This window comes from Poeciliopsis prolifica, unplaced genomic scaffold, assembly GCF_027474105.1.
Source record: "Poeciliopsis prolifica strain line A6 unplaced genomic scaffold, Auburn_PproV2 SCAFFOLD010, whole genome shotgun sequence".
Lineage (NCBI taxonomy): Eukaryota > Metazoa > Chordata > Actinopteri > Cyprinodontiformes > Poeciliidae > Poeciliopsis > Poeciliopsis prolifica.
The window spans coordinates 7,939,105-8,046,217 of NW_026562385.1; the positions used below are offsets into that span (position 1 = coordinate 7,939,105).

The 107,113-nt window shown below is 39.7% G+C and overlaps 5 protein-coding genes across 9 annotated transcripts; 3 read left to right on the forward strand and 2 right to left on the reverse strand.

Annotated features, from left to right (window-relative positions):
* Positions 1–9,473: 9,473 nt before the first annotated feature.
* nubp1 (nucleotide binding protein 1 (MinD homolog, E. coli)) lies at positions 9,474–18,673 on the forward strand. Its single transcript, XM_055035692.1, has 10 exons — positions 9,474–9,557; positions 10,311–10,415; positions 10,533–10,666; positions 13,306–13,374; positions 13,471–13,503; positions 13,603–13,693; positions 13,784–13,938; positions 17,051–17,161; positions 17,934–18,120; positions 18,475–18,673. The coding sequence occupies exons 1-10, from the start codon at positions 9,500–9,502 to the stop codon at positions 18,525–18,527; spliced, it is 996 nt and encodes a 331-aa protein (XP_054891667.1). The 5' UTR covers positions 9,474–9,499; the 3' UTR covers positions 18,528–18,673.
* A 4,017-nt stretch (positions 18,674–22,690) lies between these two features.
* Positions 22,691–44,699, forward strand: ciita (class II, major histocompatibility complex, transactivator). 2 transcript variants are annotated; one of them, XM_055035693.1, is made up of 22 exons: positions 22,691–24,083; positions 31,387–31,437; positions 31,522–31,566; positions 31,671–31,745; positions 32,161–32,268; positions 32,349–32,408; positions 33,510–33,557; positions 34,171–34,395; positions 35,823–35,873; positions 35,972–36,082; positions 36,176–36,229; positions 36,326–36,543; positions 37,535–38,847; positions 38,956–39,489; positions 41,993–42,172; positions 42,262–42,333; positions 42,431–42,511; positions 42,595–42,678; positions 42,763–42,846; positions 42,953–43,036; positions 43,774–43,857; positions 43,939–44,699. In XM_055035693.1, exons 1-22 carry the CDS (start codon positions 22,763–22,765, stop codon positions 44,012–44,014), a joined length of 4,959 nt encoding a protein of 1,652 aa, XP_054891668.1. In that variant the 5' UTR covers positions 22,691–22,762; the 3' UTR covers positions 44,015–44,699. The 2 variants fall into 2 exon arrangements, with proteins under 2 accessions (XP_054891668.1, XP_054891669.1); XM_055035694.1 differs by lacking the exon at positions 22,691–24,083 and adding an exon at positions 26,849–27,179.
* A 925-nt stretch (positions 44,700–45,624) lies between these two features.
* On the reverse strand, positions 45,625–48,672 carry dexi (Dexi homolog (mouse)). The gene is made up of 2 exons (XM_055035383.1): positions 47,775–48,672; positions 45,625–47,674 (listed from the first exon to the last, which is right to left on the reverse strand). Exon 1 carries the CDS (start codon positions 48,136–48,138, stop codon positions 47,869–47,871), a length of 270 nt encoding a protein of 89 aa, XP_054891358.1. The 5' UTR covers positions 48,139–48,672; the 3' UTR covers positions 45,625–47,674; positions 47,775–47,868.
* Positions 48,673–48,878: 206 nt separating this feature from the next.
* On the forward strand, positions 48,879–82,909 carry clec16a (C-type lectin domain containing 16A). 4 transcript variants are annotated; one of them, XM_055035382.1, is made up of 25 exons: positions 48,879–49,076; positions 49,194–49,523; positions 50,672–50,800; positions 51,471–51,604; positions 51,799–51,947; positions 53,248–53,353; positions 56,318–56,441; positions 56,655–56,829; positions 57,382–57,432; positions 58,120–58,236; positions 63,744–64,050; positions 66,401–66,512; positions 66,600–66,700; positions 67,136–67,255; positions 67,521–67,630; positions 68,683–68,727; positions 69,991–70,041; positions 70,133–70,261; positions 70,500–70,620; positions 75,510–75,661; positions 76,093–76,297; positions 77,568–77,738; positions 79,514–79,651; positions 80,725–81,177; positions 82,628–82,909. In XM_055035382.1, exons 2-25 carry the CDS (start codon positions 49,450–49,452, stop codon positions 82,633–82,635), a joined length of 3,282 nt encoding a protein of 1,093 aa, XP_054891357.1. In that variant the 5' UTR covers positions 48,879–49,076; positions 49,194–49,449; the 3' UTR covers positions 82,636–82,909. The 4 variants fall into 4 exon arrangements, with proteins under 4 accessions (XP_054891357.1, XP_054891353.1, XP_054891356.1 ...); XM_055035378.1 differs by having other exon boundaries at positions 80,725–82,909; XM_055035381.1 differs by having other exon boundaries at positions 63,744–63,978; positions 80,725–82,909.
* A 5,630-nt stretch (positions 82,910–88,539) lies between these two features.
* socs1a (suppressor of cytokine signaling 1a) lies at positions 88,540–90,549 on the reverse strand. The gene is made up of 2 exons (XM_055034977.1): positions 90,295–90,549; positions 88,540–89,363 (listed from the first exon to the last, which is right to left on the reverse strand). The coding sequence occupies exon 2, from the start codon at positions 89,304–89,306 to the stop codon at positions 88,650–88,652; it is 657 nt and encodes a 218-aa protein (XP_054890952.1). The 5' UTR covers positions 89,307–89,363; positions 90,295–90,549; the 3' UTR covers positions 88,540–88,649.
* Between the last annotated feature and the right edge of the window lie 16,564 nt (positions 90,550–107,113).

Consider the following 107,113-nt stretch of genomic DNA (forward strand, 5'->3'; position numbering starts at 1 on the left):
ACATGCACCACTCTGTTTTGCTCTCTCATCTAAGATTTTTAAAAAGTCCATTGAAATGTTTTGGTTGAACACTGTATTAATATTTTTGAAATCCTTTGCTTCTTCTGTCAATTCCTGATTCTGTGTTGGAAGCACTGTGTTTGACTTCTTTGTTTGCATTTTTCTTTTATTCTTGTTTACCTGGGAAGGTCTCCTTTCTGTTGATGTGGTGTTTAAATTGCGCTCAGTGTTTGGTTTGAATAGAAAAGCCGGCCCAATTCCCTGTGGGCGGGCTGCCATGGACATTTTAATAAAAGTTCTGTTGAGGCGCATCATTTCTTAGAGGACAAAGGGTTGGCGTTCTTTCAAAGTGCAATCGCGATAAAGCAAAGCAACCAACATGGAAACATAGATTTTGTCTCTTTAAAAACTTTCATGTCTGTGCTACGACATCAATCGCTGTGCTGACACACATCACCAGCCACTGAACAAACATGTCTCCTGCCAGTTCCTTCTGTCGTTCTTGTTCATAGCAGAAATGGTTTGTTTACAAAGCACAGAGTCACAATCAGCACCAGATGAACGTTGCTGTGCATTCATACTAAAAGAGGGGAAAAGCTGGCAAATCTCTGTCCAGCGTTAACCATGTTGAATGATCCGAATGGCATTAAAAAGACTGAGCGAAATCAGTACTCAAAGTCAAGACAAACTGCTAAATGAAAGTACATAATATGCCAAACTATTGATATGTAGCGAAAACATTAAACATTGTTTGAAAAGCAATGTTTGTTAAAGGAAAGACAAATACAGAAATCACAAGAATTAGAAAATCTCTAAATGTTTTACTGGCCAACAATAATTGAATATGTAATTAAACGTTTACATTTTTTTCTCCTGGCATTGTGATGGAGTACTCTTGCCAACGTATCAGCCTTCCACTGGCGCATAGTTGATATGGAGATGATCAACATATGCCGAAAAACTCTGCAGCACTCAAATATGTAAGGCATTTTTTTTTTAACCTCTGACCTGCAGCCATCAAATGACCAATTATCTGTTTGACCTGGACCAAAACAGCCGTTGTGCTGAGAAAGGTATTCTATTCAGCTGGTCATCAGGAGATGGTTAGTTAGTTAGAACAGCCACAAGGCAATGAAGAGGGCATTGTCATAGCTCAATGCCCTACTCATAATTCCATGCATTTTTCCCGACACGAGTCACAGTGAGCATGAGTGCAGATGGCTTGGCATGATGTAAACAATTTGAAATTGAAGGTTGTTGCTAAAATGAAGTGAGAACCACACAGCTGGCTGGGCAAATGCTGTTAAAGAGGATTAGCTCAAGTGCTGCCAGGGCGTACGAGTGTGAAGTGTTAAGATGTAAAGAGCTTCTGCAGTGGTTATTTCTAAATTTACTTGCACTTTAAAAACAGATGCAATACAGCTTGAACCTTTGGGTTAAGAATGAAACTGGAAAGGCCTCAAGTTAAGCTGCTGTCCCACTGTTTCCCATCATTCTCAGGCGCCTGTGACTACTAAGCAGTCACCCTCCATCCCAGAAAACAGGGAGGATTTTGTCCACATGCTCGCCCCATCGCAGACGCCTACACGGCACGTTGAACTTTGTGTAAGCAAGGGTACCTTGCACATGCAACGCGGTGAAAAGGACTCTGCAGCCATCATGTGTGTCTGTGTCTAACGAGAAAGAATTTGCAGGCGTTGAGGCATGTTGAGACCGCTTAGCTACAATTTCTGGACATATTGGGGAACCCTCCTCTCTATTATTATGTGGGACCCAAAGAAGAAAAAACTTTTTCTTTCCTTTCTTTTTCTTTAGCTGTGTTTAACAGGTTTAACTTTTAGTTAGGCTACACTTATTTTTGGCGTTACATTGGCTACCGAGAAAGTTGCAAGTTTTTAACAGGGTATACAAGTTCAAAGGTTTTCCTCTAAAGGTTTTCAGCTCAGGACAGGAAAGTCATGCAGAAGGTGCTTGCTTGTCAGGTCAGTAAAAGTGGAAAAAACGATTGCATAAAGTACACCATTACCCAGCTCAATGGAGCGGACGGAGTCTCCCAAACAATCTCAGTGGCTCAAGTTAGCATTATGAGGTCGCAATTCCTACAGTTCTGTACAAAGTTTACCAACAGAAAGATGACACTGGTTATGTGCATAACCTACACATCGATATTTTATTACGAATATTGGTTGACAAAAACATGTTTTGTGAATCTAAACATGAAATGAAGAGGATTTTGAGAAACATTAAGTTATATTTTTCAAGTAATTTTATCACTTTTAATGTGAACCTGTTGCGTTTGATGCATGTGCGCGTGTGTGTGTGGGCGTGGGTGTGTGTGTGTGTGTGTGTGTGCGTGTGTATGTGTGGGTGTGTGTGTCAAGATCAAACTGTCGAATTTTCAGCGAGAACTTCATACTAAACCTTGATGTTATGTGACTGTGCCTTGGTGGTGAAATGTTTTTTCACAAAATTAAACATGAAGTGTGATAGATGCTGTGAGTCTCTTCGAGCATTAAGGATGCAGAATTTGGTGTATTTTCTTCAGAATAGATAGAGTGTATGCATCGCATGACATGAAAACAAGAACTGTTATGTCTGGATGAATGTTTTTGTGGTCATGGAAATCCAAAGCAGTGACTCAAATTCATCATAAATCTCCATGTAGTATGTCTCATATTTATGGCATCTGAGTTTTTTTTTTTTCTTTACATTTATCTGGTAAAATATTTTGACATGTCCAAGCAAATCTTCCAAAATTGAATTGTTTATGCCAAAGTATCTGAAGCAGAGGAAAGTAACACTGGAATATTTTTATCGAAGCAGTCAAATGTCGTACACCAATGATGCGCAGGAGACACATCTCAAACTATTCGGTCTCCACGCCCTTATTCTTGTCACAGGAAATATGCTGGTAGGAAGTGATGCAATGTTGTTGAGGCTGCTGTGGAAAAATAAACTCTTTATGTTGAGTAGATTATCAACAATAAATTCTCTTGTCTATTTACCTAATTTGCATTTTTCCCAAAATTGAGTTGAAAGCTTCTTTCAGTCAAAACAAAATTTTTTCACATTTTTATTAGTATTATTTTTGTCTCTTTGTAAGTGGATCCCTGTCCCGTCTAAGCGTCCTGCCCACTTGTTGATCATTTCAATATTGTACAGACGCAACAAAAAGTCCACACATAAACATACAAATACCTCCAAAGATGGCACTTGTTTAGCCAACAAGGTGATCCCATCATCTCCACTTACCCCCACAAACATGCAGACGTATCTGGGAGTGGCAGGAACTGGTTTAACTCCTATGCCTGGGGTAAGGAGACCTGCAGATGAAAGCGTTGCAGACATTAGACATTATACACTCATGCAAATATACGAAGGTTATATTTCCACATCACTGTGGACACATATGGGTTACCTGCTATTGTTGGAGACCTGGCCGAAACAAGAAAGGAATTGTATATCTAGTAAAAGTGCAGGAAATGGGGTTTCTGAATAAAGAGTCTCATCTGAGGCGAAATGTAGATTTCTACATCAAAAGCCACCTTTGCAGTTTCTTGACGTAAAATGCTTTGAACTGCTTTCGAGCATAAACACTGGGCTAACAGCACAACTCGCCCAGAAAATATTGAATTTTCAGGGTTAATTTTTGATATTTTTAAAATCGACATCAAAATATGGTCAAAGCACACAGGCAATGTGTTCTGAACACAGCTGTCTGAAAACGTTGACATTACAGTATACAGTATATCAGTTAAATACAGAATTGAAAACCAAATTTGCTTACATGTTGACTTGCAGCAGATTCATAAATCTGTTTGGTGCATTTTTAGTGACAAGCTTTCCTTTATGTGCTCTGAAAGTTTTGCTTGTTCCTGTTGACATGTGCCTGAGAAAGTGCAGCATTCACCTGTGTTGTTTGCTAATACTGAGACTCTTTCATCATGTGGGAGCCGTGAGGCTAAAGTGTCAGCGCCAGTGTATGTCTTCCACATGTATGCATGCCAGGCCCACTCACTGAAACGCACACATAAAAATCCTCCAAAGAGATCAGAGATCTGCAGCCGGACCGGAAGCGCCCCCCCACCTTCCCTGTTCCTGTTTCTCACAACATGTATGACCGTGTGTGTGTGTGTGTGTGTGTGTGCGTGCGTGTGTGTGTGGACATGCATGTGTGTGTCTGCGTTTGCTCTTTTTGTAGGCTCTTGCAACCGGCGGCAATCAGCAGGAGGCAGGCCGATCACTGCAGGAAAAAAATACACAGCGAAATGTGACAAAAGATAGCGGAGGACAGGAGAAATATTATTGGAGAGGAACAAGTATGCAGAAGATTATACGGAGAGAGAGAGAAGCTGTGACGGAGGGATGTGATTGTGGAACAATGCTGGCAGTAAAACTGTTTTCTTCACCTCCCTCCCTTCCTCTCCTGGAGACGCGGGCTGTGTTCACACACACAGGGATGCAAGACAAACGTTTTTATTTGTTTTTCGAAACACTGTTCAAGCATATTCTAGTGCATTCCAGCATTTTCAAACCTGAAAAACTTAGGCCGGGTTAAGATAGGTGGACGATTTCATCAGCACTCAAAAGCTGACATGTTTGCTGCTTTCTAAAAGTAGTTCCAATATGGTATAATTACCTTCAGGATTCACTTGAATTTAACAATAAACAAAAAACCCACTCTCGGAGAAAGAAGGATTCCAGGTTTTTTTTTGTTTTTTAAATCTGTGAATGAGTACGAAGTCACAGAGGGAGAAAACAAGTCAAGAATTCATGCACCAAACCCCCTTTTTCCGTCCTGCCTTCACATCCACGCCCCACCCTGGCAGACAGGATATGTGCGTAACTACCGCGGGCCACTCTGGTCAAAACAAAAGATCATGTCCACACACACAGCCGTTGAATTTGCATCCCCAGATTTTCATTCATTTGCGTGAGCACCTGGCCAAATTCTGCACAGAAGCGCAGACACAGAAGGAATCAAGTGATGGGTAAATTCAAATGAAAATGACGGGACGAGAGAAGATGGCAGGAGAGTGAAAAAGATTTCAACGAGACACCAAACCTGCCTAAAAGAAACCGAACTTAAAAACGTGTTTGCAAAGCAGCCAATGGACACATTTAATGGATACATTTAACTGACAGCAGAAGTTGACCTTTTACACACTGTTTATCTCGCAGATATTCCCAAGCCATTCACATTTAAGTCTCCAGATGCACAAAACTGGTCGAGACCTACCTTGCAATTGTTGGTGCATTATTTACAGTTATTTCTTGTGAGATTGAAAAACTTTTCGGGGGGAGATAATGTTTGTGTGGCAAAAGATGTAAGGTTTTCAGGAGTGTAGTGGGTGCTGAAATTTATGGTGAGAGTATATTGGAGAATGTTTAATTTATTCTCTAGCAATGCAAAAACAACACATATGTATCCTTGCAACTACTATTGGTTTTTATTCCTGTTTTCAAAGTTGATAAGTGCTGCGTTATGTATGTTTACATCCTGAAATAGGACGCTCGCCCAGCTTATCTTCCTTCCTCTCCACAAACACGACGACATACAAGGACATATTTCACTGGCTTTCCTTCCTCAGAACAAAGATATTTTCATTATCATCAGCAGTCACCCCAAGTGCTGAATGCAGGCGCTCCACAAACAGACAGGGAGATAATGATGGTTATTTTGGGGGTTATTCTGCTCAGGCAGTCAGTCAGGATAGCTCACAGGGTGCGTGGGCACCACCCTGCTTCCCATCGGTCAACACACAACCTCTCTGAAGAGCCAAAACTATGTTCATGGGTGTGCGCTAGTATTCCTCGTGTTATATTTAGTAACAGTGAAACAGAGCAGTCTGTTTGAAAATGATTAAATATGCCACACCAGTAAGTATCGTAATCGCACTTAGTAGAATTTGCGTTTTGTCATCATGTCACCCATTTGAGGTTGAACTTTAAGGTTATTTTGCAGGTATTGCTAGAATTATTATTTAAAAATGTTTTTGTTTTTTTTATTAATGGTTCCAGTTGTAGCTCAGTGAGAACGAGGAGGAGGAAATGAAACATAATTGTAAAGTTGGTGGCGCTATATGTGGCATGGACTTGAGTTGGGTTATCCGGGTAGAGCAATGATCCAAAACGCAGCAGCAAGTTCACCTCCGATTGTCTAATAGAAACAAGAAAGTTCTGGTTCAGCCTGGTTAAAGTTTGAAGTTATATTTGACTAATCCCCTGTATCCTGGGTTTAAACATGCTTGAAAACCTTTACATGTGGTTGCAGCAAAGCTGCCTCTAACAAATGCACTTGAGCAGAGGCAGTTGGATTCTTGTTGCTCAGTTCATTCAAGTGATCAGACACAAAATTAGCACAAAAAAACAAAACAGCGTGTTATTTTGGCTTTATTCCTATCTATACATGCCAAAGAGAGGCATGAAGATTTAATCATGGCTGCGCTTGTACACAATGTGCCCATTGTGACGGCGTGATGGCTGTTTTGCATAGCACATATTTAATTGTTGTGAGTGGGTGGTGCTTTGCATTTTCTGCAAACAGAACTCATCGTTCCAGGTGCTGAAGTGTGGGAAAGACCTGAAAACAAACACACAGTGAACAAAAGATATAAAGTTTTATGCCCTCATAAAACTTCTGTCTTTATTTTCAGACAAACAATTAAACCTCCCCACTTTAGTCTGAAACGTTGCAGAGATCCACAGCTCTCTGCTGTAAGTCGGCTGTTGAGGTTGCACTGCGCTTACTTAGCCTTTTTGAAAGAGAGTCAGAAGAAGTCCCATGTGCAGTGTGCAACAAACCAGGTAGCAAACATGTGGAAGAAGTCGGTTCACCTTTTAGCAAGACAACAACTTTAAACATTCAGCAACATATAATGAAATGGTTTAGATAAAAGCATTTTCATAACTGGAGTGGCTCAATCAAGGTATACATGCACTAAATTAGGAAAACCAAGTCTAATTCTCATTCCTCCAATAGTGGAGCACAGTAGTTGTGTTGATGCTATAAAATGGTTCAAATAGATTTGGAAGAGATGACTCATAATGAGATAATCAGCTGATAATTTCTTGAGAAACAAGAACATGGGAGATGTGATTCTACAGATTAGGACAGAGGGAGTACAACCCCTGACAATGACTCAGAACCGAGCAAAATTTCAGAGAAATGAATCACTCAACGCTGCTCTTTAAGGCAGGATATGTAGGTTTTGCAGCTCACTGTTCATTTCCAGCTAATAAAGGTAGTCACCTTGAATGGACTTTTTGTTTGTGGCCAGAGCTCAGTTTTAGCACAGGGCTTGTAAACTCCATCTCCAAGTCACACCCCTTAGCTTCCGTACAGGGCCTACTTCCTTTTTCCTCTTTATATGGGGGATTCTCTTCACAACATGCACACACTCGTGCACGTGCTCATGCACACGCACACACACGCATGCAACTTGTCTGCTGATCTGCTTATTTTTACAGAAAGTCAGTGAGATTAAAATTGCTTGCTTTTGTGTGAGTGTGGCATTGGTTAGTGCAGAATAGATTAACTTTTTTGCTGAATAACTTGGAGCCCAGGCTCTCACCCAGTCGGTCAGTGAGTGTGTGAGCGCACGAGTGTGTGTTTTGTGCTGCTCTTGCTGAATGGGCAGAATGGGTCTGACTTCATGCATCAACTGATCTTGTCTTTCTAATCATCACTCTACAGTCCCGTGCAATAGTTCCTGTTTTTCTAGAGTTTTCCTGAACTCTAGAAAAGCAGATCTGAGATTCAAATTCTCATTTTGGACTTTAGCTCATTTTAAGCTCATTTTCATTCAGACTTTTTCACTGGTAGCACCCTTCAGCTCGTATTCTACTCTGTGCCAAGGTTTCCACACATAGCTCCTTGAGTAGAATTCTTTTTAGGTTCAACAAAATGCATAAAAGTTTATGGTGCTAAAACACAAGATTAGGTTCAACAAAATGCATAAAAGTTGGAATTTTTCAACTATCTGGCTAAAGAAACTGGATCTGTTTGTGTACTGATTTGCCAGATCACAATCTGTGCAATGGATTCAAAGCCTAAACGGTAATCTGAATAGCTTCCAGAGAATCTCAAAATATATTTTTCTTCTGATTTATGAGGTTATATGCCGAGCTGGTGGATCATATCCCACCGTGGGTGTAGTATTTCTAGTATGAATACATCTGGGTGGGTGGATAACCACAAAGAAAACATCTCATTAAACGGCTTCCACAGTGCAAACAGTAGAAGGATGGGGGGAGGGTCAGACACATGAGAACAGACGAAGTCGACTTACAGGGGCACAGAGATCTACAGATTTACTGATACAGAGATGTCAGAGATGTGTCCTCATAAAACTTCTGTCTTTATTTTCCGACAAACAATTAAACCTATGATTGCATGTCTCAGAAGCAGAAAAAAACAATAAATAAGTGCCTTGGTCTGGATGTTTCCATGCATTTAAATTGGGACTTTTGTTACGGAAAGACACTCATGAAAAAGTTACTTTGTGTTATTCATTCATGTGTTGCATAAAAGCCATGTCGTCGAATTGATTGCCTTGTCCCTTTTTTTTAGAAATTGAGATAATCAATGTATTTATAGCTTTTATGTGGATTTGTTAATTGCTACCTCTTGTCTTATCACAATTTCTACTAGTTTTAATTATCACTGAATAAAAAGAAAAAATTAATAATAATAATAATAATAATAATAATAATAATAATAATAATAATAATAATAATAATAATTTCATTTATTTATTGGAACTGGTCATCTTTGTAGGTCGATTCACAATAAAAGTTTGTACACTGACACAAACTTCGTCTTCAAAACGGAGCAGATGTGCAAAACATCTGTTTTTCCAGCTTGTCTGAACAACACCACCCCCTAGCGGACACAGCGGTGACCTTACGTTTTTGGTGATAAATAGGTTTAAAGAAATGAAACGAGTTCAAGCTGTTGTTTCATTGTTTATGTTTATGTGTGTTTTACAAAAAGTTCAGTAGGTATTAGATTATCATCTGCTTATAAAAAAAAATATTGCATTTTTCTAAAGTCTTATTTAGTACTGTTTGAACGTACATAATATTTCATTGTTATTAGTGCCCAGTCTGTTCACGAATTAAGCACATTATTGATGCAGAAACAAAATAAATAAAATAAAATCAACAAGTACATTTGCTTAATTAGTGCATATTACAAATATTATCACAGTATTATAACACAATTCCATAAGCATATTCTAACAACATATAATATGACAACATATTAGATAAATTGTCATGGAAAAATATTGGCCACTGTCGATTTTGTTCAGCTGTACCCTGTTTCTCTGAACTTACATCTGTAACAAGTCGCAACAAAGTCACCCCCCAAAAAACGACACAATCCACGTGGATTGTGTCGACCAAAGGAGCACAGAGAATCAACATCTGCGTTTATTTTTCATTAAAATAAAAAGGAAGAAGGTTCCAGGCCGCGCGGAACCTTTGAAGGGGAAGAATGTGTCGGACGGACGCTCAGGCAAAGATGGCAGACGTACCAGAAAACGCTCCAGAACGTGAGCATTAATTTATTACTTTTGGCGTATTTCTTCTTTACAATATTATGACAGGTTCTGGATGTGGTCCGGCTTAAAATGTTTCAGCCTTTGTGTTTTGGAGAATATTTAGAGCAGTTTCCGCGTCTGTCTACTTCGACGTTTTCTCGGTTGTAAACACTGCGCCAGCAGCCGTGACTCTGTCCCGTATCCTAGGAGAAATAGTCTACTACTTCGATTTTTGGTGAAATTGACCGGAAAATTTGTCCCCACATACATTGTGGCAAAAGTTAACACCCAGAATACGAGTGGAAAATATTGGGATTTGGACTGTCAGTGCGTTTATGTTACTTTTACTTTGAAAGGGCCAGCTAGATTGTGTATTTTGATTGAAATTGGTGATGTAAGACCTAAAACTTTACCACCACTGGTAAATAATGGCCTTAAAACAAGTCCAACTCTCTTGTAACGGTGTCTCGGAAGTGTATAAACAAATGGAGTATTTTGGAAAAGTCCATGCTTAAATTTAAGTATATCTCAATGTCAGAAATACTGTTTCATATATTTTGGGTGAAAATCCTTACGAAAAACCCATGAATGTTCTATTTTGAACTTGATGAAAGAGTCCGACTTTTATTTAAAATGTCCTTTCTTGCCATTCAGCAAGCATTTGGAAGAGAAACTTTCCAAAAGCATCATGGATGCTGCAGTATTCTTTGCAGTGGGCATGCTTTTTCTCATATTAATCCTTTGTTTCCTGTCAAATGTCTTTAGACTGCCCAGGCACGTCAAGTGAGGAAGCAGGAAAGTCTGCATCATGCCAGGGCTGCCCCAACCAGCAGCTGTGTGCCTCTGGCGCCACCAAGGCCCCAGACCCTGGTAAAACTTTCCTCATTACAATATATAATACTATATATTAATGCTACTGCAACAGTATTCATGTTGCAGTAGTATTAAAGCTTCGTGTGGCTAATCTCAGTCCTTCATCCTCTCCAGCTATTGCAGAAATAGGGGAAAAACTGTCAGTGGTCAAACACAAGATCCTGGTGTTGTCAGGAAAAGGAGGAGTTGGGAAAAGCACCTTCAGCGCTCACCTGGCCCACGCTCTGGCAAGTGACAGCACCAAGGAGGTAATGACGTGTTATCAGCATAATGTGGGAAAGACAAATGTCAGACTTATTAAATTAGGTAGCTCTCCCACAAGGATGTAAGAGTTACATTGGACAGAGCTGTACACTTTAGAACTGATTTTATTTTGGTCCTATATCTGCCAAAGAAAGAGATGGAATAAGTTTGTACAGTTTTTCAGAATTATGCTTTAATAGCGGTATGCGTGTGTGCAAAATTTGAAATCTCATTTTGGTTGGCTACTATTTTCTAAAAAAGATTGAAGTTAGTAGCTTAAAAAGCCACAGGTTATATACAGTGTTGGAAGCATTATGAACAAACTTAATGAGAAAGGGGGAGTGATAAAAGTGTGGAATGTATTGTAGCAGATGTTGTCTAGTATAAAAAACATACTAATAACATCACAAAAAAGGGAAACTATTTTTTCATTGAATATTTTTTTGCAACCCTAATACGGACCACTAGAGGTCACTGTAGCGTAGCTTTATGCATTATTTGTAGCTCTATAGTTTCCATAAGAAAAGAGGCATGTAAAGTGTTTAGAAAAATTTAAATTATTGCATTTATTTTGACTTTTGTGTAATTAAATATGAAGAATTCTCTTTATTAGTTACATGAATTACATTCATCCATCTAATTAACAAGCATTTGTATATTTCAGGCTTACAGGTCATACAAGGTGACTTGAAGTTGTTCATAGGACTCATTGCAGTTTAGTTAATAGTTTGATCTGTGTCAGGTCAGGAGTGCTGCAAACAACACAGATTGTCCCAATTAAAAAAGGCAGTTTACCATATGTTGGCTTATGTCTGATTTATAAATAATATGCATTCTTTCAGTGTTTTTTTTTAACTGCTTTTAGTGAACATCCTCTTTGATGCAAACTGGGTTCTACAAAACAAATACCAAAGAGAGGAAATAAGATCTCCTTGTTTCTTATTTAAGTAGCTGAGGAGCCGCAGGCACATGTCTTCCCTCTGTGCACAATATCGTTCTTGTTCGATTTACGGGAAACGATTCCATACAGATCTTCACCTAAATAAGAAAACCGAAAGCAAAAACTGGAGACACAGCCTGTTTAATAATCACAGTGTTGCCAAAGCCAACAGGATCAACAGACACACCCTTTTTTTTGGTGTCAAGTTACCAGAAATCACCTGATGTATTCGGAATGTTTACAAAAGAGCTGGTGGAAAACAGAGGTCAACCGTATGGCATGTGTTCAAAAAAATCTACGTTTTTGTGACTCCTGGTATCACAGTCTCATTCTCAGTCTTTCTAATGTGATAAAAAAATCAATATTTTGTAATGAAGTTCCTCATTCTACTTTCTATTCATTATCTCAGGCTTGCTGAGCAGTAGGTAAAGTCCCAAATCATGTAACTCTGACCACAACTACTACAAATCTATAGCTTGTGAGTCTGGTTGCTGATGTGCTTTAATGACACTGAAGGTGGGAATGTAAATGATGCATGGATACAGTGTATTTCAATAGATTTAAATATGAAAATGCTCTGCTCAACAAAAGCACAGGATGACATGCCTTATGAGGAAGCTGATAAAAATCTTAATTTATGTAAAAACACCCAAGTGGACAGTTTTCACTTCAGTCAGTATTTCAGAGTAGAGGTTGGTGTTTGGAGGCTGGTGTTTTAATACAAACTTACAGTTGTATTGAATGTTTATCATGCTCATTCAGTTTATTTTCTATGGACCATAAACAAAGAAAGGTTGTACTTTTTAATACTACAAATAATTAAGGAATTAATAGCATTTTTATTGTCATTTCTCTGTCACAGTATATGTCCCGAGTTTTTAATTTGGTTTTTACAAAACATCAAAAAGGGCACTAGAGCACATTTTGTTAGTTTGTGAATTTCTAGAATGAAAATGGAGCATTTTTTGGTATATATATTAAATCTGCTAATCAATGGTCAAATCCAGTGAAGTTAAAATTGACTAACTGTGCTCTTTGCTTCATTGATTACTTTAGATGTGTCTCCATACCATCATATCCAATGCTAACAGTTTAAGCATCTCCCCAGTTTTTTGTTTGTGTTTAAGTTTGTTCATTTTGTAGACTCTTTTATTCAAGGTTTCTTACAAGTGAGGATATAACAATGCAGTTAATGTCAAAGCTATTAGCTGTATATATGTACAGTATAGCACTTGAGTGCAGGCATGGAGGAAAGTAGAAAATAATAGATGGATATGGCAAAGAGAAGAGTTCCCGGTTCTGAGCCTTGGGGGACTCCTGTGCAGAAGCAGATGAACTGGATTTTTGTCACACTCACTAGTTATACTGATAACTCAAAACTTTTTATACTTAAGCCAAATACAACATGCAGACAGTAATAAATGTGGAGGAAGCTGAACTCCAACCAAGAATCTTCCAATAGTTGGATTGGCCAGTTACCAAGATCTGCAGGATCCGTTTAGTTCATTATTTAAAACACGTTTTATCAAGGAGAAACTGCAAGTTATGCAGGACACACAGTCTTTGGAACTAGGATTGATCATTGCTTTTGTTTATTTTATTTTTTTTAACTACAAACACTATATCTAAACATATGGTAAGGCTTTTTTCTCACAGACTACTACAGACTGTGACACAGACTGTCTTCTGTGTCACTGTTTGTAGGTTGCACTGCTGGATGTGGATATCTGCGGTCCATCCATTCCCAGGATCATGGGCCTAGAAGGAGAGCAAGTATGGTTTACCGTGTTATGTATGAATATCACTTCTGTTTTACTTTCACTTGACTTCAATTAACAACTGGGTGTTTGATTTGCCACTCTGATGTAGGTTCATCAGAGTGGCTCAGGCTGGTCTCCTGTGGTGAGTCATACCAATCCAGGCTTCAGTTTTATTGCTCTTATGAGGTAATTTCTGTGTTGTAAATTAATTACTTTTCTTCTGTGTACATATTTGCTATAGTACGTCGATGACAACTTGGCAGTTATGTCCATCGGCTTCCTTCTCAGCAGCCCTGATGATGCAGTGATCTGGAGAGGGCCAAAGAAAAATGGTGTGCAGTAGATTTGTGAATGCAGTGTTGATGTTTTTTGTTTTGGCTTTTCAGGTCTTACGCTCCAATTTGTTTCTTGCTCCAATTCAGGAATGATCAAACAGTTTTTACGGGACGTCGACTGGGGACAACTGGATTATCTAGTTGTTGATACTCCACCCGGCACCTCTGATGAGCACCTGTCAATAGTTCAGTATCTCAGCTCCACCAATGTGGATGGAGCAGTCATCATCACCACACCGCAGGTATGCAAAGACATACCAAAGCACCAGCATGTTGTTAGTTATATAACTCCTTTAAAAAGTATTTTGTATCTGGCACTTTTCTTATCTCTTTACTTTACAGTCGAGAATCCATTGTATTATAGGTTATAAAAAGTAAATTTTAACTAGGTTTAATGGTTACTTTAATCCCGACAGATTTTCTAAATACACTGGCAAATTTTCATTTTCAAAAATGAAATTTTTTGCCATCAGAAAAATGTAGAAACTTTAAACAAAAGAGTACTGGTAGAGAGTAACAATAAAAATAAATTAATTAATAAAACCACTGAAAATATGTAGCTAAAATGAAATCCAGAAGAGTTTTATGCTACATGTTCTGTGCTTCATTGAGTCCCAAAAAACTGAAAGCTTGTGAAAAAGATAAGGAAGAGCAATCATTTTTTCATTGCGTTCTAAACATTGAGACCGGTGTAATGATTTGCAACACGGCTACCTTGATATTCGGACGTTTTATGTTTTAAAAAAAAATATGTCAGTTTGATTTACTTTACTGACTGGTGTAAAAAAATAATAATTTTAAAACAACTCCTAGGATGAGAACTTTGACTGTACACCAGAGAAGGTTATACATTTACTTCATCTGTAGCAAGTGAATCCATAAAAACAATAACTGGGAGTTTATGGTTGAAAAAGTATAACAATGTAAAAGGTTAACAGCCATAATATAAACCAGGTTTGGTCTCAGCAAGAAGGAATTAAAGATAAAAAGAAGAACATATTTAGACAAATCAGTCAGAAAAATGTTTGATGCTATTCTGACTGCAGAGCATTGAACACGAACTGCTTCTTATCCACCCTTTTATGGATTAGAGAGTTTGTCACTTTATGCAAAATTGTATGTTCTTCAGCAATAACCTAAGTAAGCAAAAGTAAAGTATTAATTTGGATCTCGAGAGGGAAATTTTTCTGTTTAATTATTAAACAGGAAAACTGGGAGGACTGGATCTGTATCCAGTCGTCCCAGACTTGTTTATTTTAATATTTTAAATTGGTGACTCAAGTCTACATTTTTATCTGATGGTGAGCTTAATATGTAACCAAAACAACAAACACACAAAGGTGAGCCAGTGCTATCTAGATTTTTTATAGCTCCCTTTCTTTGGTTTCTGGGGTTTTTTTTCTTTTTGCTACATTTAAATGTTTCAGATCAAATGTTAACATCTGACAAAGATATCCTAAATCAATTCATAAATAAGGACATAAAACCAATTCCATGTTAAATTTATGAATGGAAAAAGCTATCCAGATCCTTTTCTACATGAAAAGTAAAAGATCATTTAAATAGGACCTGTCTGACTGCATGAATTGGCTGAAAGATTTCAAAAAGCAACACATTTTGCCCCAATCTAGAGAATTTTTTGATATTACTCTGGAAATGGCTAAACAAAAATGGCTAAAAGGCTTTGGGGCTCCAGCAAACCACAGTGAGAGCCATTATCTACAAAAAGCATGCTGCAGCAAAATTACTCCGAAAGCACATCAACAAATCAGAACAGCATCAACTTTATTATCAAAGTACTTTTGAATTTGAAAGGCACAGTGCCACGTGAGGTCTGCAGTAAGCCTTACTTGTCTCAGTTTTTGGTTTCGTGTTCCTAATTTGAGAACACGAAACCAGGCAAAAATGGCCGTCGTAAAAGATTTTCAAAGCGCAAACCACTGCTGGTTCAAAAACATCGCAAAAGCAACAGAGATTTACAACAAAATTTGATCGTTTTGAAAGATGTAGATAAAAAGGGAACCCTGAATTCAGCTTTGTAGCAGAAAATACTGAACACCCAGTCACCATTTTGGAAGCCTGATCTTGGCCAGGCTTGGGTTACGCAGCTGGTTTGTGATCCACGTCTGAATGGCTCAGAAACACAAAATGCCCAAATACCTGACGTAACTTGTGACCTTAAACAATCCCATCATGCAATTATCTACAAAAATGGTATGACGAGATATAGGTGTAGGTGTTACATCCTCACATAAGGGAAATTGTCAAATTGGCTTCAAAATGAAATCCTTTTAATCAGCATTTTGTATTTAGTTATGTTATCTGTCATGTTGTTCTTACAAGTGGAAGAAGTAAAGAAATCTGTCGGGGTGCACATACTTTTCCATTGCTCTGTATGTATTCTGCCTTACCTTATAGTATGTTTGAAGACATAAAATGTACTGAATGTGTAAATTAGCATGTAAAATGAATGAATATATCACTGATTTGTTTTTTATGCTGCAAGTAAAGCTACCTTACTGCTACAGATTCACCATGAACCCAGAACAATCCTTCCATGGTGCAATCTAAATTATTCACACAGTTTGTTTGGCTCACTAAAAAACAACAAACACTGTCGGCAGTGTTATGATGCTGTCTGAAGTAACCCAGACAGCATTTGTTTAAAAGTATTACATATGCGTGAGGGACTGTGAATCAGCCTGTGCATTTCATTTTGCAGCAGATCTGATAAAGGCTGCTGTGGATTTGGTTACTTAAAAGATCAAAGTAGAACCAGACCTAAAAAAAAACTAGGCAGGGCATCAGACTGGATCATAGGTGTTTAAGTGGCTCATACTTGATCTCTGCAGCTGAGTTGAGAATTATTGTTCTCAGATTGTGTTTTATTCCACTCAGTGAACAAAATGGATGTCAAATATTCCTATTGTTCAGATAAGATTTCTCTTCCCTCCTGGTTTCTGCCTATAAACACGCAGATGATGTTTGTTTCTCTTTTTTTTTTTTTTTTTTTTCGGTGCGAAACCGTTGATCGGTGCTTGTTTCCTCATGCCTAACTGGGGTTAAGCTGTGAGATCAGACCAAAACCAAAAACACTTCCTCATTCCCTATGGTATTATCAGACAAATACCAGACTGGGATGACTGTCATTAAAAATGGTGGAAAAACTTGTGGCTTTGATGTAGCTGGAATAAAGTCAGTAGCTTTCTTTATTAACTTATCCAGACATTTTTCCGCATTAAAGTTTATCATTCCTTTAACTGCTGTAATTTCCTGAACTGCCAATCCCAACGTCAGTTTTTTTCCCCCGTTATGCCTGATTGGCTGTCTACCTCTTTTTCCTTTTCATCGTAGGAGGTCTCGCTCCAGGACGTCCGAAAAGAGATCCGGTTCTGTCGGAAGGTTAAGCTGCCCATCATCGGAGTTGTGGAGAACATGAGCGGCTTTGTGTGTCCCAAATGCAAGGTTGCTGGCGAATTCGAACCACTGTCATGCAGTCCATGTTTCTTTTAAGAACTTTAACTGGTTAATTTTATGTTTTCAAAAGTGTCATAAAAATATGGATACAGGAAGAAGATTAGATTTGGTGAGGAAATCTTTTGTCTGCACACCAGGACAGCTGAGATAAATGAGAACATGAATGAGGAAGTTTGTAAGTGGAACCTCCAGAGTTCAGACCAAAAGGCCTGCGTGTCCCATTCCACTAGTGGGTCTCAGCTCTGGCCCAGCTCAGTTTGACTAGAAGGAGCCACTGCAACGTTTTCACAACCAAATGTTCCTCCGTGTCCAAACCTAACAGTCATAAATTGTGTCTATTTTTCTGTCTTTTCTTTGGACATTTCGATAAGGTGTGTTTGAATAGAAGCTGAGCTTCAGGTTCTTCTGCCAGTCAGAACCGATTCCTTGCTTTTTACATTATATTTAGAACTATTAGCACAATCGGTAAGACAAAATAAGGATGTTAAAGAAATAAATACCAAAGGGATGTGACACAAATTCACATTTTATGCAGACGACATATTAATTTATGTCGAACAATTATCAGAATATATAATGGACTGATTAGATGGATGGATGGAGTCCTACTTGCAGTCGACACTAGGATTATTTAGTGAACTGCAAACATCACAGTCGGTTTTTATAATAGTTATTAATGCCCAGACACCAAATGTTTAATGTAGGACAGAAGCTTTGTGGTTTAAGATCCAGATTATGCTTTTGTTTCCCTCTCTTGCAGAACACTTCGCAGATCTTTCCCCCCTCCAGCGGCGGTGCAGAGAAAATGTGCGCAGACCTTAATCTACCTCTGTTAGGCAAGGTGCCACTTGACCCCAGGATAGGACGGAGCTGCGATGAGGGCAAATCTTTCCTCCAAGAAGTCCCAGACTCTCCTGCAGCCGAAGTCTACCGCAGGATTGTGCAAAGTGAGTTCATTTTTATTTCCCATATTCCATTTCTTTCACAATTTGGTGTCTTTTTTATCCTTTAGAAGTGGGGAAGTTTGACGTACACTTGGTCACATTCCCTTTTCTAGAGAAGTCCCCTTTTTTTTTTTTGATGACTTGTTTGTTAGGCAGGTCTAATTCCTGACTAGATCTATTGAAAGAAGAAGTATTCACTTTAAAAAATGGGAAGCAGTCTACTAAAGAGGAAGGAAAAAAAATGTTTAATGAAAATTGAATAACTTTAGGTTCAGCATAAAACCAATTCTGTGGAATTTGCTGGGTCTTGTGTACCTCAGCAGATTTATCTGAAGCATTTTCTCTTTCTTCTGCCAGGTATCCGGGAGTACTGCTCCAACAGAGCGACCGATGTGCAGAATGCAACATGAGCCCCCCAGACCACAGCAGATTACAAGAGCGTGGTAGAGACCTGGAGAACAAACACACACAAGAACGCTTCTGACACAGACGACATATCTGCAGTTTCAGTCTGAACTATTCTCAATAAAAAAAAAATTATTGTTAGAAACTTTGATTCGTGTGTATAGATTTGATTCGACCTCGTTGTGCTCTGCTTCCTCTAATTGAAACACAGATATGTCGTGTAAAGGCACAAATCTGACAAACAACTTTGAATGAATACTAACTGAATGCATTTCCACTTTTTGATACAGAAATAAAGCTTGTCCCAAAAAGATGAATCTCAAAAGAATCTGATGATCCTTCTGAAAAAGGGAATCTTTACAAAAAAGGTCACATGTTGTATTTTTGTTTTCTTATTATTAATAATATTTTAGATTTTACTGTGATTTCAAATAATTACCATTGTGATTTAAGCAGAAATAATTGCTTAATTCACAACTAGCGTAAAAATGGGCGCCTTTCACACTGGCCTATCCATGCGTCTCATTCAGGCGGGGTCGTAAAGAAGGTCACTTGGTTGTGTAGGAACATCTGAAGTTCTTTGTGATTATTAAGTTATAATACTAATTCTGAAAGTTTAACCATTTCAGTTTTTTAACACGTACAAATAACCCATATTTTCAATATGTACAGATAGTTATTTACTTGTTGCTTCTTCCATGAACTCCTTCTTGTTTTGGAGAACTGTGCACAGAACAAGCTACGAAGCCCATGATGCAAGTGAAACATTTCATTTGACTTGAGCTATTCAGACCACAAATCTGCTCATTAATTCTTCTTTTTGAAACAGACCAGCTTATGATTGCATGACTTAAAAGATTTTGTACTTTATCACCTAGCAGCTTGTTTCAGTAGTTGGATAAAACCTGAGTAATTGTTCTGAAACTTGCTGTGAGCTCCTCGAAAGTAACATTTTGATTTAAATTGGTTAAGTTGGAGTCTTTTTATAGTATTTGTCAGAATTGCTGCAGGTCTTGCAAACACTAAATACTATTGGCATAGAAACCTGTGACTCTTTATTCAAATGACATAATACAAAATGGATTACAAAACAAAACAGTCTGGCCTCGAGGAAAATAACTGCCTTTTTTAGTCTCTGTATAGTCATTTAAAGATTGTTAGAGTTAATTATTTCTTTCTTTTGATTGCCTCTCTGAAACAACCTATGAATCTGATTCTCTTAAAGAGAAGATAAAGGATTGCCTTGTTTGTTCTCGTTGACACTGTATGCAGTAAGAAGCTCATTCTATCGGCAGCTGAACATGTGAGATCATGTTAAGGGTAAAGCCTTTAAATGTGGTTATAAATCAAATTGAATCTACAGTTCCCCACCTAATAAAGCAAACGGCAGATGTCTAGATTATATGAAAAGAGGCCGTGGATCGGCCTCTTTTCATAGAGGTGCTAAGTTTGTTTTCAGACTGACTTAGTAAAGAATGCACTTTAAATGTCAGCCTATTGTTGCATTTCACTTTTCTGAATGTTCCTCACCTCAGCTGACACAAGTTAATTTCATATCAGTGGCTCACTGTACTGAACACAGACACCTTCCTCATTTGGTTGCAACCACTCGGGTGTTCTACGATTTACAACAAATTCAACAGCTTTAAAAGAGTTCAGCATATTCGGCTATTTAAAAGGGTGCGTCACATTTTGTAATACTGAACTGGTTTGCAAAATATAGGTCTAATCTAAGAAATCAGTTTGACTTCTTAGAAAAAGAGATAGTTTCCCATTTCTTTTACAAGTACCAAAAGACATATTTTCCGTGCTAAAAGTCGACCCAAGTCTCATTTTAACACATTCTTTTTGTGTGCATGTATGTCAGTGTGAGGAGGAGACTATGTCCTCATTTGTACTTGCTGTGTAGATGTAGTTCCTCCAGGGTTAAATAAAAAACACATGTGAAACCTCCCAAGCTACATCACAAACAAAACAACTTGAGCCTTGGTCACAGTGAATTTACATGTAACCTGTCTCCGTAAGGACGCAATCGGTTTGTCGCGTTAACATGAGGAATGCGTTTTCAATTAAATGTAAAATTTGATTATTATCTGTTCCAGCAGCATTTATTTGATCGTTTTTCATTATTTTTGAAATTCTTCTGTAAACATCAGGCAACCAAGAATGCAGTAAAGAAATGACACAACTCCAAATTTTGGCATCATTACACAATGCACCCCAAAATATTGTGATTTTGATATGTCCATCCCTAAAGTGAAGAATTGTAATGGTAAAAAAAAAATGTGTGGAAGCAGTAGCTTGGAGATCCAACAGCCTAACACCCTACGCAGGGATTTAAAAGCACTTTATGGTGAGGCCAGTCTCTCATTTCTCCAAAACATTGTTTGCAACAAGCTTTTTTATTCTAGAGACTGAAATTGGAGCACCTTTGAGGTAGATGTTGTGTTTTCTGCTATGGTTGTGACTTGGCATGTATCAAAGCTGCTGGGATGTGTACCAAAGGTTTGAAAAGGTTTTAGCAGCATCGTTTTTAAAACTTTGTGTAGATCTGATCCTGAGATTTGTACTCAGGTTTTTTTTTATCTTTACTCACAGATTGTTATCCTGTAACAATCTCACGCTTGACTCATACCTGTTCCTAACCAGTATTTTTAGTCTGACAAAAGCTTTGCCTTGTTTCCCAGAACCTTCAACCATAATACCTGGTGTTTGTGGGCTAAACAATGTCTGCAGTGAATGGAAGTAGCTGAAAGTCTTTTTTTTTTTACATACATTCCACTACTTGGCCCGGTTCTCTGTTGGAAAAGTAAATTTTTTTCTTGTTTTGTTTCTGTTTTTTTTTTTTTTTTAATAATCTCTTTACATGAATAATATCTCCTGCTAAAGGACTGTATCCTCTTGCTTGTTTTTCTCCCTCAGGAGTTTAATGAGACTCCTGATGGAGCAGTCTTATTAAACTCCTCCTCCTCACTTCTTCAGCCATTTCCTTTCCATGGACAAAAGCAGGAGATAAACAACTTGCTCCGAAGTTTCTGGTTATCCACTCATCTGACAGCTTCAACCGCTTTTTTTTTTTCCAAGAGAGTTTGAAGTGTCTGTACATGATGCTGGCTACGATGCAGAGCTTGCATCATCTTATCTTTACTTATATTTTACTGATAAGTAAAAGATTCCAAATTTTTTGGGTTGTTTTTTGGTGTTGATCAAATATACTAAGCAGATCATCGCTCTAAATTAAAGATTATGCTGTTAGGTTCTGTTTTGTAGTGTCAAAGCACAGTTACATTTATTATTTTTAATGTACTAGCAGGCAGGGTTTTTGTTTTATTTATGAGTACCAATTTTAAACCCCAACGCCACAGCAAATGAACTCTTTATGATTAAGTCTTTAAATATACTAAACACATGGAGTAATAGGTGTGGCTGGAGAGCACTAGATATATTTTACATGTTATGAGTCATTATTGCCCGTAGCATTTAGTCAAACCAAAGAGATTATAGCAGTTGATTAGCATCCCTTCTTCTGTTGACATTTGTTTGTAAGATTTATTTTGTTGACCAGATGATGTAAGCGCGCTTGAGAGTAAAGAAATGTCGACGTGGAATTATTGACAAATATGTGTAGAAAACACTCAGCTTACATAGCAGGTTGTGTCTGGAGACTGAATATTTAAGGGAAGTGTTGCCTCAGACTACATCCTCTTGCATTGTGTGAAAGTCCCTGGGCTGAAAGAGATAATATTGAATCAGCTGACTGTGTTTTTCTGATGCAAAAATGCAAATGATAAACCACTGTGATGATTTCAGTATTTGATATCTACACCAAAGAATATCTGTTTTTGACACAAAAAAAACAGTAAAATATCAAAAATATTTCTGAAACGAATTCCGATTCTAGTCATTTAGATTTTTTCATAAAGCAAAAACAAAAAAAAAAAGCTTGAAGTCAATTAGAAATAGCTCCCGATTTCAGAGTTGTGCAAGCTTCACAAAATTTCACTTCCAACTACTAATAATACCAAGTATGACGTAGCCACGTCCAGTCTGGTGCATGCATTCCCGTCGGTTCTGAAGCAGACATCCCACTCCTACCACGAAGCGCCACCCACTTGATTTGAAACGCCTCCTGGACAAAAGCAGAGTCCCTTTAAAAAAAAATACATATGAAATCTATCATCTTGATCAGAGGGCATCTCATTAACTGGAGCTGGATGCCTTGGCAGCCGGTTTCCCCATCATGGCTCAGTTTGCCGAGGTCCTCAGCCAGGTGAGGTTGGTTCTTACTGTGGCGCTGCCCGGCGAGGTTCACGCTCTGCTGGAGGGTCTGGTGGAAGAGGGGATCATCTCGGAGGCATACAGGAACAGTTTGAATCTGCACTGGCTCAATGACGGGATTGTGCCTAAATTCACAAGTAAACCAGGACATGTGGAGCTGGATGAGGACTTAAATTCTCTAGGATCAGTGGCTCAGTTGGACCTCAACCAAGAACCAATGAGCCAAGTGAAAACAGGCGAAGCGAAATCTCTTTCTTGTGTCCACAATGTGACACAAACCGAGTCGGTTTCATTAATCGAGGAACCAAAATATGCAAGATTTAACCTGGACGAGAACAAGTGGCTCCAACATGAAAACCTTCAGACAAACCAGGAGGACATGCAGGAGTTATTGGGTGAAATTCTAACTGACATGTCCGACTTGAATCAAGACCCTCTTTCCTCACTGTCAGTGTATGACTGCACTCTCAGGTCCAGTGATGAAAAAGAACTGCTGAGCAGTGCAAGCAGTGAGCTTCCTAGTGATAATGAAAGCGTAAACATGGGGAGTGAGGAAAGTGAGGAGGTGTGGTTACAGCAAGTAGAGGAATCAGCAAGGAAAATAGCTGTTCCTCTGTGGCAGCACTGGGACCGAGGGCGAGGGATGCTGCAGACCTTGCTGCCATGTGTTTCAAGCAGCTGTTCAATAGGTGACTGGATGATGCTGGAGGGTGAAGCCCAGAGTGTCATTTTGGACATGGAGGAGGAAGTGGGGCTTGCAGCCGCTTGCCGTTCGCTTGACACCTGCGTTGGCGACTTTGAGTGTGAAGAGCAGAGCTGTGCGTGTGACACAGACGCAGGCAGGTCAGAACGAGAAGCGCTTTACTTCTCTACCCTCAAAGGAGTTGCTGTGTTGAACGCGGACAACTTCAGGACCCTCGGAGCAACGAGAAATGCGTCACCTGTTGAAGCCTGCAAAGCAACTGAGGAGGGACACATCGCCCAAATGCTGGAGGGCCAATTCGATGTTCTGTGTCCAGTCGGCAAGATGGCAGACAAAGTGGACGACCTGTTCTGTTTTACAGCAGACGCACAATATCAACAACGTGGAACACGGTCAGGACTGTCTGTGACCTCTTTCAGGGACCTGCTCCATTCAGATGTGCCTGAAGACAGCAGAACTGTTCTGCAAGATATCTCTCACTATAGTCTCACAGAAGGAATAACAGATTATCTCGAAGATGCAGAAATGTTTCATGTGGACCAAGACAGAGAATTCCAGGAAAAGACGGATTTACATTGTGGTGAGTTTGTTCATCATCATCATTTAAAGTATTTGGGCTCAAATTAGAGCGCAGAAGGGTAGCTGGGTCTGCTGAGAGTTTCAACTTTTGGAATCCTGAAAAAACTGGTGTCGATTTTCACATTCCGGCATTTATATGGTTAGATCCTGCGATCCTCTATTCTCTGTCCTATTTATCTTATTAAATGAAAAACTAGGAGTTTTCTGTAAAAGCAGCAATAATATTTTAGTACTAAGAAAGTTGGAGAGATTTTTTGTTTCTCCTCTTGGATATGTAGGTGCTTTCCATTTTCCGCCTCCTTTTATCCAGAACCGAAAGTCTGCCTTGTGTTGGCTTGTTATTCTGCCAGGCTATTTTTTTTTCTTTTTTTTTTTGGGTGAACGCCCTGTGGGCCCTGTGGTCTTACTTTCAGTTTCATTTTATGTCAGTAGACGGTGGGCTATGATTTATTAAATCCTTTTCAGTTTTATTCAGCATTTGGATACTCCTTGATTCATAGCACACTTTCTGAACGAAATGATTGTACTGCAAGGTTTCATCAAAGCCAGTGGTATTTTAAAAAAGTTCTTCTGAGGACAGTTTAAAGAAAAAAAAAAAGCACAGGGGGGCAACTTTTAGATATTAACCAGAGCAAAGTCGGGTTTTGTAAAACGTATTCACACTTTTCGTTAAACCAGGGTTTTGCATAAGTCTCCTGCTACGATTTTCTGCATTCTCAATTGCACATTTTGCCGTACATAAATAAATGATAAAAATGTTTATAGCTCTGTTGTAAACATAAAGGGCTTTTACTGTAAAAGAGGCAAAAAGGACGATAATGATGGTCTGGTATTAGTTTGTGTTATGCAACACCTGTTGCAATTTGTTGTCGTTGGTGAGCAAACAGGGCAGGTACTTTCCACGCAACACCTGCCGTGTTATTTTAGGTCAGACGAACAGTAAGTGTTGTTGCCTTGGATACGGTTTCTTGCCAGAAATAGGATCTTAGGAGTTCAAACATCAGCGCCGCCGTATCGAGAAGAAAGGAGACAGTCATTTGTGATCAATATTCGTTGAAACGTTTTGATTTTTCCCAGTTTTAAGCCATGTTTTTTTAAGAGTGTTGACATGTAATGAAACGTTGCAATGCAATTACCTCATCTCAGTCTGAGTCGGCCATATTTCTACAACCTCTGGATGATGGATTTAACTGAACTCCACGGGATGTTCTGTGCCTTAGAAATTTGTTTTGGTATCCATATCCTGACTGATACTTTTCAATAACCTTTATTTAAGATTTTCTTGTTGTTCTTTTGTCTTCATGATAATTTTAGCCAGGAATGTTGATTAACCAGTGAGTTGACAGGTGTCTTTATACGAGTATGACGTGAGATGCAGTCTCTGCATTTTGGTGATTTGGTGGTCCATCTAGTCAGCCACTAGCACTGACTGGATGGACCTCTGTTAAGTATGTGACCATATGTGAGGATTTCCCACAAACCAGCCAGAGAGATATTGAGTAAAGTTCAAAAGAAATATTAATTTATTACAAAAAATCCAAAAATAATTTCAAAATGATAAATCGGGCCCAAAACTGAGGTCAACATAACAAACTACAACTCAGGTAGTAACACAAAGAACTCAAACAAAAAACTGACCTAACTAACAAGACATGAAGAGAACTGAAATAGTGGGTGATCAAACCACTACTAAACAAAAGAGAGATAATTAAATACAAAGAAACATTACTAAATCTTTAAATTAAATAAATATTAGAACTGAACTAACTTTCAAAAGAAAACATTAAAGAAATAATGAAACTAAACTAAAAAAACAAATTTCCCCCTCCCCTGGCGAGCAGGTGGAATGGCCCACTGGGAAGTTGACCACCAGTGGACATCAGCTGGAAATCATCTTAATTCCATCTGTAGCTCCAGGGGAAAACTGTTAAACTCAAACAAAAGAAGTTTAGTGTATTTAACAAAAATTACAAAGAACTGACAAATAAAGTTAATTAAATGGGTGCACTACACATAGTTAACTAAATTGGTCAAATCAATGAAAACACATTTGAAAATAAAAATCTAAACTATTCAAACAAATATATAAAGTAATATTAAAGAAAAACAGAAAACAATTACCCTTATTCTGTGACAGCAGGGACAGCTGTCACACCATAACACAGTGATAGTCATTGTATCCTGCCTGATTTCCTGATGTAACGCCCCAACTGTTTTCAGCTGCCACTGTGATGATGTCTTTGTTCAGGAATGCTGTGTCTCACTGTACTTTATTGCTAGACTCCCTTTAAATCAGGGTTTCTAACTCTTTCCAGAGTAAAAGAACAGCGACGACCTTGAGTATAGATGAGCTTGATTTGAGCTTTTACAATCCTACCGGTCGCACAGGTGATCAAGCCAGGCCAGTGAAATTAAACCCAAAATGTATTTACAGTAAAACTTTAGCAAATGATTAAGTTGCAACTTTATTAAATAAGGATCATAATCTGAACGCTGCCTGTTATTGTCCTCGGTTATCCTTGTCTGTTGAAGTTTGTTTGATGGGGTGAGAAAAAAAACAACAAAAAAACAACAAAAGAAACAAGACAAATGTTTCCCACAGTCAATCAGCAGAGGGAGATGTAACGGCTTTGTTTGTTTTCCCCTCATGTTTATTAGACTCATTGCTGATGGATGCATATATTAAACCTGTTTTGCCTGGCAAATGAAAGTACAGCTGCACCATAATTTTCTTTCTGGAGTAATTATTTATGAATTTATATGTATATATATTTTAGTTCTGTCGCCTCTGGTCTGAGACATAAAAACGAAAGTATGGTTATGCATGTGCAAGCAGACGGCGTGGCCTTGGCCCACCAACGTGCAAACCAAGCCCCTGAGCTTGGCGTCTTGGTTAAAGTGAAAGCAAAAGCCACACCGCTGCCAGGTGCTGTTGCCTTTACGCGCAGTGGAGCTGAGGGTGAGCTGAGGACAGGCTGCCCAGGCGCGTTGGATGATGAGATGTGTGGCTTTGAATGTGCCACAATATAGAAGGAACTACAGCAACATACAGCAGAGAGTTCAGAGGACCTGAGCAGCATCCAGAGAGACTCGACAGGTAAATCATTTGTAGCTTCATATAACGGGGCGCGCTTTTTCATCATGCTTATTATTATGCGTGCTGACGGATATCTACGCGTAAATATTTATGCTCATTTTTTGGGGAAACTTGTTTTTTTCTTCTTTTTTTTTTGGCATTAACCCAAATGACTAAACATTCGTTTTAGAAGCTTTCTCTTCTTTTTTTAAAAAAAACCTTGAATGATCCCAAATGATCTGAACAAAATGCATTGGCCATCACTTTGTTTAACTTTAAATTCAGAACCACTAAAAAGGCGGACTCTGTTGCGCATGCATCTGATCAAACTCTCACTCCGGCTCAGCAGCAACGACCGTTTAATCGCTGGGCGTTAAAAGATGAGGGGGATTCACAGAGCACTTTTGTGTTCCAGTTAATACATCATCAAGGTGAAACTACAACAGCAGAGGTGAGGGGTCGCAAGGCTGCGCGTGTCTAGTGAGTTGCGCAGAAAGTTTTGGGCTTTCCCTTTAAGGATTGTGCGCTTCTCTTCCTGAAGGCGCGCGCCAAGTATGGGCAAATGAGTGCAACTTTTGCCCTGAATCTACAAAGAGCGTCGCTGTCTGTTCAACAGTCTGTTAAACCCACATTTCGGAGTCGATGTGAAGCTCTTCCCTCACTGGCGGCTTTTAGAACCGCTGCGCACGTTTTGAAAGTCCATGCGAGTCCCAAAACGGGATGAATAGCCACGCACTTTTTTTTTGTTTGTTTGAAAGTAATATTTTCACGCGGATCAAGGAGAGAGCTACCAGAAAGAAGGCAGAAAGAGATATAAATAAGGCCTCATTTTCACATCCTGCTTTTTGACATTGATATGTGATGTGAGTAAACAAACGTGACGCTGAATTCAGAGCCATGCTGAGCTGTCCGGTGGAGCCCCTTGGTTATGATGAGCAACAGCTCTGCTAATGATCTCTGGACTGCTGGACATGAAGACCAAATGTGGTTGTGATTTAATGGGAAAATATATATATACTGTATATGACATGCCTGCACTGCCTGTACATGAATAACTTTCCTCTGACCTCACTGTCCCCTCTTCACTCTGAAGTGTTCAGCAAAGTGAAAAGCTGTTGCCTTCATGGTGTCTCTTTGTTGGGCCATCGCCACATGTTTACGCCCAGGCAATGCCATTTAGTACTTTAAGGGCAAAAGCAGCATCCAAACGCAGAGTTACACATTTATAACTGTAAATGTAGAGTCGAGTATTTTTCATGCATTCTGGAGATAATTTTGTTTGGCATTACACCATTTTTTCATTTCCTTCCTATTTTTTTCTTTTTGTGTTGACTCATAAAAAAGACAACAGTGAAACAAAGATTGAACTGCATGTAGGATGTTATTTATTGGAGTCATATACGCCTATTTTCTTATGAGTTAGTCTATGAGTTAGTCCTATTAGCTCTTCACATCAGAGGGCATAGACACGTCTATGAGTTAGCTCAAGGCTGCTCCAGTAGCTTGTCGCTGGTGGCAAAATTGATCACAAAGTGACCTGCCCCCACTTTCAAACCCCACTAATAATAGCAAAAAAAAAAAAAAAGAAAGAAAAAGAATGTCCAACAAACGCATTTCTGTATATGGTTAGTGTTGACTTACTAGCTGTGAGAAATCAGATCAACATAAAGCTCCCGGGGTGCAAAGTGACTCCTTGGTGAAGTGGTTATATATGTGGAGGCTCCACCTTATGGTGGTTTTATTCCCAGTCCATTTTCATCCTCTGTTCTTGTTTGATGACTCGTGACTGTTGGCGCCTCAGAAACTTTTATAAATCATTCCTGAAAAAGGAGACGCAGCAAAGCTTTGCTTTTTCCAAACGGGAAGTTTCTACGTTTTAATTTCCAGGACGACCGCTGTCCATGAACGGGGCAAAAATGTCAGTGATGGCAGGGAAGTTTAAGAGAGGACTTATTATGTTATTGCGTCTGTTAACGAAATGTTTGTGCAGCTTTCAAATGACAGATTCAGTAGAAAATGGGTCACGATTTCAGGAGAACGGTGGTAACTTCATGGTCCGGGTCCGAGTTCTAGATCTACCAGTGAATTCTGGGTAACTACATGTGCTATCATGGAATTGTACATTGAAGAAAAGCACATTGCCTTACAAGACAACTTCTTTTAGCCAATATTATAAGGTCAGTTACGCCGTTTGGTGAAGATGATGAGAACCTCAGACAGTTTGATGAAGCGTGTCCAAAATTTCACCACAAAATTTAAGTTTGACCACTTGAATGTCGTCTTTGCTTTCATTTGAAGGAGAGCGATCATTTTCCGTCGCAGCTGTTCTTTTGTCATCAACAGGAGTCTTATTTAGGGCGCATGCGGCACAGTGGTTAGAGGTTAGACCTCAACTCGTACTTGTTTCCTTTGGCACATATCTTTGCCCCAACCCCCTTTCTCTGTCCTCTTCTTATTTGATTGCTATTAAATAAATGTGACTAGTGCCAAAAGTATTCTTAAAACCAAACAAAATGACTCTCCTCTAATCTGTCACTATGTATGCGAGCCTATTGTTTTGCCTGGGATTTCTTTTTTCTATAATATGGGGGTAAGGGGAGAGAGGCTCGGGGTTTGTTTCGGTTTAGAAAAGGCACTGACGAGTTGAGACTGGCATTTTATAGCTTACCTGCCCTGGCATGTTTTTATAGTCTTTTATCCTAGTTTCAAAGATCACCCTGTTCTGTGTGATTTTTATAACAGGTATAGGTGTGTTTTGGCTTTGTACTGGCTCAATCAAAAGGCAAAGCTCAAGGTTAGACCGAGATAAACGGGAATGGAAAAATAAAACACCCTGGAGGCTGGATTTTGTTTCCAATATTTGGATATTTTCAAACCAGCACCTTTTAAAGGCACAGTCGTGGCCTTTGATAATCAAGGTCTTGGTGAGTTTCTGCTTCCAAATGATTCTTGACCAGAGTTAGACATTGTTTTCGCTTTTCATTTATCAATAAAATCACGAATTTGCCTTTCAAATTTCGGCTGGGTGGATCTTTGGAGCAGCCTTACCACAGTATCATTTTAGGCATGTTGGACACAATTGAAAATATATTGGCATTGAAAAATACTGCTGCATTTATTTTAATCTTGGTACTACTTGCAATTTCCTGCTTTTGTTCCAAGCTGACTTTCCAAACATCCTTTAGTTTCCAAACGGGGGATCCACAGTCCTTTTCTTTCCAGTCTGTCCTTTATTGACCACTCCATTGCCAATAAAGTCACATTTAATGCTGTGAAAAAGCACTGCACTTCCTAGGCCTTTGCTTTTTTTTTTTTTTTTCCATTTAATGTTTCAGATCATCAAATGGATTATTTATGAGACAAAGTTCATTTGATTTCAACTATTCAATCTGAAGTCAATTATTTGAATTCCTTTATTAGACATTAACCCAGTTCCTCCATTATTATTATTATTATTATTATTATTATTATTATTACTACTATCATTATTGTCACAGTTCTTATTACAGACACTCTCAGTGAGTGCTGGTTGGAGACATCCTAAAAGGAATGTAAAAATATAAAAATGTCCAATGTGTCAAAGAAATGATTTGTTAATCTAGGGAGGTTCCAACACTGCTCCATATTTTCTCCATATCTGGATAATGACCCTCCGTATGGTTGCAAATCCTTAGAAATGGTTGTGTCAGAAATTAGGCCAAGTTGCGTCAATACATTAAAAAAATCTTACTGAGGTGTTCAGATTTGTCCGGATTGCGGATAATAAGCTGAATTAATACATTTCGTTAGGACTGAGGTACACTTTATCTAAAGGTCGAGAAAATGCACAGATTGCATTGCAGTGTTTTGTGAAGAGGCTTGAGTATGTTTTTACTTATTTTCTGTTGGAAACATTTCTTACTTATCAATATGGCCGTTCTCAAAGATAGGAAAAAAGAGACTCGTTCCACTGGTTGGTGATGGCCGGCAGGACTGATTTTCTGTGGTGTGCTTTGTTCTGTGAGCTGAAAGAAGTACAGAACCAATGAGTGAAGAGCTGAGAACAAAATAAAATGAGTAAATCATACAGAGAATTACATCTGACATAATCTCATCCAGAAATAGTTTGTGTGAGAAAATGAGCTCATCCAAACATGTCTGTTAAAACGTCTTTCGTATTGTTTTTAATTGGTAAACTTACTCATCACTGTTTCTGCTTTTCTTACTTCTTGTGTGTTTTGGTTGTTAGATGCCAAGATGCAAGGACACGACCAGGACTCCTTGGACTTGTCGGATTTGGGTTTGTAGCTTTGATTGTTTTCCGCATTTCTTCACAATATGCCTCCTCCTTTACACATTAAAACACTCGTTATCAAAATTGTAGTTTCAGGTTATATAGCAGACCTTTTGGGGGATGAGGACTTTCTTGGTAAGTAGTGAACGCTACTTACCAAGTAGCTTTCAAACAATTGTGCAAAACATTATCCTTTTGCCCAATTTTTGAAATTGATTCCGTTAATTATTTATTTGCAGCTTCTGAGCTGGATCCAAATGTGCTCTTCAGTCATGATCTGGGGCCTGACTGCTTTGACGACATCACCCAAAACAGTGAGCATCTATTTTGGTTATTTTGTTGTCTTATATATTAGAAAATAAATAAATAAAAAGCCCCCAAAAAGACTTAAGTCATTAACTCTTCTGATGTGGTTGAGTCAATAGATGACACTAACTCCACATCACTATTTATAGTGATTTGGAGTTATTCATGGACACCTATAAGGAATACAATTTGTTTGTGATTATTTTTATGTGTGTTATTATCTTTCACATGTGTTTCTGGCGACTGCTTTAAGACCCTTTGTGCCAGTTCCTCTTTTTGAGTCTTCCTAATTCTCTAGAAACAATACACTTCTTAGCTGTTGCCTTCAGATCCCTGCTGATAAGACATGACAGAAACAGCCGTTTCTGTCTACTGTGCCAGCCGCTTCACTGACTTTTACACTTCCCCTTCTGTGCTCTGCAGGTGACACCGCTGTGCCATTGGGGGTCTCTGATAGCGCTGACCACAACGTGCAGAGAGAGAAGAGGAAGCCAACAGACAAAATAAAACCTAGGAGAAAAAGACAGAGAGGTTAAGGGAGCTCAAGTTTGATTGCTCAGCTCGCCCATCTGTAGCATTGCTCGTTTACATCTTAAATCTCTCCCTCCCAGATGCCCTGTCTACACAGTGCACCAGTGGAAACTCCAGAGTGAAAAGGCAAAAAGCGACAGGTGACAGATTTTCTTGGCTCCTTGTGATTCCTGATCTGTTGAGAAATATTCACTTAAACATCCACACAGTCAAATAAATCGACTCATTGCACATGGTCACACCCTACCTCTATCTTGTTTCTTATCAGTTATCATCTTTCCAGTTACATCATTCCAAAGTTCTGATTACTATATAACCAATAAGTTGGGCAACAACCATTTGTTTTTCTGTCAATAGGTTTTCTGTCCTTCCTTTGGTTGATGATAGGATAAATCTTCATTAAGTCTCAGACTTCCTGTTTTATGGCCACTAAGTCATTATATCACATTATGATAAATGACTTGGCCTACTTTCTTATCAGTTATAAAAATTTACGTAATGTAAAAAAAAAAAAAAAAAAAAAAAAAATCCCAGTGGGCAGGTAGAATGATGGCAGCCATCTTTCTGTCTGGTCATAGTGATTGGAAATAATAGATGCAGGGTGGCTAATTTAATTTCAGGTTGATTTATAGTTTTGAGCCTGAAATCATTGATGCAAAAATATGATACTTTCCCCATTGACAGTTCACATGTACTTAATCTGTCATGTACACTAATCTGAAGGTGTTGCTACAGTGCTTAAAAAAATTAACTTGCATCACTAGTAGCAGCTGGCAAGGATACCGAGCACACCAACCCCACTATTTTCCAGCTAAAACAGTTAAAAATAAAATTCAGAATGTTTGAATTTGCATTGAATGACTTCAGTTTATCATCAGAAATACTTTACAGTTTAGCAAACCTCATTTCATAGTTTATATGTTAAACTGGTTGGAAGACATCTGGAATGATGTCATTTCCAGGATGACATCATTGTGGAAATGACATCGTTTCGTTGGAGCATTGTACTCGTTTCGGGCTTCATAGGGTTCATAGGGTTCTTCCAATCATCTCTGCTGAACCTCTTTTTTTGTGTAACTTCTGTTTTAAACTCAAAATAATTTTCTTAAAAACCTATCACTTGATTTTATGTAAATAAGTGATACCAAATTACTACTAAAGGCAACTGAGGTACCACCAGTCATCCTTAGACCACAATTTATTTGGAGATTTGTTCTGTTAACCCCCCTGTTTTCTTACAGAACCACCAAAAACCCAGGGAGAAACTGCTGAGCAGCCTGCAATTCATGGTGAGTTTCTCATAGCGACGGAAATAATTTTGAAGGGAACAACATGAATTTAAGCGAATGGATATAAGCTATGCACCACAGCCAAAAAACTAAAACTATTTTATGCCACACCTTGGAATGGACATATGAAACCATCAAAACTTGATGTGACCCGAATTTCACAGGTCACATCAGGACAGTACTATTTTGCAAAGCAGAATAGTACTGTTGTTTATCTGAGACACTAAAGGGTTAAAGGACTTATTCTTGCCCATATGTGACTTGGGCTCTGAAGTCACATATGGGCAAGGAAGTTTATTTTGTGATCTTAGATGTGATAAATCAAAAGAAGAACTGTGCCACTGCTCGACTTCCTCTATGTTATTTTTGCTGTGTGTGTTAGCATGATGTTAACAGTTATGACCCTCAAGCTTATAAAGATGACTTTTTCTGATCACAATGCAGCTGTAGTACAGTGCTCTAGCACTTTTTTTCATCTTTGTCTTGAAATTGGAATTTAAATTCCTTGTTCCTTCTCATAAGCCTGCAGTCAGGTGATGCTTTCTGCCCTCCCGCACTGAACAACACCTGTTTGTAGAAAACAACAAGAACGTCACCTGGTGTTGTTTTGCAGATGCTGAAGCAGTGTCAGTTCCCGCAGAGTCTGTGGGATGCCTTCCCACCACTCCTCCAGGCAACCTCCTCGTGTTCCCACCTCAGTCAGCTAACTCCATTCCCATTCAGTTCATCACAATCCCAGACCCCTCTGCTTATAAGGTGGTCCAGCTTTCCTCCTCTCCTCCTCCGCTTATTAGGCTCCCCCTCCAGAACGCAGCTGCTACGCCAACGTACATCTTCGGTGAGTGAATCTATGAAATTATCCTGCATGAAAGGTCCAGTAGTTGAGTTAGTTGTAGCCAAACAACACTGACTGGCTGTAAAGAGTTTGCAGTGAAATTGCTGTGATCCTCAAACACAGAACTAAACCGGTCCTATTCATAGGTCTCTAATTTGTAGCCAAAACACTTCTGACCAGCCAAGACGTGGACGAAAAACATATGAAGATATCCTTTAACAATGGATCAGTACTTCTGAAAGTTGTCAGAGAGCGACAGAGGGCTGCAAATGTTAAGGCCTAAAGATAATATTCACATATTTGCCATAATTTTCACAACTGATTTAACAAATTAGTAGAATGTATGCAAGAAAAGTTGATCATTTTATTCTCGCGGATTGCTGTTTTTTCATTTGCACATTTGCAGTGTAAGAAGAAGTCAGACACGAAACAACTAGATCACGTTCCAATTGAATGCTTCATAACATCAAACCCACAGCCTTTTATGATTTCCCAGAAAAACCTCATACAAGTAGAGCAACATTGTTTGATTCACCTGCTAGGCATGACCCAAGAATTTGTATCATTCAAACTTTTTTCACACTTTGTCGTGTGACTACGAAACATAAACACCTTACATAATCCAAGTTTTATGTAATAGACCAGAACAAAACAGTGCACAGTTGAAGGAAATGCATCAGTGGAAAATTGTGGCGTACTCATATACCTATTAGCTCTTCGTACTGCCGTACCCTTAAATAAAATCCTTTCCAAACATTTACTTTCAGAAGTTACCTAATCAATAGCAAGTGTAGTTTAATTTCATTATAAATACAGTTCATCTGCAGAAGGCGTCAGAAGTTTGCTAGAGAACATTAGAGGGCAAACAGCATCATGCAGGCCCAGAAACGCAGCAGAGAGGTCAGGGCTAAAGCTTTGGAGAAGTTTAGAGCAGCAGTCTCTCACAGAATACACTTCAGTCCATCATCTCAAAACAGAAAGAGTACCACTACCAAGACACGCTTGAGCCCCTTTGGATAGGCAGTAGAACATTGATCAGAGAACAGGCGATTGCCCCGAGATCCTCACGAATTTGACAAAGACACATATTCATGCAGCAATCAACAAATCTGAGAAAAAGACTCCAACAATGAACTTTGTGGGCTAAATGCAAAATACTACTTGGCGGAACCTAAACACACTATAAGCGATGGTGATGGAAGCAGCATGCTTTGGGAAACTTGACAGTAGAACAGTAGAAAATAATGAAGACCCTACATACACAATTGGAGCTGCAAGTGAATTTATTCCAAAGGATACTCATGTACTAAAATGGCTAAACAAATTTTTAACAAATTTGTGTCTTTAGCTGTCTGAAATTCATTAGATGAATGCTAGGCAGCTGTTTGCAGTGAATAACCGCTGCCTTCTCTAATCCTGTTTCCTATTAGTTCCTAATCCCTCTCCGACCCGCACACGCCAGGTTCCACCGCTCTCTCCGGGTGAGCACCGCTTTTTCTTAATCTTGGGGTATCGACACATTCATGTGTCTTTGTGTAGATGCTCATCTGTCTGTGTGATTTTTCTCCTGCGTTTGTAGCGGACGGTGCAGTGGCGCCCTTTCTGATGAGTTCATTTCAGCCTGGTTCCATGTCAGACACAGCCAGCAAAGTCACGTCCCCCACTGCAGCTCCTCCGTCCCCCACAAACGGTAAAACTTAAGTGTGTTTCTCAGAGCACAGCCCATGCTGGGTAAATTTTTTGCCTTCCCACAACATGAACCACATAACTTATCTCATTTCAGAGGTATCCCCATGTAAGGAGTCGCCAAAGTCCCCTGTGGTCATGGAAATCCCCCGTAAGTCTGCTTTTGCAACTTCCTCTCATTGCTCCCCACAGTTATTATGCCTTAATGAATAAACTGGTATTGGTTTCACTTGTTTGTCCTCTGCAGAGTCTGTGAAGGACTACATCCAGCAGTCAAAATTACACATGAGTCAGGCTTGCCAGTACATGGAGGCAGGCCTGAGGCTGAGCGCCCATTACGTGAACGTGAGTGTGAGCCAGAGAGAGATCGCTCACTCTGGGAAAAACACGAATAGATGTCTGGACAAGGAGCTCATCATAACTGGAGATATAGACCGCCAAAAGAGCTCCATGGGGCAGAGTCAGGTAGGCGTGTTTTATAGACCAGTAATTAAAAACAAAAACAAAAAAAAAACTTCCGAATTGTGGCCATGACAAAAAAACAAAATTTATTTAGGAGATTTTACTTACTTAAAAAAATGAAGTAAGTTGTGGCATCCAGCCTACTCTCACAGATTCGCCTCGAAGCACATTTTACTGTGGAGCATAACTCCAAATGATTGGAAAATTTGTTTATTTTTGTGGGTTTTTTTCATTGAGCACATTTGAAATATTCTACAAAAAATGCATCTTGCAGTGCTGGAATATCTAGGTGCAATGCTATTTGAGACGCTAATGGCTAGTGTATGCATATTTGATAAAGTGTGAGAAATAGTAGTACACTTTGCAAGTATTAGGAGCAAAAAAATACCTACCCTTAACTAAAAAGTCAAAAGTATGTCCCTTCTGACATACTGCCAAACGCAAAACCACTTCACCACATCTCATTTTTACTTTTCCACACCCTCCAGCAATTCCTCCTTAAAACTATCCATCTTCCTCTCTGGCCAAAAAACTGTTTTTCACATGAACAAACACAACTACCAAATTCTGTCCAACCACACAATAACTTTGCAGCCAGAGAGGGACGAAAAGTGATGCAAGTTATGCAACTCATGCAATTGCAACAATGAGAAACGACCACGCAGATGGGAGCCGTCATTAAATGTTGTTGACTTTATGTGGATCGAATGATAAATTCAGGGACGATTGAGGCACTCTCATTGTCCAAGATAACTTCCATCAACACCGTCTGTTAGAAGTGTAATGTAACAAGGAGGCCTGAATCTAACTTTTAAGACCAATAGATTGTGAAGCAATAAAACAACTCGCTAGAGGTGCAGGTGTGCCTCGACCTTTTTGTGAGCTTTGGGTCGCTCCATATGAAAAACAGGCTACGCCATGAGCCACGTGGCCAGCTGCAGCTGAATGCTGGTTTGTTCCTATGACTAAGTGAATGTGTGTTTGTCTTTTTCAGATCTTTGACAGCCTGAATGGGAAACGCTACAACGTGCTGTTTGGCAATGCTGGCATGGGGAAAACCACTGTGATCAAGAAGCTGTGTCTCGACTGGTCCAGAGACTGCATCCCCCAGTTTGACTTTGTCTTCCTATTAGACGGCAAACAGCTCGCTTTAACAGAGCCCGTCCACAGCCTCCAGACGCTGCTGCTCAGCCAGTCCTCCTTCGCTCCACACTGCGCGGATCCTGAAGGAGTTTACGCTCAGATCCTCGCAGCTCCTAAAAGGGTGCTTATTGTTTTCGACGGATTTGACGAGCTGCGGCACTACGAAATTCTGCTCCAGACTCAGAAGAAGGAGTTGGTGGCCTCGCTGCAAAAAGACAGCAAAGCCCAGGCCTTCACAGTGAAGCAGCTGTTCTCCAGCATCCTTCAGAGGGTCCTGCTCCCAGGCTGCACGCTCCTCCTCGCCACCCGCCCAAGAGGCACGGCCAGCCAGTTGCTCCGGCGCGCGGACAGCTTCCTGGAAGTCTGCGGCTTCACTCCAGCGAACGTGGAGACGTACGTTTCCCAATACTTCTCCGACCCTGAACTTAGGGAATCGGCTTTGGACTTCTTAAAAAGCAGCAGCTACCTGAATCTCCTCTGCTGGAACCCGGGTCTCTGCCTCTTGGTGTGCACAGCGTTGGAACAGTGCAAAAGTGAGGATGCCTTACCCAGAACTTTAACTGCGCTCTGTCATAAGGTGCTCTGCTTGAAGATGGAAAAAGACAGAGGAAGCACAGAGTCACTTCCTGAGGCCGAGAAAATAAACACGGTTGAACCCGTGGAAAATACAGACATTTCTAACAATTCCCCTGCGAGGAGAGTACAGAAAAATAATCGCGCAAGGCCCAGAGCGGTAGCGTGCGCCCCTTCTGGTAACCAAAGAGCAAGGAAGACGAAAGGACAGAAGAAACTGGATGAGGAGAGTGTTTGCCAGGACACTAACAGAACAGAGTTGCTGTCCCAGCTTTGCTCTATAGCCTGGGAGGGAGTGAAATCCAACTCATCTGTTGTTCCCAAAGGACGAACTGTCTCCACCAAACTCAGAGCTTTCAGCTTGAGGACGGGCCTGCTACTTTCTCAGTCCCTCATGAAAAGGACACCTTCCAAAGAGGAGATGGAGGGAGGAGGAGAAGTTAACAATGGGATAGAAGAAGTGGAGGACAAGGAGAACAAAGACAAGGGAGGAAATCCACAAACATCTGATGAATGTGAAGACGGGATCCTGTCGTGGGCTAATCCTTTCCTTCAGAGTTACATGGCTGCCGTCCATTTGTCTTTGTCAAGGTAACAAGGAACTCTGCTATTCAGCTGGTCATAAAAATAAAAACTGTTTCAACTGTTACTTTCGTTTCCTCGTTTCCCTCACCCAGTTTATTGTTTGTCTGTACCCAGGTCTGTGACAGACCACTCCTTTCTCCAGACCCTGCCCTTCCAGATGGGTGCAAAAGGCCGACGGAGACCTCAGCGAGAAGAAATGGAGCTGACGCAGCGGATCGCTGCAGGCCTCCTGTTCCACAACAAGACAGAGCTACAGAGTCTCCATTCATACTCGGAAACAGTCTTCAGGGACATGGTTGCCAGTAAGCAGGCATTGGTGATGAAACACCTGGAGGGTCTGTGCTTTGGGGATTTGAATTCAGCTCAGATCCTGGAGGCGTGCAACTACGTCTACGAAGCAAGTTTCACGCACCAAGAGAGTGGGAAAGACACCAGTGCCAAAATGCTGACTTATCTGGCATCAAATCTCCCTGAACTCCTAACATTTCGGGGCGTTCCCCTCAACCCGCCAGACGTGTTCACAGTGCAAAACGCTCTCAGGATGGGTGGAGCTGAGGGCAGGAGTTTCTGTTTGGACCTGGAAGACTCTGGGATTCAGATCTGTGGACTTAGAACGTTAGTGGCCCTCAGCAACATCAACACATACAGGTAAAACCAACTTCTTCCCGAAACGATTCAAAATGACCAATTCAGGAATTGAAATCTTTCTAATTTGTGCATTTTTCAAAATGCAATGTTTTCAAACTCAATGTTCCTCAGTTGAACTTTTGGAATTAGTTATTTGTGAGCTTCATAAGCAAAAGGTCTGAAAATCAGCCACCGTCCTCTTCTGCTCTCCCGTGAGGCAGGTTTGATCCGACAGACAGGCCCACCAGGTCATGTCTGAACGTTTGCAGTTAGCAATGGTCACCACACTCTTGCCAACTCAGCAACTTTCTTGATTTCTTTAGCGACATTTCAGACAAAAACAAAAATTGTTATAGGCCAAAAGCAGTATCATCAGGTCAGAATTTTTAAAGATAGGCAATAGGTGATCGGCCAAAATCCGAGATAGCCAATCGGTGCTCTGCTGTATTAGATTTCAATTGAAAGGGATGCAGTACATGTAATCTGGGAGCAGACGATGTTACATTCAAATTTTAAAAGGAAAATCCAGAGCATGGCTATCACCATGCTAGGCTAAAGAGTCTCACAAAACAGTCGCAGCTTGCTTTCTCTTTGACCCGTTTCACAGTCATTAACTTCTTCAGCTTCGATTTGAAGTTTTGTAGAAACAGAAGAAGGAAAGAAAATGAGGAAACGGTTTTAACGGGATCGGCAGAGTGGACCGATACGTCATCGTTTTTCATAAGTACACAGTCTTTCTAATTTCTAGTTTGAAGCAAGTTTTATTATTCTTGCTTGTCCCAAATGCAGCATAAAATGTTAATGTTAAAAATAGATTAATGAGGACAGGGGTGAAGTTTTCCTTTCCTTCACTCTCTACTCTCTCAGTCACTACTTCCTCTTCTGAGAGGGGAGATGCGCTACCAAAACACTAAAAGTAACAAATCAAAGCAAACTGCAAACATAGATCGAATATATGTTTTGTTTTATTTACCTCCTATGGTTGAACTTAAAATTACATGAAATCCAAAGTTCCTACATTCCAGGCCCCAAGTCCAAAATCTAGTTGAAATAGTTGAATGAAATGCTAAACCGTCATTAGCAATACAAGCTAAAGACAGTTCACAGGCAAAGTGCTGCTTGAAAGCAGCAACATGCTCACAATATACCAGATCTATCATAGCATTTTATCTGATTGGATTTTGATGTTATGTTGAGAGAAAATCTTTTACATTTGACGTGTCGAAGATGAACATCTTCGAATTTGGTTTTTACCAAACTGCTCTGATTCTCAGATCATTTTTAGCTCCTTTAAAAAAAAAGAGAGAGAACATGACGATCGGAAAAATGTTTAAGGAAAGTTCAGCCACTCTGTAAGCACTGCCACGCTGTGTAGTAGTGCTTAGAAAAATGGGTGTTTTATAAGAGGAAACACATTTGTGATTCAAAAAAGAGTGAAGACTGCAGCAAAATTTTTCTCACAAGGTGTGTGGTTGTGCAAGCATTTCCTGCCTGCAAATGAAGCTGAGAAAAACACAAACAGCATGTTAAAAGAAACATGCTGCTGGATCTGCACAGACATCTCACCACATTCTGTGCTTTTGCTCTGTCAGTATAAATAGATGCTTAAATGGGGCCATATTTGAACGTGTCTGACATTCACGGGAGAAGGGAGAAAAATTAAAGTTGTCTCATTATTCTCGAGCTTTCGTACGCCGATCTGTCACAACCCAAGGATGCATGCAGAACTGAAAACTGTGTGATGGTGCAGAAAGCTGCTGCGACTCGTATTAGGAACTGAAAAGGGCTTCGTACAATCTCTGTAATGTCTCTAGATGCGAACAATGCAATAAAAAAATCGAATAAACCTTTTGGTAGCTAAAAAGGCTCTAAACTAAACATCTTAAACATCTAACAAATTTAGACATTTGGACTCAAGAAGGTCTCAATAATTTGAGGACACTATAAATCTGCATTTTTGATATGACGAGATTTGTGTTGAATTCAGAATGTGTTGTATTATTGTTGTGTAAAAAAACGGTAAGGTATTTATTCTAGCTGGAGTTGATAGCTATATTTAATGCTTGAAACATATGTCTGCACACCGATAGGTATAATCAGATTACCTCAGTCTGTCACACTTTCCAAACCCACAAAACTACTTATCACCTAAAAACATTTGACTTGGAGGGTTATGGTGCTCTGATTCTCTTTGAGGCCAAAAAAAGGTTCAAATAAAGAGCTGCCAGTTCTCACTATGTCTTTAACTTTGTTCAAGACATAGACAACTGTATTTGTGTAAATATTGGGATCCTATGTTTCTAATATGATCAGAGGGAAATTCTGGATGTTTGTGTGTTTGCGCGCTCGCATGCTGTTGCAGCAACCGTATCTGGGAAATTGTGAGTATGCAAGCTATTGCATACATGGTCTGGTGCATCCCGGTAGAGCCTCCAAAACTGTTTGCAACATGAATTCCAGCAATGACGCAGTCAAATCAAGTGCATTATGTACGTATTTAAAATGGAGCCTGCGCGTTCCTCAGGGCCTGCATAGCAGACGTCGTCACTCTGTGGGAGGAGCTGGAGAAGACGAGCGACGAAGGTCTCCTGCGAGGAGCGGTGTCCAAGTTCAAGATCCATCCTCTGAAAGCCACTCAGGTCTGTCACATAGAGCACCTGGAAAGGCTCGTCGGCATACACACCAGCAAGAGGCTCTCGGACAGGTGGGGTGTGACAGATACACACAGTGATCAATGCTCATTTGAAATGTTCAGTGTTTGATTGATTGATTGACTTTTATGCTTAACCGCAGCTCCGGCCAATCAAATCCTCTCCTGGCAGACGGGGTGCCAGCAGTGAAAGAGCTGCACAAGCTGGAATTTGAGTGAGTAATTGGAACAGGATTGGAGAAAACAGTAAAAGCAATACCAATCAAAATCGTGTTGATGTCATTCTGATGGTAACAGTTGCTCCTCTTTAAGGCTCGGCCCAGAAAACAGTCCCTTGGCTCTTCCCAAACTGTGGGACCTTCTCCCTGGGCTCCATAACCTGCAGCACTTGGAGTAAGTACACATAGCTCTCCGTTTCAAGTCGCCTCCTCACACAAGACACTCTTCTAATGATCCCTTCGTCAAACTTCCTACAGGGTGGAAAACAGTAAGATCGGAGACAAAGGGGCAGAGAAACTGGCAAATGCGTTGGTCTCCCTTCGCTCACTGGAAGTACTAAAGTGAGTCCATGCTTTCCCCTTTTCTCTTTCCTCTTCCCCATTTCCTTGTTAACATTTTAGCTCAACAAGCTCGTTTGTTTTCAGTTTGTCCGAGAACTGCATAGGTGACCAGGGCGTGAAGAAGCTAGCTCTCGCCTTGAAGGACCTGCCCAAGCTGCACTGTTTAAGGTCTGAACTGCGCGTCAGGCGCACTAACGGGTGCCGACACAAGCATCTATAAATGGCATCTTGTTTTTGAACCACAAAATTTCACTTCCATCTCTGTGGACTCCAGTCTGTACAGTAACGTGATTTCCGACGAAGGGGCAGAGAGTTTAGCAGCTGTCCTCCCACACATGGCTTCACTCACAGACCTCGAGTAAGTTTTCCGTTCCTTCTTGGCGTCAGAAATATTAACGGATAGGACAATTTATGAACGCTTGATACATGTGAAATGCAAAGCATAGAGAGCCGTATAGCCAGCTTATATTTTTAGACAGTTTGATGAATAAAGAAGGAACTAAATCCAGTGATTCCTGCACTCTGACTGAATGTAATGTGCATCTGAAGCACTTACATCAGTTTTGAAAAATTAAACATTATTTTCAGATATTGTGCAAATAAAATAAAAAATCTGTAAAGCAGCAGTGATCTTTTCCTATTTATTATTTAATTAGTGAGACAGTATATGCTTTGACCGACACACAGAACGCTAAATTTGTCTGAGATTTAGCTGTTTTGCCAAGAAGAATGGCCAAAAACATCATTTATATTTCAATATCTCAATGGGAGCAAATACACCCCTACAAAGTTGTGATTTGGTGACGCAGAATACAGTTGCATGCCACACTTTTCAGGTTTTTGTTGTTAAAAAAAAAAAACTAACTTGCAAACAATTCTTCACTATTCTTCCTCCACTTCAACAGTTTGCACAACTTCCTGTTTGCTTATTCTGTAGAACAGCAATAAGTGAAAATGACATGTGAATGAATACATAAGCAACTTTACGCCTGAATGATTTTGAGAATCATTCAGGCATAAAGTTATTTTTGCATAGGTCATATGTTCCCTGTTGTTTAACAGCTTTGTGTTTCCCTGTTTGTTTTCATTTGACAGCATTAAATATAACAAGATGACGGATATTGGAGCACAAAGCCTGGGAGCCAGCTTGAGAAAGTGCTCTAAAGTTAAGACTTTGAGGTGAGTCGTGTTACTAAACAACACATTTTTGTTGTTGTTTTTTTCATCTCATTAACTCAGTTTGGTCTGATCTCATCCCAGGATGTGGAACCAGTGTATCCCATATGGAGTTTTTGAGAGACTCAAGCAGCAGGACAGCCGCATCCTCTGGCAATAATATGGTCCTCAGAAAACACAGGAACGTTCTACCTTGCACTGAATTAATCTGTCTTGTGGATTCATGTGAACACTACCCTTTTAAGTGTTCTAAAGCATTCAAATCATGACACGAAATGCATGTGAAGATTTGCACTACAATAATTAGCTGCTGTTCAGCTCATCAGGGAGAGATTCTAGCTACTCTTTAAAGGAGGATTAACACTTACACCACCCAGGGTCACCTGTGTGGAATGCTTTATATAAACTTTGCACAATTTTATATCGTGTACACGGAAAAGCAGTTTTCAATTTAAATTTTTGTTTGTGTTTGTTTTTCTGGTTGTGAACTACAACTCATAGCCTGGTTATCTTTACACATATATATGTCATTTAATTGTGGTGTCACATGTTTATTTTTTCTACTCAAGTCTTGAGGTTATTAAAAACCAGCCTTTATACTTCCTCTCCTGCAAGTTTCGGTTCCCTATTTGCACACAGACTGACCTTTCAGTGTTGCCTGCAGCTCTGTGTGTTTTTTACGCATCATCCTTCAGGATGATGTTGAAGGACGACGTCTATCGCATTAGTAGTCGAACAGAGTTGTGTTTGGATGCAATGTTACAAATGTGGAGCGGGATCTCAACGTGCTAACCTCTCCTGGGATGAGCTTCCAACTACAGCACAAATCTAATAAATGGATTTGAAAACTGGAGCAAGTTGTGTTTTAATTTGTACTCATGTAAACTCAACTCAAGCTATTGTACACATTTATTCCCTCTCGGCACATGAATGTGTCGTTATGGAGTCATAGTGATTTATTTCTACAGGGGAGTGTATTTCTGCTGCTCTGTGGCGCACTCTTGTGGCTAAAATATGACATAACAGAAGGATGTACAGTCCAAAAGTGTGTTTCTGGTAAGATTATGGCTGGCTGTTTGATTTCTCTTTTTGGCAAAGTTGTTAGACTTCATTTGAAATGAAGTCTAACAACTATTCCTTTATTGTTCTGTTGGAACGCTCCAGTCATTTCTCAGTTTCGACAACTTTCAAACTTGGATGAAAAGTTATTGGTCTGGACCTTCATGAATGACCTCATATATTCAAGCTCTTTATGAACTGGGAACTGTTCATAGGAGAGAGCAAACTTAAAGAAAAAAGAACCTGAATCAGAATGTACAAGTTTATACTGGATTGAAATTTGCTGCCATGCACATGATCCATCCAAATGTCTCGGGGATATTTTTTATGTTAGTGTATTTGGATGCATCAAGAGTCGTCTTACAATACAGCACACCGGTAGGTGTCAAACACTGAGCTAGATGTATCGTGCAGAGGGGTTTGATTAGATACTATTGGTTCTGGTGAATTGCACAAAACGGAGTAAAAAAAAAATAAACAAGACTCAAGCTTCACCACAAATCAGCAGCTAGATAGTACAAACTTCCACAGTGGTGCTGAAACAGGATGATGATCCAAAACCCTCTGGGAAAATTTAGGACGATGCTAAAAATCTGGGTGTTTCACACGTAATCAGAAAGTAAAACCTAGAATCTGCTCGACAATGTTCCTGACCACACTATGACTCAGAGTAAAGGCCGTCTGAATCGGCTGAGTGAAGACACAATGCAATCATTTGAAAATCATTTTTATTTCAGAGTGAAGCGTGGCTGAATCCAACCACATGACAACGGTATAGCACATATTTAGGAGTTGAGTCATATATAAAGTTCTTGTTCGTTTACGGGGTCAGATGAACATTGCTGCGCTGTAATGCTGATGATTACAGGCTATGAGTGTTTTGAAACAGAACTTTTTTTTTCCCCTGACACTCCACTGGCGGTGTCTGCGAGTCACTTGAATGTCTGATGTAGTCACCGGATTCAAAACAGCGATGCTGCGAACGGCAACGAGGAGATTTTACAATCAAAGCTAGATTTCAGTGAAGTTGGCATTGATTCAAACTGATCTTGTACTTTGTACAATTTTTAAACATTCAAACTAAATGAATCACATTTTCTACCATTGCCCAAAAATGGCTATAATTTATTTATTTTTTCCCCACAGGCAGTACCTGTGAGTTCACCATCAGGTGCTGGTTGTTTTACTTTGATTTGAATATTTGCTTCCATCTGGTCAAATTTTGTACAAACTTAGCTTACAATAATTACTTAAAAGCAATTTCCTGAGTTCTAATTGTGAGCGATCAAACCAAGAGGCTGTTTTAAATTTGGTCACAAAGTAATAATAAAAACAAAAAAATATGGTAACACTGGGTTACGCACAAATTCAAAGATTCATATTTACATATTGCTTTTCGAACCCGGCTTCAACGATCGACGCCGGCTTGAGTCTAACAAAGCTTTAGAAAAAACAGTCTTGCATTAGGGTGGAATTACTTGCATCTACAGCTCAGTTGGAGAGACCTGGGTCGCTCACCAGACGTTTAGGTTGCTGTGCCAGCAGACCAGGCAGTGTCATTGACATTAAAATCAGGGCAGTCTGACGGACTGAAGGAAAGCTGGCAGAAAGGAGATCTGGATTCAAACTTCAGAGTGGAACATGCAGGTGCATGTCGGGTTGACGACGCAAAAGACATTCTGCAAGTCAGCCTCATTGGGAGAAAATAAGAACAGTTTTCTTTTTATTGTCAAGTGAGCATTCAGCTAAACGCTTTAGCTCACTCCTTCCACATCTGCAGCATGGATGGTACATTCAGAGATCAATTCCCAACAAACAGTCTTACAGTCGGCCCTGAGAACAGGGTGTTCTCTTTCTCACTAAATTAGGCAAATCATCTCACCGCCGTCCAATCGACCACTGCGTTACTCTACTTTATTATTGCTGTCGAGGACATCCACCTTGTGAAAGGGGTTTCAGCTTTACGATCGTTTAAACGAAGCAAGAACGAGGAAAACGTGTTCAGTTCAATCAACTCGTGACACAAAAATCATGCAAAGTTCAATCAGCCTAAATCACCTGAATAAAATGAATAAAAATGTCCCTGGAATGGGGTTTTATTCGTAATATTAAAACACGTTTGAGCCAAAATAAAATCCACGTGAACCAAACTGTGAAAATACAAAACAGAAGAAAAAAAAATAAAAATCATTCCTTTCTGCTTTTCAGTGAAAAAGCACAAAATAAGCAACGTTTTTGCTTTACAGTCTTGCAGCTTTCTAGTAAAACAAGACCTGCCAGCACACCGAGAGGCGCCATCTTTACTCCTGAGACAGTGCCTGTCCCTGATGATGCTGGAATACAGTGAGAGGAAGCTCAAAATAACCCATTCTGACTCAGTCAACCAGCAGCAGCAGCGGCGGCGGGGTCCGACGTGCTTTAGAGTGATTATATACCAACCGTGCCACAGCGGAACAGTTCTCAAATGTTTCGCGGCGTAGAGTATGACACTGAAATGTACACGGCCGCTGATTGGATTCATTTTGAAGACCGTCTGCTCAAAGAACAATCGGATCCCATATAAGCCTGGAAAGATTTTTGGGAGTGCATGCCAGGCTGCCGGATCTCCATGCAAGTCATCGGAACCACACTCTTCCGTACAGGAAGTAGCTTTTTGTTTTTACTGGAACCCAGCCGCGGGTGACTGGACCTCAGTAGAGTCCCCCCCCGAAGAGTCCTGGGTCTCTTTGCAAAAGGCTACCTTCCTTTGAGCCGAGACAACCTGGGGGTGAAAAGGTCAGCTTTAAAAAAAAAAGTCCACTGAATAAAATTTAAATATTAATTTTGACAATGTGCATTTGTTTTGGGCTTTAGAAACTTACTTTTTCAATAAGACATCTCTGCAGGAGGCAGCCTCCACTAGCAGCCACTGGGAGGCCTCCCACCCCCCATCTTCGCTTCCTCGGTCACACCGCGTCATTCCAGGTATCCCTCGAACACGTCCAGCTCCTGGTCCGTGTCGTAAGGTACGGAGGCCGGGTCGGACAGCACGCCGAGGTCCACCAGCGCCTGGTCCATGTCCTCGGGCAGGAACACTATCCCCACATTTAGGACGATGTACTCCATCAGAAAAGCATAGTAGAGTATGAGGACGTTCACAAAAAACAGGCCCAAATAAAACATATATGGGAGCTCGTCCAAAAGCAATTCCACCGAATCGAGCTGGGCATAAACCGAGCGTGTCATAGAAAACACGGACAGCCGCGGCGTGGTTTGAGCAGGGCTTGATTCGGGCTCGGTCGGCGGCAGCTATTGTGGACAGTCGGGCTGAGTTAATGGGACAACCGCATCCATGTCGGCTCGGCCCGACTCGCAGTGGGAACCGAGGGAGCTTTGCGGTTTTCGGCGGTCTATCTGTGCGGGCCTGAAGAAATGAAGGAGAAAGCGGGCAAAGTGGACGGCGATACGCTCATTGCTAATAATAACTCAAGGACCGTGTTCAAATGTCGTCCTGGCTTGCTCGACGCATTCTCCACATTGGTTTCCTGCGGGGTCGCCGGATTCACGCCATGCCAGCTGGCCGCGGCTAAAAACAGTTGCATCCAAGGTTAGCCAAAACAAACTCGCACATTTGTATGTATGATGGCCTTGGTGTACTCCCGGGCAACGAGAAAACGAAACGGGTAATCAAAAACAGCGCATTTTCACGACGTTCCCGAAGCTAAATGTCCCAGAACGTTTATGCCAACTACATCAAAACACAGACTACCACGAAGCGCAGTCGAAGCCCTGGCCTTTTGATTGGCTCGCTAATTAGCATTCTTTACGGTGATTGGCCAATAGAGATGACAATCAAGTGCAGAAGGGCGAAATGAAGAATAATCGTCGCATGAAATAAGCGTCACTACCTAACGGAGAACTTGTAGTTCCTTCCAGGGAGACACCGCATTGGCCCGTGGAAACGACACGTGAACAAGTCCGCCATATTCGGAGTGGCGAGTTCGACTCGGAAACCAATACAAGTTTGACTTTGAACTGGGTTTTTTTCTAAGAGAAATAATGCTTTTATAACTTAATACAAAAATGGGAAAAGTGTTAAATAATTTGCAATATAAAATAATTGTTATAGAATTGTTGGAACATTAGTATACTGTCACTATTCTTATCCTCATTCTTTTTCAAATGTAAGTAAATTCATATACATTCAGATGTAAACTCGGGCACACTTTCATTTGTTTTCATTGTCACTTTTGTTGTGTACTAAAATGAACGTAAACTTTAGTATTTTTCTCGGATTTCAGCCATACTTTAAATTGGTTTCCAAGGATACCTGCCACGCACAATATGACAGAGGCCCTGATTCGTCGATGAGAACGCCAACTCCCAGAATGCCCCATTACGCAGTGCGCCCCTTCCGCTGCCGTCTCCGCCCATCTTCCTCTGTTTGCTAAGCAGGTATCGGTGCAGGGGAAAGTGGGTGCTATGGATCAACGCAGTCCCTGACATTGGCAAATTAGCGTAACTATCTGGACAACAGCGCCATTGAAAACCGCCACCATGTTCGGCCGGTCACGGAGTTGGGTTGGAGGACAGAGTAAAACGAAGAACATCCACTCCTTGGACCATTTGAAGTGAGTAGATAACGTAACGTCGGCTAACGCTAGCTCAATAGTCAACAGTTTTGAAATAAGGTTAATATTCCTTTATTCATCAGCTGTTTGAATAATAGAGATACCGTTAACAGCTCTATATCGAGTTGGATAACAGTAAAGCTAGCTGTGACCGCTTTAACGTCTGTGTAATAAAATTGTAGCATAAAATGCTAGCTAGCATGCCGTTAACTTTATCTGTTGCTCGTGGCTGTAGTCAATAAACCAGATTAACCCAATTTTAGACAATTGGAAAACATGCCCCTGCAGACCGATGACGTTCGAGTAGGTGGTCTTGAGAATCAGTCCTCGGAGCAGATTGATCTGGCAGGAGAGTGCAGCAAATTACTGGGGTTTACCAGAGTACCTTCTGAACAGGTGTGCTAAACTTCACGTCAAGAGTTTTTTTTTTCAACTGGTGCCTCAAATTAGGAGGAAGATTGGATGTTGACTGGACGCAACCAGGAGTTTAATATGAGAGCTGTTAGGGTTCCCTTGGGGGCCATAAATATTAGGTTTTACTAAAGCATAATATCTAATGGACAAATTCCTCTCATTCCACCGAATGAAGTGTTTAAAATTATTTATTAGTCTTTTTATTTCATCTCAACATTCCTGACGCACTGTGCTTTTCTATTTCATGGAAAATAAAGGTGTTTACAAAAAAAGGTAGTATATTCAAACCTCTTCTAAATGATTAAAAATACCAAATTGTCCAAATGCTGTTAAATTAATATTATGTGAGCCATATATTGATCATTAAAGTTATGTTTATCTAGCACCATTCTCAGTCTTTGTATTGAGACATAACTTGAAGCAGAAATATAGATCCTTCAATCTAGTTAAGTTGTTACTTATCTTATTAACAGCACTTTATCAAAAGTGTTATCTTAACAGTAGCACTACAGATAGTGATATTGTGATTATCCATATCTATAACCCTATAAATTTTTGTTGGCCAGTACTGGTCACATTTGTTGTTGTTGTACACATCAACAGGCGGGGGAGGGGGACAGCGTCGCTTTAGTGTAGCTCCGCACTCCAAACTCTGTTTACTCCCATGTGTTTCTGCTGAAATTTCACCGAAAGGCCTTAAAAATGTATTTATTCTTTGTTCACATCTCCGTCAGATACATGTACCATATTCTCACCAAAAACACGACTGTAACGGATCACAACCGAAACCTGCTCGTCGAGACCATCCGCTCCATCACAGAGATCCTCATTTGGGGAGATCAGAATGACAGCTCTGTGTTTGAGTAAGTCCCGGACAAAGTCCTTATTTGATCTCTGTTGAATATGCAGCGATGGATGGATTTGCTGAATACCATTGTTTTGAAGGTCTTATGTGGCACTTCTTAACTTAAGATGTTGGAGAAATTGGAAATGTAAGCTGTAATCATTTTAACCAAAATGGTGTATCCAAAATGGCATGAAAAAAGGAAAATGATTTCCATTATGATAGAGTTAAAGGGAAAAAAAAGTCTAACCTCAACTGTTTTAAAACCCGACTAGTGAATTATGTTAGTTTTGTGTTAACAAGAACAGGCTTTCAGACAAGGACAGCCTAAGTAGCTACTTAAGTTGTTGCAAGAATTTGTAGTTGAAAGCGGAAGTTTACACACACAACATAGACATCTTTTTCTTCTAAGTTTCTGAAGTTAAATCAGACCAAGCTTTTTATTTTCATTTACTTAGGAATAATTTTGGTAATTCTGTTTGCTAAGCACCACAACAAGGAGAGAAATAATATGTTACTTTGTTTGCCACCTCCATATTCCAAATGTAACAATGGTCTTTAAGCCCAAACGGTTCCACTTTAGTGGAGCTGCTAGAATGCTTCAATACTTTTATTCTTTTGACTGATAACTTGTGGTCAGAAACATGACTTACTTTGCTTTGCTTCTCTTCTGTCATTTATGTGAGCAGCTTTTTCTTGGAGAAGAACATGTTTGTCTTTTTCTTGAACATCCTGCGTCAGAAGTCTGGTCGCTACGTCTGTGTCCAACTACTTCAGACCCTCAACATACTGTTTGAAAACATCAGCCATGAGACTTCATTATGTAAGTACTAACACTAAATACATGACGTTGCTATTGCAGGTCTCTTGCTAAGCAACACAGTATGAGCTTTAGCCTATTAATCTTCGTGGGTACGTTTGGTGGTTTTTAGGTTTGTAAAGAGAAACTAGTGGTTATGCAGTTGTTAGCTCTTAGTGTATTTCTTTAATTGATTTTAAGTTCTCTTCTGTGCACAGATTATCTGTTGTCGAACAACCATGTCAACTCCATCATCGTCCACAAGTTCGACTTTTCAGATGAAGAGATAATGGCTTACTATATTTCCTTCCTCAAGACTCTGTCTCTGAAGCTGAACAACCACACTGTGCACTTCTTCTACAATGAGGTGAGGCCTCACTGGGGTTCGATGCATGCGAGAATACGAAGATGGACAGAATAGTGAAATGTTTTCTTTGCATTCGAGTCGAGAAGAAGGGGAGCTTGAAGAGGATTTTAATGAGGGAGAAAATAACAGAACTCCCTTAGTTATTGCAGTAGTTTTATACTAGTAGCTCATTTGATAAAAGCTTATTTTACTATCTCTGAACTGCAAGAAATTTATTGTTAAGACACATTTTTCAAATTTAACAACTCCACAACAAGCCCGTTTTCTTTCCTTTAAAACAAATCTTTCTCTAAAACTTATTTAGTAGATTTAGTTCTTATTTGCCTGTATGGATGTAATGGATGTTGACTCTAAAACATAAACTCAACACCTGGACTGTTAGTGATGATGTCACCTTTTCCACAGTACCTTTCTTTCTGTGTACACTGGGGAAAGTTGTTGGTGTACTGTCAATGGTAGCCGTGCTCCTGAAACCAAAACAATTTTGAAGCTTTTGTAATGTTAGTGAAAGCTACTTTGTAGTATTTCTTTATCTACGTTTCTTTGTATTTTTTATGTTGCTTTTTGGCTTACTTTGTGTCATTCACAACCACAGTAAAATGAGTTATTTAGAAATGCATAAAATAGCTGTTTTCTAATTTTACCTGTTCCTGCCGTGGTAAGATGACCTGCAGCACACTCATGTTTTTAGTTTTTTTTTCACCTCCAGGTGGCGCCATTGGACAGCTCCTCTCAGCTTGAGTCAGATAAATGAGTTAGGTTTGTTTCAGCTAGATTACAAGCTGCTGGTTTGGTTTCAGGATCAGTTTGCTTCATTTGCTGAAGCCTCTGAGTGACTACTGAAGTTTCTGCTCTAGTTACACAGAGGCCTCAGGAAGTGAGGAACAAGAGAGTGGAGGAGCAGGCACGGACACAGAGAGATGGCATTAAGAGTCAATACTATGTTTATAGAGTATAAAAACATTCTAGACAAAGTAAGATTATGTGTGTGTCCTTAATTTAAGTCATGAAATAGTGTTTGAGTTCATCTAACGCCTTAAACACCAGACAATCTTGCATCACTTTCACTTTAATTTCACTGTTGAAAGTATTGTCTGAATTTTTATCAACCTCTCTATAATACGTTCCGAGTTACATCAGTCACAGAGCTAAACTTCTTTTCTTAATAGTCACTTAAATCCAAGAGAGGTTAGAATTTTTGCCCAGTTGCCTTCTTAATCTCTCTGCTGTCATGTACAGCCTGAGCGTGGCTGTGTGAAGCCTTGCTCACCGGCGCCTCCTCTCTGTCTCCCACACACAGCACACTAATGACTTTGCCCTGTACACCGAAGCCATTAAGTTTTTCAACCACCCAGAAAGCATGGTTCGCATCGCAGTTCGCACCATCACACTCAACGTCTACAAAGGTGAGTGCCGGGCTCATGCATGCCAACACGCACTCAGACATGTCCTCAAACGCAGAGGACTCTGGGACAGCCGACAGCCTTCCCTATGCGCTTCCTCCTCCTTTCTGCCGTTTCTTCCTGTGCATGAGCATCACTAGTAGGTAGCATTAACGTGTGCGCTCTGCTGCTTTTTTTACTAGAATTTTAGACAAACGTTAACTGTTATTTTTTGTCCTAGTTTTCTAATCATTTGGCAATTACAAAAATTTTTCTCTGACCTACTTGCCATTTCTGAGAAAAAAGACAACTTCTTAGCTCCTGTAAATCTGATGAAATCCTGGACATTGCACTGCAGGTCATTTAATTGGACACTGTGTAACTCAGCATCAGCTTTGCTCGAGAGCTTTCCAGAAACTTCCTGTAATGCGACATCCTTCAACTTTATGTGTTTCTCTGAGCTCCTCAAGGGACTGGTCTGCCGTTTATCATTCTGAAGGGCAAAACCTTTTCCTGTCACACTCAGCTTCCTGTTTACTCCAGATGAAGTTTGTGCAACAGCGTTTGTTTCAATAACTGGGATATGTTTGTTGGATGTGACACTTTGTACCCTGCCACTTTTTCTCCTTGCATCATCCATGACATTTTGATTCTGAAACTTTCAACACTTAGTCTGGGCAACTCACTCTCTTCCTTCAGATAATCAGAAGTCATATTCCATGTAACTTTGCAGTCTGTTGAATTTATTGCTTGTTTAGCTAGAAGCTATAATATAACAAGGAATCTCTCAAGTGGAAGAATCAATTGTTTGCAAAACTCCGCTGCAGTATTTTTGGTTGACATGGCATCAGGCCAAGAGTTGGTGACACCAAGTCTAGCAAGTCAAGGAGACGCTATAAAATTCTTAGCCTCTCCCTTCTTTGTAAATGGACAAAATAACAATGAAGATAATTAAATCTTTGTGCTGTAGTTAACTGTAACTAATTGACGCTTCCCGATGATTCCTTGACCATGCACTGTAACAACCGACCACCTGGAGAAACAAGTTTGTCACCAATCTCATTACAACAACATAAAATGCAATTTATTAGGACAAACACATGCGTCAAATGGAATGATGCATGGTTTTCAAAATCCGAAAAGATGTGATCGTAGTCCCCATCTTCACTATGAAACTGCTAAATAAAGTTTACTGCCACCAGTCACCATTAGAAGTTTCCCGATTGGTAAGCAGAATAATCTGTGTGCAATTAAATCTGTACAACTCCTGTAGGAGAAGACTTTCACAGGAAAACAATTGCTGTTCACGCCTTTTGCCTTTTCGGGAACTGTGACAAGAAGAAAGCCAATTAGACAATTTGCCACAAGCCACCTATTAAAAAAGCCGTCAAGAGGCAGAAAATGAATTTCTTTAGTCTGAGCACTTGGTCTGCAATTTTTAAACACAGTTGTGGCAGCTTCATACTGAGGGAATACTTTTCTTCAGCAAGGCTGGGAAAGTTGGTCAAAGTAGGTGCAGGACAAGCCTCAAGAAACTGTTTGCTGGCTGGAAGAAAAAAAAAAACATGTTTTGGAGACTTGATGAGTCCTGCAGGACAAGATTTGGTAACATATAGGCCAGAATTACAGTGAAGGTTTTTAAACCAAATTATTTGTGTTTTTGAATGGTCAGGTCCAAACTATTTCATTTACTCCACAGTGAAGCACTACTTTATGCTCATCTATCACATAAAAGCCCAATAAAATACATTGAAATTTGTTGTAACGATAAGTGCCCATGGCACTCTAGCTGATCAGATTGACATTTTATTGGTGAATATTATTAGTAAAAAAACAAACAAAAATAAACAGATTTTAACAGCTGTTATTAAAAATGAATACTTCTTTTCCATGTGTGGCGTTGTTTGCAGTTTGTCAGAATGACTGCGGGATCACTTCCCTGCCTCCACCCGTCCACAGCCGCCCCTTTACTCACATTAACCCTGTGTCTGTTTCCCCCCCTCTCCAATCACTCCTGCTCTTCCTCTCCTTGTCTCTCCTCCTCCTCTTTCTTCTACGCGTCCCATCTGCCTAACTGCAGTGTCATGTAAGTTGGTCCCATTCATTCAGTCTTTCTAGAACTGGGTACCAGCATCTACCTGAGCTGATTTAGCACAGTTAATCCGACTCTGCTACAAACACAGAGAGTTCTACATTAAAAACTTATTCTTAGTGGAAATCTGTACATGGAATATCCCTTTTCTTGGTCAAATGTGAAGTATTTTTTACAGCTAAATCAGTTCAAGGTGCTTTTACCAAGTCCTGCTTCTTCTTAATGGTGTATTTGTTTCTAATAAATGGGTAGAATTGCCTAGAAATCATTATTCATGTATCACTCACCTGCATAAATACAGAAAACCCTGCATGCCACTTTAATTGTTCTTCTTGGCCTAAGTTGCTCAAAAACCTGAACTTTTCTAGAGGGTAATTTATCCTAATAGTGGTGGATGTTGGAGCTTTAAAAAATATTTTCCCATCTGGATTTCAGATAGTTCAGAGAACTTTATAAAATGTTAATGTTTAATTTTTCAGAGTTACTCCAGTCAGTCAAGGGGAAAATTAAATATCTCGTTCCATAAGCTGTCGAGGCATACAAGGTTTTGTACCTTTGATACACAGTGTTGTCTTCATGAACATGGTGTCATCCAATAAACTCTTAAAAATAATCACGATAGCGAACATGTGCACATAAATTTAAATTTGGCCTGGTTATGGCCAATAGGTTTGTGAGAGGGTTCATTTAGTTAGCTGTAGGAATTGGGCTGGTGTGAGATTCATTTACAAAAAATCAATTCTTCTCAGCTCCGCTACTGTTAATTTATGGGAATGTTTTAATTTAATATTTTCAATTCTGGGCACACTGTTCTATAGATAAGTGTGTTAAGTGTATGAATGAAGTCCTTGAGCATCTTTGGTACTAACAGTCCTTTTTGCTCCCCCGCTCTGCAGTGGACAACCAGCACATGCTGCACTACATTCGAGATAAGACAGCGGTTCCATATTTCAGTAACTTGGTCTGGTTTATCGGCAGCCATGTGATCGAACTGGACAAGTGTGTGCAGACAGATGAAGAGTAAGTGTCTCTGTCACATTGTAGCCTCTAGGGGGCATTGTTGTCTCAGAATTATAAGGTTTGTTCGTACTCCTCATTGGAGAAACAGCATTATGTATGTAGCGCATGTACAATTAGATTTGCTTTGTAATTAATATTTATTTATTTTTGTTAAACAGATTAAGAGTTAATTCTTAGCTTAGCCGTTGTTTGTTTTTCCCTGTTGTGTTGCAGGCATAAGAACAGAGGGAAGTTAAGTGACCTGGTAGCGGAGCACTTGGACCACCTGCACTACCTGAATGACATCCTCATCATCAACTGTGAATTCCTCAACGACGTGCTAACCGACCACCTCCTTAATCGTCTCTTCCTGCCCCTCTATGTCTACTCTTTGGTCAGTCCTGTGACGGTATGTTCGGTGTCAACCGAGATACTCTTTTCTCCACAGGGTCAGATTGTATTTTACTCAAGGCTGTTTATATTGTTTGTTAGCTTTACATTTAGAAGAATTGGTATAAATGCTTTGTTAAAGGAGTTTCTCTTGTTTTTAGCACTTATACTAACAGATTAAAATCTACCTACACACATTATCAATTTCTTCACCGTCAATAGTACTTCGGTATGACACAGACATCTTATGTAAAGTAACTTAGTCATAGATACTTGAAAGTGATGGAATCTAAAGTAGTGCTGTCAAGGAGGGAACATCTGACACAGTAATGCGTTTTTAATGCACAACTATGGAGTGACATTTTTAAATAATTGAGTCACCGATATTGTCATGTGTAAAGGTGGTTTATTGACATTTTCATTTGAATTTCAGTAGATCTCTTTTTCTGGAAGGAGTGTGTTCATAGAGGGAGTTTTCTTTGAGCATGCAGATGTTTCCAAACCATTATCAAGATTGTTCTCATATTTAATTTTATTGTGTGACCTAATAATATATTTCTTGTGTTCTCAGTCTGAAGAGCGGAAGATTAATCCCCAGGTGTCGCTTTACCTGCTGTCTCAAGTAAGCTACAGAAGATATCACAGAACAGGCAGCAAGTCTCAGCTCTGAACTTGAATCAGAGTTAATTTCCAAAAACAGAAATTTGAGACTCAACTTGGACTCTAACTTTAGGTCCAGGATCTGATTCTCATCTTGGACAACATTCAGTGCACAGAGATATGCATGTGCATAAAAATAAAATCAGAAACTCAAATTACACATCCCCCCCAAGACTCATAAGACGTAGTCACTGATGGCTGCAAAAGACCTGCAACCTTTAGCTCATCCCTGGTCCATCATAGCTGAATCCAAGGCATTAATTAGATCCTTAGCTACTGAGCAAGTTCAATAAAGTCTATCGTTTGATCTAATTAATTGATTCAGGGGTGTTGAAGCAGAAACTGGTCTAAATGCCGAAGGACACCCACCATGGACGACCTTAGTTTCAAATCCTGGCCTAACATAAAATATAGTGACAGCATCGTGTGGTGGGGTGTTTTTCTTCAATATCTACACGTCTTATACTTATAAAGTAATTCTTATAAAAGACAGAATAGTAAGTATTCTCATAAAAGATTTTTTTTAATTTCAAAATAAAAACACTTCCTCTGCTGTTCATTTCAAAAGATCAAAATTCCTTCCAATTCAAAAAGTGTGTAGCATAAATCTAATGTTTTTGTACATTTTTTATTTCTTTCTTTCTTTCAGGTGTTTCTAATCATCCACTATCAGCCCCTGGTCAACGCCCTTGCAGACGTTATTCTCAATGGAGACCTCTCTGTTTTCAGTTGCCAGCCAGATGTTCACAGCACACACAAAAACATGGTATTCTATACAAACACCCACACACAACACATCCACTCTGAAAAGTCCCTTGTGTGTACCAGATTTTGTTGTATAAACGCAACATAAATGCAAACTAGGCTCCCAAAGTTTAAAATAGCCAAAAACCAGAATCTGACTCACCAAGTAGTATACAAAGTGACATAAACGTAAACTAGCAAGTGAAGCAAACGCATTGGCTCAAACAAGAAATGTACACCTACGCACACAACCACACACACAACCACACACACACACACAGTTCCAGAAGTGCATGTAGGTGGTTATGAGATCGCAGGGTCATTTGGTTTTCTCCCATTGGTCACCTACATCAACACATCAAAATGCTAATGATTTTTACCTTTTTTTTTTTTTAATTTTTATTTTTTTATTTGTTGCCATTTTTTTTTCTGTCCGACTTTTTGGGGTTTGTGATAACGTGATGGCCCCTGTCTGCATGTTAGTCATCTCACCTCTCTTCTTTTTACCCTCCCACTTCAGGATCCCCCTCTGTTCCCCGTCTTATTCCCTTCACCTCTCATTTTCTGAAGCACCCACCCCCCTCTTTTTTTTTCTCTTCTTGATTTTTAGTTTCTCTTCCCCCTGTGCTCCACCCTCCCCTCCTAATTTTGACCATCTGTTTGTAGCGGGGGGTGGGTGTGCAGCAGTAGTGAGCGTTTCTCAGAACCCTTGTGGTTATTCTCTGTGCTCTGTGTGTATTTCTGTGTGCTCAGTCTGCTGCTGTTGTAAGAAGCTGCCTACCTTTTCAGTGAATGTGACTTACGGCATAATGCCTTCACAGTTCTGGTAGACCACAATAGGAGAGAGCCATCCCCAAACAAGGGTTCAAATTTCTGAACTGTGGATATGGTTTTGGACTTCTTCAAAAACAAAAACAAAAACGTAGGTTTACGTCACATCCATCACATTTTCTATCCAATCATTCATGTTAGTACATGAATGATCTTTAGTAGCAATAATTGAATCTACTTCCATTTAGCTTACTATCAGATCTTTTTTCTTCTCATATTCATTTGCTTGAACATGACAAGTTTAGTGATCAGGCAGTTTCAAGAAAGCAATATAGAAAGTACATTTTATTTTTTTTAATTTTTAATCGGCGTGAGATGTGAATGTTAATCATTTCCGCCTCAACAGATATCTGATGTTTGATTTCTGGTAGATGAAAAGGAGGCAGATCAGGAATGAGCCGCGTTTCTTCGCAGGTGGTAAAATGGCACTTCCTGTTTGTCTGTGATGTGGCAGGAAATTAGGTCACATGGTGGAACACTGACAGGGCTGGCTCACCTAACCCAGATCTCTTTCCTGGAAGCAGTGTGTTTTTCCTCTCTCTATTGCTTTTGTAGATGTGTTTTCTTGCAAGTGCACCAGTTAGATACATAATGTCAGTATTTGCATACGTTTAGCAGCTTGTAGTTTTTTTTTTCCCCCCCAAAAGCGAGATCGGCTGTTTTTAGTTTACGCCGATATGTAGCCGCTGATGTTCTACCTGCACAGTGTGCTCTCTTTTTAAGCGTCTGTTTTGGTTTGGGGTGTTTTTACGTGTGTGTCTGCGCAGGGCATGCTCCCTGACCTCCATTAATTTCTCAGCAGTGGCTGAGACTGTGAGCGGTTTACCAGAACATTGTCAGCTAGCAGGTGCAACACACACACACAGATACTAGTTTGTGGTTTTTGTCAGACAGCATGCTGAGTGTGTGTTTGGCTGCAGCTACAATACAATCCTCCTTAACATATTCATAGGAGGCCTTTCCTTGTAAATGATGCAAAACAAATTCAGTTAGACATTTTAATATTGATAAGCACATAAACATGAAAGGATATTTACATATTTTTCTCATCAAGCTGTAATAAAGTAGTAATTGCAGAAAATTATTATAAATTTTGCTTTCATGAGAACCCAGTAGATCAAGAAAAAAAATTAATTGGGGAATTATTTTTTTTCTATTACTTCCCAATCAATTAAACCGCAGCTAAACCAACCATGGTTTAATCTATGCTCTCCCTTGGCTGAGGAAGGCTGCTGTGAAACCGTCAGAGGTTTATGCCTGTCTTTAAAGCAGTTTGTTTCCATAGCCAGTGTGTTGCTATGTTTATGCTTCATGGTTTGTTTGCACGAGACGGTGAGGCTGTCTAGTTTCAGTTTTTTGGATAAACTTAATCACTTACATATATTTTGTGTAGATTTCAGTGTTTTCTTTAACCTTGACTTTTTTAGCAGTATCCTTAGCTATGTCTGAATAAGAAAAAAATAATAGTTAAATCTTGTTTTGCTTTATTTTGTCTTGATTTTTTGACTTTTGGCCAATTTTTTTTTCCAATTCACAATTGAGTTGACAAACCCTTGTTGAAATCCCAAGTTAAAAGTTAGCATTACTAACTTCAAATATTGGACATTGTGTCCAATATTTAGCTTTTAGCTTTAGCTTATAGCTTTTCTGCTTCCTTTGACATCACCTGTTGATGCCTTACTGATGGCACCTAAGTCTTCCATTGCTAACCACTTTCTCACTGAAGAATGTTGTTGGTGTGACCTGAAAGCACTTATTTATTGAGGGATAGTTGATTGGAGAAAGATTTTTGAGGGATAAATCTGAAAATCAGAAAATTTTCAGCCGTTTCTTCTCTAGTGTTGGAAACTACTTTGCTATCAATCTTAAAGCATTAAGGTGACAATCCAGGCAATTTTTAAGGGTTTTGAATACCTATACATTTCAGTATTACCTCTATCTTCGTGTATCTTTATATCCCACTATTGTTGTTATGACAGTTTTTTTTTAAATATTTTTGTTTTTGTGAAATCTATAAAAGTTTTGTTCCATTGTTTGTATTTTCAGAGCAATTTTCCATTTGCTTTACTGTTAAAAACACAAAACATAACCAGATTTTTAAGCCTTCAGGATCAAAGATTAATTTATTCCCGGTATTATACAATTTTTTTTGGTCATCTCTTAGAGGGAAATGCATATCCTGAACATGTACATAAATATGCAAGCATTTAATTCTGCAGGTTCTGGGAATACTGAGTTGAACAAGTTTTCAGCTGACGTTGGGTTTTCAGCAGTTGACGTTTGCGCTTCTCACAGATTGGCCTGACTGCATTATAAAATTGTTGACCTTGCTCCTACAGATTGCAGCTCTCACTGTATCTGGGGTGTTGTGGTTCCATGTCAGCTCAACTCTCTGCTTTGCAGTCAGACATCTGACTGACTTCAATTTACCCAGAATTTTGGCTCAGTCCAGCAAGTCAAAGTGCTTGACATGGAAAAGGAATGTCAGAAAAATCAAAGTGAACAATGCTGACATCTGACTGACTTCTTGGAAGTCTGAGTAGGCCGCGTTTGGTACGATTCAAGCCATAGTTCGCCTTTGTGCTTGGGACTATTTCATTACGTTTGGTATATTTTACTGGGTTCCAGCTGCTCCAAAAGTTTGAACTCGATTCATCTCTGTGTCATCATGCATGTCTTCAGTCGTTTTTTCCTACCTCTCCATATCTAGCTGGATCTCTTGTCCTCACAATGACTTGTTCAGATTTGTGTTTATATGTTTTTTTTTAATTGGTGGGATGTTCTGGGCCATTTATATTATTTTATCAGCTGTTCATTTTATTAGATTTTTTTCGGCAGTGCTAACAATTTCACAAGTTTTTCAGTCTTTCCTGTAAGTCACTGGTTTAACATCACTGTGCTGCTGCTTTTTTATTTACCAGCTGTTTCCTGTTCGGTTCAGAACATGTGGTTTGAAACTTTAAGCATTGCAACCGAATGTCGGAAGAATGGCGTTTTTTTTTTTTTTTTTTTTTTTTTTTTTTGCTGCACTCTTTTTTCACGGCAGGGACCAACAAGCCCATAATTTTATGCATTGGTGTCATAGGTGTAGTTTGTGTCTGGGTCATTTTCTCGCATGTTGTGCCTATCTGCATCTTGGAGGAAATGGTTTATAGATATTTTTTTTAAGTGACCTTGATGAGCACTGATAATGCAATAAGCATTTATGGTAACTGTGTGTGTGTTTGTGTGTGCAGAGAGGTTTTGATTGTGATACTTTTTCCCATTGCATGATTATTCATGAGCATCTGTGTTTTTGTTTGTTTTTTGTTTGTTTTTTTCTTTCCGCATACACATTTGATAAGTTGCTCTATAGAGGCCCAAGGGTTATACTCTTCCAAGTACAAAAGGCCTTTGTATGTTTCATTCAGAGAATAATTATGATAAGTATCTTTATTCTGTATCCAGAACAGACATTTCCATTTCCTGGAAAATTGTATCTGCAAACTGGATTCATAGTTTTCTATTGAATAGTTTCCTAGTAATGTAATAATCTGTTTATTCTTGCTTCTAGGAAGGTACGGAATAGCAATCGTTATCAAAGTTTTCAAAAATTGGAGTCCCTAAATCACTGAAATGTAGTTTTTTTGTTTTGTTTTTTCCCCCCCCAAAAAAAAACAAGATTGGCTGCTTCAAGTCCTATTTTAAAGGACTTATTTTCCTTATTTTCCTGTTTTAAATCCTAATTTGAGATTAGCAGTGGTCTCTAACAAGTGATGGTGTCTTCCACAATGTTACTTTGTATTATAACACCTGACAAGATATTGAGCAGCTAGCATGTCATGACATGTCATTTGACTGTCATAGAGCAACAGTCTTCAGTCAGAGGCCTCTTTAGATTTCTTGCTAGACCGACTGCTACAGGAGATCTTTCTTGCCCACAGCATAACTATCCACGACAACTGACTGAAGGCACTTAGATGATACGAGATACAACATTTCATTTACTTTGGGACAAATAAAGCATTTTTGACTTAAATTATAGTTTTATAAAGTTGGGCATATTTTTTTGTGAAAAAGGCCCATCCCAATAAAACAAAAAAATTATACATTTTTGTTTTGGTGGAACAAAATAAAAATTGTTCAATCAGTTCCAGCATTTTGTAAAATAAATGCATTTAAGATAATAAAAAAAATACAAGATGGTGGAGCATGATTGAGCCATGACTTCTTGTCTCAAGAAGAAAAATATTAAAAGTTATTGTGAGGCCAAAAACAATTGAGTTGTGATGGGACCCATTTCAAAAAGTCATTTGAAAACTGCAAAATGGAGAATATTTTCAGTTAATCAATCCTTCCTAATCCTCCTTAGTTGCTTTTAATATTTCTCCAGACATTTTGTGGATCCTCGAGATGTGATGGGAGCCTTTCTGTACTTTTTGATTTTCAAGGATTTTCCTTGTTTTCTTTGGATAAAGGTGCTCCCAGCTGTCCCAAAGCATTAGAAATGGTTGTGTAACCATTTTTGCAGATATTGGATTTGTTGGAATAATGTGTTCTGAACATTTAGGGAGGAAGCCAAAAGCAGAAAAACCTCATACGAGTACCACTATTTGGTCAGTTTGTTTAAATAAATAAAAAAAAACTTCCAGGAATTTTATGAATTCCCTGTTTTCTCACCTTTTCCCTCTTTGTCCCTCTGCTACTGTTTTCCTCCAGCATGCCACCGCAGCAGGTGTGCGCCGCTTCGTCAAACCCCCAGAGTCTCTGGAGCGGTCGCTGGAAATGTCTCGCCACCGAGGCCGCAAAAGAACTCAGAAAAGGCCGAATTACAAAAACCTGGGCGAGGAGGACGACGACAGAGCAGGGGGCGGCGGCAGCAGTTGTGCAGGAGAGGTGGAGGAGGGCTGGGATGACGACAGCGGCAGAGGAGGAGAGAGGGAGAAGGGAAAAGGTACAGAGGGATTAGGAGGAGGAGGAAGTGGGTGCTCTAAGGGAGGCAGAGCGAGTGGAGAGATGGCGGAAGGTGAGTTTGTGTCTCATCGGACACAGCAGTACAGGACTGTGTTTGTGTGTATTTTCTCCCATCAATCAGACTTCTTGTTCCCCATAAGTCCTCCAAACAGAAAAGAGAAGAGCTAAAAGGACAACAAGGCTGCATTTTAGTCAACCTTTTAATTGCTCTCTGCTTTGATATTCCTTTGGGTGATGATGAAAACATTTCCAAACCTTGTTTTTTCCTAACCTTGTTTTTTCCAAACCGTTTAACCTCTTTGTCTGTGACCTCATTGGATAAAGCCAAATTAAGAATCATGAAAACAGAAAATTGAGGATTATGATGCAGGCTTTGCTCTTTCCACTGTTTGGGATATTTTTTTAATTTATCCATAAATAACCCCAATGAAACACAATGTCCATTAAAGCAAAACTGTCCATTCCTGCGATGATACACCATCCATCCCGTGCTCCTCACCTCTGCCTTTCTCCCACTGCTTCTCTTACTATGTTTGTGTGTTTTATATACAGCTTCCACTTTGTTTGTGACCATTTCAATCATCTGAAATTAATTCTTTTTTTTGTTTGTTTGTTGTGATGGAGTAGTCAAGAGAGTTTGCAGGGAGACATTTTTAACAACTCTTTAGACCCAGAGGAAAAAACATTGACTGTGTGGATTTTTGCAAATGTAAGGTGGTGGGCAGATTAGCAAGAAGTAGTTTCAAAATAAGATGTGTACTCAATGGGTAGGAAAAAACAACGCCTACACTACTTAGCAGGTTGGTAAACCATGCAGTAAAATTAGAAACTTAAATAGCACATGGATTGTCTAAGATGCTTATCATATTTTAAAATGCAAATTATATTTTACCTATCTTCCTACATGTGCAACATTTCTTTGCTGTTTGGGTGTATTTTATTTGACCTAATTAAACTTGGAACATGTTCTGGACTTGCATATGGCCTAGAAGTGCAAGTAATCAGTTCATGAGTTAAAGTTGACTGATCTTCTTGCTCCTCTAATTGCAATTTTCTTAAAAACCTGATCATTCTGCTTTTATTGAGGACTGACCAAAAGACAATATTTTTTGTCAGCTGTCTTAAATACACAAAATTATGGTTATCTTACTTTAACTTTGACATATTTGTACAATAATACAAAACAGGAACCTCTGAGATTGCTGAATAGAAAATTTAAAGATGCTCAAGGACGTGCAAGGGTGCAATTTTAAATCGTGTTATCTGATGACTGGGGACTAAAGGTGGAGAGGCAAAAAACAAAACGCAGGGGCACAAAACAAAACGCAGGGGCACAAAACAAAAAGAAGAGGCAGAAGGATAAAAGGCCTAGGGATTAAAAAAGCTTTTCAAAGTGTTTGAAAGACGGCTGGTAGGTTTTGTCATTGTATGCAGAGGAGGCTTGTAAATATTCAGGTTAGTTTAAATTACTAGCAAAATAACATACCGCTGGTTTTTTGCGAGTGTATGCTGCATTTCTAATAGATTATAGCAAGAAAAATTAAGAAAACAGTTTGTTGTTTCGACTGCAATCATTTAACTTGAATCAGAAAAAGTTATAGAACTTGGCAGTGATAAACTGGAGTTTAAATGTCTTCACACAGTATAACGCTACAGCGCTGTTGTGACGTGTCAGATCAAATGTAGTATCCAGCCATTATTTTAAACTTTTGAAAAACTGACTGCTGTCTTTCTTAAACCTACTTAACACAAAGTTCATATCATCCAGCTGTGAGGGTGGAGAGAAGAAAGAGCGGAAGAGAGAGAAAGAATGAGGACAGGCAGGGGAAGGCAACAGGTTGGTCTCATATTAGGTGAAAGCTCAGGAAAAGCTATTGCCATTAGTGTACAATTGCTATTATACACTAATGGCAATAAAAGTAAAAAAAGAAAAAAATATCGACTTAATTATAAAACTAATCAATCAAATGGATAAAATGATGCAACAGATTAATACTCTCATAGTATTACATGAAACTGGGTTTAATTAGGGGTATTGTCATGAAAAGGGGTAAATGCAAATGGACCCTTTCACTCAGGTTTTTATTTGCAAGCTGTTAGGGAAACTTGCATTTTCCTACAGCTGTACACTGCTTTGTGTTGGAGTATCACAAAATTCCACAAAAATTTTGTGAAGTTTGGTTGAAATGTAAAAAAGGTTGAGTTTAAATTTTTATTTTTATGATCTTGCTGACAGTGTGGTATACCATTAGAAACAGAAGTTTGTGGGGAGTGCACCTTAAACTATAACGTGTGTGTGTGTGTGTGTGTGTGTGTGTGTGTGTGTGTGTGTGTGTGTGTGTGTGTGTGTGTGTGTGTGTGTGCGTGTGTGTGTGTGTGTGTGTATGTTTATCTGCACACAGAAATTGAGATGGTGGTGATGGAAAAGTGTAGAGCATCAGAACTGACTGAACAGAACATCACCGATGAAGAGAAGACCGCTGCTGCCACTCGAACACACACAGAAAGAAGCAGGTACAGGTTTACACCGTCCTTCACACAGCAATACATGAGGACATGATGTCAGTGGGTCGACATCTTGTCATCTTCTCGCCCTCGCAGGCCGTTCCTGGACATGGTGTACAGTGCCTTGGAGTGCACCAATGATGACTACCACGCTCTGTTTGTGCTCTGTCTACTCTATGCTATCTCACACAGCAAAGGTTTGTTAATTTGCAGCAGTCAGTGTTAACGTCACACAGTCCATTCCTCTCCAAATGTTCTATAAATAGTCCTTGGATGCGGATTGTTTGATGTTTCCATGTAATGAATTTTGTGAACAAATTGTGTCCTCGACTGGCGGATGCAAGCTTGGAAATGTTTTGTTATTGTTTTTTTTTCTCACATAAAAGATATTGGCAGCTTCCTTTTCCAGTTTCACGCCCCATTGCTTTTTAACAACTATATGATGTTGTTATGAGTCACAGTTCATTACCTTTGGAGTATTTGTCAGCTCGGTTCCTGATAGCCTGTATTCAATAATGAGGGGATAATCAGAGTCATCCCCTGATTATTGAAGTCTGGTCTAGAGTTTGACATACCTTCATAAAATGATATTTTATGATATAATGATTTTAAAATTTCAAATTTTGTTGAAGGTGTGAACCGTGATCTCCTGGAGCGTCTGCAGTTGCCGGTTCCCGACCAGGAGAGAGGTTCTTACAGCGTGGTGCTTGTGGAAAGACTGATCAGAATAATGAACCAGGCAGCATTGCCAGGTAAGACAAAAATTCAGCTTTAAATGCTGATTACCAGGCCAAACAGTGGGGCATGGAGTCACCGAGAATCTATATGTTTCAAGACGATCCTCTTTGAAAATACAAGTATTACCAATCTGTTGCCTTGAAACCACCAGTACATGACATGAATGAGCACATCCTATCTGTTCGTCGTGAATTAGAGAGGAGTTCACCATTCATGTAAATTGTTTCTTAACTGGGCACTTAATGTGATAACTGCCATTCCCATTTATTTTTTTCCCAGATGGGAAAGTTCGACTCGCAACACTTGAGCTGAGCTGCCTTCTGTTGAAGCAGTCAGTTTTGTCGGGAAGCCACTGTATAATTAAAGATGTCCATCTAGCCTGCCTCGAGGTAACGCACATACTCTACATGCAGATAATAGCTTCCAAGTGATGCATTGTGTAAAAAGAAAAAAAAGAAGTGTCATGTTTCTTTATCTCTCCTGACAGAATGAATTCCAGATAACAGGAGCCAGATGTTTCCTTGTCATGTTGCTTCGCTAGAATCTGGGTTTCTAGTGAAGTGCTTACTTCTTGTTAAGACTCATTATGAGAATCTCCTTGAACAGACTTCCCTCCTTTCTCCAAGAGTCCAATAACTCATAATTTATTTTGTTTACTGTCTGTGGTTTCTGTTCCTGTCTCATCAATTTATGCTGCTGAATTCCAGGATATGCTAAACAACAGATAAATATTTCAAAGGAAAGTTCACCCTGCGGTGCCAATATTTGAAGCAATAATTGATTAGGTCTCCTCTCGAAGTGCAACAACTCTTACAGCTGTTTTTATTTTTGTGTTAATATAAAATACCATAAAACAGATTGTATATAAATCATAATTGCATCAAGTTTTTCCTGTTGGATAGTGAAGCAGATATTTTTCACTATACAGTCAGTCTGGACTTCTTACAGGCAACAACTCTCAGGTCTTGTATTATCGAAGGCAGAGGCCGTTACCGGCAATGTATAGATTCTCTGATTGTTAATGATCATTTGTCAGTCATAAAGCCATACAAATAGACTTCATTAGATTAACCAGTTAATATTTACAACCTGATTTATAATTGTAATCTCATGAGCTTTAAGTGGATTGTGTCTGGTCTTTATTTGTCTTCCTTTTGAAGGTAACTGTTGTTCCTATAAATAAGCTGCAGTGACTCACTAGTTGATTGACAAGATTGTTGCTCGTAAGCCAGTGTTTCTCAGGAACTACATCGGAAACGCACAATTGTCTTTCCCACTGAAGCTTCACTTACCAGTTCTACAGGCAATGCATCTAGATTTCTATAGTATATGTTGATTTCCCTGAGACTGTGTCATGTTACACTGTTTGCTAGACCCTAAGATGCTAGGGAACATTGTTCTGTGAACTTCCGAGTGGTAAAACAGAGTTTTGTGTTTGCAGGGTGCCAGAGAAGAAAGTTTGCATTTACTGCGGACCTTTTACAAGGTAATAACACAAACTACCAATCTCAACAGCACACCTTTGAACCGGGGGAATATACATATCCTACATGATGTTTTATTATATGCCTATCTAATTTTATACCTGCACATGTGTTTACAATGCATTCCATTAAAGACTGGTATCATTTTATATTCTTTGGATTCCAAAAGGATTATTTCCATTCTTTCATTTTTGATTTGTGTTGCACAATATCACTTCAGGTCACTGAAACAAGAAGCATTTAATATTTGGCCACCAGTATTTCAGAGAAATTGACTTTGGAAGAAAAGGGAACAACAGAAATTCTTGTGTTGCATCCAGATTAATCCGAGAACAGCCTCATAACAGAAACTAGGTGAAAACCTCCCAGTTTCCATCTGATTAGTCGGTTAGTTGTAATTGAAAGTAACCCCCGCCTGAGAAGAAGCTTTGTTAAAGTTAAAATGTTGGCATTTTGTTTGTTCTTTACACTTAAATGTAAAATTTTATCTTTACTTTCATTTTTGATTTGAGTCATTGTGGATATTGTTTTGCGATCAGTCAGATGAGTTGCTTTTCTTTTTAAATTAAAAGTTTGTTTTTTGGTTTGTTTCTCTTAAAAAAAAACATACTAATTGCTGTAAGCCTGTGTTTTTAATCATCAGGTCTTTGCACCAATTTGTGTTGAATGTTACTAAAGCCAGATGACCTTATCTGATGTAATCTGGGATACTTTTGGAGAACAATGGCTTTCATTGTTGCGCGCTATCAATGTTGCTCATCTTTGTGCAATATTCCAGTCATAAATGCTTCAATTATGACACTATCGCTGTCTCCAGATCTGCGGATTGCTTTTACTTTGACTGACTTTTTGTCTGTTGACAATTAAGTTACTGATTTACAGAGTATATATCATATCTTATCGATTTTCGGTGCCAGAAATCTATAAAATCTTGCAAGAATAAGATGTAAATAATTTACTTTTGGCCTTTATATAGTTTTTCTAAGCCGATTTTAAAAAATGCCAATGTTTCTTGTTTGTGCATACATTACATTTGATAAAAATGTTGTTTAAAAAAAGCTGTCAGTTCAAGATACATAGTCAAAAGTACAAAAACACTTAATATTTAGTCAATGTATTTAGATCTCAAGCTACATCAATATGGTTGGATGCTTAGCGATTTAGAATATTGATGGCTTAATAGATTTTATAAACGTCTTATGACTTGTGTTTTAATATAGTTTCTGAAGCAGCTTTCAAGTTTTTTGGGGGTTTTTTTGTCACAGGGTGAAGAAATCTTTCTGGACATGTTTGAAGATGAATACAGAAGCATGACGGTAGGTGAACCTTAGTAATAATACATTTGAAATGAAAGTGTAGTTTTGAGGTGTTTGTTTCCTGTCACTCATCGTGGTGTATTTGTTGCAGAGTAAACCTCTGAATGTGGAATACCTAATGATGGATGCCTCCATACTGCTGCCGCCCACCGGCACCCCTCTGACGGGTATCGACTTTGTAAAGAGACTACCTTGTGGAGACGTAGAGAAGACCCGCAAGGTTTGTCAAAACAGATGCACCCGCATACAGGAGCTCAGGGCACTGATTGTAACATTCCCAGCAAAGCAAATCTTAGATTTTCTCTCAGACAGCTTCTTGTTTTCAGTTTGTTGATAATGTCAGTGTGTTGATGTCCTTTCGCATTCTGGAATTTTCTTTTTCAAACCCTGGCTGTGATTGCTCCTTAAATACATTCATCATAGGCTTTTTTTCTGGCACCTCTTTGTTTCTCTTTCAGGCTATTCGAGTGTTCTTCATGTTGCGGTCATTGTCACTACAGCTTCAGGGAGAACCAGAAACTCAGCTCCCCTTGACCCGACCCGAAGACCTAATCAAGACAGATGATGTCTTAGACCTCAGTAAGAGTCTCACACTCAGGCTTAGTTATAGGAATGATGTCATTAATAATTTGAAAGAAAGTGAAATCTGATCTGAGTCACTCAAACAAAAATAAATTGGTTTTCCTGTTGAGAGGGGACCTTTTAGAGTTTCCTGCACTCCACAGTTAAAACGCTTCGATCTCACAAACTTCTCGCTCATTTTCTCTGCTGAGGAAAGCGGCCATTCTAAAACAGAGTGCAGAGTTTACAGATGCACCATGCAAAGATTAACAACCACAGCGATGCAGAGCTGAGCTCACACATCCCCTTAGCAATGCAGCTTCCTACACACTGATAACCTGAGCAGTTTTCTTTCACTGTTCACAGGTATGTTTTGGAAACTCGTACGTGGTTAGCTCTCCAGCTGCACAGTAATGTGAACCAGTCCTAATACTCTATAATATATTCGGTTCATTGACTTTGCAACCAAACACATAGCATTCTTATATTTCTGCATTTTTGTTAATGTTGAACATAATTGAACAATAACCTTAGACTATTAAATATTATAGTTAAAATGTATATAAATCTGGTGGTTTTCTTGTGATCATTTACTATAGAAGGTCTAATTACCCTCAGTGTAATAAAGCGAAACATGACGGACATTTGTAGAGTCGATGCTAAACTTTCAGCTTCTTTTTTATGTTTTTATTGGTGCATTAAAATGTCTGCTCTGAGGACACTGCTACATACAGTGAAGGAGAACTTATCTCTGTCATCACTTTCCTAACCTCAGTCTCAACATGACCATATTGCCAAAAGTATTCATATCACCTTAGACATTTTATGTTTAAACAAACTTTATTGTATGTGTTTTTGTGGGCGAAAGGATTTTATTAAATGGACCAACACAAAAGTAAAAATTTTGAAGTTGAACATTTACTTCTTCTTTCCAAAACATCAAAACACTTTGCTGCATGTTTGTATTCAATCTTTTATGTCAACACTTTGCAGCTCTTCAATAGTTACCATGGCCCTCTTGCCTGCCTTTCTTTTTAGTCCCTTCTACCTAAGAAATGTCCAAAGGTTTGCAGATCTGCCATGCTGTATATATTGAACACTGTTTCTAAAATGGCTCAACGTCGAAAACTTTGTTGGCTGTGAATGCTCTTACCAGGCGTTGCTTTGCACAAGTTTTAAACAGATGAGAAACCAAACTAAACCACAGAGGAAGTTCTGTCCCTTGACTGCACATGTCCATAGATTTGATCAAAATTATAACAAGCATACAGATTTCTGCTTTGAGGATCCGTTTTGAAGATGCGTGGCTTCTATAGATCTCATGGGTTTTCTTTGGTATTGGTGACTGTGCAGTCTGTGTCGTATGTAGGTAGCGGTGGCATTTAAATGTTATGTTATCTGTGGTGAGTCAACTCGAAAAACATGTCTGGTTGCAAATCGTGGTGTCAGCCTGTTGTCTGACAGTTGTAACAAACCAGTGACACAGCAGTGTTGTCTGTCGCCACCATCTGCTTTATCTGTGTCCATTGGCAGTTAGACTATCTTGTAGGTTTTACATTTCTATGACTGGACTTGATTAATATCTTAGGACTTTCCTTATTTCCTTTTCGGAAAAGGACATAAGATAAAAGGAAAGACTTTTGACAGAGTTAGATAAAACATAGACCAAATATCTCACTTCTGTTTTACTTTCATCTCTAACTCAGTGGCTGAAACTCTTGTGTTCTGATCTTTCCAAATGCCAGTCGAAAGAGGCTGTGGCAGATCTGGGTTTTGACAAACCTATTAGGTGTCATGTGGTCTGACTTCCTGGAATTGATGTCACTGAAAAGATGATCTTCAGCCAAGTAATAATGACTCCGAGTTGCAAACAGTTGATTAAAAAAAAAATTGCTTTTCTTGTTTGACTGTATTTGTAAGTTGGGTGATTATCTAAGAACACGTTCTTAGTAATTGCAGGCGGAGGGGGAGGGTTTTTTCCTGGTGAGTGGGAAGAATAACCTCTTCAGTCTTCCACCCACAAATGTGTTGGTTTTTTTTTTTTTTTTTGACCCTTAGGTTGCCACCACCTACATTCCACCTCCTCTTCTAATAACTTTTGAATCATGGAGCATTTCTTTGTCTTGACAAGTTTGGGGAGTTTTGGAGGTGAAAGGTGCTGTTTCATTTTGGATATTGCCAAATTTCAAAATGTTCAGGTCAGTGTACTGTTTCATAAGAGAAACAAATGTGCTGAGACGACTTTAATGCAACACTCTCAAACATGAACACTCTGCTTGAAAGATAAGTGGAGATTATTTCAGATTAATATAAAGTTTGAAGACTTTAACCCTTTTATAAAGAATCACTTATTTTAGAGGGTATGTTACTGCATCAAAATAATACCTGAAATGTTGCTTTGATTCTCTCATGCATGTTTGAGAAATCCTTGAATCTCCCATGGCACTCAGTTCCTGCCTAAGCGTTTGCTTTCACAAAGCACCGCCTAGTTACCTAAAGCTCCTCGGAGCTGCAGCCTCCTGCTACTTCCCCACAGAGATCCTACAGACTAGGAGCAGCAGCAATTAGAAAACACCTCTTGTAGCTGTGCAGCTGCTGAGTTTATGAGACAGACTATATTCTGTCATCATCTCTAAGGATGACTGGAAACAGCATAATGAAGGAGCATTGTTGTGACGCTGTGCTGAAGGCAGTGTCAGAAATAGTAGGAATTTGTTAAAGAGACAGAAGCCAATTTCAAGGAGTCAAATTACAAAGTTACATTTCTTTTAAGCTATTTTCCATTTATAGAGCTTTTTTACAACAACGATAATAAAGTAACAGTTACTTATGGCATTATGTGCCTGCAAATCACATAATACAATATATCTTACTGTAGTCTTGTTGGTCACTCTGTCATGATTAACACACCCAAGCTGATCCCACAAGTTTTTAGTAGCGTTGAGAATACGACTGCCGACAGGCCGTTCCATCCTCTCCACTACCAGATTTTGGAAGTAGTCTGAGAAGCCTTGCTTTGTGGGGGTGAGAAATTCATTCATTCCTAAAAGTTGAGATGTGAGATCTCCACTAGTTGAAGAATCTCTTTTCAATGCATCTAAAGTGCCTCCAATTATGAGGTCTTGGTTTTTCCTTTGAGGAAGATGCTGCACCACTCCACTCTCTTTGGCAGTAAAGATTTTCTAACCATTAGTGTCTTTAAGCGTTATCGGTTCATTTAGTTGTTTTAACAAGTCCCCTCATTTTGTGTGGTCACCCAACAAAGTTGTTGAAATGCATTCACAACAAAGTTGTGATCACATGACAGCTCGAGTTGCTTTGATTGCTTTCTGGTTACTTTTATAGATACTACTAAGTTTGTGTGAACTTTTGTTGTAAAAGCGCCTGATGTCATATTGACCTTTTGTTTGTCAGAAAAAGATTTTGTATATTTCTAAACCACTTCCTCCTTTTTGGAAAGTGAAGATATCAAATCATCTATCAATGTATGGAATTGTTTGTTTTACTTTATAGTGGACAAGTTGGTCATGGTGTTGCTTCCTGGCCAACGTTTTGTGGCAATAAAAAAGGCTCATGGAAATAGATACCATCAATTTGCCTGAAACGATGGTGCTAGATTGTAATCGGAGCAAGCAGACCACTTTCTGTCAAAGCTAAAATAAGACATTGGGGGTGGTGTGGTTTTTCCCATTTTGTTCGGGGACTGAATTTATCGAACTTCCCCTAACTTCTTTGACCATTTAAATACCTTGTTACGATTGGAAACCAAGGACTACCTCTCCTGATGAATGTACTTTTCACTGGTTTCTGCTTCACTAGGTGTCACTCAGTTCCTGGCAACCCCCTTTGATCTTTAATCACACCACACGTTTTACAAGCTCACGCATGTCTGTACTCCACAACTCCCTGGTCTAAGTGGAAACAATAAAACAGCAATAAAAGTTTCTTCCTTCCCGTGTTTGTACACTAGCAAGAGAAACTCTGATCTCCAACAACTTTTTCTGGCCTTGTGTATGTTAAAACAATTGAATACCTTGGTGGGAGGAAGAGAGGATCAAAATGAGAAGGAAGAGAGAATGTAACCATGGAGTTGTACATCTGGTTTAGTCGGTTTACATTTGGAGAAAGTCGAGTGTGGGCAATATATCAACCAAAACCAGTGGTGTCAGATAAGATCATTTGCAGCTTTACTTTGCTGGTTTTGTGGTGCACTGCAGTAATTAATGCTCATATGTGAACTTATCCGTTCTTGTTGTGCCTCCGCATGTGGGAGGAAAGCATCTTCTCTGTCCTTTTAAGTGCATCAAGCCGTCTGGCTGCATTGGCCCACTATGCTTCTGTCTGGGGTTTGCGTACACAAATTAGCACAGCATCATAAAGTCACAATACAAAGAGAACTAAAATATTCCTCCACTCCTCTTTAAGTAACTTCATTATTCTGCCCAAAGTTGTTCCAAAGAACAGGATCGTGATCCGGTTGAAGAATTAAACAGAAGTAGGTTTATTGTCCCTTAGTTTAGATTTTCCACAGCCCTTTTCAAATGTCTTGGGTTTATTTTTAATGTAAACGCATAGGAGCCCCCCAAGTTTGTAAAATATTTTTATTGTTATGTTAAAGTTTTGCTTGTAAAAATGTGATCAGATCTCTAGAACAAGTTAACTTAGGTCACAGATGTGCTGTATTCTGAATTTGTACCCAGTAGCTAATTTGGGACATCCCAGATTAGCTTTTTCTACTCTGAACATAATACGACAGTGTTGAGAACACTTTATAAATTGTCTTAACCAATTCTAAATAAAACAGAAAAAATGGCAACAATAAAAACAATGTTGGTTATCTTTATCTTTCAATCATTTAACAGGTGATTTTAAGAGTCATTTGGACTGTACATTGCTGTCTGTTTCAGATAACAGTGACTTGATAGCATGTATGGTGGTCAGCAAAGATGGCAGCCAAGCCCAGAGGTTCCTGGCTGTAGACGTGTACCAGATGAGTCTCGTTGAACCAGAAACCAAACGTCTTGGTTGGGGAGTAGTCAAGTTTGCCGGCCTTTTGCAGGTAAGAGAAAAGTAGTTGTTGTTATACTTTACATTTGTTTTGCCTCTGTATACAAAAGTCATTGAAGTTCATTAAATATTTTAATTAGCCCCAGTTCGCAGGAAAATTACAATCGTGGACAATCCCATAAACATTAGTCATTTATTGTTTCACCTCACAAATGAGTCAACTAATTGGAATAATGAGGCATGCCTTTTGGAGTTGGTGGTTTAAGAATGGAGTTTATTACACATCTGTTCATATTGAAAACTAAAACTAGCCTTTAGGATTTTTAAAGCTTAACATTTGCAATGTAAAATATTTGTCAACTCAGACATCACACCGAAGTCAAACAAAAAAATTTAATCTATAAAAGTTCTTCAAATTACCCAGTTTGCAGTTTAAAATTGAACCTTCCTCACTGTCTATCTTCTTCCTCCTCCTTTTTAAAGGACATGCAGGTGTCTGGTGTTGAGGACGACAGCCGAGCTCTGAACATCGTCATTCATAAACCGAGCTCCAACCCTCACGCCAAGCCCCTGCCAATTCTGCAGGCCAACTTCATCTTCGCCGATCACATCCGCTGCATCATCGCCAAGCAGAGGCTCGCCAAGGGTCGCATTCAGGCTCGACGCATGAAGATGCAAAGGATTGCAGGTGAGGAAAGAAGCCAGATGAAGCTCAGAAGAGAGTCATTATCCATAGTGAAACAAGTCCTCTGCCAACATGGGCTGGAAGACCACTCACAGGACAAGTAGCCAGTAATCCTGGAGCAGCTAAAAGAGCCAGAGAACACCATCCAGATCGTGAGGAGTGGGGGTGGCAGCATTAGGTTGTACAGGCGTTTTGCTGCAGAAGGGTTGGTGCACTTTGCAAAAGAGAGCATGATGAGGGAAGAAGATATTGAAGCAAAACCCAGACTTTAACAACAAAAATATGAAAAAGAGAACCTTGGTTTAAAGAAAAAAAAAAAAACAACAATGGGCAGATTATGTGAAGTCAAAATAAACAACTATATTATTGAAAATCTTGATGTGTGAAAGGGGAGAAGTCGACGATCTTTTTTAGGAAACCAAAAAAAGCTATGCTGTATTAAAATGCACTCGATGCATAATGATCAGACTGCTTTGCTATTTGTGTCTCTTTTCTAGTTGTTTTGGATGCTTTTACTAATGACAAACCAAATAAAAGAAAAATAAACCAAAGTACATTAAATAAAAGAATCTCAAACTTTTAAATATCCACAACAGAAGGATAAAAGATTATATATTCAAAACGTGGTATTTATCTGGTTATACAGTTTCACATAGCATAAAAAGCTAATCATTAGGTGTTTTCTCATTAAATTCATCTAATATAAAGCAACTTTCTGTTAAACTATAAAAGTCTTTTTTCTGGACTTCCAACATTCATGATTATCAAATATGGTAAAAGCAAAGTTTTGCTCTTTTCTTTAAAGCAACTAAAAATACATATTTTTAATCTCTGTAGTTCAAATATTGCACTTTAGAGCGTTTTTCTCTCCTCTCTGTCATAATTTGCTTTTATTGGCTCCAGTGTTCCTGCCTGCTACAGTACAAATCATATCTATTTGTATTATGAACACAAATCACTTTACCCAGAAGTGATTTGTACTTCCCCTTACTATGGTCAAATTCTTCAGAAATCCACTCAAACCTAACAAAACAAATAGAAAATCTGGCTTAGTTCAGCAAATTGAAGAGGATGTGACTCCTACAAGAACAGCCGCATCTTGAGTCTGCTTTGGATTTTGTTTTTCCAGCATAGTTTCATAGAAACAGCTGTGCATTTCTTGCAATCTAATGAAAACTAAAAACGCTTCCTTTTTTCCGACGTAGGAATTGGCTCCTTTGCCGTGCCGTATGTTTATACTGTTCTGTCTTTATTCCTCTCCCCGTGCATTCAGCTCTGTTGGACCTGCCGGTGCAGCCCAGTGCTACGGAGGTGATGGGTTTCAGTCAGACCGCCAGCGCCTCTCCCAGCGGCCTGCCGTTCCGATTCTACGAGCAGTCCAGACGAGCGCCCAATGACCCCTCTGCCAACAGATCAGTGTTTGCTTCTGTCGACAAAGTCCCAGGTGACCCACAGATGTTTCCGTCCTCGAGTGCTGACGATGAGAAGGGTTGTTTTAAAAATGTTTAGTTCTGATTTGCTCTGAACTCCAAATAAGTGGAAATCAGTTTGTGATTTCATCTGCAGCATCAAAGTGGAATGATAATGTTCCACCCTGCAGGCATGAATTAGAGGTTTTATGCAGAAACACTGTTCTGGAAAGTCCCGTCTGGGCTTCATTTGATGCTATACAAGTAAATAGTATTTGAACCCCTTGAACATTTGTACATTTTATCAGATTATAACCATAAACATCAGCCTGAGATAAAGCACAGAGTACAACATAACTGAAGTGGAAAAGAAATGAAACAAAATAGCTTTTTTTTCTTTTAAGTTTTATGCAAATAAAAATCTGAAAAGCGAGTGATGTATATTATTAGTTAGTTCTATGTTTGCAAAGTGGAGATTGTAGAAAACATAATACCTCCAACAGGTGGCTAGTAAAATAAAGGTTATAAATCACAAAAAATCTAAAAGTTTGTTTGAGAAGTAATGGAAGGGCAGATTTGATTTCAGAGCAGTTTTTCTTATAAAAACATATTTTCAGGGAAAAATTTTGAAACCCTTTTCTGAAACGGAGAACCTTTTCAGTCATGCCAATTAAAAAAAAAAAAAAGGTATTAAACTGTATCGATAATGACTTTGCATGTGTCACCTCATTTTCTTGAAGCCTGTCACTCAGATTATTTTGTTGCATGCCTGTTTTCTTCTTCTCATCTCTGACAACTATACTTTGTGACATTTAGCATACTGAGGAATGCAATTTGTGTCCAGTATGATCATCCCCATGTCCAACTTTCTAAATATTACATTAACATGAAAACTGCTAGTCTATATTACTTGAAATATGAAACAATCCTCTGCAATATGATGATTGCACACACCGATATTGTGATATTACATTAAGTCAAATTAAGGAGAGTCTTTAAAGTTAGATGGAGGTTTTAATTCACAGAAAGTTTAACTACAACAGTATTTTTTTCTTTGTCTGAGCTTAATGAAGGAGCAAGTATTTTACTGCAGATGTATCCCCAGTATTTTAACTTCCCTTCCACCCACATGTATGACATGTTGGTGAGTTCTTTGGCTCAGCATGTTGTAAGAGATAATTTTAGACAGATTGGATAACATCCTTTATGAGGAAAAAAACTCCTCACCAATTGTGTAAGAGAAAATCAACTGAGTTTCAAATAATACCTTCTTCACCATTGACGGCGTCAAGGAGCCTAACGCTACAGGATTTGTCTAGTGCCGGGGTGGCTTAGAAGTTCAAAGGCTGATCAGATTTGAAACACAAATGATAATCAGAATATTGCCAAAATCTGTTTCAAATTTCAGGGTTTTTTAATGCTTTCACAAGGTTTTATTCTTAATGCAGTAAGGTGCTCTTGGATCATCAGAGAGCTCTGAAATCTCTCAGTACATTGCTGGTTTGTTAGATCTCAACTAGTATCTCACTACTCCTGACTTCCTCCTTCTGAAGTTGGATCTGGAGGTTTTTGGTAATGCTACTGTTGTCTCTTGATGATTTTGTGTTGTGAAGCGGCATGGGATTTTTTTTGCTTTGTTTTGTCTTTCATCTGCAGGCTTTCCACAATAAAAAAAACAAAATTAATAGAACTGTTATGGGCTACAAGTATGAACATAAAGTTGTGAAAATGAGACAAGGCACCCTTGAAAGTCTGAACAGACATGTTTACACAATGTAAACGTGTCTATAACGTGTCAAACCCACCGCAGGTTTTGCAGTGGCCCACTGTGTGCCGCAGCACAGTCCCTCACCGCTCTCCTCCCCATCGCCTCCCTCCAGTGGCAGTGGAAGCACTGGGAGATGTGACTCTGTTACTGCAAGCACTACGTCTGTTCAGAGCCCGTCAGGTAACACACACGCACACACACACACGCACACACACCCCTACACACGCACACAAGCGGATCTCTCATTTCTCTCATTTCATAAACATGCAGACAAGCTGTGAAATACACAGACTGGATGTATAAAGTGACTCAATAATTTTAGGAAAATCAATTTTACCGTCAACATTGTGCAGATATGATTGAAGAGACTCGCTTGGAAAGAGTATTTCTACTTCACTACACGTAGTGTGTTTCTATGCACCCACCAAAACCACAATAGTTCTTGGTGGTGTAACATTGTGAAAACATTTCTGTTCCCGGGTCATATATATGCCTATATGTGGTGTATATGAGGATGTACACACATACACACCCTGTGGTGGTGCTGCTTGTTCTCTGTAAGCTGCTTGGTTTACAATGCAAACAAATAGTAGGGCTGGTAGAGGGAGAGGATATAGATAAACCAACTGCATGTGCCTTTCAAACAATGTTTATTTACAACCTGAGAAGACAACATAAGAGATTTTTAAGCTGTTAAATTACTCGAAGTAGGAACTTTAAGGCAGTATTTTCAGAAGTCTATGTCTCATCTACTAACATCACCCAGCCATGAGTCCCCGTGTCATCAGACCTCAAGCCCTGGACTCGCACACCTTTTATTGTCTGTTGGATCACCTGATGGGTATTTATCAGGCCTCTGCACATTGAGCTTGGTTCACACAAGGACTTTTCTGTGTAATAATGAGTTGCTGGTTCCGTCTGGACATACAGAGTTAGTGGGGGGAGGTGTGTGTTCTTAGAAACTGGATGGAATCAAAGAGATTCTTTACATTTTGAAATCTGTGTCTGATCAGGAGGTTTACTTTTATTAGGTCCTTACATTGAGGCCAGAAGTTGTTTTGTTTTAAGTTTTAGACTTTTCCTCAGACAGTTGCATATTAAATTTAAGGACAAGTTTAATGTGTTGGGAGTGAATGTTGTATATTGCACCAGAAACATTCTTCCTGTAGATAATTACTAGTTTCTTCATTTGCAACAGACGTGAGGAAAAGAAAAAGTCTCAGTTCAGCTGTCTATCTTTTGTCATTCTCCAGACGATTGTGCGTATTTGGAGCACACTCCGTCCTCTTCTTCAGGCGGTGAAGGTGAAGGAGGAGGCGGAGAAGCCCCATCTACTCCTTCAAACCCGGTCGCGGCTCCAGCCCTGGCGCCGAGCCTCACCCCGGCCTCCCAGCCCACCATCTCCCTGCTGACGGACAGCAACACCGACACCTTGAGCGTGGAGTCGCTCACACTGCTGCCCCCTGCAGACTCCCCGCACCTGCATCCGTACGCTGTGGCCCACTGCCTACAGAGACCTGAAGCCTCCATAATGGAGGAGGAGGAGGAGAGAGAGGCTTGTACGGAAAGAGAAGAGGAGCTGCAGGAAGAGGATGGGTCGCTGATGGACGAGACGGAGACGGATGCTACGGTTAAAGACGAAACTACTGAAACAACTGACTTGATCACGCCTACTGACGAAGGTCCCGACGGAGCAGACCAGCAAGGTGAGGATGCATCTCTAGAGGACGAAAGAGAGAGCACAACAGCAACAGAGTCTGTGGAGACGACACACGCCCAAGCAGCAGAGTCGCCTGAACTGGATTAAACAGCCTGACATTTCTATGTTCACGCACACACACACACACACACACACACTGAACACTGTACAGCATGGTGGGTGGACTGTCCAATCCTCACTGCAGTGTGTTTTCATGACAGCATCTACGGGGATGTTTGGATGTGATTGTAAATAGTCCCAGGATGCATCGGGAGGAACCTCCTAATTTGTGTTTGCACATGAAGAAAGACACTTTTTCCCCTCTCAGAGAACAAAGACAGACACTGGTCAGAGCCCAGAAAGGCTCAAGCACATTGTTTTCTGAGCACTCGAGTGCGTCTGCTCAAGATTTATCAAGCGCGTGTCGAGACGCGCAACCAGCAAGCGTTTTCTATTTATTCTGATTGTTCATCATTCATACACCACATGCTGATAATCAGAACAGGTTTCCCTCTTTTTCTGACATATTTCAGTTCACATAACAGGGCAGCAATGTTCACTACTGTGTACACACACACACACACTCTCTTGCCTTTTCACAGCAGCATGTAAGAGCTGTTTCTACCACCCTAAACCACACTTGATTTTTTTATTTTTTTTTCTGTGTGGAAAATAGCATGAAGGAAGATGATCAGGAGCAGCCACCAGTTCTCAAATTAATATATGTTGACCTGGTTTTCAACTTCCACTCCATTCTTTTGTTAGTGGTCTACTTTTAGAGGTGAATCGCAGAGTATGCCAGACGTACATAGTTGAATAAAAACAGCATCTTAGATCACCCTGTTATTTATTAATTTACTGTATCAGTTTCATTAATGCTAAGTCTGTGTTAAGAAGATAGGATTGTATGTTTTTATCTTTTAAATATCTGGGTCGAAATGGACGAATGCTCTAACATCCCTAAGGCTTTTTCTAAGTGTGATTGCTTAGAGACATTTTGCTCGTCTTGTCGGAGTGATTGGTTAACCCCGTGTTCTTTTTCTTCCTCAGAACCCATACGCTGAGGTCAAACTGCTTCTTAGCTTCCTACTTTAATCAGATGACTGAAGCTGCACTACTGCAATAACCTTAAAACTAACCAATATAAGGAGAGATGAATGTAGCGTTTCACTTTTCTCTCGATTAATGTTCGTTTTCAACTTCTGTTTACATTTCTTTAGAACAAAGCACACTTGGATTGTTTAAATCTCCAATTAATCCCTTTTACCTTCTGTTGATTCCCACGCTTTCTATTCTTCAGCTCAGTTGGTTTTTTTTAATGTTTTTTTTTAGCATTTTTTGTGCCATCAGAACACAATGTAGGTCTTAATGCTTTACTAATCTTATTTTTTGACTAAATCCAGAGCAATACTGTCTTTTATGGGTCTGTCTCTTAATCTTTTCATTCTACTTAGCAGAATGGTGATGATGATGGTGATGATGATGGTGGTCACCCGCACGCTGAAGAGCCCCTGCGCAGTGTGTGGACTTGAAGGGGGGGTTGGGGTTTTAGGAGCATGTCATCATGTGCCTAAAACCAAAACCACAACATGCCGTTAGGACCCTCCATTGCTGTCTGATTGTAGTGTGTGAGTGTGTTTGATATGTTTGTACGCCCTGTAAATGCTCTGTGCTTTAAAACTTGTAAGTACTGTAAGTTAATGAATTAAAACAGAGGAATAAAGAACCGCAATAAATTATTCTACTTAACAACAGTCGTGATTCTTTGCCGCCGCGGTCCGTGTAGGTAGACTCTAAACCTCAGTGTCTGTAAAAAATAAAAATAAAATATCATACAGCTTAACATTTTCATCTCACAATGGACAACCTTGATTTGTTTGTGGTCCTTCGGTTCAGGTCTTTTAAACTACCACCTGCTTCCATCTCATTTCTCTGCTGTTTCACAACTCGATGTAGACCCTGCATTTTGCTTTCTGTGCGAGATGGAGAGCCTGTGTGAAGCGAAGATCATGACGTGGCCTCTGTCTCTCTGTGGCCCTCAGTCATCTTGTGGTCTGTACGTGTTACTTTTTATCGTGGTTCCTCTCTTCAGGGAAGTCTGGTGGTGTGTGCGTAAACGTGAACAGGTTCCTGGTACTGGAGCGATGCCGTGTGTGTCTTCTCTGTACTGAACCACAGTCGCAGCATGAATTGAAGCTGTTGTCTTATTGAACTGTGGAGATCAGACAGATTTGACTTTGTTTCCTCCTTGCACTGTTGTGCTTTTGAAGTCTTCATGTACGTCACCGTCTTCACATGTGGCAACTGGGGGCATGAGCTGTTGACCGAAGACTTTTGTTTTGTTCATGAGGTTTTTATACCTCGCGAAAACCTCCTTGTTTGCGAGACATTTAAATTTTGAGAATATGGCACTTCTCTTCACACATAAGCCAGTGTAAAATAAATTAATAGCAATATTTGCAGAAATCTAAAGCTTTATCTGGCTGCACTGCTTTTGCACAACGCCTGGGGATTTATTTATATATTTTACTTTGGCAAACTGGAAATATTTTTGAATAGGGAGAATGGGGATAGCGTTTCCCTTTCAGCCAGCCAGCCAGCTAGCTAGCAGTGTGCAGCAACAGGTTGGGGAGGGACAGCACTGCTACTCTTTGCTCCATAGAGACATTTCTAACAGATTTAAAAACCTATAGAAAATCTAAGGTTCTCTGCACCTTTTGCCTGGAAATGCCTCTCATCTCTCTGGCATCTCAATTTAAGGACTTTGAACCATAAAAGCATGATAAATAAAATGTTCAGTGTTGAAAACATTCATTTTCATAATCAGTCATGCATCCTGTTTCCAGCCTCTGTTAGTCACTATCCTAAGCTGAGATGCCAAGGATTGTTCTGTACCATTGTTTTCAAGTGGACTTCCATAACGTCAAACCGAGCCCATAAAAAGCTGGTCTTGTCGCGTTCTGTTGTCGTGAAAATTTAGAAAATTCTTAGAGGAAAAACATGTTTCGCTATTTGTAGAGTCGTCTTGGCTTTTTAAGAAAGCAGAACTTGTTTTTCCTCCATGTAACATATTCATGTTAGGAATCAAACGGTGAGTCACTAGAATTTATTGGTCGAAATAAGATTGCAGTTTAACATATATACTGTGTTTTGACAAGAGTTGAGCGATTTTTGAGAACCAAACCCACCCCGACTTTCCTTCCAACTCTGTGATCACACTGGAAATTTTAGGAGACTGCACTAAAAGGAAGTGACTAAGGAGTCTTCAGGGAATTTCTAAGACATTTCTCAATACAAAGAAGACAGCTCTGTGGCCTCTTAGAGCAGGGCTGATAACCTCTGGACTGCGACTAATGAATAACCACTAAAGAACAAGTCAAGAAGTTCGGTTCAACCTTAAGTCCTTTCAAAATGTCGTAAGATTGTAAGCAATCCAAACTCGACTCATCTCCCCCGATTGGAAGGTCAAAGTATGTGTTGCTGTTCCTCCTCTTAATGCCTGCTTTCTCTTCATGTTTTTAGAAACTGTTTTTTTTTTTTTGAATGGCTACTGCGAGTTATGGAACAGAAAATGTAATTCCTTAGAAATCAGCTGACGACACCGAGTCGTGGAACACCTCACTTCACCTTTCACTTCTCAAAATAGTCTGGAATGTCCTGAAAACAGATGAGCTGAGTTAAACCGATACGCATAATTCGGTCGTCGCCAGACCGGCAAGATGAACTCGCACCTCATTTTTTTTTTTTTTTCAGTTATAAGGAAAGAGGAGAGAATCGACACTGATTAAATTTAATTTAGGATGTGACACCAGCTCCTGACTCGTTGTCTTCCCTAATCTGAGGAAATTATATCCTCCAACCAACCAGTTTGGATTTACTTGAAAGAAACCGCCTATTATAATCGGAATGACTCACCTGAGTGTGTTTGGCTACGTCAGTCTAGAACCAAAAGTGTTTGTAAAAAATCCCCAGAAGGTCACAGAACCTCTTGGTTTAGATTTGGTTTCAGCGTTGGAGGCCTGGTTTGGTATGACTGAGAGTCTGACAGCTAGGCAAGATCAACTCTAAAGATTAGAAATTTGAAGTTAACTTCACCAAATATGACGCATACCCTCACAATGTCATGGGAGTGAAAGAAATGAATATTTGATGACGAGTCTTACAAGCCCCCCAAGCGTCTGTGTGACGTTGACCAAACCGATAATGAAAGGGCGCTTTGACCTTTCCAAAACTGTCTCATGGAGACGAGACACACCCACTGTCAACGACTGGGTTTTTTTTTTTTTTTTTCTATATTTACCTTTAAATCACACACAGAAACACTGAACTCCAAAGATAAATGCATTTCCTTTGAAACCCTGAATGCCAAAAGTGAAATTGTCAAGCGTGTGAGGTGATGTCATTTCTTTCTCGTGTGCCTGGTATTTACCTGGAGGTGTTGGAAATGACTTTACATGAAAAGTTCTGCTGCTGTCAACATTCCGCTTAAATTCTCTAGAAATGTATTTACTTATTTTCTATTATTACTTTAAATTTGCATCTGGTCTCAATCTGGGTGTAACTACTTGTTAGCAGTTACATATTAACACAGTAGTTGAGGTCATGACTCCTGTTGGGAACGACAGTCCCAAAATCAAAAGTGCAGCTGTGAACCTTGGTTTCGATGCCCAAATCCTTATCTATCACCTACAAAGGGCCTTGAGAAAGGAAACGTCTCTTTAGGACAATGAAGAATGACAGGACAAGGTTCAAGTGACATTTTTGCTGTGTGCGGCAACTTTTCTGCCCCATAATCCTCTGCTGCTGATAACAAACGAGTTGATGGGAGGGAGACACCTAGACGTGGTACTCCTGCAGTAACCTGCTGTTGGCAATAGGTTGAAATCGAGTCTATTGGTGGATCAACAGAAGCGTGGTGGTCTTGATAACTGGACATAGCATACTGGAAAAAGAGTGTTTGTGCTGACCACCAGAAACTTCCCAAAAAACTGGACTCTAGTGAGATGCATTGGAAAGTAAAAAAACTGTGTTATTATTTCTTTTAACAATTTTATTTCATTCTTTTACTCCTTTAACCACATCAGCTTTTGTTCAGTCTGTATGCAGAGTCTCTGCAGAACTAGTCAGACAGGTTCCCTGCTGATCTCTCTCTCCAGGAGACTGATGAGTGGACCAATGCTGCACAACGCATACCATAGCAAGGCGCCAGTGTTTGTTAACAGATAAGAACAGTTAGTTTAGATAATAGTGAGATGGAATAAACCCTAAGGTGCAACAAATTTCTCTACTCAATGTCACAAGCTCAGAGTCTGACAATGTCCTTGGAATGCAAAATAGTTCCTTTAGCAAACCCGAGTCTCGAAACTCACTTATTTTGAACAAGAAGATGTTTATCGTCCAAGCGATTAGCTGGCCCTTTAGTGACATTGCAAAGAGTGAGCGTGGATGAAACCTGTCCAACTGGAGCTGACTCTGGGTCAGGGAGTGACCACATAGTGTGAAGAATATATTGTGAGGCCTGCAGCTCCAAGTCAGAACTCGTTGCAGGTACAGCTGCTGTGCTGGGGTTGCTGTGTGTTCTCCGTCTGCAAACGAGAAGTAAAAGATTTTGCTCTTTGCCGTTTGCCAGAGTTTCAGCCTGATCTGTTCCACACAGAGTTTTTTTTTTTTTTTTGGTTTTTTTTGTCCACATCATCACCAAATGACCAAAGAAGAGTGAGACTCATGTCCAATATTGTTGGTATTAGTTTTTTTTTTTAGTTTGTTTGTTTTTTTGTTTCAAAAAGGACATTTGTCAAAAGTTTGTTCATTACCGGTAAGTTTGCAGCTTACCGGAACAGAAAACGTTTGCCTCCAATTCGTCATAAAACTGACAACGTTGAACAATGGCTGTTGTACTGCCTCTGTTCAAACAAGGAGCCTGCTTCCTGAAAGTCTACAGGAAGCTTTCAGTTTGAGCTCATGAGCACAGTGACGCTGAGTAGGAGTGAGTAAAGCTTCTGGTAAGTCTTCGACCTTACAGGGTCACCAGTCACACCCACTGAGTAACATTTATCTTGAATGAAACGCTGTTGAGTCGCGGCGACGCGAAAGCGTTGAGTAATCCCTCGTTCAAGCGCATCCACAGGTGCTTTGAACGGACATGTCTGTCATTCAAGACGGTTTAAAACCTCACGTTTTACACTAGTTTGTTTGCACAAAATCGTTTCACTCTGATTTGACTTTATGGCTTTGTAAATCCCACTCTGGTGGGTTTTATTGAAAATTCTGATGTAAAACTTGAATTCTGCCTCTAAAAGTGATCTCGATCTACATGACAGTCTAACCAAGAAGCCTCAGAAATATCCCACTTCCTCTTAACAGAAATGTGAATCTGTCCACACATTTATAGATTTACTATCACAGCCGTCGATATGTGTCATCTCGTCCCCTGGTTCTGGTAAGTGTGTTTATGTACGTGTAACACTCCATTTACTACCAAAGTAACCCCACCCACCTGTCACTTTGCCCTACAGAGATGAGTCAGTGCGGTGGCGATACTGTACACTACATTCCACACTTTCTGTCTGTCCTGTGACACTTGCCACCTGACCCTGACGAGAACTTTCATTAAAAACCCAGCAGAGGCTCGATGAAAGAGGAAGGAAAAGCAAAAGAGGTTCATTTAAATATAGTTTATTTAAGGCATTATAGAAAACAGTGCACAAGTTTAGAAAATACTAACTAAATTTTATGAAAAAAAAAAAGCGAATCAAAACAATCTGCTTGGCAGAGACATGGAAATAAGAGGCGATGAGCCTCTTCGTACAGTACAAAGAACGATCATGTCTTCAGCTCTGAGTGACGAGATTTGATTTACGTCAGATTTCACCAAGACAGTAAAGTGGTGTTCAAGCCTTCGGCGCGGGCGAACAGCCGAGGGCGATGTAAACGTTTGGACATTAGAGTATTTCAATCTGCTACAAATCTGCAAGTGGCGCTTCAACCGCACCCTCCACCACGACTCTAAATATTTCAAAGTCCGTTCCCTTAAAGTCCTTCGGCAACACTTCTGAGCTCTTTCAGTTTCGGCCCCAGTTATCCTCACTGGCACTTTTATTCCAGTAAAAGCTCCTTCGCATGTGTTGCCTTCATTTAATGCAGCACTTTTCAACTTTCTGTACTTCCTCGTCACCAAAGGAGGCTCGGTCCATGTGCAACTGGGTGTCAAGTCTCTAGAGGTAGATGCTGAAATGTCGTGAAAGATTAATGTCCATCTGCAGCCTCCCTGCGCTCGCCTTCGGTTATTGTGGTCCTTTGCGGGCATTTCACAGTTTTTCATCCAAAGAGGGTTCGCCGATGTCATTTGTAGCCATATCGTCTCTCCCCTGGATCTGTGACGCAAAGGCTTCGTGAGCCCGATTGCAGTACCGTTACTTGGTAAAAGCTGCCATCTTGCAATCAAGAACAATTCAGCCAAGAAGTCGCATGGTAGATGGTTTACAGTTTGTAAGGGAAGTCCAAGAGGAAATCTTGGACCACATGTGTGACCGGCAGCTCCTGGACCTTTCCTCCGCACAACTCCATGATGCGTCTCCTGCACAGCTCCTGCAGCGTGGGCTCCCATTTCCTGTACGGGACCTTCAAGCTCCTCTTGGGTGTGTTCATGTAATACTCCAAGAGGGCAAAGAGCGTCGGGAAGGAGCGCTGGTTGCCGGCCAGAGAAAACTTCTGCTGCTTGTAGTCGATGCGCACACTGACGGGTCCTTTCTTGTCGTGATAGGACAGGGTGAAAAAGACGTCCTTCTGCCGGCTGTCGCGGATAAGGTAGCTGCCCAGCGGGGCGTTGCGGAGCATGCAGTGGGCCTCCTCCACTCCCAACGGGCCCCAGTAGAAGCCGCTGCGCTCAAGCTTGGCGGCTGTGTCAGTGATGACGTCGCAGTCCTCCTTGGAGGTGAACGTCGGGAAATGAGTTAGGTACACAGAGCGGGCGGACGCGAACTTCAGGCTGGGATTTGGACCGGCCTGACGCTGAAGCTGCTTCGATTGCGTAGGGGTTGCTGCTGCTGCTGCTGCTGATGATGATGAAGATGGTGCTGGTGAAGTGCTCTGTAAGGCGGTCCGCTCATGGCCTTCCACTGTGCTGTCGGCTACCATCCTACAGCGGAGAGAGGCCCTGAAACCTCTCCCATCTCTAACCACCACACTGACATCCTGAAGGAAAGAAGAAAGAAGACGCACGTTAGTTATTCAGCACTTCCAAAAGCCTCAAGTAACATCTCAAACCCAAAGGCTAAAACCACATAGTAACCCTCAAAACATTTAGCTTCCAAGTGTTTTTTTTTTCTTCTTCTTCTTCTTGACATAGCAAAAACTTTTTTGGCATAAAAATGCATCTGTGTGACTATTTCTGCATTTAGTTTCATTTCTAAAGAGGAGCCCAAAGCCTAAGTCTCGATGCTTTGCATCTGCAAATTCTGGAAATCACTGTCCAAACACATCAAAGGCTGTGCGCGCATTATGTCAGTCATGCAATCTTTCCACAGAGCGGTGCTGTTCTTCATATGACTGGAATTTGTGGTTTGGCTGGTAAACCCACATCCAATTTACTGTATTCCGTCTCTATCCACACAATGGCATCTGACCTCATCTGTGAATTAAATGCTCGAATCTTTTCTTGATGTTCTTGTTGTTGTTTGAGGATTTAGAAAACAACCACAGCAAAAGACAGCGTGACATTTGGAGTAAAAGGGGAATAGGAGCAGGTTCAGTCATGATCTTGTGATTCATCTGTCCCTCTCTGAGTTCATGGTCCCAGTTAAAGGAAAGTAGTGCACACACACACAAAAAAAACCATTCCAGGAAAACACAATGGTTAATGGTTGGGATGTGGATCTATGTTGGCTTCAGGATCCTGAAATTGCCACTCAACTCCTGGACACTCCAAGGAGTTTGTGTCCATTTACAACAAGACTGCAGACAGAATGCAGAACCTGCGCAGAAACTACAGGGAGGGAAAGAAAATCCCTAAAAAAAACAGCCATCTTTTTAAAAATCCAGGTTATCGTGGTTTTAAAGAAACAGTCCATCATAAATCCCCTCATTTAAAAATAAATACAAATCAAATAAAAGTAAAAAGTCTCACCGTTGGTTTGTTTTTGTTTGTTTGTTTGATTGTTTGTTGTTGTTTTAACAGCAGCTGCCTGTTACGGATCCGTCAGTCAGTCAGTAATCCCACAGAGCCGACGGTCAAACTGGGAGACAATCCTGCCGGGGACGCTGCTTGTTGCACGGGACGCTTTCCGACTCTGACTCGGCGTCTCTCTCTCTGTCTCTCTCTCTCTCTCTCTCTCTGTGTCTCTCTGTCTCTGTCTCTCTGTGTCTCTCTGTCTCTGTGTGATCCCCGGCCGCCAGCTCGTCTGACTGCCTTTATACTCTGCGAAGCCCCTCCTCACACGTCGCCTTTTAGCGGTAGCTCTGTCGTTTCTCAGAAACGAAAGCGAAACCCTGCGCTCCGCTTCGCATCCCCGAGTCTCTTTCAGTTCTTTTTAACTCGCTCCCGTTTGGAGAGTCTCGATTTGAACCGCGAAGCCACATGGACGTTTACAGAAACACAGGTGACAGGTTCGAGTAATCCGAGCGATTTTCCCGCATTTGTTGCCCCGGGATGCAAGGCATCCCAAATAACACGGTTTATTTATTTTTTTTATTTATATTTTATCTTATTTTATTTTATTTTATTTTTGATTATGCATAACAATTTGACAGCCCGGTCATTGAAGGTGCAATAGTTAATTCATTTTAGAGATCTATTCAAAAAGAAAAACAATGATTCACAGTGGTGCACTGTCTGTGTGGTTTATATACATAATTACAGGGCCGATTTTAGGAGGACGTGGGCCCCAGGGCTGAAGCGCTCCCCCCCTCCACCCACTCCCCTACACACACACACACACACACACCTCTGCTCACAAAAGCTTTTCTTACACCAACAAATTACAATGGATTGGTGGTTGGACACCCATCAATCTTTGCAACATTTGTTCTTTTTTTGTTTGTTTGTTTTTATTAGTTTTTTAAAATTCCACATGAATATGCTAATGTGCTAATATTTCAAGGAATGTATGTATTCATAGTCAGCCAACATTTGCAACATTTCTGAATTCAATTTATTTGAAAATGTGAACGCTATTATAATGCATGTTTGCAGGAAAACTCTTCAAACATGTTGCTGCTGATAGCACACATGGCTGATGAGGACTAGAAACATGGACCTCAGTTATATAACTTTATTGAGATCATTTTCTCACTTGAGCATCCATATAATGCTTTTTGTTTAACTAAACAGGAGTGAAAAGCAAGTTTTATAAAAAAAAAAAAAAATTAAAAAAAACCTACAGATAAATCAGTTGACTTGGGGCATGAAAATGAAGTCATGCATGTGGCCACTTCTGTTTTTTAGAAACTGGAAGCTCTTCTGCAGAACACAACTGAAAGAACACAATCTACCAAAATTATGCCGCGGTGATTCATATCTGCCACTGCTTACTCAGAATTTTTTTTTTAAGTCAATTTCTAGCTTTTTTCAGTGATTCTTGAGAAGTGGGACAAAATGGGTTTAAATGAATGACCCCCCCACACCCCCAGCCCGATTGTTGCAATCAGACTGCCGTTCATGGAGAATACGCCCCACACTGAAAAAAAAGCAACCTGACAATTAGTGGAGAATGAGCATGACGCTACTTTTGAGCGATAGCCACCCACAATTAAAATGTACGTTTATTTTCTTCATGCTTCTGTGGTTGCTTCCTGGCTGATCAAGTATCTGTGAGTGCGGCTTACAGAAAGGCCGATTCCACGTTCTGTTTCTGTTGCACGTTGTGAGCCACCTTTTAAATGGATCGCGCTCATGTTGTTGTCCGATTCAGCTGAACGGTCAGGCCTAAACTTACTCCTCAGAGGGGAAACTTGAGGTCGTGTTTCAAGACAATAAAAGTTGTGAAGCTCCGGCCGCCCGGTTCTCCTTGGGTTTCCAGCAATGTAAATGGAAACTTAAGGAAACACAAAAAGTGAAGTCAGATAGAGGCAGCTCTCGATTTTTTTGCTGGAGCTTCTCAATAGAGGTCAGAATTGTTATGTTTCACTTTAGGATTCAGATATAGTCCCTGCTAAAGGTGTGTGCATGTCACAGACCTGCATTTGCAGCTCTTATAGTTCAAAACAAACACACATTACACCAATGCTTGCACAATTTGGCCAACTTTTGCAGTGCATGTGAATGCATTTATGGATATGCAGCCTTCTTTGTCATCTTGGTTTTATTATGGTCATCACTGAATCAACACTAGCCACTGCTAATAAAGGGAGAAAAAGAAACTCAAAGCCAGACAGAGGGAGGGACTTCACAAGGGACTGGTTACTGCTCTGTGCGTGTCAGAGGCAGCTTTAATGAGAAACATCCCAACTGTTTCCCTGCACCGATTCGACTCCTGCTGCACGTCTTTCTCGGTTTTCCTGCACATGCTAGGGATTTCTGTGTTTTTGAGTTTGCTTGCAGTGAAGTTTGGTGACTGAACAAAATGTGACTTTCTGATACTGACCCAGTAATTGGTGTTTGTCTGGACGCATGCGCCTGCACCATAAGTTTCATTTCTGTTAAAAGGGAAGAGACCGAGCAGCAGGCGGTGGTGTTGTGTCTGAATGCAGGTGTGTGTCAACAACAGCGACCGTAAACAGACGCCACATTCTTATTCTCAAACATAATTAATGATAATAAAAAGCTGACAATAAAAAGTCGTACATGTGTCTACTTGGCTCACTGAGACATTGCTGCTGACTGTCAGCTGTGGAAGCTGAACCTCAGCAATGACTCAGCAAAAGCAAGTCATGACAAGTCATTTTTTGTACAGACAGGGTGCAGAAAATGATTGATACTTTTTTTCAATGTTCTTACATTTTGTTATATTTGAACTGAAAACAACAATGTAATTTGTTTGTATTGTATAAATGTAGTGTGTAGTTATGAAGTCAAAGAACAATGTGTTTCTTACAGATTAAAATCTGAATGGTGCGGTGTGCACTGGTAATTTGCCCCGCCATCAATACTTGGCACAACCACCATTAGCGGCTGCGTGTTTTGGGGGATATGTCTCTTCCAATTAAGCCAGCAATTAAAATCATTGCAAGTCTTCAAAAGCCTCAAACTCAGTCAAACTGGATGGAGACTTGTCACGGGTTGCAAATTGGATTTAACGATAGGTTTTGACTAAACCACTCTGTTGTTGCTCTGGTTAAGGGTTGTTGCATGAAAACTAGGAAACGGCCACTCTGGTCTCAAAACTGTTGCAGACTGTTTTTGTTGTAGTTGTTTTTCTGTTGTTTTTTTTTCTCCCAGGATTCCTCTGTATTGACAGAGGCCATTGTAATGTTTTTTTTGCTAGCGCAATGTGTTGTGTTTTTATGTAAAGTGCATTGAATTGAAAGTTTTGAGCACTTCGCAGAACAGCCGTTGTACACAGACGGTCTCTAGTTAGAAAACTGAGTGAGTTATCAAGATTGCATTATATTTTTTGAGGGGTATTATGAAAGAAAACAAATTTTAAATGAAGGTTCCTGTGATTATTATTTGCAGCATCAGGTATTGTTTGGGGTTGTCACATGGCAGAATAATAAGCTTATTCAAGCCATTGTTTCTGAAAGGCTGGTTGTCACCAGAAGGTCGCGAGCCATCACATGTAGGAACCCAATGCGATTACGTCACTTGTATGTCTGTCAAAAGAAATAGTAAAAGCTTTGTTTGATCGAGGCTCTATTTTTTCAGAAAAGCTTCCGTCAGTCTCATCTGCATGTGGGGAATTTTTTATTTTATTTTCCCTCCCAAAACCGGTACCAATTTCCTTGTTCGACTTTTGCCGTTTCAAGGAAAGCAACGAGGAAAAGCGGCATTAAGTCCAGGAAATAATTGCACTATCTCTCCAGGTCCGGCTTGTGTAAACATCAACAGCTGTGAGTGTTCCAGTAAAAAGGAAAATCCCTCCCTTCTTTCAGTATTGCAGCACAGCATGCTTTCGTTATGAAGACGGCACATATGTTTTGGATTATTTGGATTATTTCTTGTGTGAAACACTTGAGTTTTTCCAGCTTCCATGTCGGATTCTTAACTCCCAGCAAAAAAAAAAAAACACACACACGATTCGTCCTTATGATCTGTGTGTCTTAGACAGTTTGGCACGGTTTTTATACATATCATAAAGAGTGCTGTATATCTTTACTGTCACTTTTTGATTTTTGTTGCAGTTTCATTCTTACTCAGCTGAGTAATCACCTGCAATTATATAACTTCATAAAAAGCATGATAATATTTTGAAAAGTTCAACTGATAAAAAAGCTTCTTGACTCTCATTTTTAAAGTTGCTGACTGCAGCATTTGTGAAGACAGGTGCTTGAACTTGGCTTCAGTTCCAGGATGATAACTTTGATTGAGTAGTTCCTGTCTTTATTTTTGTCAAAACATAATTCTACTTCGAAGGAAAGAGGAAGGATTGTTGCAGCTCCAATTCACTGAATCTCTGTGGATTACTGTAAGACCCAGGAGGAAATATATTATTTCTACCTTACAAAAGAGAAAGTAGAAGCCGAGCTGACAAACTTGTTGCACACTCTATGAAACGAGGGCATTCGTCCTATTGTGGACTCTGATTGCGAAAGCGAAGCTCTCTCAACTGTCTTAGATGTAATCAGAGAATCCATGTTGTTTCTGGGAAACACAAGATACTTTGGAGCATTTCACGTAGACGTTGAAATGCTCAGAAAGGCGTCGTGTCACGTCATCCTGAAATTCAGATTTTCAGAATCAGGATGCAATTGATCTCTGACTCATTTGTAGAGTAGATCATGTGCCGGTCTATGAGTCTTTTCCTCTTTTCTACTCTTCCCGTCTTTTCCAAGAACTGATGCTAAAGCAGATGCTCGTTCAGTAAATGGTATCAGCTAATGCCTTGAAGCGAAGGATGTCCTGATCTCGTCCCAAGTGGCTGGATTCCCAATCAAGTTACTTTACGGAACGATCAACACTGAAGCCAAAGCCATCGCTGAATAAATGCTGTAGTGCTGTCTTTGATTCTGCTGATGCTATTTGTGCCACCATTTCTGTTTGCACGACTTGCCAAACTGCTGTGATCTCTCCATATTACTTTTTTATTTTTTTGTCACCATTAATTATCTCTTTTTTTAGGTTATTGCTCATGTAACCTTCTCTGCTGAAATATCCAACAAATAAGATTCTAGTTTTCAGAGTTATTTATGACAAAGTGGTAGTTTTGGGAACCTTTTATGTTAGTGGGTTTTTTTTGTTTTGTTTTGCTGTTATTTTTCTCAGTAAGTGAAACAATTTACTGTAATGCACCTGCAGCAAATGAAACAGAGTGACTGGAAGAAACCAGCATTACTATCTGATTTCATTTCTGAGGAACAAGCAGTCCAATGAGAAACATGGGGAGGATTCACTAATCCAGAAAACGCTTCAGATGACTCTTTTGCTTTCAATTGCACGTTTGGTGTCTTTACAGTCGCATGATTTCAGCCTCCTAGCTTCAGATTGTCACGATATAATGACAGATGTTATTAATAGCAGCATGTTTTAGTTAGCTTTTATTTAGATAGGTAATAATATAGAAATAAATAGTATTGTGGTGATAACACGGAGGATTTCATTAAAAAGCCATACAGTGATTTCATCCTGTTGCCTCCTTGTGTGTGATTCAAACTTCTGCAGAATTTATTTACACTCATCACCTAATTGGACATTTTTTTTGGAGGGGGGGCGGGGAACTAAAAGGAAAGATTACAACATCACACTGTTCTGAAATTTTTGCCAGATTAATTTCTGGTTGCTGAGGCCGTTTTTAGCCTCTCGCATTCAGCCCTGCCTGCTTTATAACATGTTATGAGCTGAATAATCATTAAAGTGGAATGTCAAAGTGGAAGTTAAACATGGGAGCAGTAGCCTGACACATAACTGGCATGTGAACACAAGCAGCAGAAGGTAAAGGAGAAGAAGCTTTTGAAAACTGTTGTTCTGTTGAGTCACATGGAAGCTGTTCTGCAGAAATATTATGACTGAAAAAATCCCCTTCATACTGACACATCTGGAAAGTGATTGGTGAGGGAAGTAAGTGGAGCATAAACACATACTTATCTCGATATGCTACTTTTACTTTCTTTGCAATCAGCAGATGGTCTGGGCCTCAGTGTCACCTGCTTATCGTTCTGTAATTACTTTTGGTTTGAATCTGGGACATAAAACTCTATTCAGGACACACCAAATGATTTTGCTCCCAAACTTGAATGACACTCACTTGTTGCTCCATAAACAGACTCGGTACTCGGCGTTCCCCTCCTGCTCAGTTTGTGGCGTACGACCGAATCTTGCACCGATGGCTGAATGCGCATCCAAACTCAGAGTTCTGCTGCAGCATCACCACAACTGCGTTGATGATATCAGTGAGCGGCTACGACGGGATTGCTGCTGGAGGAGACGGGCGACCGACCAGGCAACAAACCAAGCATCTCACTGAACGACTATTAAGAAATCAGCCTTGGAAAAAATAAAATAAAATCTGGAAACAAGACACAGAAGACCCAGTGTTTGGTTTTATTTTGTAAAGGTGTTTTTAATTATTTCATGACAAAATATTTTACTGTCCAACACCAAGAACACTAGTCACATCTAAACAGTCCTTAAGTCCCTGCTTCCTCCATCCGTTAATCAATGCATGGAGTTTAACGTCCTGCTCAGGCTCCAGGAAGCACTGAAGGATCAGTCAGGCGTGTGCCAGGTGGTCTCCTAGGTGACCAAACACTCGATGTTCCCCGGATCAGAACCGTAAACAACGAGAGACAATAAACCTGGGATCAATTTCCTGAAACTTGAGATAATATGAAGCAGTTAGCTCCTTTAAGCAGAAAGACTTACTGTTTACCCCACCTTACAAAAAACACAATATTTTATTATTGGTAACATTTCTATGTGGTAACCACTAACTTGGCTATTTATATTTTTTTCATATTTTTCTTTGAATGATACCTAAATGTTAATGTAATTTTTTAAATGTTTCTTCAGTTGTAATTGTTTTGTACCTCTGATTCTTTGTATTCTTGTAAGTCTCCAGGAACCACTCATGGGCGTTTCTTTGCATGGCTGCATTGCGTGTGTGTGTGTGTGTGTGTGTGTGTGTGTGTGTGTGTGTGTGTGTGTGTGTGTGTGTGTGTGTGTGTGTGTGTGTGTGTGTGTGTGTGTGTGTGTGTGTGTGGACTCTTTGTTTAACAGCGTACACCTCCCCACTGCTCCGCCCACAACTTCATCCATCCTGATCGGAAAAATCTGTTCATGTGAAATGATGAAGTTACTTCAATTCCCTCCGCAGCCATTACAGAAATAGAGCTCATGATTTAAACATATAAAGGAAACATTTCTTGGATTTTCTTCCCATTCCTTGTTTCGTAGTATTTATTTCTTCATGCACAGATTTAGATTTTGTTCAAATCAGAAACTCGGATGCCATAAAAAAAATTAAAAAAAATTCAATGTGTTTGAAATATACAGGGAAAAAAAGCACAGAACATAAGCTTTGACTCTTGGCTGCCTTTGCCATCGAAGCCACTTTTAGAAGTCGAAATGTCTTCATTAGACTTAAAAAATAACACGAATGTCCTAATATCTTAATATGATGGCGTGCACAATAAACCCAAAAGTGATCCACCAGGATAGGCTGTATTTTAGAAAGCGGTGTCGCACACCATGAGGAAACTGTTTACAGATACAGTGGGTTACGTTACAAACAGCCACAATTCCCTTGCTTGGTCCCTTAAGTCTTTCTGGATCTGCATGTGGAAACAAGATTGCATAAAATAATTATAATGTTAATCAATGTGGAGAGTGACATGAAGCCATGTGTGGCCTCCAGTGGTGTAAATAAATCCCTGCATGCCTCTGAGATCAGCTGTTACATTTAGAGAAACACGTCGCAACAGAAAATCAAGTCACTTATCATGCCTTGTTGAATTTTTATTTTTATACTTTTTTTGTTGTTGTTGTTAGTTTGCTGTTATCCTTATCTAAGCTTGAAAATAAAGCAGACAAGGGATCCCATGTGCCAGACCCTTGGTAAATATATGTTTAAAAAAGCTGTGATATGGAATCATCCCTTCTAGCAGACGTACGTCCGCCAACACGCCTCAGAAGAAAGCTGCACAAATTATACCTGCCTCAGATTATTTTACTTATGTCCATAATTTTCATGAAGTGTGTCTTACACTCAAAAGCTGGTGATTGGTTGAGCTCAGAACGGCATTGACAATCCACAAAGCCTACAACCTTTCGCAGGCGTTCACAGAAGTGGCTCAAAGTTAAAGGAACAAACTATGAATCGAAAGAAAAAGATTTGTGAGAAGAAACTGAAGGTCAGGACAAATATGAAAAACATCTCTACTCCCATTAGATGGATTCGACTGAGGAATAGTTGCTGTGATGAGCTTTTTTATTCTTTAGGTTTAAGAATCATTTGCTAACTAAATACAACAAAGTTTGATTATGATTGTTTTCAGTTAAGAGTTCATCTGCAGACAGCGAGAACTTCTTGTAGATACGTTTTAGGAAAATATGTAGGATAGACTGTTTTGACTTTCGTAACACATATCATGAAATTGCGCATGACGTCCAGAATGTTGTGCACTTAAATGCATGTTAAGGTATATTTGGGGTTTGAACCATTAAAATCTTCAGTCACAATTGTATTTAAAGCAGGTCTCAAATATTTCCAGATTTCATCTAATCCTGAAATCTGCATACAATAATAATGACTAAATGAACTTAAATGTGTTTTGGGAATATAAAACTGGGGGGAAACCACTGGAGTACAAAAGTATTTCTGTGGTAAAGAAGCTTAGACGATCCATTTTCTGTAAAGTCTTGTGAATCTGTGAAAAAGGTTGCAAAGCCTCCAGTTTCTACATTGCTTTATGTTTGGTGATTCACGTGTTGCGCAGGGTGAGATATCAGAACGAAACTGAAATCTGAAGCCCTGTCCAGTGTTTGGGTGAGGTTTTTTTTTTTTCGTAAAGGTTTGATCAGCTGTGTTTCTTCAAGGAAAAGGGCAGATTTCCAAAACCAGGGTGACCTCGTGCTCACTTGTCATGTAGAGACAAATGAGCCAGAAAAACAGAAAATTTCAAGTCTGAAAAGCCAAACATCCCACACCCAATCATCAGTCACCAACAGTGACAGATAACTGCAGACAATGCCTATTTCTTTTTGTTGTTGTTGCTTTCAGCTAACTTACTCTGAGTCGTTTTATCTCTATGGCCCAGCAGTGCACAATGTATCTCTGCATGATGAAAAGAGTCCAGGAAGGCATGCAAAAAAAAAAAAAAAAAATTTGAATGCAAATGTTTCTCTGGGTTATCTCGCATTTCTGCCTGCAGAAAACTTCAAACGAGAATCCTACGCGGCTGCAGCTGCACTGCTGAGCCTGAAATGATAGATTTTCTCGTAAGAAGAAAGTGAAAGTAACCATCTGACCAACTCCTTAGCAACAGATGATGCAATCTCCCCTTTCACACCTCAAAAATAAAACTTTCTCAACAGATATGTTTTTTTCTTGTTGTTGTTGTTGTTGCTGTTGCTATGGTGGTGAACTTGTGCTTTTTTTAACGTTTGTGTTTTCCACCAAGCTTCTTTTTTTGTTTGTTTTATTTATTTTAACTGCAGCTCTTCCTGCAATACACAACATGGTTCCATGAAACCGTCCCTCCATGTCCTCCTCAGTGGAGCCTGTATAGCCTGCTAGCTCACTATCTATATGTGACAGTGACATTTAATGCCAGTCAAAAGAAAATATGTTTAACTACTTGTTTCTTCTCAATGGTGCATTTTGCATGACTCAGAAAAGAGAAAAAAGACAATCTTGGCTGCACCCTTTTTAGGCGGTTTGTCAAACCCCTTTGAGCTCACGTGAAGTTAAGCAACATTGGCAATTTCTCCAGCAGAAGTTGACGCGTTCCGTTGCCTCTCACGGCAAGCATGCCTGGAGAATGTAGATACATTGGGTTTTTCTTTTTAGTTGGAAAAATAATTTTAAACTGTCGATTTTATGCAAATGGCACGCCTGACTTTCTGTATGATTTTCCAGGTTTGATGTCCCGACCGCTGCTTCTGTTTCCTCTCATACCGATCCACCCAGAACAGCACAGCTGACACAACCGAAGCATTTGGCAAATGCAGCAAGATGTCTTTTTGTGCAACTCGCAGAGAATGAGTTTCAACAAGGTTTCCTGTAAAAAAGAAAAAGAAATTTGAATAATTGGTTGTTTTTTTTTTCAGTCAAAATAAATTGGACTCAAATGGTGTGCAAACCCTCCAAACATATAAAAGTAAGTGAAATTTCATGTGTAACTTCATGAAGTACACTCACTCCATTCAACCTGTAATATAAATTTCAAAATTAAAGATGAGATTTTTCTAAAATTTTAACTTTATATATATATAGATTTTTTTTGTGCAGTTCTCCCACATCTTTACAAGAGAGGCCAGTAATTGCGCTAGAAGCTGCACACAAATAATGATCAAATTTTGAAAAAAGTTACACATTTGCAAGCAAACTCGTATTTGACCGACACCAGTCGCTTTAACTGTAATAATTACTTCCTGCATAATTTCAACTCATCTCTGATGCAGTGCATTTTTCCCAGAAGCTCAGTTAATGATTAATGTCATCGCCTTGGTTTTATAAGCTTAGACAAGCCTTGTATTTTATGGTAGTAGTAATGTGATGCTAACGATTAGGTCTGTAATTCTTTAAAGTTCATCAAGAACTCAACGTAGGTACAGACATTTGGAAAGTCACTTAAAATAAAAGAAAGTCGATGCCTATTTCTGCCTTGCAGTAATAAAATACCAACGGCAGCATAAACCTTGTCTCTCCACTTCTGCTACCTCAGTTAACGGGGCTGATTCTGTCGATTTGTTAAACGTCCCTCAACAATCCGTATTTGCAAGTCATAGATGCATAATTCAGGCGCCGCCTCTTCCTTCTCTCTTACAGTAATGCATACTCACACACGGTATCATCCTTATCTTTACCGGTGCTAATCGTAAACGCAGGCTTTCCACTAAAGGCTCAGAGTTTATCAGTGATAAATGAACACGTGGGTCTCACCACAATGACTTGAACCCTCCAGCTCAAGTCGCTTAACCACTGTGTTAACTTGGTATTTAGTGAACAACACTCAGTCTGGTAAAGCATGCAGGCACTGCAGAAAAGAAGCATATGAAAAATATGCCACACTGAAACCCATCCATGCTACATTCATCTTTATTTTCTTCTTTCACATAGTTTTTAGCTGAATGAATGTTTTCGGACAGCTCTTACTCCATATACAACAACACAGTTATGCTATAGATTCAATTCTCACAATTGCTTTGCATTTTTCTCTTCATTTAGATATTTAAAAAAAAATCAACTTCTCATGCAATTTGACTGTTAAATAAGCTCAACAAGAAGAGAATTGTTAATGCATCAATGCTGGCTTTGGTAAAGTGTGTCCATGTATACAGTAAGTTGTGTATGAATGTGATCAGTCTGTGGCCTTTAACTTGCCTTTAAAGGTTTATTTGTCATAAAGTATAGCATCATCAGTTATGCTTGTTACCTCTGTTGTTTTTTTTTCCTGTTGTGAAAGCAAAGTCTTTCGAGAGGAAGACATGTGATGATCCTGAACTTCTCACTTTCAAAGAAATCAAATGACGAAATGAAAGTGACCTAAGCGCCTGGTTGTTAATAAATATATTATCTGTTGCTAAAAGTGCGATGGTTATGACACCAAGTGACATTTGGGCCCGGCTTGTTCGCATCCAGTGTCCTCTTATAAGGTATCCAAAACTGAAAAAAAAGAGGAAATGAAACTTTTCTGATTATTTAGAACTTCTGAAGAAGATGAGGTCATCAAAACATTTACAGTAATTACCAGAATACACACACAGAGAATATAAATAGACGTTTTGCCAACAAAATTTGCCAGTTTTAACCTCGTCAGTCGGGTCAGTTAAGGCCAAACCAGACACTGTCGGGTTTGTCTGACTGAATACCAACGTTACTGTTGGATTACTAAGCACAATGACGATGAGCTGGAAAGAGCTGTTGCATGCCAGAAAAAAAAAAAAAAAATGAAAGTGGAGACGTTTCCGCCGCTTTTCTCTGACTGGGCGATGTCTTCTCACGACACATGACAGGTTTCAACCGGAGCGTGTTGACTTTTGGCATGGCCGCACCAGACATGAGCAAGCTCACACAAGCCATGCGAGCTTGTCTAACCGCTGGATCCAATTCAGCTGCTCTGACTCTGTTGTGACTTCTGCCGCACTCAATAGGGTGCAGCTGGAAAGAGCCAGCCTGCAAGTCACACGTGGATACAGTTAGGAAAAAAAAGCCAGTCGTTCAAGAATAGTCTTGAATGACGAGTCTTACAATCTGGACCTAACCACAGTTTTAACTTGGGCCTGACGTGACAAGAGATGATCCAAAGTGGTCAAGAGGACCTCAGGATGGGTAATAAATCCCTTTAACTTAGAACTGAACAGGAATCTGCAGTTAGGATCAACCATCGTAATCTGGTTCCTCTTAAACTTGCTCAAATATTGTAAATTATATTTTATTATACTATGAAAATCTGGTCGGATGTGGACTATCAGCTCTAAAACAGGTGTAAGAATAATTATGCTTTTGATGCAAAAATTGGTCTTACGAAGATCTTCCAGTAGTTGACTAATTAAAGAAAGCTTTGCATGTTGCTTACAGTACACTTCTCCAACAATCGATAAGCACATGACGGTTTTTGTCAGCATTAAGCTCATTTGTATGACACTCTGCTTCCTTCTCCCACAAGCTTCGCTTCCAGTTTCTCAGTAACTTTAGCGTTAAAACCGCCAACCCCAAAGACGAGGATAGAGATCTGCTTGCTTGCTTGTCGCCTCCAGCAAAATACGTCCGAGTCGGTTTGGACAAAAGCACAAAAGCATCATCTCAGCCTCTGATTAAACTTGAAGCGATGCAAAAAAAAAAAAAAAAAAAAATCTCATTTGGATAAAGTGTTTTCTTCCAAAGTCTACAATTGTGCTCTTTACCAAAAGTTTTCTACGAACTGAAATGTGCTACATTAATAAGGAGTAAAGCTGTTTTGTTAAATGTACAACTTCGGGAAAGCAAAGTAAGCAAAGAAACTTCTCAGAAAACCACTCATGTAGGGTCAGTTTCTGGGATTTTTCTTTTGGGTTTACATTTCAAAGAATGAATGTTCGCACTGAAACCACCAGACCAGAAACAAGAACTAAGTAGTTTATATTTAAAAAAAAAAAAAGTTATTTATGCTTCTTGTGAAAGTTCTTTGGGTTTTTTATTTTTATTTTTTTTGCTTTTATTCCATGAATTAGTTGTAGATACTCGGAACACTTTGGAAAATGTAAATCTACAAATATACATCCTTACTTTGAAAATAATTAACATCGCATCGGCTGTTCTAATTCAGACTTTTAAAAAGTGCTGGGACCCATTTTAACCTCAAATCCTGGGTTGGAGCTGTGAGGTACTGCCAACAAAGGTTACGCCACAAATGAACCTGTGGATAAACGCACAAATGACTCACTTTGTAGCCCAGGTGGTTCCCACGCTGGACCCTCAAAGAAGTTGAAAGATGGCATCCAGGCGTGTTTTTTGTTGTTGTTTCTTTTTTGTGCTTCATATTTGGTTCACAGATTTTTCAGTAGGAAACAAGTTTGCTCCCTTAAGATAGCATTAACAGCTAGCACTAACTAGCCCTAGCTATGTGAAAGAGTCACACTTTTACCAAAAAAGTAAAACAGTGAATATCAAATGGCCTATAGGGTTGCTATATGTTTGGTGCACAGTGTAGCCCCGCCTATTTGCAGATTCAGCTAGTCACAGATTTCTCTGTGGAATGCATCTATAAGTCATTTGCAGAAATTTAAAACTGCAAGAATTGAGTGAATATGCAGCTTTTTCACTGCGTTTGAAGTGGAAGAAGTTTCAGAGGTATCATCCAAGCTCAATGCCACACGGCACGCTTATTGGCTGTGGTTTGCAACATGGCCAACCCAGGAGCGAGATTTATTTTTCTAGTAACTGACTGAGCGGAGGTGAGGAAGACTGTGATTGTTGACTTCTGCTGTAGTGCTAGTTTCCACTGTGCATATTGATGCATATGGAGGTGTATTGGGTGTTTGAACATATAGAGGGGTTTCGTATATTATTGTTAAACCACAAGAGGGTGGGAGTTGTAGCAGCCAAAGAGACATGCGCTGACATCATGAGCGAGTGTTGGGTTGCCAGGGAAACAGACATAAGATGAAAGTGAACCATTCAGAAATGTGATAATGAGATCTGGAGGAATCATCACCAGGTGAAGAGACTCAAATGCTGCCTTGAACTTCAGCCCAGCACCTTTTTTTTTTTTTTGATAAATTGTGTTTGCTTTTGAGTTTTTAACACCTGTCCTCTTTAACCCCCCCCCCCCCAAAAAAAAAAAAATAATACAAAGACATTAGCCAGCTGTGTCGTAAAACACTGTGAGAGATTGTTCTTCTGGTTTTCAAAATTGAATGTTGTCAGGTTTGGTAATTCTGCACTTATGTTAGAAATCTCACACAAGTTGGCCAACAAACTGATGAAAACAAGAACACGACCAGCTGGGCAAAAACAATGAGTATTTAGAGTTAGTGTTGCACTTTGGGTGTTTCTTTATTCTTGAAAATGATGGGAGTGGTGCAACGCAGAGGAGGAAATTAAGCATGTATAATTAATAACTGTACTGCGGGAGTGTCATTTTATTATCCGCCCAGATTCCACCTTTCTGTTTGTTCTTAAATTAAAACAAGTAAAGATTAAAATTAATTGCATTAAGGCTACGAGTGTTTTTAATAACAGGGAAATATTTAGTTTCAGCTGTTTAAAAATTAAAAAGCTATTAAGTTGGAGTCAGCGTTCTGAGATAGTCATTCACCGACTGCCTATAACTTCTAAACAAACCACCCAAACACATGAACTATCACTTTGACTTAATGAGGGATACAATATCTGAACCCAGTTTATACATGGCTGAAATGGGCAGCCTTACATCTAACCTAACTGAACCGAATGTGGATTTCTTGATCACTTTATCGTGCATCGCCTTCGGCTGTGGCGTTAATAGCCAAACTCAAAAACTCTCGACAGAGACGTTCAAATCAAAAACTGGCTCACAGCCAATGTAAAACTTTAATGTAAGCTTAAAAATCCCTGAGGCCCAAATCACTTTCATTTTAACCCTGAAAGTAAGAGATTAGTTCTCCTGTTTACATGATGCTTTATCGCCCTCTAGCGCCCGTTTGTGGTAGTTTCTCGGACAAAAGGTGTTTTTATGGTTGAAACATTATTATTATTATTATTATTATTATTATTATTATTATTATTATTATTATTATTATTATTATTATTATTATTGTTTTTATTATTTTTGTTGTTATTATTATTATTATTATTATTATTATTATTATTATTATTATTATTATTATTATTATTGAAGGTAGCATAGATACTTTTGCACCACACTTATTTTTACAGAGCTGAGGGTGAAAAATGAGAAGAAAATCCGGAGCCATGGGATAAAAATTATAAAACAGAAATCTAAAGCAATGTCTGAATCACACACACAAAAAAGATTGCTGTAAGATGATTCCGTGAGTTTCCTTGAACGTCGACTTTGACCTGGAGCTGCGCGCTACAGCTCACGGCCACTAGAGGGGGCTGTTCAGTAATTCAACAGGCATGAGAAAGCAGGGGAGGCGTCGCATTTGAGTGAAGGAGCGAGAGAGCCAGGTCATCATGAGGCGCTGGCGTGGGCGTGTTTTGCCAGATGAGAGATAGAAATCTTCATCAGGCTGGAGATAAAAATGTCCTTTCACTCTTTTCTCCCGCTGATCTCATTTCTGTTCCCATGAGATCCAGTCTTTCCTCGCGACTCGCAGAACTGCAAACAGGCCCACGTTTCATTAAAACCAAGACTAGTTCCTGCAAAGATTTCAGTGGAGCTTTTTCACATGTTCTGCTTTTACAACCACAACATTTGTATATTTTATTAGGATTTTTTTTTCTGTTTTGTTTTGATTTGTGAAATAAATCTTTGCCACGGATTCCAAATTGAACACGCTTTGACTCAAACGTGTCCATGTTTTTGTTGTAGCTGTCTGCTTTCCTGTTAGAAGACAAAGCTGGACACAAGTCTCAAGTTTTTTTTACAGAATTTTTTTTTCTTATTTAAACACAATTTAAGTTGGTCCATGTTCCCCCCCCACACACATATGACTGTGTAATCTGGGGGCCAAGAGGTTCCGAAAAGTTTGCATTGTTTTACTTGGAAAATGCAAAATGTCATTTTTGCGATGAAAGCCCTCTGGAGAACTCTAATGTAAAAGACCTGGAACAGGATCAGCTTCCCTTCAGGGTATTTACATACCGTCAACTGCCTCCAGTTGCCAAACGGTGAGTGTGCATCTCATCAACACCAAACGTAGGTCTGAATCCTCCCACAGGTGCATCCTGTGTCTCATTCTGAGTGAACTAGGATGCACGTCCTCCCCACCACCTGCCCTGTCAGGAGTTCCAGTCTGACAGGAAAAATAACAAAAAAGGCTGCAGGCATGAGAAGCAGAAACACTGTTTTCACCCTCCTTGGGATAACAGTGGGAGTTAGATGCAGCGTGAACGACAGTGTGAGGGTTTTTCTGCTTTTTAGTTGTTTTTCTTTTTGTTTTTTTTACTGTTCCAGTGCAAGGGAGTATAATTCTGAGATACCTTTAAGGAATGCTTTGATTTTGTTTGTTGGTGCCTTTCCGTGGCAAACACAGGTGTTTATCACCT

Bases quoted from the DNA above. Each gene is read 5' to 3' on its own strand.
- nubp1 (XM_055035692.1), top strand. From the start codon at position 9,500: ATGTGTCGGACGGACGCTCAGGCAAAGATGGCAGACGTACCAGAAAAC. The intron at 9,558-10,310 runs GTGAGCATTAAT...AAATGTCTTTAG, and splicing joins ACCAGAAAACGCTCCAGAAC to ACTGCCCAGGCACGTCAAGT. The intron at 17,162-17,933 runs GTTGCTGGCGAA...CCTCTCTTGCAG, and splicing joins TTGTGTGTCCCAAATGCAAG to AACACTTCGCAGATCTTTCC.
- ciita (XM_055035693.1), top strand. From the start codon at position 22,763: ATGGCTCAGTTTGCCGAGGTCCTCAGCCAGGTGAGGTTGGTTCTTACT. The intron at 42,847-42,952 runs GTCTGAACTGCG...TGTGGACTCCAG, and splicing joins CCCAAGCTGCACTGTTTAAG to TCTGTACAGTAACGTGATTT. The intron at 43,037-43,773 runs GTAAGTTTTCCG...TTCATTTGACAG, and splicing joins GCTTCACTCACAGACCTCGA to CATTAAATATAACAAGATGA.
- dexi (XM_055035383.1), bottom strand. From the start codon at position 48,138: ATGACACGCTCGGTTTATGCCCAGCTCGATTCGGTGGAATTGCTTTTG.
- clec16a (XM_055035378.1), top strand. From the start codon at position 49,450: ATGTTCGGCCGGTCACGGAGTTGGGTTGGAGGACAGAGTAAAACGAAG. The intron at 49,524-50,671 runs GTGAGTAGATAA...CATCTCCGTCAG, and splicing joins CACTCCTTGGACCATTTGAA to ATACATGTACCATATTCTCA. The intron at 51,605-51,798 runs GTAAGTACTAAC...TTCTGTGCACAG, and splicing joins CAGCCATGAGACTTCATTAT to ATTATCTGTTGTCGAACAAC.
- socs1a (XM_055034977.1), bottom strand. From the start codon at position 89,306: ATGGTAGCCGACAGCACAGTGGAAGGCCATGAGCGGACCGCCTTACAG.